This window comes from Schistocerca nitens, chromosome 3 (assembly GCF_023898315.1).
Source record: "Schistocerca nitens isolate TAMUIC-IGC-003100 chromosome 3, iqSchNite1.1, whole genome shotgun sequence".
Taxonomy (NCBI): domain Eukaryota; kingdom Metazoa; phylum Arthropoda; class Insecta; order Orthoptera; family Acrididae; genus Schistocerca; species Schistocerca nitens.
Window position 1 is genome coordinate 583,894,420 of NC_064616.1, and position 144,179 is coordinate 584,038,598.

General features: G+C 43.4%; 1 non-coding gene across 1 annotated transcript; it reads right to left on the minus strand.

The window, feature by feature from the left end:
• Positions 1–98,885: 98,885 nt before the first annotated feature.
• Trnas-cga (transfer RNA serine (anticodon CGA)) lies at positions 98,886–98,960 on the minus strand. Its single transcript has one exon. It is a non-coding gene; the product is annotated as a tRNA-Ser (tRNA).
• Between the last annotated feature and the right edge of the window lie 45,219 nt (positions 98,961–144,179).

Here is a 144,179-nt window from a genome sequence, read left to right on the forward strand (position 1 = left end):
TTCCCTCTTGACGGTTCTGTTGGCTTGGTAGCCAATTCAGTCACAGCACTGGTGTACCCACGCTGGGGGAGCAAGCATCTGCTTTGAGTATCCTGAGAGGAGCCAATCAGCGACTAAAATTCTCTCTTGTCTGAAAAAAGAAGATTTTAGCATGGCCATGTCTCGGCAAAAAACGTCTACCTAGACGGGATCACAGTCCTTCATTTACAGACGGACCGTTTCCAATTTTTGAAAGAAGGCTGTTAAGCTTTGCAGACTGTAGTGTCCGTGAAATATGTGCTTTTGCCGCTCGGTAAAAGAAGCAGGTGACTTCCTGGCATCAGGGGAGTTACAGCCTTGCCACGACTAAACATATGCACGAGCTGGTCTGTCTGTATCGTCCCAGCTTCTAACATGAGAATGCTCATAGTTTTATGACCTTCCCACCATTTGCACAAAAGCTCAGATTACAGCAGTCTTTTTTAAATGGCTTCCTTCACTCACTTTCCTCCAACTGGCCACCTTCACGACAGACTGATGCCTGGCGCAGGTAGAATGTTACACGAGCTGGCGCCCTCCTATTCTGACCCTGAGTGGCAAGAGGGGAGTGCCATGGCCTGAAGTCCCTCTGTAAGTGCTATCCAAAGACCGCTGCTTCCAGAATCACTCACACACCGAGGTCGCTGGATTCAGTATTCGTGGCCTGCAATCCATTTCTCTCCCTAGATACATACATACATTAATGCTTGTTCCATAAATCATGAATACGACATTTCGTAATGATGTGGAACGTGTCACTTTAACATAAGTTTCCTTTACACAAGATAATTAATTAATTTTTTTACTACTTCATATCTAAGAATTAATCTATTGAGTAGAAGGAGTTGTCACTCGGAAATTCTTTTAATTTGCCTTTAAATGTTGTTTGGCTATCTGTCAGACTTTTAATACTATTTGGCAAATGACCAAAGATTTTTGTGGCAGCATAATTCACCTCTTCTGTGCCAAAGTGAGATTAAATCCAGAATAGTGAATATCCTCCTTTCTTCTAATGTTGTAGCTATGCACTTCGCTGTTATTTTTGAACTGGTATGGGTTATTAATGACAAATTTCATGAGTGAATATATGTATTGCGAAGGTACGGTGAATATCCAAATCTCCTTAAATAAATGTCTGCAAAGTGATCTTGGGTGGGCTCCACCTATTATTCTGATTACACGCTTTTGTGCAGTGAATATTTTCTCTCTTAATGAGGAATTGCCCCAAAATATGGCGCCATATGAAGCAGTGAATGAAAATAGGCATAGTAGGCTAATTTACTGAGATGTTTATCACCAAAATTTGCAATAACCCTAATAGCATAAGTGGCTGAACCTAACCGTTTCAGCAGATCATCGATATGTTTCTTCCAATTCAGTTTCTCATCAATGCACACACCCAGAAATTCTGAATATTCGGCCTTAGCAACAGACTTCCGATCATAGTCTATATTTATCAATGGTGTTATGCCATTTATTGTACACAATTGTATAATCTGTGTTTTCTCAAAATTTAGTGAGTCCATTTACAGAGAACCACTTAATAATTTCCTGAAAGACATTATTTGCAATTTACTCAGCTGATTCTTGCTTCCTGGGTGTGATTACTATACTTGTATCATCAACAAAAAGAACTAGCTTTGCATCTTCATGAATATGGAGTGGCAAGTCGTTAATATATATTAAGAACAATGAGGGACCCAAGACTGATCCTTGTTGGACACCATTGTTGATACCTCCCCAGTTAGAGAACTCTGCTGGTTTTTGCAGACTATCTGTACTGTTAATTTCAACCTTCTGCATTCTTCCGTTAAGTATGAATTAAACCATTTGTGCACTGTCCCACTCATACCACAATACTTAAGCTTATCTAGAAGAATTTCATGATTCACACGATCAAAAGCCTTTGAGAGATCACAAAAATCCCAATGGGTGATGTTCGGTTATTCAATGCATTTAATATTTGATCAGTGAAAGTATATATAACATTTTCTGTTGAAACGCCTTTCTGAAAACCAAATTGACGTTTTGTTAGTCATTTTTACAAATACGTGGTGCTGCTCTTGAATAAATTTCTTTTTCAAGAATTTTGGATAAATCTGTCAGAAGTGAGATTGGGCGGTAGCTGGTAGCATCAGATCAATCCCTTTTTTTATGCAATTGTTTAACAATAGCGTATTTGAGTCTGACTGGAAAAATGCCCTGTTTCAGTGAGAAACTACATATGTGGCTGAGAATCCTACTTATTTGTTGGCAAAATGCTTTTAGTACTCTGTTGGAAATGCCATCAATTCCATGTGAGCTTTTACTTTGGAGTGAATTTAGTATTGAATTTAGTGAATTTAGTATTTCCCTAATTTCAGTAGGGGAGGTGGGCTGAATTTCAATTTTATCAAATTGCATAGGTACTGCCTCTTCCATATACTGCCTAGTTGCCTCTGCCACGGCCCTTTGGGTATAAGTTCCCAACTGGCTACACATACAGTTATATGAACATCCTGCCCACAATTTCCACATGTAAAAAAAAGCCATAAACCACATATACCAAATGCAGTTTCTAGAGAACACAGAGATGATTACGTAAAATAAGAATATAAGTCTGACTGACAGTGTTGTTAAAGTAAGAGAGCAGTGTACCACCTCTCAATATTAGAAAGAAAATTAGGAACTGCTTCAGAGAAAATGGCATATTAACTTCGAATGGGCAATTGGCCATTTAGGAACTCCTGAGAATGAACTAGCAGATAAGCTTGCCAAATAAGCAGCGCAAGAAAATGCAACAGAAAGACAGAACAGAATTCCACCCTCTGTGGTCAGAAGAAAATTAAAACATACGTTGAAAGAAGAATGGGAAACAGAATGAACTGAAACTAAAAAAGGACCAATGAAAAAAGTTTTTTCTGACTGTTCAATATCGTCTTTCCATAAAGTTATCACAGTCATCTAATTTTGCAACAATGTTAACTGGGGATGCAAAATTAATGTCTTACTGCCATCGATTAAGGCTAGCCCTAAGTACTGTTTGTATTTGTGCAGAGAGTAATCAAACAGCAGATCGTCTGTTGCGGGTGCGCCGTGAAAGTAATAATGACAGAGACCTGTTCTTGATGGATCTTGTATAAAAATTAAACCTAAACTTTTAGTGTTACAAATATGGTAATGGGGCGTGTTGCAAATAAATAAATAAATAAAACTGATCTAACTGTAAGATGCACCATACTACACTCCTGGAAATGGAAAAAAGAACACATTGACACCGGTGTGTCAGACCCACCATACTTGCTCCGGACACTGCGAGAGGGCTGTACAAGCAATGATCACACGCACGGCACAGCGGACACACCAGGAACCGCGGTGTTGGCCGTCGAATGGCGCTAGCTGCGCAGCATTTGTGCACCGCCGCCGTCAGTGTCAGCCAGTTTGCCGTGGCATACGGAGCTCCATCGCAGTCTTTAACACTGGTAGCATGCCGCGACAGCGTGGACGTGAACCGTATGTGCAGTTGACGGACTTTGAGCGAGGGCGTATAGTGGGCATGCGGGAGGCCGGGTGGACGTACCGCCGAATTGCTCAACACGTGGGGCGTGAGGTCTCCACAGTACATCGATGTTGTCGCCAGTGGTCGGCGGAAGGTGCACGTGCCCGTCGACCTGGGACCGGACCGCAGCGACGCACGGATGCACGCCAAGACCGTAGGATCCTACGCAGTGCCGTAGGGGACCGCACCGCCACTTCCCAGCAAATTAGGGACACTGTTGCTCCTGGGGTATCGGCGAGGACCATTCGCAACCGTTTCCATGAAGCTGGGCTACGGTCCCGCACACCGTTAGGCCGTCTTCCGCTCACGCCCCAACATCGTGCAGCCCGCCTCCAGTGGTGTCGCGACAGGCGTGAATGGAGGGACGAATGGAGACGTGTCGTCTTCAGCGATGAGAGTCGCTTCTGCCTTGGTGCCAATGATGGTCGTATGCGTGTTTGGCGCCGTGCAGGTGAGCGCCACAATCAGGACTGCATACGACCGAGGCACACAGGGCCAACACCCGGCATCATGGTGTGGGGAGCGATCTCCTACACTGGCCGTACACCACTGGTGATCGTCGAGGGGACACTGAATAGTGCACGGTACATCCAAACCGTCATCGAACCCATCGTTCTACCATTCCTAGACCGGCAAGGGAACTTGCTGTTCCAACAGGACAATGCACGTCCGCATGTATCCCGTGCCACCCAACGTGCTCTAGAAGGTGTAAGTCAACTACCCTGGCCAGCAAGATCTCCGGATCTGTCCCCCATTGAGCATGTTTGGGACTGGATGAAGCGTCGTCTCACGCGGTCTGCACGTCCAGCACGAACGCTGGTCCAACTGAGGCGCCAGGTGGAAATGGCATGGCAAGCCGTTCCACAGGACTACATCCAGCATCTCTACGATCGTCTCCATGGGAGAATAGCAGCCTGCATTGCTGCGAAAGGTGGATATACACTGTACTAGTGCCGACATTGTGCATGCTCTGTTGCCTGTGTCTATGTGCCTGTGGTTCTGTCAGTGTGATCATGTGATGTATCTGACCCCAGGAATGTGTCAATAAAGTTTCCCCTTCCTGGGACAATGAATTCACGGTGTTCTTATTTCAATTTCCAGGAGTGTACCTCTTCTAATATGCTTGTTGTGACAGCTATTTATACAACTACACACACCGATCGTCCAGAACCATATTGTGCATTTATCAATGTTTTCAATCATGGTTGATGTTTTAGGACATTCTTCACGGTGATCATACTCAAGAAAAGTTCTTCACGTTTAAATTCCGTAGATTTTTTCTTAACTGAAAACGAGCAGACGTATTGCCAATTTTTACCAACTCAGAAGAATTTCCGTTGGCGATAGACCTTGTAAAAACAAAGAATTTTATAAAAGCATAATGTTCTCATTAATACATTTGAAGGAAATGCAACACCACCAGATTAAACGCCCGTATAAATAAAACTATTTTGCAGTTAAAGTTGACGCTTGGAATACGTTACGGGGGAAATTGTACCAAAGTAAAAAATGAAGAAAAACGTTAATTTAACACTACGTTTCTGTCAGCCAGACAACTTTTCACCATGCTTTCATAAGTCTGACACTTCTCATTTAGAATCGGAAGTACTGATCTTCGTTCAGTGATGATTCTGGCATTTTCTGTTACTCGATGTCCATTTCTCTCATAACACAACAGTACTTCAGTCTGTGCTGGAAGAATATGGTATACTTACTGTGAATATAACGTGTTAATACTGTTTATTTATTAGCACATTTTGTAATTGTGACCGAGCCGAGAAATTAGCTCAGTATTTACTTACAATGTCAGGGCAGTCAGCCGTTCTAGCTCGACACATGGTTTCGATTCAAAGGTCCAGAGAGACCATCTTCTCATCTTCTAGGATGGTGCCAAGGAATTTATTTCGTGAGTTCTTAAGATCATCGTTGTGGGAACAGAAACATCTGTGGTGCATCGGTAAATAACTGAATTTTTCTCAGTGGAAGACATTCCATTTACACTAATGGATGTGTCAACTGTGTGACGGAAGTCTCATTTCATGTGTGCACCTGGGAATGCTTGCTTGTTGTCTGCTTCCAGGTACTTCATATTTAAATAAAATGTGAGTAGCCGTAGTCGGGTTCTTCACTGGTTGCCTTAATGACAATTTAGGTACTTGGAAAACTAAGATCTTTGAAAATCAGTTATGGTGCAGTCAATATATTTTAAAAAAATCGTTATCTGTGTGTTTGCAGACCCAAATAACAAACGAATACGTACTGCAGTTTTAATTTCCCACTCGATGAAATTAGTTCTTTGTTTCAGTGTGACTCCTGAATCAAAGGACCGGACAGAAAGATAAAAATTCGCAGTATCAGCTGATAATCATGTAGCCAAAAGTTTACTTGAGTAATTGTTCCTAATTCTCTCTGTTCCGATAGCAGGATACAGTAAGGCATTCTATTCGAGACTAGCTCAGAATAGATTACCATTTTTTTTTATTTTTTAGATCCTCTGAGCTTCTTGCATTAATTCAAAGTACAAGACAACCTACAATGTGAAAATTTCTGAAGAAATGGTGATCCGTTACAGGAGGAGCTCTGTGGTACACAAGCCGAGCTTTCCTAGTGTTCTGCTAATAGAGTGTGACACAGACATTGTACTGCCTTTCCGTCACGCATATTCGTCCATTTCGTTCTGCTATAATGCAAGTCAAATGAAATATTTTCAGGGACCAATAATCCGATTCAACTTCTAAAGCAGTTTTCGTCTTTCTCCTTTCCCCACCGTCACTACTGACACTCCACTGTTGCCGCAGGTATAGTTTTAGACTTGCTTCGGTTTAACAAATGCTATGGACGTATTCCATTTGCAACAATACTAAAACGTGGAAAGAAGATCATGAAATTATGACCACATTTGATGACGTACTTCGCAATATCTTATACTGTATAACTAAAAAGCAAACTAAACGTTCGACACGTAAGATGTCTCTAGATTCGTTATGCATTAGTCATACTCCTCGAATATGATTAATGTTAATGGCATATTGCTTCCGTATTAAGAATTGCCGCTGAAGACGGCAGTACATGGAAAGTTTTGATTAGGCAGAGGTTGTCAAATGTCTGATGACGAAGATAGATTTTTTATTGTTCGCAGATACACGTTGCCTTACACTGCCGAGAATTTGACCAATATTATCACGCTTCACTGCGCCACGCCCAGCGTTATCGGTCTTCTTGGTAAACAGGCATGCCCAAGATAATTTATTACGTTTTACTCGAAATAAATTGATATCGAAATCCCGTATCTCGGGAGATACTACAAAATAACATATTTTACAGATGAAAAGGCAGCGTCGAGTCTTACCGATTGTTTCTAGGGAACCGATGAATATTGGATCTTCCTGGAATTTAGATTCTACATTTTGCAGAATGTAGAGTGGACAGTAACTGATGTTACAATAAATTTACATTTTTAAGACAACGAAGGAAATGGTCGTTTTCAATAAAAATATTCTCAAAAAACAAAATCATTTCATTACTGCATTTGCACCTTCTCGCGAACAAATTCGAAATAAGAGTCACTGATGAAAAATGAACTCACAGATTTTCTAAGCGAAAGTTGGCAGTTTAGCAATGGAAGGAAACTGCCGTTGAGTTAAGAATAAATGTTGTAATTACAACAGCCTTAAAATGATCAGAGAATGGAGATTTGAAACGATTTTACAGCCACATCATTTAGTTTCTGAGCCGATATGGTCTCCCTTCTTCTGTAGTTTCGCTCTAGACTGATCATAATGATAATCCATAATAAAGTAGTAGTATATGTACTAGAAATAAAATTTAAATGCGTACGATTTAAGGAATATTTCAACTGTATGGCATCTTAGACTCAAAGCAATCTGATAATGATTCCACTGGTAAAATTATCTGACATTCCCCTGCAATATCACACATTACAGTTACAGCAATTGCAAAATTTCGTGGTACACTAATCACTGTACAGAGTTTTCCATGGACGAGCAAGCGATGTCTCCAGCGTTGGGCGGGAGCCAATACCCCAGCACTAGTCTGTGTTTCTATGTCAAAACACCTCGTTACTATTGTAGACGCACTGCCAGTGTGTGCTTTGTCATACATGAGAGATCGCACGTCTTTCGTTCGTGTTTAGTTCTCGGAAAAAAAAACTGCATACCTATCAGAAGTTATAGTTTGGTGGTAAGTTACAAACCACAGTCCCATTTTCACATCATGTAGAGGTTCTTCACATAAATGTTACGGATTTTCACAACTCTAACTGTGACTGTTCTTTTCCCCTGATAGATGCAAATAAACTTCGTGAGAAAAAAGAGTATTTAAGGATCAATCTCTTCATCATGCACAAACTACAATAGCCGGTAGTAGTACTGACGTCCAGCAACGTTATATAAATTGTATGTATATAGACTGAAGCGGTGAGTGAAAATTTGTACCAAGGCCGGGTATCGAACCCTGGTGTCCTGCTTACTAAGAATTTTCACTCACCGCTTCAGTCTGTGTGCATAAAATCGTATCTGTATGAGACCAGTAACGTCGCCGAAACTGTGTCATTTCAGTTATATGAATTGGTCAGTCAGTGGATTACCGTTACTTTGTATGGTTTCTATTGGAATCTGTGCTCAGTTCTGTGAGCAGACGCTACTGTCACAGCAATATGAAGTGCTAAATTGTGCAACGATTCTCTTGGATTTCTTTCCAAGACCGCTCCTGATTCGACTAATTTACTCTCGGTTAAAGCAGATTCGCCACATACCACACTGTCCGAGCAACGGGCCTATGGCCAGTGAGCGTTCGGTGTGGTGCTGTGATCGGGAAGCATCCACTGCTGATGAATGACGTCGCATTGTGTTCAGAGATGAATCGTGATTCTGGTCTGTCCCGCACGACCGTCGTCTAGTCTTTCACTCTTTTGGAGAGGAGGACTTATGGTACCACTAACTGATACTTCCTTCCCTGTTCCATTCGCGAATGGAGCGTGGAAAAAGATTGTCGGTAAACCTCTGTATTGGCTCTAGTGTCTCGAATTTTGTAGTCGTGATTATTTCGCGAGATGTATATGTGAGAGGGAGCAGTGTGTAGTCTGCCTCTTCCCGCAACGTACTATCTCGCAGTTTCATTAGTCAAACCTCTCCGTGATTACAACGTCTGTCATGCAGAGTCTGCCGCTGGAGTTTGTTGATCAACTCTGTAACGCTCTGGCGCCGACTGAACGATCCAGTGACGAACCGCACCGCTCCTCGTTGGGTCTTCTCTCTTCTTCTATACAACCTACCCTTCAATGGTCCTACGCTGATGGGCAGTACTCAAGAATCGGTCGAACAAGGGTTTTGTATGACATTTCTATCGTGGATGACCTAAATTTCCCTAAGGTTCTTCCTATGAATCTCAGTGTGGGATCTGCTTTTCCTATTATTTATTTTATGATGTCATTCCACGTAAGGCCGCTGCAGATGGTTTACTGGGGTTTCTACCTCCTTATAGACAACCGCATTGTCTGCGAACACCCTTATGGAGCTTCCGACGTTTTATATTAAATCACATATATCTATCGTAAACAGTAACGGTCCTATTACACTTCCTTTGGGTGTTCCTGTAATTACGTTTACATCTGTCGATTTCGTTCCGTTAAGGACGATGTAGCCGTCAATCTGGCCGAGTGGTTCTAGGCGCTTCAGTCTGGATCGCGCTACCGCTATGGTCGTAGGTTCGAATCCTGCCTCGGGCATGGATGTATGTGATGTCCTTAGGTTAGTTAGGTTTAAGTAGTTCTAAGTTCTAGGGAACTGATGACCTCAGATGTTAAGTCCCATAGTGCTCAGAGCCATTTGAACCATTTTTAAGGGCGATGTGCTGAGTTCTGTCTGCAAGGAAGTTGCAAATCTGGTCCGATACTCGGTAAACTCGTATTATTTTTCGCTAAACGGCACTGTGGGACGATGTTAAATGCCGTTCTGGAGTCAACGAACACGGCATCAACCTCATCACTGTCTGCAGCTCTGTGAATCTCATAGAGAAACAGACTGAGCTGAGTTTCACAATATCTCTGTTTACGGAATCCATGTAGACTTTTATACAGAAAGTATAAGTCCTCCGAAAATCTCTTAATAAGTGAGCATGAAACATACTCTATAATTCTACAACAGATCTATGTCAGCAAAATAGGCCTATAGTTACGTGAATCTGCCCAACGATACCTCTGGAAAACAGGAATGACGTGCGCCTTTTTTCGAATCGCTAGGTGTCCCTCGTTTCTCCAGTTACATACGATAAACTCCTACCACAAGGGAAGAAAGTTCTTTCCCATAGTCTCTGTTGAATCTTACAGGTATCTCAGCTTGTCTAGATGCCATTCTACTTCTAAGCGATTGTAGTTGCATTTATGTTCGTCGCATACATATCTCAATATCCGCCATTTCACCGTTTGTGACATGATTGAAATGAGGGATCGCATTACGATCTCCCACGGTGAAACAATTTCGGAATCCCGAATTCAGTATTTCGGCCTTACATGAACATCCGGCCGTGTCTTCAGAGTATTTCATTCCTTTTGTCAGGCAGTGTATTTTCTAAAGACGGAAAGTCTGTAAGAATCGAAAACTGTGTTCCGTATTTGGGTATGGAATAATGAGTGAGACATTTCCGGTTTTCTGAGGGAGTGGTGCAGTTTAATGAGCGAGCGTGTGCTCCGTAGACGCAGTCTTTTTCAGATCGCGAGAAATTTGAGTGTGGTGTTGTTGCGTGGGACCTATCCCTGTCGACCGTCAAATTTTATCCTGGTTAGTTTTATGGAGATTATTGGCGGTAGTTCGTGAGAGATAGTAGGAGGCGGTGTATCAGTTGTTAGTTGTACACGTATTCTTGTCCAGTGGTCGAATCACGGACAATCCCTGAGAGTAATTAGATAGCCTCATGGCTTTAAATTATTGACTCTGAAGTCATGAGAAGTTTAACCCTGTCTCGCAGGTGAAAGCGAGGTTGACGATCCTTATTTACAAGAATTATAGTAGTATTGGCGTGAAACTCCAGCTGCACAACATATTGATGAGAATGAAAATTTATGCCAGACAGGGGATCGAACCCGGAATTCCCTTTTACGCAGCGGTCATTTTAACCGCTCCCTAGAGAGACCCTGACTTCCATATGTCACCGTTTTGTCTAGATCCTGTTCTTACACAGTTACTGCTGTCTGTATCTGTCCGCGGAGGAGTCTCGGACAGCCGAAGTGGTTAAGATTATCGCTCACGTAAAGCGAGAAATCATGATTCGAGTCCCAGTCTGGCACATTTTTTATTGCACCCACACATTGGTCAACTGGAGTTTCACCATATTCGCAAATACGAATATAATTCTTGTGTTTCATACAACATGTGATCGCAGCAGTGTCTGTTTCTTCAGGCACGTATTCATATCTGAAGAACATTGCAGAGTTCATCGAAACAACACAGGCACTCCAATACGGTGATCCTTATTTCCACTGATTTTATAGGTGCAGTAGTGAAGAGAATTAATTCTGGTTCCTTAACAAAAGTTTTCCAATAAATCGGAGACCAGTACGTCACGTAATTTGTCCGCGCGCCGCACTTCACTCAGAGTGAGAGATTCCTGGCCGCCGAAGTGAATGGTACTTGGCGAAACGCCCCGGAAGACGAACGAAAGGAATGTTTAAATTTTATTTAAGGATTCAACCAGTGATCCAACTCAAATGACTTATGCAGAGCACATAAACGCTAAACTAGGATGACTACATGGGAATTTTAACCATGCACCTCCGGTGCTTAATCGGTACATCACATCGCTTCATAAAAAGTGACCTTCAGACGCACACCCAACTCCACACTAGCTCCCCACTAGTCAGGTGGCCGGCCGGAGTGGCCGTGCGGTTCTAGGCGCTACAGTCTGCAACGGAGCGAATGCTACGGTCGCAGGTTCGAATCCTGCCTCGGGCATGGATGTGTGTGATGTCCTTAGGTTAGTTAGGTTTAAGTAGTTCTAAGTTCTAGGCGACTGGTGACCTCAGAAGTTAAGTCGCATAGTGCTCAGAGCCATTTGAACCATTTTGAACTAGTCAGAATTTTTCGAATGTTGTTCATAGCATCCCTCCTACCAGTGTACAAAAATTTGTGACTACATGAATTATTTTCCACGCTCGGTCTTTTTCGGTCTACACTGGGTCACAATCACGCCACTGGCTCAGTAGGCTATTGCATTAACATTCGCTCGTCGAAAGATCCATACCCAAAGATTGGAAAGCAGCACAGGTCACACCAATATTGAAGAAAGGTAGTAGGAGTAATCCACTAAATTACAGACCTGTATTATTAACGTCGATGTGCAGCAGAATTTTGGAACGTATATTGTGACCGAACATTATGAATTACCGCAAAGAAAATGGCCTATTGACACACATTCAACACGGATCGTTCTCCTGAAACACAACTAGCTCTTTACTCACACGAAGTGTTGAGCGCTTTTGACAAGGGATTTCAAATTGCTTCCGTATTTCTAGATTTCCAGAAGGCTTTTGACACTGTACCACACAAGCAGGTTGTAGTGAAATTGCGTGGTTATGGAATATCGTCTTAGTTATGTGAGTGGATTCGTGATTTCCTGTCAGAGAGGTCACAGTTCGTAGTAATTGACGGAAAGTCATCGAGTAAAACAGAAGTGAATTCAGGCGTTCCCCAAGGTAGTGTTATAGGCCGTTTGCTGTTCCTTGTCTATATAAACGATTTGGGAGACAATCTGAGCAGCCGTCTTCTGTTGTTTGCAGATGACGCTGTCGTTTATCGACTAGTAAAGTCATCAGAAGATCAAAACGAATTGTAAAACGATTTAGAAAAGATATCTGCATGGTTCGAAGATTGGCAATTGATTCTGAATAGCGAAAAATGTGAGGTCATCCGCATGAGTGCCGAAAGAAATTCGTTAAACTTCGGCTACACGATAAATGAGTCAAATCTAAAGGCCGTAAATTCATCTAAATACCTAGGAATTGCAATTACGAACAACTTAAATTGGAAGTAACACGTAGAAGAAGTTGTGGGGAATGCAAACCAAAGACTGCGTTTTATTGGCAGGACACTTAGAAAATGTAACGGATCTAATAAAGAGACTGCCTACACTACTCTTGTCCGCCCTCTTTTTGAATACTGCTGCTCGGTGTGGGATCCTTACCGGATAGGATTGACGATTACATAGAGAAAGTTCAAAGAAGGACAGCATGTTTTGTATTATTGCAAAATAGGGGAGAGAGTGTCACTTTAATGATACAAGATTTGGGGTGGACATAATTAAAACAAACACGTTTTTCGTTGCGACGGAATCTTCTCACGAAATTTCAATCGCCAACTTTCTCCTCCGAATGCGAAAACTTTTGTTGACGCCGACCTACATAAGGAAAAACGATCACCATAATAAAATAAGGGAAATCAGAGCTCACTCCGAAAGATATATAAGTTCGTTTTTTCCGCGGGCTGTGCGAGATTGGAATAATAAGGAATTATTGTGAAGGTGGTTCGATAAATCTTCTACCAGGCACTTAACTGTAATTTGCAGAATATCGATCTCGATGTAGATGTAGATTATTAATTTAAACATGCACATGAATATTACAAAAGAGAAACACTTTTGTAAACGTAATGAAAACAACTATTTACGTTGATAGTTCCATGCAAACTCAGCGCTTAATAGCCCGACACTTTCGTAGTCAGACGGCCAGACGAACACTATTAATTGTTAATGTTATGCTGTTAAAATTCACAAAATTGTTGGATAAAATTTACAGAAACGTCAATTTTACAATTTGTAAGTGCACGACTAAACCAATGGCCTAGTCAACCTAGTCAGTGAAGAGCAAAAAAAATCGTATGTGGGAAATAATTTGTGTAGTTGTCAATTTTCTTACAGTGGTGGGAGGTAGTGCTATGAACATGAACAACATGTTAAAAACAATGACCGGTAGGAGGTGTGTGTGGGGGTGCGGGTGCGTTTGAAGGTCTCTTTTGTACGTTTTTTCGAATAACTCTAAAGCCGCGGCCTCTTACGAAACCGTATCCCAGTAAAACTTTAAACTAGATTAAATTTCCTTCAAAAAAGGTATTATTCATTTTTTTTCTCTAGGACTAATAGTTTGCGCGTAGAGAGAAACATTATATGAAAATTTCGTGCGACGTGTATGCGCTGTAGCTTAGGTAGTTTTTGTAGGCCAATTTGAGGTAATTACCCGAATTGATAAACCACAGGTGTCCCATAGAAAGCTGTTCGTCTCTACTTCCTCTACCCAACAGCGGGACGTTGTAAAAAATTATCGTCTGCACCCGGTATAAGCAGAGTGGAGACGAATGGGAACCATTCTAGCGACGATTCGGGCCACGAATTAGGAATTCTCTGACATAAGTGACCTGACAAAGGGCAAATTGTTATGGACAGTAGCCTGGGAATGGGCATCTCGGAAACGCCGAAGAGGGTCGTCTTCTTGCGTGCTACTGTCTTGAGTATCTATGGTAAGTGGTTGGAGGACAGTGAAACCACGAGTAGGTGATAAGATGCTGGACGTCCACGCCTTATAACATAACGTGAAAGTCTGAGGCTTGCCGGGTATAAAGGAGGACAGGCGGCGGTCTGTGCCAGAGCTGACGACAGAGTACAGTGCTGGTGCAGGCACAGCTGTTTATGAGCACACAGTTCTACTCACATAACTGAACATTGGGCTCTGCTACACACGAAGCTTACTTGTTCCCATGTTGGTCCAACTACGTCGTCAGTTACGATTCCACGGGATCATCGAGACTGGACCTTTGATCAATGGAAATGTGTCGCCTGGTAGGATGAATCACGTTTCTTGCTACACCAGGTCGGTGGCCGTGTCTTGATACGCCGTCATGTAGGCGAACGGCTGCTCGAAACATGCACTGCACCACGGGCGCAGGTCCGTGGGGGTTGGGGCTGCAAGTATTAAGCTACATTGGATATTCACTTCTGTGGAACCTGTGGTAATAATCTAAGGAACCATGACAGCTGTCGGCTACCCAAATATTATTGTGGACCAGCTGTATCCCTTCATGTTTGATGTCTTCGCCGACGGTGACACAGAGAGAGGTGGCAGAGCGGTTAGTACACTGAACTTGGATTCGGAAGGTTGACGGATCAAGTCCGCGACCGGCCATATCCGCTTGGATTTTCTATGATTTCTCTAAATAGCATGGGGAAAATGCCAGGATAGTTCCTGTGAAAGGGGACGGTCGATTTACTTCCGCAAGCATTTCTAATTCGAGCTCCTGCTCTGTCTCTAAATGATCTCGTTATCGACGGGACGTTAAACTCTAAATCTTTATTGCTTCGTTCCTTCCGATGGCGATGGCATTGTCCAGCAGAATAAGAGTTTGTGTCACCAGGCCAGTATTGAACTACAGTGGTCAGTGGTTTGAGTACTGTGATAGTGAACTGACATTGATATCTAGGCCATCAAATTCGCCTGATATGAACTCGATGGGACATATTTGTGACCCTATCGGCCTCCACCTCCATGCTCACAAACACTCGGCGAGCTATTTACGGGAAGTGAGTTACCTGTCTGTAGAAATCTGATACCACACACGAGGTGTGTGAGAAAAGTAAAGCAATGAGACTGACAACACTGCGAGCGATTTGGCAACTCCGTGTTGTTTGACTTGTGTAGACCGGTGTATTCATCCCTTCCATGTGCTCATTCCGAGTTTCAGCTCCACACAGCCATCACATGAGTTTTGAGAGCGCCTTCAGTGAAGTTGTGCTTTCCTGTGTGTTACAAAAATGGAACAGCGGAATTTAGAGCAACATTATGCCATGAAGTTTTGTGTTAAACTTGGCTTATCTGAGAGATAACTCAAGTTAAAAGGTGAAACAAGCCCATGGGGAACATTCCTCATCAAGAGCATAATTTTTCCTGCTGGCACAAGTCATTTTTGTGAGACCGAGAACTCGTTGAACGTGAACGGGAGACCTCCAGATTCAAAACTTCAAAAACCGACGAAAACGTTGAACATGTTCGTGTTCTTGTGAGATCAGACCGACCTTTATCAATAAGGATCGTAAGTGACCTGTTAAACACCCTTACTGTACGTCAAATTTTGACCGAAGTTTTGCACATGCGAAAGATTTGTGCCAAATTGGTGCCGAGAAACATCACAAATGAGCAGAGGGATACTCGAAGATACATATACCTTGATCTTCTTGAGACGGTTGCCAACGACTGCTAATGTTTCAGTCGTGTGATCACAGGTGACGAATCCTAGATTTTTGAGTACGATCCTGAGACAAAACGGCAAAGTGAGGAATGGGTCACGGAGACATCTCGTCGACCGAAGAAAGCTCGAACGAGCAAATCAAAGAGCAAAATAATACTGATTTGCTTCCTTGACAATGGGCTTATCGTGCATAAATAATTTGTTCCTCCAGGACAAGCTGTAAACCAAATGTTTTACAAAGATGTCCTTGAAAGGCTCATGAAATGGGTGAATTGAGTGAGACCGGATATTGCAGACATGCGGACGCTGCATCATGAGAACGCCCCATGCAATGCGGCGACTTAGATCACTGAATTTTTGACCTCAAAGGCATTCATATTGTTATACAGGCCACTCTTTACCTGATCTGAGTCCTTGCGACTTTTTTCTTTCGTCCAAATTGAAAGATGTCTTAAATGAACGGCATTTTTCGGCTCTGGTGAACATTCGAAGCAATGTTAATGGCCCTACCAGTTAAAGCAAAATGATTCAAATGGCTCTGAGCACTATGGGACTTAACATCTAGAACTACTTAAACCTAACGACATCACACAACACCCAGTCATCACGAGGTAGAGAAAATCCCTGACCCCGCCGGGAACCGAACCCGGGAACCCGGGTGCGGGAAGCGAGAACGCTACCGCACGACCACGAGCTGTGGACCAGTTAAAGCAGGGCTTCCCAATTTTTTCAGCTGGTGGACCCCTTCTTCAGTCGAAAATCCATGGTGGACCCCTAGTCAGTCAAGAGCACAGTAACTTTAAATTTCAGAGCGAAACCCATGGGAACTGAAAGCTTTTTAATGCAAGTTCCATATTCCCAATGACCCCCGCTCCCTCCGCCCCCTCCCCCACCCCACCCCCGCTCACCGAAGTATCAATAGTCTTTGGTTTAGAGATGAATGAAAACAACTTGAAGGTCAAAAATCGAATTATGAAATATGTAGTGCACTGACAAAGCAAGTTTAACATTTAATGATGCCTGGGGCCGCATACGTGCCAGCGAGCGCTGTGATTGGTCGACAAAGCTCGCTCCGCGCATGCGTAAAAGGTTTCAGCGCATCTACCGCCGTGAGCCGGCGCACAAACGATCCCGTATTGTTGCGAAACAGTCGATCAGAGAAGCCGCATTCTCCGGCACTAAACTGTGTATGCGTTGTCACTTATGAACCGCAAAGGCTGCTTGGGAATACGACCTGAAGTAAAAGTACACATGTTTTTCACACGAAAAAAAAATAGTGATGAATTTGATTTTCACATTTTTATTCAATAATTTTACTCATTATTTTACACGATTTGGTGAAGGGTAGCTGCCGACCCCCTAGAAAGAGCCGCGGACCACACGTTGGGAAGCCCTGAGTTAAAGCATTTCAGCGCTGCTACCAAAACTGGGAACAACAACTCCGCCGATGTATAGGTGTCGAAGGCAACTACTTTGAAGTGGGCAATATTGATGTTTGAAAACTAATAAATAAAAACTTTGGCAGATAAAAAAGCAGTCTCATTACCTTTCTGACACACAACGTACATCCGGAAAGCTACCAAAGAATTGTCAAATACATGCCACTCATATTCGGTTCTTTGTTGAATTCCAAAGGTGGAATAACACACTATCAAGCACTTGGCCATTATGTTTTGGTGATCAAGGAAGGAATGAAGATTTAATGATCGTCGACATCGAGGTCATTAGAGAAGGAGCACAACTTCGGGTTGTTGGATGGGGAAGGAAATCGATCGTGCCCTTTCAATGGAACCATCCCGGCGTTTGCCTGGAGCGATGCAGGGAAATCAGGGAAAAACTAGATCTGCATGGGCGGACGCGGGTTTAAACCGTTCTCCTCCCGAATGCGAGTCCCGTGTGCTAACCACTACTCCACCTCGGCTAGTGTTTTGGTTATCAGTGGACATGAAAGTGTGTGTTCCACTACAGGAGTATTTTGCGGGTCTCATTCCCCATGCATCAACCTTAAAGAAGACCATTTACACTTAAAAGGTAGAAAGGAAGTTCAACAGGACGTAGCTGTCATCCGATTTCTCTTGAATGTTGTCACAGTGAGAATTGCGCGAGTTGAGATGACGAACTCGTGTGTGCATCCGGCTGGTGGCCACTTGGTAGCGGATGCTTGGCGTGGTCTCCGCTGACGAAAGCGAAAGCGGACACACACTTCCACCATTTGCACACGCGTTCGCTTTCAGCTCGTAACACTCATTCCACATACAACGTTCTAACAAGCATGGCCAGCACTTTCTGTGGCTTTACTTTTTCAGTCACATTGGTTTTTTATTTGGTCACTAGAAAGAGAGAGGAGTGAACAACAGTTATATTACGGATAGTGTAACCATTCTTGGATGATGACCGATAAAAAGCGATATGCAAAGGCATCTCAGTGTGTAAAACGAAACGAGAGGTACATTTGCTCCACGTCACAGTAAGAGCATGTACATAATTCGTAAGGTGTCGATCTCTCGTGTTCTTCTTCACCGGTCTCACCTCTTGACTTGCTGCGAAGTTCCACGTATCTGATACAGGCTAACGGGACAAGGCAGTCAGTACGTGAGCTGTAGTCCTTAAGTGGTGACAACTAAGTTTGAATTTCGATGGGCTCGGAATTAAATTAGCCTTGATACGGCCTTCTCGTAGTGCTGAAGTGAATTGACTAATGAACTTTGCTTTCCCTCTCTATTTTTCTCCTGTTTCTTCATTTTCAGACCTGGAGTTCGATTGGCAGTAGCCCTTCGCTCTTATCTGAAGATTTTCTGCTTCATCTGCACCATCGCGAACATTTCAGCTTTTTCCTCTGCCCAGTTCGGCTGACGTCCAGCATTCTCCAATAACACCAGTTTCCGACACTTCGAGCCATATCTCTTCATTTAAAAACCCCATAAAAAAGATTTAGTTAATATTATTCTCACATTCATTTTGGTGATATGAGACATCAAGAAACTGCTCTAAGCTCCGTAATCATTTTAACTTGACTAACCAATTTGATTATTTTTTCTCTAATTATTTTGTATCGTAACATGGCACTAGAGAGACAGGTCACTCCTGCGAATCACCTAAAGTGTGGAAATCAAAATTCGAGTCAAGTACATATATTACTTCCTCACACATACATCTCGCGTAGTGACAATTATGAAAAAATTCGAGAAATTAAAGCCAATACAGAGGCATACTGACAATCATTCTTCCCACACGCTATTCGCGAGTGGAACCGTGTTGGAGGGCTCAGTTAGTGGTGCAGGAAGTACCTTCCGCCACACACCATTAGGTGGCTTGCGAAGTATGATGTAGATGTAGATATTGTAGCAACGGTAATTACCTAACTACAAAGGCAACTGAAACAAGTAGAAGGATTTTTATTTTCAGCAAACTACACTCCTGGAAATTGAAATAAGAACACCGTGAATTCATTGTCCCAGGAAGGGGAAACTTTATTGACACATTCCTGGGGTCAGATACATCACATGATCACACTGACAGAACCACAGGCACATAGACACAGGCAACAGAGCATGCACAATGTCGGCACTAGTACAGTGTATATCCACCTTTCGCAGCAATGCAGGCTGCTATTCTCCCATGGAGACGATCTTAGAGATGCTGGATGTAGTCCTGTGGAACGGCTTGCCATGCCATTTCCACCTGGCGCCTCAGTTGGACCAGCGTTCGTGCTGGACGTGCAGACCGCGTGAGACGACGCTTCATCCAGTCCCAAACATGCTCAATGGGGGACAGATCCGGAGATCTTGCTGGCCAGGGTAGTTGACTTACACCTTCTAGAGCACGTTGGGTGGCACGGGATACATGCGGACGTGCATTGTCCTGTTGGAACAGCTAGTTCCCTTGCCGGTCTAGGAATGGTAGAACGATGGGTTCGATGACGGTTTGGATGTACCGTGCACTATTCAGTGTCCCCTCGACGATCACCAGTGGTGTACGGCCAGTGTAGGAGATCGCTCCCCACACCATGATGCCGGGTGTTGGCCCTGTGTGCCTCGGTCGTATGCAGTCCTGATTGTGGCGCTCACCTGCACGGCGCCAAACACGCATACGACCATCATTGGCACCAAGGCAGAAGCGACTCTCATCGCTGAAGACGACACGTCTCCATTCGTCCCTCCATTCACGCCTGTCGCGACACCACTGGAGGCGGGCTGCACGATGTTGGGGCGTGAGCGGAAGACGGCCTAACGGTGTGCGGGACCGTAGCCCAGCTTCATGGAGACGGTTGCGAATGGTCCTCGCCGATACCCCAGGAGCAACAGTGTCCCTAATTTGCTGGGAAGTGGCGGTGCGGTCCCCTACGGCACTGCGTAGGATCCTACGGTCTTGGCGTGCATCCGTGCGTCGCTGCGGTCCGGTCCCAGGTCGACAACATCGATGTACTGTGGAGACCTCACGCCCCACGTGTTGAGCAATTCGGCGGTACGTCCACCCGGCCCCCCGCATGCCCACTATACGCCCTCGCTCAAAGTCCGTCAACTGCACATACGGTTCACGTCCACGCTGTCGCGGCATGCTACCAGTGTTAAAGACTGCGATGGAGCTCCGTATGCCACGGCAAACTGGCTGACACTGACGGCGGCGGTGCACAAATGCTGCGCAGCTAGCGCCATTCGACGGCCAACACCGCGGTTCCTGGTGTGTCCGCTGTGCCGTGCGTGTGATCATTGCTTGTACAGCCCTCTCGCAGTGTCCGGAGCAAGTATGGTGGGTCTGACACACCGGTGTCAATGTGTTCTTTTTTCCATTTCCAGGAGTGTAGATTAACAGGCAAATGCCATATCTCAGTAAGGAACTCGAAACAGTTAGCTGTGGTGAAGAGTCTGTACTAGTGTGATTCGGGTTTAGACGAATAGTTGACCATGTACTTGATAGATATATATACCTAGTAGAACATTTTACGATAGGAGGGACACTCCATGGCATACAGTCACTGTAAATAAACTTCTAAAGAAACAGAGACTACTTCATATTAGGTGTAAAGCAAAGCATAGGGCTAGAGATAGGGAGATGTTGAACGTAACGTGTTTGGATGCCAAGAGAGCAGTGTGTGAAGCCTTCGACGAGCACACGGGCACCATAGTAGAATATTATCGAAGGACCCCTTACTAAACCCATAGAAATTCTGGTCATTTGCAAAAGCTATTAGCTACCAAAGTTAGTATACAGACATTCATGGACGTGACAGGAACTGAAGTGGGGGGTAGCAAAGCAAAAGCAGAAACGCTGGACTCGATTTTCAAGTGTCCCTCAACAAATTAAAATCCAGGGATATTGCCCCAGTTTAAGTTTGGGAGCATTATGCAAAGATCATTGATGTAGATATTAGTGTCAGTGGTGTTGAGAAACAGCTGAAATCGCTAAGCTGAACAAAGGTCCAGGGTCCGAATGAATACCTACCAGATTCTATATCGAATTTGCGACTGAACTTGCCCTCTTTCGACAATAATCTGCCATGGATCCCTCGAACAAACAACTGTGCCCAGTAATTGGGGGAAAGCACAGTTCACACCCGTCTACAATAAGGATAGCAGAAATGATCCATAACACTACCGACCAGTATCCTTGACGTCCATTTGTTGCAGAATCTTAGAACATATTCTGAGCTCAACATGATGGAATATCTCGAACAGAATGACCTCCTTTACGTCAATCAGCTTGGATTCCGGAAACATCGACCGTGTGAAGCCCAACTGGCATTTTTCTCAGATGATGTCGTGAAATCTACGGATCAAGGCACTGGGGTAGAGGCAGTATTTCTCGATTGCCAAAAAGTATTTGACCCAGTACCAAATCTACGCTTATTATCAGAAGTACAATCGTGTGGGGTATCAAGCGAAATTTGTGATTGGATCGAGGATTTTTTGGTAGCATGTTATCTTGGACAGTGAGTCATCGACAGATGTAGAAGTAACTTCGGGTGGGGCCCTGGTGAATATGTTGGGACCCTTGCTGTTCATGTTGAATATTGATGACCTTGCAGACAATATTAATAGTAACTTCAGATGAAGCTGTTATGTTTAACGAGGTACAGTCTGAATAAATATGCACAAGAATTCAATCAGATCTTGATATGACTTCAAAGTGACGCAAAGACTGGAAAATTGATTTATAAGTTCAAACATGTAAAATTGTGCTGTTCAAAAAACGAAAAAAACGTAATATCCTATGACTGCAGTACTAATGGGTCACAGATAACAACGAGTCACAGATGGAATCGGTCAACTCATACAAACAGTAGAGTATATCACTTTGTAGGGATGTGAAATAGAACGATCGTATACGCTAAACCGTAGGTAAAGCAAGCGGCAGACTTCATTTATTGGTAGAATATTAGGGAAATACAATCAGGCAAAAAGTGAGATTGATTACAAATCACTTGTGCGACCCATTCCGCAATATTGTTCAGTTGTGAGGGGTGCGTACCAAGTAGAACTAACAGGGGATATTGAAGGTATACATAAAGCGGCAGCACGTATAGTCAAAATTCAAATGCCTCTAAGCACTATGGGACTCAACATCTGAGGTCATCAGTCCCTTAGACTTAGAACTGCTTAAACCTAACTAACCTAAGGACATCACACACATCCATGCCCGAGGGAGGATTCGAACCTGCGACCGCAGCAGCAGCGCGGTTCCGGACTGAAGCACCTAGAACCAATCGGCCACAATAGCCAGCAACGTATAGTCAAAGGTTTGTCTGATACATGGGATAGTGTCACAGAGATACTGAAAAAACGTAACTCGTGCACACTTGAAGATAGACGCACTCTTTCCCGAGAACGCCTACTTATAAAGCTTCAAGGGCCGGCCTTAAATGATGACATTATAGATTCATTTAAGTCCTCTACGTATCGCTCCCGTAGCAATCGTGAGGCCAAGATGAGATTAATTACAGCGTGCACAGAGGCATTTGAACAGTTATCCTTCTCGCGTTCCACAAGCGAATTGACCGGGAAAAACCCTGATAACTGGAACAATGGGAAATACTGTCTGCTATGCCTTTTACAGAGGTTTGCGGAGTATAGACGTAGGTGTAGATAAATCGTCTTATACATCAACACAACGTCAAACAGAGTTCCTAATCAAAGTCTAGGTCCAGAAAAAGGAGATAACAGCTGTATTCGAAGGCTTCAATGACGAGATACGAACTGGCGATCCACCCCTCTGACCGGGTATTTGTTTCAACGCCCATTCCGATGCGACGTGTTTACCGCACCCTCTGCAGTCGCGGCTGCCAAATGTGGAACTAAGAGTCGTACAAACAATATAGTCACCACTCTTCGAGTCGGCAGGATATTAGGATTCCTATGACAAGTAGTACGCTCCTCCACAGTTAAATTTAGCAGCTTTGCTAAAACCTGGTTTTATATTATGACACATTGATTTCCATAGTGTCTTGGACGTTTAGAACTTTCTTTGTGTCAGTAAATATCCTTTGAAGAACATGTTTATTCACAGGGAAGATGATGAAGTCATCTGGGTACTCATGAGTCTCAGAATCATGTCCGTTTACTTGCAACTTGCCATTCGCCATGTTTCTCATGTAATGCACAGCCTGATCTACGTCTCCACTGGAGCGAAATGGAATTATGGAGCTTATAATCCTGACCAGACACTTCGGACTCTTGCCAGGGAACACTAGAAAAAAACGTAATCTCGATCCCGAAGGCTAGGGCGCACCACCGACGTTGCAACGGGCTGGCTGTTGCTGGAGTCTATTTATCTTGAAGTCTGCACGCGTGCCAGCTTGCTATCTTCGCTGTGGCTTCAATGCCCTACTTGCCTGTGCTTAGAACAGTGGCTAATGCTGTAGTTTTATTCATTCGTTGATAATTTTTACCATGAACATTCTTGCAAGGAAGGTATTTCATAATGTACAAAGCTAGTGCCAAGTTTTAAAGGATATTAAATGCAGATTAGCAATATCAAGAAAAGTGTTTCTGTGAGAGACAAATTCTTTGACGTAGAGTGTAAATTGTTGGGAAGTCTTATCTGAAGGTACATGTCTGGTGAGTAGCGTTGAACTGAAGTGAAATCTGGCCAATAAAAATTTCAGACAAGAAGAGAATAGAAGCTTTTAAAATATGGTGCTATAGAAGAAACCTGAAGATTAGAAGGGTAGATGTGATAACTTCCGAAGATGTGCTGATTCGAACTGGGAAACTAAGAAATTTATGGCACAGCTTAACTAACGGAAGGACTATGTTGATAGGATATATCCTGAGACATCAAAGAATTATCTGTTCGATAACGGAGGGGGTGGTTAAAATTATAGAGGGAGACCAAAGGTTGACTACAGTGAGCAGGCTGAAATGGATGTACGTTGCAGTAGTTATGCAGAGAATAGATTAGTGTGGAGAGCTGCGACGAATCAGCCTTTGGGCTGAAGACCGCTACAACAACATTGCTACACTGTCCATTCTAGTTTCAACACCAGCTGCTGTATTCGCCATACACATAGTATCAGCTGGCCTCATGACCACGACTCTGACGTTTGGTTTCCATCATTTTTTGCAATACGACTTCCCAAATACTTGCCTGAAAAACTGAGTCAGCATCCCTTCATTGTGAAGGAGATGCTGGGTTCAGAAAGAAGATAAGATTGTTCATTGCAGAGCTGTAGTGTATGGCTAAAAAACATTATAGTGCGTAAATACATTGTGAAATAACAACAGGTTTTATTATTACTTACTTCTGTCACAATTGTTAACAAATCCCTACTCTGTGTTATCAAAGACATCCTTCTTTGTGTAGAATGTATTGTATTAAGTGGTCGAGTGGTTCTAGGCGCTTCAGTCTGGAACCGTGCGACCGCTACGGTCTCAGGTTCGAATCCTGCCTCGGGCATGGATATGTGTGATGTCCTTAGGTTAGTTAGGTTTAAGTAGTTTTAAGCTCTAGGCGACTGATGACCTCATATGTTAAGTCCCATAGTGCTCAGAACCATTTTTATTGTATTAAACTGCTGTGGATATTCTTAAATGAAAACATTTATAATCGCATAGTTAATATTTGCAGCCATTCTTCCTTATTAGTTGATTCAATTGTGTTTACATTGTAGATGAGAATAGATATTGCATATCTTTTGCCACTGAATATTTGTAAATGTTTCATCAAACATTTTTAATTTTCAGCTGTCTACAAAGAAATAGAAAAGATAATTGTTAGCTTAATTATAGATATTTTGTTGTGAGACATGTATTGCCTCCAAGCAACACTTTTAGGTTATCTTATTATTTACATTATTTACAAGTATATATATAAAAGCAATCACAGATCAAACCCACTTTCAATTCAGTCTATTTGCAAGAGGAAGGGCTCACAATGGGAACACCAGTCTCATAAACACTGTGAAAATATCTTCTAAATTACACTGAAAAGTAAATTTTTAGAAAAATAATAGAAACAAAGATATAGACTTATACTGGCACCTGTGTGTGGACGATATTACATAATCCTATTTGCAAACAATAGATTAAGGAACTGTCAATCAAAAGAGGAGGAGGAGGAGGAGGAGGAGGAGGAGATTATTGTTTAACGTCCCGTCGACAACGAGGTCATTAGAGGCGGAGCGCAAGCTCGGGTTTGGGAAGGCTGGGGAAGGAAATCGGCCGTGCCCTTTCAAAGGAACCATCCCGGCATTTGCCTGAAACGATTTAGGGAAATCACGGAAAACCTAAATCAGGATGGCCGGAGACAGGGTAGAAACGTCGTCCACATATCAAAAGAGAGCAATAGGTTTGCCCCTGAACAGATACTTGCCCCTGATGTAGGCAACCTGCAGTGTGGGTTGATGCTCTCTTTTCCTACAACTAATATAGACATTTAACTGTTCTGTTACGTCAGTAGTTTCCTCTTTAGCTCCCTTTTTTTCTGGAGAACTTTGGTCCGAAGATTATCGCTAACCTTCTCCGTTTCATCACTGATCTCCTGCATATCCTTACCTATTTTGTTGTCTTGTCTAACCGCAAATGTTTCCATTTCCTCTTTCATTTTGTTGTTACCTTCACGCTACTAATAGCTAGTAGTTCCTTCATATTATTATCTGTTACTCATTTCTTCCAACGTGCCAGACACTTCTGCTAGTATTTAATTAAATAAGTTTATTTAATTAAAGAATAGTTCTGATATTAATTTTTTGTTACCTCTTATAATTCTCTGTCACCAAAATAGCTATTTAGATAAGTTATAATTGCCGCTTCACAGTCACTAAATGTTTGACGAATTGTCCACCAATTAATCTGACCCGCTGTGATCCATCGAGTTAGTAGCGGCTGCGAGCTTGGCTGGCGATAGCTGAAACAGGTTAGTGAACTGCTGCAGCGAGCTCGTTGCGATGTCTTGGCGGTGCGTTGGTTCAGAGCCGCGGACTCCGTCGTCACCGACTCGGAGCGTTGGCTGTGGCTGGATGTCTCGGAAGCCCGCCCAGTTGTTTTATCACTGCCACCTGGACGAAGAAACTTTCTCTCCCTCCAAATGCCTTCTTTTCTTGCGACTTTGTATTTTTGCTTGATTTCGGCTTTTGGTTTCCGTCCCGTCTCTTCAGGACGTATCATAACACTTCAATTCGCTTCTGTTTTTTTTTCAAGATATTGCTTCTTTTTTCAAATAATTTTATTATTCTGCGATGCAGTCCCACAACTTCTGTCCTTTAAATGGTTGCCACGTCCGATTCTACACGACCTTGGATGGTTTGTTCTTGAAAGCGCATACAAAATGTGGTGTTTTGCATTATTATGTATATTTCCAATGCCAAGCAAAGCAACGTTTCTCTGGAGATGGTGTACTACTGCAGTGTCATACTAATAAAACGTTTTATGTAAATTGAAGGTGGAGAGAGAAAAGAAAGAAAGGAAAGGGAGAGGATCGGTGCTGTCAGTTGCATTGGGTCATATCGCAGAATCAGTGGCGACGAGTGAAAATGTGTGCCGGGCCGGGATTCGCAGCCGAGATCTCCTGCTTTGCAGGCAGGAGCGTTAACCATTGCGCCATCTGGGACAGTGTCAACGCTGCTGCGCGGACTATCTCAGCACACCTCACGGGCGATCCACGTTCCCATCGAGCGCCACCTATTCGCAGCCTCTGTCATTTCCTCCATATTCGCTCTCTGAGATTCCCACAGGCAGGAGGTCTGATGTATTTGTGCATCCGCACTGAAGAAGGTGGATCCACTGTCCAGCTAGGACTATCAAATTACATGAATGGATAGTGTCTGCTCTTTCAGACATGTCCGGAAGAACAGACACCATGGACTCATATAATTTGATAAAACTTTTCTTTCTCAGATGGGGGTACTACGCATGTTGATATCTGCTAGTTAAAATCTTCTTCGGAATCGTTTAGGATTTTCATGCAGCTGTTGCGTCGCTAACTTGTTCAGAGATAGCGCAATTGCTAACTGTTGCGCTGCAGCTTGCAATAATCTCTGAGACTCGAAATAGTTATTAAGCATAAGTTAACGTTTTCATTTTCATTTATGCTTGTCCTCATATTTATTAATGATACGTACACGTCGTATTTCCTGTGACAGGATGTGTTACGAATCATCTAGTTCGAATTACATTAAATGTTCTTTCATCAATTCCGTTCATCGAAATTTCACAAGACCAGAGGTGTCGTTATAGTAACCTTTTACCGTCGTATTTTGACTACAATTTTAATTTCCAGTTGTTAATTTTCCAGTGAATACTTTCTCATTAGGTAGTTATTACTCATTTCAGTAAAAACTCAGCAATAACTCAGTATATATCCACCGAGTAAGTATTTGCACTTCACAAAATTTTATTCCTTGTTCGCAGTATACGTATACACTGTTGGCCACGTATTGTTACATTACATTAATTGACATACGTTTTTAATCAAGCGTCGCTACAGACGTCATAAACTTCGTTCATACAACATTTTAGTAACATGACACATATTCAGTTTTCTAAAAATAATTAATAGTGGCGTTTCGACTTAGCTGCAGCAATCTTCTCACAATGCATGGCTGCCGACTTGGCCGCAAGTTAGTCCGGCATCTCAAAGTCAGCAAGACAGCGCCAGAACACCTTCCCATTAACGTCAGTGCACCTCTGATACATGAAACAAACACAAAAAGCATACACATTTCGTAGTGTTTCCAAAATACATTTAATGTAATAAAATTATTTATTATTTATTGACCAAAAGAACTTAACCAACTATACCAAGTACTGAGTGCGTGGAAAAATTCAAAATGAAGCATCTTCCAAGTTGAATCACTGCAAAATCGATCTTTGGGAGTACCTTTAAGTCTCCCAGCAATGCATTTTTAATATTACCTATGCTTCAGGAGCGAGGGCACTTTAAGATTTTCGTTAGTTTTGAGAACAGCTGGGGCATCGCTACATTATTGTTTTTGGACAACAGTTCACTAACAGGCAACGAGGCGTCAGCAGGTGAATAATCGTGATGCAAAAGCCGTGAACTGTTTCGCCACAAATTTGGGCGTCATTTTCGGACAGCTGACCCAGACGGCGTTGAATTTGTGAGAAGTACGAGGGCAGTTCAATAAGTAATGCAACACATTTTTTTTTCTCGGCCAATTTTGGTTGAAAAAACCGGAAATTTCTTGTGGAATATTTTCAAACATTCCCGCTTCGTCTCGTATAGTTTCATTGACTTCCGACAGGTGGCAGTGCTGTACGGAGCTGTTAAAATGGCGTCTGTAACGGATGTGCGTTGCAAACAACGGGCAGTGATCGAGTTTCTTTTGGCGGAAAACCAGGGCATCTCAGATATTCATAGGCGCTTGCAGAATGTCTACGGTGATCTGGCAGTGGACAAAAGCACGGTGAGTCGTTGGGAAAAGCGTGTGTCATCATCGCCGCAAGGTCAAGCAAACTGTCTGATCTCCCGCGTGCGGGCCGGCCGTGCACAGCTGTGACTCCTGCAATGGCGGAGCGTGCGAACACACTCGTTCGAGATGATCGACCGATCACCATCAAACAACTCAGTGCTCAACTTGACATCTCTGTTGGTAGTGCTGTCACAATTGTTCACCAGTTGGGATATTCAAAGGTTTGTTCCCGCTGGGTCCCTCGTTGTCTAACCGAACACCATAAAGAGCAAAGGAGAACCATCTGTGCGGAATTGCTTGCTCGTCATGTGGCTGAGGGTGACAATTTCTTGTCAAAGATTGTTACAGGCGATGAAACATGAAACATGGGTTCATCACTTCGAACCTGAAACAAAACGGCAATCAATGGAGTGGCGCCACACCCACTCCCCTACCAAGAAAAAGTTTAAAGCCATACCCTCAGCCGGTAAAGTCATGGTTACAGTCTTCTGGGACGCTGAAGGGGTTATTCTGTTCGATGTCCTTCCCCATGGTCAAACGATCAACTCTGAAGTGTATTGTGCTACTCTTCAGAAATTGAAGAAACGACTTCAGCGTGTTCGTAGGCACAAAAATCTGAACGAACTTCTCCTTCTTAATGACAACGCAAGACCTCACACAAGTCTTCGCACCCGAGAGGAGCTCACAAAACTTCAGTGGACTGTTCTTCCTCATGCACCCTACAGCCCCGATCTCGCACCGTCGGATTTCCATATGTTTGGCCCAATGAAGGACGCAATCCGTGGGAGGCACTACGCGGATGATGAAGAAGTTATTGATGCAGTACGACGTTGGCTCCGACATCGACCAGTGGAATGGTACCGTGCAGGCATACAGGCCCTCATTTCAAGGTGGCGTAAGGCCGTAGCATTGAATGGAGATTACGTTGAAAAATAGTGTTGTGTAGCTAAAAGATTGGGGAATAACCTGGTGTATTTCAATGCTGAATAAAACAACCCCTGTTTCAGAAAAAAATGTATTGCATTACTTATTGAACTGCCCTCGTACATCGCACTGATCTTTCGACCCTGTGACAGAACTCATGGTGTACTCAGCCGTTAAAATCGAAGAACGCAGTGTCCGTAGCCTTCATATTCGACCGCACTCGATCTTTTTCGGTCTTGGGGATCCAGGCTGTTTCTGCTGGGATGACTGACCCTGAATTTCGACATGATATTCGCAAACCCAAGTTTCATAAGTTGTTACGACATGTTTCAGTAGTTCTGCGTCGTTGTTGAGTTCATCTAGCCAGTTGTGAATAACATCACTTCACCGCTGTTTTTGACTGAAATTCAACTATTTTGGAACAGATTTTACCGTCAAACTTTCATGCCCGAAAGATTCGAAAAAAAGTCATGACATGAGCCAGCTCACATACCAGCATCATCAGGACTTCTCTATTGTGATTCGGTGATCTTTCGTAATCATTTATCAAACTTTTCCCGTGATTTCAGCGGTTGATGATATGCGCTCATCATCTTCAAAGGATTCACGGCCTTTTCAAAGAGCTTATACCTCCCTTAAAAATGGTTTTACTCATACTAGGCAAACTGAAAGCTATCTTCAACTTTTCTGAAACGTTGCTGCACTTTATTCCGTTGAAACAAAATTCAACACTAATCCTCAATCCATTTTTACACAAACCTAGCTTATCACTCGTTACCTCGCTCGTGTAGACTGCGCGGTCTGCAGAGATTCTTTTTGTTTTTCTTTAATCTAATTTGTACACTACTGGACATTACAATTGCTACACCAAGAAGAAATGCAGATAATAAACGGGTATACATTGGACAAATATATTAGACTAGAAGTGACATGTGATTACATTTTCACGTAATTTGGGTGCATAGATCCTGAGACATCAGTACCCAGAACAACCACCTCTGGCCGTAATAACGGCCTTCATACGCCTGGGCATTGAGTCAAACAAGCTTGGATGGCACGTACAGGTACAGCTGCCCATGCAGATTCAACACGATACCACAGTTCATCAAGAGTAGTGACTGGCGTATTGTGACGTGCCAGTTGCTCGGCCAACGTTGGCCAGACGTTTTCAGTTGGTGAGAGATCTGGAGAATGGAGAATGCGGTCGTGCATTATTCTGCTGAAATATAGGGTTTCACAGGGACCGAATGTAGGGTAGAACCACGGGTCGTAACACATCTGAAATGTAACGTCCACTGTTCAAAGTGCCGTCAAGAGGTGACCGAGACGTGTAACCAATGGCACCCCATACCATCACGCTGGGTGATACGCCAGTATGGCGATGACGAATACACGCTTCCAATGTGCGTTCACCGCGATCACGCCAAACGCGGATGCGACCATCATGATGCTGTAAACAGAACCTGGATTCATGCGAAAAAATGACGTTTTGCCATTCGTGCATCCAGGTTCGTCGTTGAGTACACCATCGCAGGCGCTCCAGTCTGTGATGCAGCGTCAAGGGTAACCGCAATCATGGTCTCCGAGCTGATAGTCCATGCTACTGGAAACGTCGTCGAACTGTTCGTGCAGATGGTTGTTGTCTTGCAAACGTCCCCATCTGTTGAATCAGGGATCGAGACGTGGCTGCACGATCCGTTACAGCCATGCGGATAAGATGCCTGTCATCTCGACTGCTAGTGATACGAGGCCGTTGGGATCGTGCCCGGCGTTCCGTATTACCCTCCTGAACCCACCGATTCCATATTCTGCTAACAGTCATTGGATCTCGACCAACGCGAGCAGCAATGTCGCGATACGATAAACCGCAATCGCAATAGGCTACAATCCGACCTTTATCAAAGTCGGAAACGTGATGGTACGCATTTCTCGTCCTTACACGAGGCATCACAACAACTTTTCACTAGGCAACGCCGGTCAACTTCTGTCTGTGTATGAGAAATCGGTTGGAAGCTTTCCTCATGTCAGCACATTGTAGGTGTCGCCACCGGCGCCAACCTTGTGTGAATGCTCTGAGAAGCTAATCATTTGCATTTCACAGCATGTTCTTCCTGTCGGTTAAATTTCGCGTCTGTTGCACGTCATCTTCGTTGGACAGCAATTTTAATGGCTAGTAGTGTATATTGTTACGCCCATTGCTCACGTGTAGATCTATACACTGTGCAAACAGTGTATCTAGTCTACGCGAACTAAGCGGCAGAAGGGGTATTAAAATTTAACAAAGCATTTCTTCGTTCACTGATTAGCTGAAACCTTATGACCACTGCCCTGTGCCCACCGTGATGTTGAATGCCTCCTGGTAGTGTTGCTAGCACCTGACGGAGTAAAGAGAGAATGTAAGCGGGAGAGAGACAAATGGGCAGTCATTATAGCGACGGCACGGGACGCAAATGGGGAAATCCACTGATACACTCCTGGAAATGGAAAAAAGAACACATTGACACCGGTGTGTCAGACCCACCATACTTGCTCCGGACACTGCGAGAGGGCTGTACAAGCAATGATCACACGCACGGCACAGCGGACACGCCAGGAACCGCGGTGTTGGCCGTCGAATGGCGCTAGCTGCGCAGCATTTGTGCACCGCCACCGTCAGTGTCAGCCAGTTTGCCGTGGCATACGGAGCTCCATCGCAGTCTTTAACACTGGTAGCATGCCGCGACAGCGTGACGTGACCCGTATGTGCAGTTGACGGACTTTGAGCGAGGGCGTATAGTGGGCATGCGGGAGGCCGGGTGGACGTACCGCCGAATTGCTCAACACGTGGGGCGTGAGGTCTCCACAGTACATCGATGTTGTCGCCAGTGGTCGGCGGAAGGTGCATGTGCCCGACGATCTGGGACCGGACCGCAGCGACGCACGGATGCACGCCAAGACCGTAGGATCCTACGCAGTGCCGTAGGGGACCGCACCGCCACTTCCCAGCAAATTAGGGACACTGTTGCTCCTGGGGTATCGGCGAGGACCATTCGCAACCGTCTCCATGAAGCTGGGCTACGGTCCCGCACACCGTTAGGCCGTCTTCCGTTCACGCCCCAACATCGTGCAGCCCGCCTCCAGTGGTGTCGCGACAGGCGTGAATGGAGGGACGAATGGAGACGTGTCGTCTTCAGCGATGAGAGTCGCTTCTGCCTTGGTGCCAATGATGGTCGTATGCGTGTTTGGCGCCGTGCAGGTGAGCGCCACAATCAGGACTGCATACGACCGAGGCACACAGGGCCAACACCCGGCATCATGGTGTGGGGAGCGATTTCCTACACTGGCAGTACACCACTGGTGATCATCGAGGGGACACTGAATAGTGCACGGTACATCCAAACCGTCATCGAACCCATCGTTCTACCATTCCTAGACCGGCAAGGGAACTTGCTGTTCCAACAGGACAATGCACGTCCGCATGTATCCCGTGCCACCCAACGTGCTCTAGAAGGTGTAAGTCAACTACCCTGGCCAGCACGATCTCCGGATCTGTCCCCCATTGAGCATGTTTGGGACTGGATGAAGCGTCGTCTCACGCGGTCTGCACGTCCAGCACGAACGCTGGTCCAACTGAGGCGCCAGGTGGAAATGGCATGGCAAGCCGTTCCACAGGACTACATCCAGCATCTCTACGATCGTCTCCATGGGAGAATAGCAGCCCGCATTGCTGCGAAAGGTGGATATACACTGTACTAGTGCCGACATTGTGCATGCTCTGTTGCCTGTGTCTATGTGCCTGTGGTTCTGTCAGTGTGATCATGTGATGTATCTGACCCCAGGAATGTGTCAATAAAGTTTCCCCTTCCTGGGACAATGAATTCACGGTGTTCTTATTTCAATTTCCAGGAGTGTATAAGCGGTTTTGACAAAGATCAAATTGTCGTGGCTTGCGGCTAGAAATGAGAATCTGTGAAACGGCGAAGCTGGTCTCCTGTTGGCGCACTGTTGTCGTGAGCACCTAGTAAAAGTGGTTAAAGAATGATGAAATAACGAGTAGGCCGTATGTTCGTAAGATCTCATCACAAAACGTAGAGGTCGGAGGAACCCCCACTCTATAATCGAAGATAGGCAGCGGTATGTGGCGGATATGACGGCAGAATATTATGCTGATGCAGGCACAAGTGTTTCGGAGCACACCGCTCAAAGGCCGTTGCTGAACATGGAGAACCACGTCACACGGCCCCTACGTGTTCTTGTGTTGACCCAGTGATCTCGTCAGTTACGATTGCAGTGGGCATAGCATCACTGACTTTTCAACTTGGATCATTAGAGACGTGTCGCTTGGCGAATAAATCGCATTTCTTGTTCCTTCAGGTCGATGGTTGGATCTTTACGCGCCGTCAGCCAGGCGGATGGCTGCATGAAACATGCACCGCGCCACAGATGCAGGACGGTGACGGCAGAGTTATGCAGTGAGGTACATTGAGGAGGCTTCCATGGGATCTGTTGTGGTAATCGAAGGTATCATGATAGCAGCGAGCTACGTGGACATTATTGCAGACCACCTGCATCGCTTCAGCCTTGTAGTCCCCCCAAAGGCGATGACATCTTCCAACAGGATAACTGTTCACGTTCTAAGGTCAGAATCGTACTACAGTGGTTTGAGGGGCATTTTAGTGTACTCACAGGACGCCTTGGCCAGCAAATGTGCGTGATCTGTACCCACTGGAACACATATTGGGCACCAGCTGCGTCCCCGTAAACCACCATCCCGTAATTTGAGGAAATTACTTAATCTGTGCATAGACATCTGGAGCCACGTACTTCTGGAATCCTAGGACATGTTGAATCCGCTCAAAGCAGAATCTCTGTTGTGCTGTGTTTGAAAAGTGGAACAACACGCTATTAAAAAGGTGGTCATAATGTTTTGGCTCATAAGATTTGAAAAAAAAAAAGCTGAATGTAGATATTCTTGCGCACATCGTTCATGTACAAGTCTGCGCAGTAATTACGACAAAAATAATTTTATAAACGTATATTAGGCCTATTGAAAAATTAATGTATTAAAGATCCGTATCTGTTTTTATGAAATTCTGACCTTTGTCAATTGTAGTGGTGACTGTTAGATACCTGTCTCTCACTTAGTTCACAAAATGCAACACCTTCTAATGGCCATAGAAGCATTGTCTTTCCTGAATGTACTTTTAGCCAAAAAGCGATTCTGGTAGCTGGAGTCGGAGGTTTTTGTGAATCCTGCTTTTTGAGTTCTTGTTGTGATATTTCCATAGAAACTTTCATCACCAACAAACAGTTCTTCATTTCTGACCGAGAAGTCAAGTACCAATTTTCACAGATTTATCTGTAAAAATGTTTTAATATAACGAAATATATTCATAACAATTTTCATCCCCTATTTCATCTCCATAGAGGTTGAATTTCCAAAAACACTGAAACGCGTATGTTTTCATTTCTAACCGAGAAGCCAAATACAAATTTTCATTGATTTAGCTTCAAAAATGCTTTCATAATGAAAAAATTGCATAAAAATTTTCATCTCCTATTTCACCTCCTTAACAATTGAATTTCCGAAAACAATAAAACATATATTTCTTTTTAATTTTCATCCGAGAAGTCAAATACTAATTTTCATAGATGTAGCTTTAAAATGCCTTAGTAGTTACTTAATAGTAATTAAAAAAAACCTCCCCACTGATTTATCGCTTAGGTGTTGAATTTCTAAAAATGCTGAAACACGTATGTTTTTATTTCTGACCGAGCAACCAAAAACAAATTTTCGTAGCTTTAGCTCCAAAAGAGCCTTAATATCGACATATTTTAGAAAACATTTCATCTCTTATTTCACCCCATTAGCGGTGGAATGTTGGAAAATCTATTCTTAAACGACAGGATAAGATCAACACACACTCCAGATTTCATGTTTCCATCCTTAGCAGTTTGGGCTGGGCGATGATGAGTCAGCGAATCAGTCAGGACATTTCCTTTTATAAATTATTTAAACCGTCAAACTCTGGTAAGTTGCAAGGGACATCAAAATAAATACTTTTCTCTGATGTCATATTCTCCTGCGAGGATTTTTTAAACTTGTAGAAGGAGTTTTCTCTGGATGAAAGTTAATTAAACCAACAAACTCTGGAAGGTTGCGTGGTACATTGAAAACACATTTTCTAATATTTTTTCCTGTGAGTCACAATTTTATTAGGACATGAAATCTTACAGTAGACAAAAAGTAACACAGTTTTTAATTCTTTACTACCAACAGACAAGAACGTTAACACAATACACTTACTTGATTTACAGCAGAGGTTAAGAGGTGTCTCCGTTGACTTGTAATGGCGGAACACGTTCTGTCTAACACAGTCAAAAACTGCAGGAGTGTCAATTTCTCCTGCTACTGCTGCTACTATCCGGGCAGTCAGACCATCTTATGATTCAGCAGCGGCTTTGTAAACATGGCTCCGCTTCTCTCCCCACACCAAAAACGTCGAGAATAGGCTGTGGTACTTGACCACTTCAGCTAATCCACTTTTCTGGAAACTATAGGTTGAAGAATCGATCCAAAAGACGACTGAAACGTGCCGGCGGCCCACCACGCTGGAACCACATTGTGACAATGCTCTGGGGAGAAAATTGTAATAATGCCTGTCATTTAATGGCCTAGGTAGGAGACATGGCCCAAGGAAACAGTCACCATCAATCCCTGGAACGGCACTTGTTGAGCGCGAGTAAATATGACAGGTGGAGTAAACTGACTCCAAACATGTGAATTGTGAAACTTCCTGGCAGATTAAAACTGTGTGCCGGACCGAGACTCGAACTCGGGATCTTCGTCTTTCGCGGGCATGTGCTCTACCAACTGAGTTACCCAAGCACGACTCACGCCCCGTCCTCACAGCTTTACTTCTGCCAGTACCTCGTCTCCTACCTTCCAAACTTTACAGAAGCTCTCCTGCGAACCTTGCAGAACTAGCACTCCTGAAAGAAAGGATATTGCGGAGACATGGCTTAGCCACAGCCTGGGGGATGTTTCCAGAATGAGATGTGAATTATTTATGGATGCAGAAGATCCCATCGCTATGTAGTAGGCACCAAGCACGTCAGTGTACTCAACGTGTATCGCTCTATTAGTAAACGAGTACTGTGTGTGTCAACACGTACAGCTAAACGTGGATGTGAAACAGCTATTGCGACTGCAGAGTGAACTATGCACTTTACCGGAGCAACAGGAACCGTTAGAACAACAAATTAGTTATTGGAACTGAAGAGTGAATACGCCATCGACCGGGCTGAATAACACTCACAGGAAATTACGATAATGGAGAAAAATTGTTGTTTTGGGGTCTCAGGCAACATCCCAGAGTCTGTCGGTTTAAATAATTTTCACCTTGTATAGAGATAAATAATCCCCGATACCAACAAAACACATGCAAACTTTTTGACGGCTGACAAAACACTAAATATCCGATAAGGTTAGTACTGTACAGATACGTTTCAAATACGATTCCCTACACAGCAACGAAAACATCATCCGAACCGAACTAATACAACACATGAAATTACAAAATTCCCGTTAATTTTTGATCACGCCTCTTATGTGTCTAAGCGACAGTCAGGGTATTATGAGCAAAAACAAAAAACGTAATAGGGGAAGTAGTTTTAAGATTTTACACATTGAGGCAATTGAATCATCTTACAGCTTACTTTGATTTGATTGTTTATCGATATGTAATATTATATCTGTTTCGTAAGTATGGCTACAGTCGAGTCGGCGTAAGATGATCCCTGACAGCGGGAAGCGCAGTTTCCAGATTTCTACTGGAACGCGCAAACGGCTGCAGGCGGTAACAGTAGCCGTCTTTAGAGCTACGGCACTGAAGCGTTGCCACAGAGATGATTACGAAATCGCGTTCTACGTCACTAGTTGAGGCAGGCGCATGAAGTATCCGCACCCACTCCACTGCAACTGCCAGGAGAAAAATTTTTGTTTTGGGGTCTTTGTGATTTAGTGACAAGGGAGCCGCGCCCACTCGTCATCACCGATTTCATTCAGATTTATAGCATGTGCAGGACCTGGCTAAAAATGAAAGTATCAGAAGTGGCAGCTCCAGATGACCAAGGGTTTAGAAAATAATAGCATTTTTGCTGCAGATCGGGCGAAGCGTGAGACTTTCATGTTAGCGTCGTTTCCAGGCAGCGGCTGTCCCAGCGGAGAGAGCACAGAACAGCAGTTCCATGTTTGGAGATCGAGATACTACACGGGAACTTCTTTTTTTGCCAGTGTTTACATTAGTTACACCGCAGATAAACAGAAATAATACTCAGTATATTGCATTTTCATAAAAGGCATGAAAAGGAAGGGCAAAGAAACTTTACGATTACGGATAAATTTCAGGGGACAGATTATAAGGCGTACACAAGAACTTTAACATTTTTATGGAGCGCAATAACAAGGGAAGCAGTAATTTTCTTGGATTCTTGCAAACGTTATTCTGTACAAAAAGAAACTTGTTTTAAATTCAAAAGAGGTTCTCTCTTATTGCACAGTTTGACAGTAAACTACTTGTAACACATCACTTCGCCAAATACTGATGATGATAGCATATGGTGTCCATGATGCAGTCTTTTTAGAATGTGATTTGTTTTTCTCTCGCGATTTTTGATCACTGGGTAGCACCAGTTTGTCCTCCCCACGAATTAATTAACAGAAGAAATTTGTTCTCCTGCACATAGGTTTTCATCACATCAAATACAGTACATTGAGCGTTATCTTCTTATTTGCAATGTAAGTAACGTAAAATTTAAAATAAAAGAAAAGTTTCCGCCTAGGACTCCATCCAAAAACTCTTGGACTGCCGTTGTGTGCTCTTTCCATTGTGCCACCTGCTGCCTGGGTGCTACGCTAACATAAATGCCTCATACCTCGCCAGACCTGGCCAAAATTCTAAAGTGGTACCCAAAATTAAAGCATCAAACAGAAATTTTGCATCGTTGCGTTTATTTTGCCACAAAACAGTGTAAAAAAAAAAGAGAAAGAGAGGGAGAGGGAGGGAGAGAGAGAGGGGAGGAGGGAATTGAGAGTTAGATATTTTTGGATAAAAGAACATGTTTGATGTACTGTTTTTTCTATGAGGTAGTGTGATTGTTTAGTTCGTATCAAACAGTGTTATGTTGCATAGTGTTGTATATTCGTTCAAAACTTTCTTTCTTTGTATTACTGCTTTTCGTATGTGGTAGTTCTCCTCATTAGTAAGGTTTCGGTAGACACTATTGTTTTCTCGAAATCTCTTGAGATCAGTTTCCATATTACTTCGTGCTGAAAGTTCAGTGTGGTGGCTATCACGAATGAAGTATTTTAAAGGTTAACAATTTGTTTTTAGTGAACTATTTAAATCTATGTCTTGCATATATGCATGTATAGCTGATTGCTCACTGTGTCACATACATGTCATCGCGGAAAAGTTAGTTGCATGTTTCTTAGTTGTGTAAAATAATGAGATGAGTACGCTGTTTGGTTTGGACTCCAGTGGTTAACAAGATATGCTATTGTTAGAGGTGGTATACCTCTCCATCCTTGTAACTTGAGAATCTCTTCACTCATCCTTATTTAAAATGTTAAATGAATGTTCGCACAGGTGTCAGATAAGTGTTATCTCCGCGGGGAGTATTGCTTTATCACTAAAATAATTTGCAAACGCTTGAGATGACTCGTTGGAACTGTGCAGTCGACATATCATTGTTACGGAATTAACAAGTAAGTTCCAATTTATAAATTGTCAATCATTATATCAGCAGTCCTGAAGGCATTTGAGAGCCAGAGATAATGTCATAATGAGAGATTAGAAGGGTACTGACAAAAATTCTTGTGTGGTAGAGCACGCTGTAATGTGGGACCTAACCGATAAAATAATTTCTGAATTAACTATCACTGTATCAGTTGTTAATTACTGATTAAAGTTGTCAGATGGAGACGAAATTGGCTGTGCTATTGTTTCTCAGCAGTTTTAAAATGATGTCGCAACACCAGTATATGTCGCACGACATGCATCAAATAAAATTTCAGTTCCCTTTCCAGTTAAACAGCACGAATGGTACGAAGCTGCAGTTATTCCTATATTACTGAATAAAATATGTTGTTCCATTTGAAACATGACTGATGACGTCAAATCTGGTGACGTGAAACATGAGTTCATGATCATCTATCTCTATCTCGAGATCTTTCAGAAAATCCAAAGAGACTGAGGTAGCATGTAAAGGACACCAACGACAAGACACAAGATCTTCTCTGTGCGACAGCGACGGTAATGTCACTGATGACAGTCTCACTAAAGCAGAGTGATTCGTTACGGTTTTCCGGAAGTTCTTCACCAAGGATGATGCAGTAAATATTGCAAAAATGGAATCAAGAACTGCTACCTACAAGAGTAACTTAAAAGTAGATATCCTTGGTCTAGCGAAGCAACTTAAATGACTTAATAAAGGCAAATCTTCTGGCTCAGATTGTATGCCAGTTGCATTCCTTTCAGAGTATGGTGATATAATAGCTCCATACCTAGCTATCATATAGGACTGCTCGCTCGACGATAGATCTACACTTAAAACTGGAAATTTGCACCGATCACATCAATACTAAAGAAAGGAAATAGGTGTAATCCGCTGAATTAGACTTATATCACTGACGTGGATTTGCTGTAGGATTTTGGAACATATGCAGTGCTTTAACATTATGAATTACGATACTGCATTGCTTGTGTTGTTCGCAAGTACGATGCAATATTCCTTCGGGCATGATGCCATGATGCATCACTGAGGCGACTGTAACCTTTACGAAATACACAAAACAATGAAAATTGCGCATACGGACAACCATCAGCTGTATAATGAAATGACGCCAATGAAAATTTGTGCCGGACCGAGAATCATGGACAGATCCAAACTACCATATGGCGTCAACCATGTGTTTACAACATGCACTCGTATATTCATTATGTATATTCATGTACAGGGGAGACATTTCAATTAAAAGTTTCTTTCCCGGTCTCGGTGGATCAATAAGCTATTGCAGTGCCCGTGTTGTTCACAAGGACGATGCAGTATTCCTTCAGACATACACGCTTGCAAGTGGAAAATCCGGGTTCGTGTCCCGGTCCGGCACAAATTTTCTTTTTCCTCATTCCATTATACAGCTGATGGTTGTCCATATTCGCAAATGAGGAAACATTTCATGTATTTCATAGCGGCTGTAGTCACCGCAATGCCTGTTCCTTCGGACATGCATGCATTATCGAAGGAATGTTGCATCGTACTTGTGAACAACATAGGCACTGAAATATCGCATTTATCCGGCGACACCTGGCTGTCAATTCAACTAAATACCTAGGATAACGCTTTGGAACAACTTACATTGGAACAATCACATAGATAATGTTGTGCAGAAGGCGAACCAAACACTGCGTTTAATTGGCAGGACACTTAGGAGATATAACAGGTCTACTGAGGAAACTGCCGACACTACACTTGCCAGTCCTCTGTTAGAGAGCTGCTGTGCGATATTGGATCCTTACCGGATAGGATTGACGGAGTACATCGAGAAAGTTCACAGAAAGGTAGCTCGGTTTGTGGTATCGCGAAATAGGTGATAGAGTGTCTCGATACGATACGCGAGTTAAGGCCGCAATCATTAAAACAAAGTCTTTTTTCGTTGTTTCGAGAACTTTTCACGAAATTTCATTCTCCAACTTTCTCCTCCGAATGCGAAAATATTCTTTTGACTCCCATCTACATAGGGAGAAATATTCACCGCAATAAAATAAATCATAGCTCGCACGGAAATATGTAATTGTTCGTTTTCCCCGCGCGCTGTTTGAGAGTGAAACGGTAAAGAAATAGAGAAAGTGGTTTGATGAACGCTCTGCCAAGCACTGAAGTGTTAATTGCGGAGTAGTCATGTAAATGGAGATGAAGATTGAGTTATGTCTAGTTGCATGTAATTTCGTCAGTGGCATGTAATTTCGTCAGTGAAAAGGGAACGGTCTAATACGACATATTCAAATCTGCCCTGAAGTTTTTCACACTGGTAAAATAGACCGAAAGAAACACAAAGTCAAAATTTTAGCTGCTAAGACAAACTGTAAGTATTTACTGATACACTGACGAAAAAAGTCGCAACACCAAAAAGTAATTAACGTAGGGAAATGAAATTTCAGGAATATATTTGTCCAATAACATATTTAAGTGATTAACATTGCAAGATTACATGCTAATGTAAGCACGAGATAAGCCATTGCAAATATGAAGTGCTGGTACATTAACACCCGGTGTAATCGCCAGAGTATTGAATGCAGGCATCCAAACGCGCATGTATTGTGTTGGACAAGTGCCTTCAATACTGGACGGTTAATGCTATTTGTGGATGACGCTGGAGTTGTCGTCAGATGATGTCCCACATGTGCTCGACTGGAGACAGATCTGGTGATTGAGGAGTCCAAGGCTACATGTCACACACTGTAGAGCATGCTGAGTTACAACTGCGGAATATGGGCGAGCGTTATCCTGTTGTAAAACACCTCCTGGCACGCTGTTCATGAACGGCAGGTCGAATCACCAGACTGACGTCCAAATTTACAGTCAGAGTGTGTGGGATAGCCACAAGAGAGCCCTTGTTGTCTTAGGAAATTCATCACCAGATCATAACTCCAGGTGCAGGTTCAGTGAGTCTAGCATGGAGACCAGATGGTTGCAGGCCCTCAACTGGCCCCTTCTAATCAACACATTGCCATTACTGCCACCGAGGCAGAACCGGCTTTCATTTGGAAACACCAAAGATCTCTACGCTGCCCTCTAATAAGCTCTCGCTTGACGCAATTGAAGTCCTAAACGCGGTAGTTTGGGGTGAGTGGGATGCACGCTACAGGGCATCTGGCTCGGAGTTGTCCTTGAAATAACCGATTTGTAAAAGTTCATTGTGTCCCTGCGATGCCAACTGCTGCTCAAGTTGCTGCTGCAGATGCAGTACGATGCGCCAGAGCCATACACTTAACACGATGGTCTTCCCTCTCGGTGGTGCCACGTGGCCGTCTGGAGTCCGGTCTCCTTGCCACCGTACGTTCTCGTGAAAACCACTGCCAGCAATGATGTACAGTGGCTATGTTCCTCCTACAACGTCTTTCTGCAGTATCGTAGAAGGAACGTCCGGCTTCTCGTAGCTCCATTACACTACCTCGTTCAAGCTGACTGAGGTGCTGATAATGGCGTCTTTATGGCCTTAAAGGCATTCTCAACTAATATCAAGTCACCATGTCAAATCTCAAAGGTAACTAACGCTCACAACCGTTACAGCGAGTATTTAAAGCAAGACTGATTTGCATCCTCATAGTGGCGCCACTAGCGTCATTCGTATGCCACTGGTGCGAAATTTGAATAGACATAATCTTTTTGATGTAGAAACACACCTGTCAACTTTCGTTTATGTTGCGCAACTTCTTCTTGATATTGCAATTTTTTTTCTCGTCGGTGTAAATGTTGAACCACCGAAATTACAACAGCCAGCTCCTTCACAACACGGCAGGCGCATATACTTGGTTGTCGGCGCTTCGGTAAACAGATAACATGGCACGAAGCGTTAATAATTTGTGAAGTGAATTTCAGTGTTCATTGGTAGTTTCTCTGTCACAGTTGTTCACAGTAACTATTCACTCTAATTCACAACTCATTTAATATCCATAATACAAACATCAAAAAATGTTTTGCATCACCTCGGTTCCGAGAGTTCCGGAACCTGTACAGAAAATTGGAATAGAGATCAACATAAACATTTCCGCCCTTTTTATTGCTCATGAAAACCATACATTGCATGTTGTACCACCATACAGCGATACCTTCAGAGGTGGTGCTCCAGATTGCTGTACACACCGGTACCTCTAATACCCAGTAGCACGTTCTCTTGCATTGATGCACGCCTGTATTTGTCGTGGCATACTAGCCATAAGTTCATCAAGGCACTGTTGGTCCAGATTGTCCTACTCCTCAACGAAGATTCGGCGTAGATCCTTCAGAGTCGTTGGTGGGTCACGTCGTCCATAAACAGCTCTTTTCAATCTATCCCAGGCATGTCTGGAGAGCATGCTGGCCACTCTAGTCGAGCAATGTCATTATCCTGAAGGAAGTCATTCACAATATGTGCACGATGGGAGAGCGAATTGTCGTCCATGAAGACGAATGCCTCGCCAATATGCTGGCGATATGGTTGCACTATCGGTCGGAGGATGGCATGCACGTATCGTACAGCCGCTACGGCGCCTTCCGTGACCACCAGGGGCGTACGTCGGCCCAAATAATGCCACCCCAAAACAGCAGAGGATCTCCACCTTGCTGCACTCGCTGGACAGTGTGTCTAAGGCGTTCAGCCTGACCGAGTTGCCTCCAAACATGTCTCCGACGATTGTCTGGTTGAAGGCATATGTCACACTCGTTGATGGAGAGAACGTGATGCCAATCCTGAGCGGTCCATTCGGCATGGTTTTGGGCCCATCTGTACCGCGCTGCATGGTGTCGTGGTTGCAAAGACAGACCTCGCCATGGGCGTCAGGAGTGAAGTTGCGCATCATGCAGCCTATTGCGCACAGTTTGAGTCGTAACACGACGTCCTGTGGCTGCATGAAAAACATTATTTAACACGGTGGCGTTGCTGTCAGGGTTCCTCCGAGCCATAATCCGTAGGTAGCGGCCATCCACTGCAGTAGTAGCCCTTGGGCGGCCTGAGCGAGGCATGTCATCAACAGTTCCTGTCTCTCTGTATCTTCTCCATGTCCGAACAACATCGCTTTGGTTCATTCCGAGAGGCCTAGACAGTTCCCTTGTTTAGAGCCCTTCTGGCACAAAGTAATAATGCGGACGCAATGAACTGCGGTATTGATCGTCTAGGCATGGTTGAACTACAGACAACACGAGCCGTGTACCTCGTTCCTGGTGGAATGACTGGAACTGATCGGCTGTCGGACCCCCTCCGTCTAATAGGCGCTGCTCATGAGTGACTGTTTACATCTTTGGGCGGGTTTAGTGACGTCTCTGAACAGTTAAAGAGACTGTGTCTGTGATACAATAGCTGGCCGCGGTGGTCTAGCGGTTCAGGCGCTCAATCCGGAACCGCGCGACTGCTACGGTCGCAGGTTCGAATCCTGCCTCGAGCATGGATGTGTGTGATGTCCTTAGGTTAGTTAGGTTTAAGTAGTTCTAAGTTCTAGGGGACTGATGACCACAGATGTTAAGTCCCATAGTGCTCAGAGCCATTTTTGTGATACAATAACCACAGTCAAAGTCTATCTTCAGCAGTTCTGGGAACCTGTGTGATGCAAAACTTTTTTTGATGTGTGTAGTTAACAATTCCCGTGCATTATCACTAACTGTTAACAATAAAGGTGAAGTTGAATTAATTTTCTATGTTTTCTTTGTGGCTCTTTGTGGCCGAGCGGTTCTAGGCGTTACAATCTGGAACCGCGCGACCATTTAGTTTAAGGCCCGACAAATCATCGGGCGTACCGTGGAGGAAGTATAGTAGACGTAATCATTTTAAATTTGTAACGTATTGTAAACCTGAAACAAGTGCAGACATAACAAAAGTAAGAAATTGGGCTGATGTGGATTCCAATAAGTTTTTTAACCTTGCAGAGATGAAATATGAAGAATATGGTATGCAATCAAAATCGCCTCCTTCTCCTGAAGACCTACATACGTGTTTTTATTAGTTAATTTCTTGGAATTTCTTTGGAATGATGTCAACATTTCGTTAGAAATTGTGCAAGCATTGGAAGAAACAAGAATTAACTCTGATGAGTTTGTGAACTGTGGTTCGAACGATCATCGTTGTGTTAGTTAAAGTCGAGAACAAAAGTACAATACCTTCAAAGCCGAAAACAAAACATGTACAGCAATAGCCTTCAGTGACAAATGACAGGCTGTAAATTTTTTGGTTAAACGAAGCAGAAAGAAAGCGCATAAAGTTAAGCAGTGTGCAAAGCCGGTTTCGTTCTGTAAGATCTGAACGTAAATTGTATAAGTGGAAGAAGGATTTACACAAAGCACAAAATATATTCTAAAATGAAACTCACAAAAGTGTGAAAAAAATTATTCAAAAGATTTAGAACTGCTCGTGACAGTCAGTGCACCAATACCGAGGGAGATCTACGAGAGAGTGCCGTCTGGTTACATAGGTTCAGGAAGTTACATGGAAAAGGAAGTCACAAAATTAAGTAATTTACTTAAAGTAAACGAGTAGAGATGCCATTAACAGGCAATACTACAGAGAACTACTTAGTTGAAATGTAGGTGAAGCTTCTTGTTATCCCTTAAAATACTGTGTATGAAGGCATTTTGTAAGATCTATGTGCAAATCGCACTTTACCAATTTGAGTTAAGAAAAAAAAGACAGAGTGCAGTCGATGAATACTATGAAGTATTCATATACAACAGTAGCAATGATAAGTATCAGCGCTTAATTTTCCACAGTTTTACACATGTCTTCACGAACCTCAAGGCAAATTAGAACCAAAAATTAAAAAAAAGGGATGGTTTAGTTGCAAAACTCTATCGACGTAGCAAAATTTGGAAAAACGGGAGAGAATGATTTTCGTTATTACAGCTTCCTCTTATCAGCTGCAGAAAGTAATTTATTGCTTTTGTTTGATTCTTGGTCTGGACATAACGACACCTCTGTCTTCAGGAGGTGACGAAAAGACTGTTAATATAATTCGGATTCCACTTGGAACTAATAGTTTGATTCAACCTCTTGATAAAGAAATATTTCCAAACTGTAGAGCAGTCTTAAGAAAATCTTAGGACAGTATAATTTCCGGTAGTGTTGTTAAATGTAAGACATTTATGCGTTATCGGGTTGTATCAAGTATGCCTGGTAAGCAGCACTACATGCAGAATGACCATTTCTTACTCCATCCCAATTCTGTCTAAATAAAACTAATAATTACAGTGAAGTGCCTGAATACGTTAATGTTTCTTTTATCGGGTGTACCTGATGTAGCCGGCCGGAGTGGCCGAGCGGTTCTAGGCGTTACAATCTGGAACCGCGCGACCGCTACGATCGCAGGTTCGAATCCTGCCTCGGGCATGGATGTGTGTGATATCCTTAGGTTGGTTAGGTTTAAGTAGTTCTAAGTTCTAGGGGACTGATGACCTCAGCAGTTAAGTCCCATAGTGCTCAGAGCCATTTGAACCATTTGTACCTGATGTAAGGAGAATGTTTGTTTTCCTAAAAAAAAAAAAAAAATGGCTCTGAGCACTATGGGACTTAACATCTGAGGTCATCAGTCCCCTAGAACTTAGAACTACTTAAACATAACTAACCTAAGGACATCACACACATCCGTGCCCGAGGCAGGATTCGACCTGCGACCGTAGCGGTAGCGCGGTTCCAGACTGAAGCGCCTAGAACCGCTCGGCCACACGGGGCGGCTGTTTTCCTCATCATAGAGACATTTCGCATTTGTGTGACGACTGAAGGGAACAAATAAGGAACTTTTGAATGTTGGGCTCCATACCATATGGCTTGTATCAGTTAGAAAAACGCACCGATGATGACTGATATCAGTCGAAATCGATTTGCAACAAGATAAATAAATTATGGTTCCGCGACTGGTTGATACAATCTTTATAATTTTAAATAAGGAGCCGTTTCATTCTTAGTAAAATATACGTTATTTAAAAATCATCATAATAACTGTGCTACAGGAATTGTTATAACATGTTTCATGTCAACGAATTAAAATCCCGATTTACTGAGGTCGTCTCTGATGTAACATCGTACACTGCCTTGATTTTCTAATTGCTTGTGTAGCAGTTACCTTTGCAACAGCTTGGCTATCGATATGAACTGCAGGTTATCCAAAAAATTAATGAAGTGAGATATTTTTGGTGTGGTTTAAATGCTAAAAATTCGCATGTGTGCACTTTGGACTTCGCGCTACGCGGCACTACGTTCTCGTCAAGGCTGCGTCTGCTTATTTGCCGACAGCGCGCTGTACAAACCGTTGTTATGAGCGATTCTTCGAAAGGCAAAAATCATTAACTCTAACATGTTTTAAAAATATTTGCAGTGTACCTTAGCAAATGAAAATTTGGCAGTGCGTTTCTTTCGGCGTATTCACCCACTGAAAAAAAGCTCAGCTAAGGTTTCGCCATGTCGGATTGGACCATTCCCTTGTGAGACGCAATTTTTTGGCGAAGCCAGCAGCGGTAATTTACTACGTCAGAATGATCTGTTCAATGTTTTCGAATGCCCAAAATACCATCAAAAGTATGTCAAACATGAATTCAAGATATAAAGATTATTCGTCGATTATTTATCAGCTGAATATGAGTGTTCTGTAAGCAACCTTGGCTGAGCCCCGTGTTCGTAATTATTATTTATTCATTACAAAAGAGAAAAATTAGTGTTGAATGTCCCGTCGCCGACGAGGTCACTAGAGAAGAATCGGAAGAGTGGGTTTCGTAAGATGGAGTAGGGCATCAGCCGTGCCCTTTTCAAAGGGACCGTTCAGGTATTTGCCATCAGCGAATTATGAAGATCAGGAAAATCTGAATCTGAATGGCTGGATGGGGATCTAAATCTCGAGCCTTAGTAATGCGTGTTCAGTATCTTAAGCAAAGGGCAACCTCGCTCGGGTTGTTAATTTTAGGTAACAATTCCTGTGTTCAGCTTATCAAGTGAGGTGGGAAAGCAGGTTAAACTGTTTATCCGACGTATCTCGCAGTTGCTAGCAAAACCTAGTAAGCTTTGGCCCCAGGTAATATCAGTCAATGAATCATAATCGCCTGTTCAGATGCTTTAGTTTTTCGTCATGATGAAGTGTAAGATTATGTAAAGATAGTTGAAACCCTAAATGTTCTTTTCCGCATTTGCTTCACTGAAGAACATAAAAAAAAACACACAATTCTTACTTCCGGCTGTTGCAGGCAGTTAAAGACATGTGGCACAGGAATGATCGTTGGTCCGAAAAGTGCATCCATTAGATTCTATGTCGAATGTGCCTAAGATATGAAACTCTTCTAGTAACAGACCACCACAGGTTGCTGAAGCAACGGAACTGTCCACGAAGTTGGGAACTGCGCAGAGAAATTGTTCTAGTTTTCAAACAAGGTCACAGAATTGATACACAAAGCTGTTCCACTGAAGAAAATTTGTGAGAAGTTTATGGAACGTAATTTGTTTTTGTTTCTTCTATGGAATCAATAGCGATTCCATAAAATGCGATCACGTGAAACTTGCGTACTACTTTCGTTCACGAGATGCTCAAGGCTGTAGAAAGCAGACATCAACTTCTCGACGCTTGACGTACTGTTTCCTTTCTTTTATTTTTTTTCTTTTCTTTTTTTTCAGATGATTGTTCCGTAGGCTTCTGTTGCAAATTCTTGCTGTTGAGTGCCCACAGCACGCCCTATCACACCATTTGGAATTCTGCTACTTAAGTGTAATTTATTTCGCGCTGCTACAGAGAGATAAATTGCACAACACTTATGCCATCGTTTGTTTCTGTGCTGCGAAAGATTGCATATTGTAAATAGTGACAAACCACTCCAGTGTATCGTGTAACATGTTGTTTATTGTTCTATTTGTTCTTATTTTACTTCGTTCGTAATATAATAATTTCCACGTTCTTATCTATTACTCTCGATTTATAAGTCCTGTTCACTGAGGATACAGATTTAACATTATTATTATACCTGAACTTCTCATTCTTAACTTCGGGGTGTCTGGTAATTACCAGCTTTCTTAGAAGACTTTTCTGCAGCTGACTTCCCCCTCTCTAATTTATCTTCCTGCCACCCCCCCCCCCCCAGCTTGTGCTGTGTGAGGTGCTAATGACTGAAACTGTTAATTATAGACAGCCCTTGCTGCTAAAGATTTATTACTGATCTGTCATATACCAGCTGTTACGCCTTATTATTTAGTAGTCGCACAGCTAATTGGCATACATGACAGATTACGTCGCAAAACTGAAATACTGTGGTGTTTCTTTCTCAGTAAAACATTGGACTATTATTGAACTCAGAATACATTTCTAAACCAAATGCACTACTACACTAACTGAAATAAACGAAGGGATTAATTAAAATATGCAGTAACTGAGAGAATTGAAGGTACTGGTCAAATTTCAGCGCAATGCCAAATATTGCCGCCCGGAAGCTGAGTGTTCCAAGCTTGATTTTGAAAGTTTGGCAGCATAAATTTGAAGTGCTGATTTTCACTAAAATACTTACCCGTACAAGTTTGCGAACCCTGAATGTAGTGATGCATATACAGTTTTATGTGTGTAATGTCGTGGTTATTTGAAGTTATTGTGATAATCCATTAGAGGTGCAGTCCAAAGACTTATTGTTAGTAACTTCTTGTAATAAGAGGCCACAGATTCTACAAATTCTTTAAATGACGTCATTACTAGAAGTTAATGGTCATGCTGCCCAGCAAGGCAATTGGGGGCCACTGACATTACAACGTATTGAAAAAAAATGGTGAAAAACGTTTGAAGTAATCGTTTTAATATACAATGTTTGAAGCACTAAGTAACTCCCAGAAATGTTTGCGCTTGGATAAATTCCAAGTCTAATGTTGTAAAACATGTTAAATTATGTAGAGAGCGACTCTGGATTAAATTTGAAGTTCATGATTAAGTTTAAATAAGCAGGAGCTGAACAGAAATCTGTATCTAGCTCGTATGGAAATAGAGAGAGAAATAAGTTCAATATAATTCCACTGAGTTTCGAAATCGATCCAGTAATACGTACGTATAATCGGTAACGTAGTGAGGTCAAGGCATGATAGTAAGTTTGACAAATTAAGGAGCCAGCAGAAAAGTAGCACTAGTTGTAGATCTGATTACACTGAATGTAATTTTAAAATTCCTTAAACGTATAGCCAGCCTAATTAATATTACTTTTGCTGCAACTGAAATGGATATTTTAAACAAAGAACTGAAGTGGAATGTGGCACCTACCGCGAACTGTGGTACTATAAAAGATGTTACTGCTAACAAAAAAGTTTCTTTAGATACGGCCCTATTGCCAGTACATGAATAAAACAGAAATACTAAGAAAGTCCCTTGGGTTACTACGGAATAAATAAACCGCGTGAAAAAGGGGGGGTTGATAATAACACTCAAAAAAGTGCAATAAAAACAATTACAGCTAAAGGCAAAAATGACGTCATTTAAAGAATTTGCTGTATGCTTTCTTAATATTTGTTAACTGTTCAGCAAAATATTATAAGAATCAAGGCGATTTTGGGAGCACTGACCTACAACGTAATGTATTCGCTGACATGAACCGATTTCAGCGCGGCGTCTATCTCCCGAATGTATCTGGACTCGGGAAATTCCGCTCGGCGCGATAAGAAGCTCTTAAGCAATAACTGTCAGGAATCCTCTAGAACAACACTCAAGTTGTGTCAGAAGACTCGCTTCGTTATGTTTATTAAGCATGTTAGCTTATCTCAGAGAACGCAACTCACATGCGGAACGCAAAAGAGACTGCTGTGGCGACTTTTCCATTTCAAGTTCTAACAGTTCCTTAGTGATTATGTCACATTCAATGAATACTTGCCGTGCGCTGTCATATGTCTGTGAGTAATACCAGCAGATTTCTCATATACAACATTATAACATCATCATCCCTGTAGCTCTCGCAAGATACATGATTTTCTCCTGCGTATGTCCAGATAACTTGTCTCCACTTCATCAAGCACCACAAAATAACTGGATTTCCGTGTATTAATCGCCGAAAAATTAATACCTTTTTATAATCATTGACATCAAACGTGTTAAATGTTATTTCAGTTTCGAAAAGAAACTGACGGGTGACCTGACAAAAAAAAGTACTCTGCCAATTTATTTCTCACTGGTTCGTGTACACCACAGTCTGCAGTCTCAAGATTGTTGATAAAAGACTTGGACGTGTATTAACTCCCCATTTACATGCCACTCTTTCTCCTTTGCTTTTTGCTTCATAGCAACAAAAAAATGAAATGATCGTATGGCATTGCTGGCCTGGAGGCCCCTCCGGGGAAGTTCGGCAGCCGAGTAGCAAGTCTAATTTCAGTCGACATCACATTGGGCGACTTGCGTGCAGGTGATGAGGATGAGATGATGATGAGGACAACATAACACCCAGTACACGAGCGGAGAAAATCTCCAAGCTCCGTCGGGAACCGAACCCGGGCCCGCTGGGAGACAAGCACTTTATCACGCAGCTAAGCACTCGGATTCAAAGCAACAAATTCCAATATTGTGTTACAGCTGTTATAAAGATCATGTTGTGCCAATACGTGAAATAAAAAAAAAATGTCATGTGGCTAGGGCCTCCCGTCGGGTAGACCGTTCGCCTGGTACAGGTCTTTCGAGTTGACGCCACTTCGGCGACCTGCGCGTCGATGGGGATGAAATGATGATGAGGACAACACAACACCCAGTCCCTGAGCGTAGAAAATCTCCGATCCAGCCGGGAATGTAACCCGGGTCCTTAGGATTGACATTCTATCACGCTGACCACTTTTTTTTCCCTTCTTTCGTTGTTGATCGTTGTGTTTGGTTGTCGCGGATGTCACATGACATCCGGTCAAGTTCGTTTGTTGATCTTTCCACTCAGTTTTTTATTACAGAGGCCAACCAGCTCTCTGACCGAACACGCTGAGCTACCGTGCCGGCTTTTTGGTTGTTGCCGATGTCACATGACATCCGTTCAAGTCGTTTTTTTTTTTGTTGGTCCTTCCACTCAGTTTTTTATCACAGAGGCCAGCCAACTCTCTGACCGAACACGCTGAGCTACTGTGCCGGCAGTCCACTCAGCTACGGGGGCGGACAGTACGTGAAATGGAAAAATATGTTTATTTGCTTTGTACCTCTTCATCTACATACATGCTCCACAAGCCACCATACGGTGCATGGCCGAGGGAGCCTTGTACCACTGTTGGTCAGCCCCTTTGTTTTTCCACTCGCAAACGGAGCCAGTGAAAAACAATTGTATTTATATGCTTCCGTATGAGCGCTGATTTCTCGTATCTTAGCTTCGCAGGCCATACGGGAGATATATGTTGGTGGAGTAAGATCATTCTGCAGTTTATCGCAAATGCTGGTTCTGTAACGTTTCTCAATAGTGTTTCGCGAGAAGAATGTCTTCTTCCCTCCAGGCATTCCTGTTTGAGTTCACGGAGCATTTGTATAATACTTACGTATTGACCGAACCTACCGCTAACACTTCTAGCAGCACGCCTCTGAATTGTCTCAATGTCTTGCTTTAATCCGATCTGGTGGATATTCCAAACACTCGAGCAGTGCTCAAGAGCTACACTTTCGTAGAGCTCCTCCAATAAACGGAACTCTACCACTCACCTTCCCCACAACCGATCATAGTGCTCGTTCCATAACATGTCGATTTGTAAAATAGAAGGTGCTTGATCCGATGAAAGAGAGGGCCCAAAGGCCCGGATCTCATCAGTATAGATAACAAAAATAAAAATAAATCATTCACTGTCAGATACAAATAACAAAATGCTAGGTTTAATCTCATAGGACCTAACAAAGGTGTTACATATCTACGTATTGTCAGCTTACTTGATGTAAAACCCAACCAGATGATGCGTTGAATGAGATACGGAGCTGGCAATCAGAGAGAGCGTAGATGAAATCTTCGTCCTACGATCCACATCACTTTAGCAGAATACCAGGATCTTTCCTTCATCAAGCATAGACCGACTCACATCCAAACATCGTCCAGTCTGAAACAGCAGTCCACCTCTTGTTGGCCTGATGCTGATGGGGTGTTAAGCGTTACATCCTTTATTTATTTAACATTTGAATATTTCGTTATTCGCTTTGTAGGTGTTCTCATGTAAACCTTCCGCAGATATAATTGTAGCACTTGATGTATTCAGGAGGCAGATTTTCTCAATGTCCTTCCCATATTTGAAATATACATCCGCCTCGTAAGAAAGAAGTTTCTTCTGTGTACAACATTTCTGCTTGTTGATTAGATAAAGAAATAGATGGACGAAGCTTGTTGTGTCTAAACAAGACAGCCTAGACACAATGAGAGGAAGCCGAAAGGCACGCGCTTAAACTCACGCAGGCTGGCGTGAGGTCTGAAACAGGATACGTAATGAATGCTATAAAGAAATGTACGTAGCTTCTGGAATACTTAACTTTAATCCCCATTTGTATAACATCGCTCTTGATGGTACATTAATAGAATCTCAATATCAATTGAATACGGCGCCTTGCTAGGTCGTAGCAAATGTAGCTGAAGGCTATGCTAACTATCGTCTCGGCAAATGAGAGCGTATTGTCAGTGATCCCTTTCAGGCAAAATCGGCTGTACAACTGGGGCGAGTGCCAGGACGTCTCTCTAGACCTGCCGTGTGGTGGCGCTCGGTCTGCTATCACTGACAGTGGCGACACGCGGGTCCGACGTATACTACCGGACCGCGGCCGATTTAAAGGCTACCACCTAGCAAGTGTGGTGTCTGGCGGTGACACCACAAAGCTGGTAGCCTGGCATTCTTTTTCCAAGTTGGGATAATCAGAATATTATTCAGTCTGGTGTCCAAGGAGAGTTATACTGAAAAAATACAATTGTATCTACAGAAAAACGTTATCTTAAAAGGGTGGAAGCACACGGCTACGAAAACTTAGCAATATCAACACGATATCTCACGCTTCTGAAATTATTGGCGAGAGAATGTACAGAAAAAGATAAAGGCAAATAGGAAAAGAGCTGGACAATGATCGACTGGCTTCAGAAAATGTAAAAGATCCTTGAGATATAATTCTGAACTCACGTTTATTAACGGAGAGAATACGTAGGAAAACAGACACATATCTCACAACGAGGAACGTTATCGATAATATAAAGTGGAATAAAATATTTTTAGCCTTGAACACAGAAAAGACGGAGTATAGAGACAAACGAATACCTTGCAGTAGAATCAAATCTATGAATACACTTTTAATTTTGTTTCAAATTTTTTATTTTCATACCTGGTTGCAGTATAGCTTTTTCAGAAACTTTTATAATTTTATTATTCCATTGTTAGTGTTGTTGTTACCGTCGTTGCCTCAGTTTCGGACACAACAGTATCGTCATTAGCACCTACACTACCACACCATTAAAATCGATACAACAGTATATACAGAATTCATCACAATGTTACCTTTTTATCCTTAGAAACCTACTTTACAGAAACAAATAACTAAATAACTTAACTGAGTTTTGAATTTTTTTTTTTTTTGTAAATATCTGACAACCAGATGAGAATTATTCAGTATTTAGAACACTGGTTTCTTCTTCAACCGGAACAAATTGAAGTAAACTGTTTTCCTTTACATTTACTGATATTCAGAAGAAATTACAAGACGAAGAATAATATTCACGATTAAATTAACTTTCTACCAAAGGTTAGGTACAAGATTTTACACAAATGATTAGGTATACGGCACAGTACATAGTTTCTGTCTCTGAAAATTCGTCATGTGTACTCTTATGATGGCAGTCAAACCACTAAATGTTGTCATAAAACGAAGGAGGATCTGGACATGTTTCTGGGTTATCTCCCTCCATGCGATTTATGTAAAAATCCGCAACACATCAACAAAAGAATGGTTCAAATGGCTCTGAGCACTATGGGACTTACCGAGCGAGGTGGCGCAGTGGTTAGCACACTGGACTCGCATTCGGGAGGACGACGGTTCAATCCCGTCTCCGGCCATCCTGATTTAGGTTTTCCGTGATTTCCCTAAATCGCTTCAGGCAAATGCCGGGATGGTTCCTTTGAAAGGGCACGGCCGATTTCCTTCCCCATCCTTCCCTCACCCGAGCTTGCGCTCCGTCTCTAATGACCTCGTTGTCGACGGGACGTTAAACACTAATCTCCTCCTCCTCCTCCTCCTCCACTATGGGACTTAACTTCTGAGGTCATCAGTCCCCTAGAATTTAGAACTACTTAAACCTAACTAACCTAAGGACAACACACACATCCATGCCCGAGGTAGGATTCGAACGTGCGACCGTAGCGGTCGCGCGATTCCAGACTGTAGCACCTAGAACCGCTCGGCCACTCCGCCCGGCTAACATATCAACAACTAAAGAGCGTAGCCCAAAAACCTACAAAGTTCCAAAAAGTTGTTTAGGAGTTATATTAAAAATGTATCACAGCAGTTTTCATTTTAAATTTTAATATGAAATATAGTGCACACTAAACAGAAGGACAATTGTAATCAGATTGTTATATTTAGTTAATGATATTTCATGTCACGTAAGTAGTATGAATTGTTAAAATCAGAAATATGAAACATAAGTGTATATACCCTTTTACTCAAAAACCAGCTCAGTGCCACAGGTACTATCAGTCTTAATACCAGTACGCTTTTTGAAAGGAACTCAAGGTACAAATCAGTCCATGTTAGTATGCCACAGGTTCTCATAAAATGGTCTGCAATTTACATCGAAATATGATATTACTGATAACAAGTCTTCTTTCTTTCTTTCTTTGCTGAATACTCTTTGCTCTTCAGTTTCGTTGAATATTACATTTCTGGTGTCAGGAACCTCCACTCTCTTTTTCAGAATATTAACATTTTTCCAAGTTTTCTGTTCACTGAAGGCATATTTCACTTCAGTGATTCCGGGATTCCTTGCTGAGAAGCATACCATCGTTACCTTTGATATCTGCAGCTTTTTCGTTGTTATACAAGAATCGGCAGTGGACTGAATACAGACGAATTTTTGTAGTTAACAATTTCAAACTTTTTAGCATACGTAGCAGATCTTAAAGTATCATGCAAGTCTTCATGCACAAATTCTCTGCACAGTCTCTTCCTCTTCTCGAAGTCCCCATCGCACAAGTGGCTATGACTGGATGCCAAGATCTTTTGTTCATTGATGTCACAGACTCCAAGTGACACAAGATAAACAAAAAGGAAGATAATCACCCTGTCTTTATTCTGATCAGCTAGAACCGCTCGGCTACAGCGGCCGGCAATGTGCGACCTAACAGGGCCTGTGACATAAGGATATCGCAATCTGAAGTGGCCTTCTCGGTTTTTGAAATTAAATCAATTTGAGGATGCATGGGCTACTCTGGGCCAAGGTATTGTAGCCATACCACTGCCGCTAAGGCCCTTTGCTGCCCGAAGGGTGCTTATTGATTCTTCCTTTTACTACATTAGTCGCAGAAAGCATCCCCAAGCACATTACTTTTAACTTCAAAGTTTATTTCAGTAATGCTCACATCAATTGTGTAATGGTTATACTGGTTTCGACTGGCCAATAATCATCATTGTCCCATAAGCAATTCTTAGCTGATGGCTGCGTCAGAGGTAAGTAAGAGTCAACATTTCCATCAATTAGATGATTCCTGTCACCCTTTGACGCAGCCATCGGCTAAGAAGTGTTTATGGGATATTATAATGACTGGTCAGTAGATACCAGAATAGCCGTTAAACTATTTATATATTTAATAAAATAAAGTTGATAGTCAAGGGCTCTTGTCTAGCAATGAGAGGCATTACCAACAGCCATACAGGACGGCCAGATCCCCAGTATGGGGAGCTGTTGTGCATCCTACATGGAAGAACATATCACCCTGTATGGAAGTTTTTTGTGTTACCGGGGGAAAGATGAATGTCTTTAAAGAAAAGGAAGTTTAAGGTTTAACTTGTTATCGACGAGGTCATTACAAAAAAAGTAGTTAAGTATTTAACATCTCTTCAATACCAGTTATTTAGAAGAAGGAACCTTACTGTTTAATGTACTATCAGCAACGTGTTCATTTTTAAAAGTATGTTTAGGGTAATGGAAATGAGCATTTGGCGTCATAGGCCGGGAGGCCCCTTACGGGGCAGGTTCGGCCGCCTTGGTGCAGGTCTTATTACATTCGACGCCACATTGGGCGACCTGCGCGCAGGATGGAGACGAAATTATAGTGAAGACAACACCCAGTCGCTGAGCGGAGAAAATCCCCGACCCAGCCGGGAATCGAACCCGAGTCCGTAGGACGGCAATCCGTCACGCTGACCACTCAGCTCTCGGGGCGGACTATGTTTAGGATGTAACATCCTGTAGATATCGAAGTGATTAGAAAAAAGAATGTTTGGGTTTTGACATCCCGTCGAAGAATAGGTCACTAGAAAAGAAAAGATGTTTAGTGTTTAACATCCCGTAGATGATGAGGTCATTAAAAAATGATGTTGGAGTTTTTTCATCCCATCGATGACGAGGTCATTAGAAGAAAGGATGTTTAGTATTTAATATTCCGTCGACGACTAGGTCGCTAGAGACGAAGTACAATTAACGAATGAGGAAAGAAAACGGTTGAGCCTTTTTAAAGTACTATCCCGGTATTTGTCCCATCTGATTTGTGGAAATCACGGATAACGTATATCTGGATGGGTATTTGAACCGCCACTCTCCCGAACACGAGCCCATTGTACTAACTACTGTGCATCCTCATTCAGAAGCTGCCAGAGAGACACTACACACTGTAACTGCCAACGTCCGTGAGCAATTTTCGGGTATATTTTGTATCCATGCAGCTGTGTCACGTGTTACTATATTGCCAGCGTACCTTTTAGTGCAAATTTCATGGCAGTGCCTAGTGTAGTTTCTTCGTGCTGTTTCCCTGATCTAAGGGGTGCTTCGCAGGTGTGGAACGTTGATCAGGAGACGCTGATTTGTGTTTCCTTAAGAAACGGCGTGTTTGTTCGTCGCGTACTGAAATCGCCTAAGACGAGACGACACAGGCGGCTGTCATGAAAGTTCTTTCATAATTTCGTGGCGAGAAGAGGAACACTGGAACTGAACTATTAGATAAACACATGCGCCCGTTTTCTAGAGAAGAGCACGTCGATTTCTGTGTTGTGTAGCGTGACTGTAGCCATGAGCTGTAGTGATGGAACCGGCTGAGTCGTGGCGCTGACTCGTTGGTATGCCGGCGGACGTAACGCGCAGCGTCAGGCGGATGGAGGACAGCGGGCTGTTGTGGTCGGCGGTGATGTGGATGCACGCTAAGTAGGCCATCGCTGCTGCTCCAGTTACACTCGGCGCCGCCTCCAAATCTCGGCATGTTCTTATAGACGGCGGCTGTCCATCCTCTGGCGGCGCTACCAACAAACAGCAGGGCGCTCTGCCTGTGCTTCTTACTGTAGGAAACGATAACGTTTCCTACTCTGTGGACAACTTTCTTATTATTCTTATCGGTGTACCACAGATGATCAGTTTATGCCCGTTCTCGTATTCCTTATACCACAATATCGGATATGTATCTAAGGCTTCTCAGCTTCCTAGCCAAAGGCCTTGGGGCCATTGACAACAGCTGTACGATGTTGCTTTAAGATTGGTTATCATTCCGACAGTCTGTCGCTAACGTCCCGGTAACCCAGTTCTTACTGTTTACAACACAGAGGCGACGGCACCATTACAGCGTCGAACTACCTGTCGTTCTGCGATTGTATCTAGTACTGGCAATCAATTTAATGTTTGGCAACGCTACAAAATTAATATTTCCTAGGAATATTTCAATGAAGTACATACTTATGCTATATAATAACAGAGCATGGTACAGAGAAAAGCATCACAAGTACTTTGTCACAGTTTTGATCATCCATTATGTGATTTTCAAACAATAAATCTTTTGTTAAGTGTCTCAAAATTACGTCAGTTTAATATTCGAACAACGCGAGCTTCTTCATCAAGGCCTGAAACAAAACTTCGGAACATCTCATTCCTTGCCTTGTGGCACGAGAGCTCAGCTTCACATTTGGCACTGCTCAAGACGTGAGGGCGCCCGCATCTCGTGGTCGTGCGGTAGCGTTCTCGCTTCCCACGCCCGGGTTCCCGGGTTCGATTCCCGGCGGGGTCAGGGATTTTCTCTGCCTCGTGATGGCTGGGTGTTGTGTGCTGTCCTTAGGTTAGTTAGGTTTAAGTAGTTCTAAGTTCTAGGGGACTTATGACCACAGCAGTTGAGTCCCATAGTGCTCAGAGCCATTTGAACCATTTGAGCCAAGACGTGAGGGGAAAGAGAACCACGGCTAAACCTTTGAGCAGTGTTTGCTAGTAACTTTTGACGCGAAAAGGGGATTCAAATCGGTTCAATTCATAACACATCTTTGTTAAATATAACCTGATATACTAGTGAAAATATTGTACTTCTTTACCCGGCCAGCCGAGCGAGGTGGCGCAGTGGTTAGCACACTGGACTCGCATTCGGGAGGACGACGGTTCAATCCCGTCTCCGGCCATCCTGATTTAGGTTTTCCGTGATTTCCCTAAATCGCTTCAGGCAAATGCCGGGATGGTTCCTTTGAAAGGGCACGGCCGATTTCCTTCCCCATCCTTCGCTCACCCGACCTTGCGCTCCGTCTCTAATGACCTCGTTGTCGACGGGACGTTAAACACTAATCTCCTCCTCCTTTACCCGGCCAGAGTGGCCGAGCGGTTCTAGGCGCTACAGTCTGGAACCGCGCGACCGCTTAGGTCGCAGGTTCGAATCCTGCCTCGGGCATGGATGTGTGTGATGTCCTTAGGTTAGTTAGGTTTAAGTAGTTCTAAGTTCTAGGGGACTGATGACCTCAGAAGTAAAGTCCCATAGTGCTCAGAGCCATTTTGTACTTCTTTAATCGGTTGAGTATAATATATCCATTTAACAACAGAAAGGCAGAACACACAAGATGAATGAACGAGAGGACGTTTTGTCGTGCTGAATAATGAAAGGGACTGTTTGCTTGGGATCAGTGAAGGTTGCGGCAGAAATACTAGAAGAGCGCGGTCAGGAACTCCCCAAGTGACTCTAGTTTTGTCAGAAAGATTATAACGGAATAGCAGCCACGAACAACGAGAACAATGCGAAGCTGTGAAAGGATGGTGTTTTCACAGACTTCTTCCGGGTCTAAAAAACAAAATTCGCCTGAATAATAAGAATATAACAAAGCACGAAGGGGACATTGAGACTGTGTGATGGTACTTGGATGCTTCTCTCCATCTGGCATGAGAGAACAGAAATTTATCGAAGGTACAATGAAAAAAGAATATCCTAACATTTCCCAAGAGTAAGATGCAAGGTTATAAGCCTGGCAGTGAAATATTGTTTACTTTTTTATTTTTCAGGCAAAATTTATTTATTTTTCGACGTAGTCCCGTTAGGACCAATGCACTTCGTCAAACATTTTCCCAGTGGCTACATTGCAGCTTTCAAGTATGGTTTAGGAACCGCTGCGGAAAGAAAACCTGCGTTTGCTGTAATCTCTTCATTGAGATAAGAAAAGCAGTTCCTTCCATAAATTTCTTTAGATATGGGACATTGTGGAAGTCAGCAGGTGCTAAATGTGATAAATAGGGTAAATGTTCCAACAATTCCCTCTAAAGATCCCCCAATATTCCCGCTGACAAATCATTTTTGTAGTCAGATACATTGTACTGATGAATGATGATTTTTTACTTCGCAACAGACGCTTTTCCTCGCGTATTTTTTCTCGCCATTGATCTAGAATATTTGCATGGTATTCAACAGTTAACTTTTCCCTTTTACAACATAGTCACTCCAGAAAACTGCAATTATAAATCGACTTCGCTATTTCTTGTAATAGAATCAACGGCTGCCACCCGTCGCTTTCTGGTGTGAAGTCATGGACCAGTCACTCATCCACAGAAATCAATCGGCGCACAGAGTCAGTTGGATTCTTTATAAATGGTGCGTATATCAGTTGGAAACTTCTTTTTCGTTTTTGGGCACCACTTTACAAAATCAGCAGTCTTCTTATTCAAAAGTTTTATCACATTTCATGTAAAACGTAGCACACTTTTTCTTTTGATATGAGTATAGCATTAACTACGTATACACCATCATCGTCTACCGTCCAGTGATATGTTTCGTAATGTCTAAATATTTTCATCTATGGTTTTACTTCTAGAGAAGTACGTTGATGGACAATTCACTTGTAAGTAAAGCTATTCTCAGCGCAAAGGTTCGTCCGAATAATACTCTACCAGCTACAATCCTATTGGAGTTAGTATGCCAGTGACTTCCTACGATCGTTCAACTGACTTATCTAGCCAGTTATAGATAGACCTACAGTTTAAACTGGAATTTACATTGATGAAACATCGTCGGTGGTGGCAGAGGCGATAGCTCACAGAGAAAAAAAAAAAAAAAACGTACGGACGACGCAGCAAACAACCCCGGACCTTACAGTCTGATACTTACCGATTTAGACACTGAGTTTATCATTTTTTAACTGTTGAAAGTGTGGTAGAAGATCCCTTCAAAACGGTTACCAATTTTGGATTAAATCCTATTGACACAAACCGTCCGAAACAAAGAATTTTATAGCAGCACGGTATTTCAGTTTATGCCTTTGTTCGAAAAATAGAGAATATGACTATTTTGAGAAGTGTTATAAATAAATGTATCAGCAAATGAAGGTGACTCATAATTTATATTATTAAATATAGCTTACTAACATCGCGGAAACGAAGGTTCATTGACGTCAGCGCCACGTCTGTGTCAGGCTGAGAAATTTTCGTCTAGCTCCAACAAAAAAAAGTCGACACAAGACTTCGAACAACCTCTGTAACTTATTCTTTTTTAGTTTTATCGATAGAATATCTCAAACTTATAGTTTTTATCAAAACAAATATCCCAATCTCAACGAATACTTAACCCATGTCCTAAAGTCTCAAAAATTCCTCGACATCCTAAACTCTATGCCGAATCTGTGAAATTTCAGAAATATTAGTTGATATGATACGAATACGTTGGTTAAAACACGGGACTTAAATTCAGGAGAAGCAGGTTTCAAGTCCTTAACCACCCATTCCAATCTAGGTTTTACTTTGCTGTTGTATATAGTCAGTAATATCCTTCGTCGATACCAATATTTCTCTTCTCGCTATAAATAGTTCAAGCCATGTCTATAGCTCGAGGGCTAAAACCAATCTTGTCAACATCATCAATGATCTAATGTTGGTTCATGAGTACTCAGGTACCAAGGATCATGTGGAACTATAGCGAAATTTGAGCATGACTTACAAGTTTTTCTGTAAGCAAAATACTTTCTGCTTCAATGAAGATCATCTACATACCAAGTCTAAAAAATAACGTGAAACTAGCCACGATTTTGTTACAACAGCAGGTTTCTACTAAAAAAGCGACAATACTGCCCCGCGGTGGATTCCTTTGAAAGTGTTGGACGTTATGGACATAGTATCTAAATAAATATAAACAGTTCGGGAGATGTGTCGAATCTTTTGTTGAAGAAGTGTATATGCGCCAACAGATTTTCTAGATGACTTTCCTAACAGACTAAAAATAGCTGAACTTATTTAATATATTATTAATGAGTGAAGTTACTGAATTTTAAGCAAACGAAGAATTATAATAAAATTCATGAAAAGTGATAACAAATATTAGCTGTTCATGCAAAACGATCCTCTTAAAATTAGTTACAGTAGCAGCCTAACCAAATTCAAAACTATGTGGATGTACAGTACATTATACTACAGAAAATATAGGAGATTGTCACACTGTGATAGTGAAAATTTTGTTAGAAAAAATACACCCAAATACAGACACAGTGTTAACATTTCATCAAGGGCACAGTATTGGTCAAGGGTCTCACTATATCTGCCAGTGTATGTTCTTACAGAAAATGTGTTTATTTACAAAAATTTGGAGTTATTGGTAACATTATTTGCTTCATTTCTATGTTTAATATTTTAGATTTAAAAAGTAAACATAACAAGTATACACTAATGAATTGGAAGTAAGAGAGTTTGGCCTAGGGAAAGGATGCGTCGAACGACACTAAACTGGGAAGGTGATGATGACCGTAAAGATTGTAGAAGTATGCGTTACATAGAAAATGACGTTCACGCTAATAGGATCGACTGCACAGCTTCGTGCACCTCTTGGTTGCTACGAAGACAAATACGGAACACAATAGCTCGTTCTCCATGTGTGCAGCATACTTAATCTGTCAGGCGGTAACTTGTGGCGTCTTTACACGATGGCGAAACTCGTTGCACTTCCAGAGCTCTCGATAAGATCGTCGTTTGCAATTAAGCTCATATATATATATATATATATATATATATATATATATATATATATATATATATATATATATATATATATATATACGATCTGCAATATCAGGAATGGAATTTTAAGTGTAACGCTCAAGAGCCTCTTTGATCTTCGCCATGGTTTGTTCTAAAGGTGCGTTTACAGGAGGAGTATTTTACGGCAATATGTGGCTCCAATATAGGGTGAAGAATTTCTATATTGCCGGATAATACGAGTACACTACTGGCCATTAAAATTGCTACACTACGAAGATGACGTGCTACGGACGCGAAATTTAACCGACAGGAAAAAGATGCTGTGATATGCAAATGACTAGCTTTTCAGAGCATTCACACAAGGTTGGCGCCGGTGGCGACACCTACAACGTGCTGACATGATGAAAGTTTCTAACCGATTTCTCATACACAAACAGCAGCTGACAGGCGTTGCCTGGTGAAACGTTGTTGTGATGCCTCGTGTAAGGAGGAGAAATGCGTACCATAACGTTTCCGACTTTGATAAAGGTCGGATTGTAGCCTATCGCTATTACGGTTTATCGTATCGCAACATTGCTGCTCGCGTTGGTCGAGATCCGATGACTGGTAGCAGAATATGGAATGGTTCAAATGGCTCTGAGCACTATGGGACTTAACTACTGAGGTCATCAGTCCCCTAGGACTTAGAACTACTTAAACCTAACTAACCTAAGGACATCACACACATCCATGCCCGAGGCAGGATTCGAACCTGCGACCGTAGCGGTCACGCGGTTCCAAACTGACGCGCTTAGAATCGCACGGCCACACCGGCCGGCCAGAATATGGAATCGCTGGGTTCAGGAGCATAATACGGAACCCCGTGCTGGATCCCAAAGGCCTCGTATCACTAGCAGTCGAGATGACAGGCATCTTATCCGCGTGGCTGTAACGGATCGTGCAGCCACGTCACGATCCCTGAGTCAACAGATGGGGACGTTTGCAAGACAACAGCCATCTGCACGAACAGTTCGACGACGTTTGCAGCAGCATGGACTATCAGCTCCGAGACCATGGCTGCGGTTACCCTTGACGCTGCATCACAGACAGGAGCGCCTGCGACGGTGTACTCATCGACGAACCTGGGTGCACAAATTGGCAAAACTTCATTTCTTCGGATGAATCCAGATTCTGTTTACAGCATCATGATGGTCGCATCTGTGTTTGGCGACATCGCAGTGAACCCACATTGGAAGCGTGTATTCGTCATCGCCAGTATGGTATTGGGTGCCATTGGTTACACGTCTCGGTCACCTCTTGTTCACACTGACGGCACTTTGAACAGTGGACGTTACATTTCAGATGTGTTACGATCCGTGGCTCTACCCTTCATTCGATCCCTGCGAAACCCTACATTTCAGCAGGATAATACACGACCGCATGTTGCAGGTCCTATACGGGCCTTTCTGGATACAGAAAATGTTCGACTGCTGCCCTGGTCAGCACATTCTCCAGATCTCTCACCAATTGAAAACGTCTAGTCAATGGTGGCCGAGCAACTGGCTCGTCACAATACACCAGTCACTACTCTCGATGAACTGTGGTATCGTGTTGAAGCTGCATGGCCATCCAAGCTCTGTTTGACTCAATGCCCAGGCGTATCAAGGCCGTTATTACGGCCAGAGGTGGTTGTTCTGGGTACTGATTTGTCAGGATCTATGCACCCAAATTGCGTGAAAATGTAATCACATGTCAGTTCTAGTATAATATATTTGTCCAACGAATGCCCGTTTACCATCTGTATTTCATTTTGGTGTAGCAATTTTAATGGGCAGTAGTGTATATACCTGTGTTCTTCTTCTTCCTCACACCGACGGCGCTACAGTGCAAATCACATAGTCTGAGAAATGAAACAATATTATTTCGCTTCAGTTCAGAAGACGACTTGCGTACGTAGAAGCAGTCGACTTGTTTGTTTACAGGAATGTAGAACTTGGCAAACGTGACAACGACGAATTCCATAAGTAAGATACGTACAGCTACAACCAAAGCTATGGAGCCCAGGAAGTACTATATAGGGTGTCCCAGGAGGAATAGTCAATATTCATCTATGTGACAAGACTGATATGACAAGAAGTTTAGCAAACATGGACTCTAAAATGCAGACCTTGAGAGCTATTACCACTTCATCTTCGATATTGTGAAACAAATCTCTTCTACTGCAAGCTCGTTGCTTCCCATATTTTTCGAGGTGATAGTATGGACCAAAACAAGAAAAGAAGTCAGGTAAACATGGGACCTAAAGTGCATACCTTAAGAACTATGAGCAGTTGTTCATCTTCGCTAAAGTGAAACACATCTCTTCTACTGAACAAGTCTTCATAGCTCCCAAGATTTGCACTTTAGAGACCATATTTACTATACAACGTTTTCTTGTTTGGTCCATACCACCCCCTCTCAAAATATGGAAAGCAAAGAACTTGCAGTAAAAGAGATTTGTTTCGAAGTATCGAAGATGAAGAAGTAGCCACAGCGCTTAAGGTATGTATTTTAGAGCCCATATTTACTAGACTTTTTGCTTCGAATGAACACTCGTATCAAATACTTGAATACTTACCGTTCCTCCTGGGATACTCTGTATACCAAAACAGAAATCTGAAATAGGACAATCTTTCTCCCACCTCTGCAGTAGTGAGCCTTAATTTTATTCTGCATGGATTCTTAAAACTTCTAAATGTTTCTGAAACCTTATCCTGTATTTTTGTGTGTTCATGAGGAAGGACTTGCCAGCTGTTCTTTTTCAGTCTTTCTATAAATTACCTGTCACGTAACATAATTCATAGACCCATCATTGTAATGGTGAACGTAAACATTTGATTTTCTTTCATGCTTATTTAATGTACCAAGAGGAATTTCGACGACAAGTAGACCTACACGTTAAAGATGTACGTCAAACTTCTATGTGAATTCCAGTGACCAAACCAGAAGATGGTCTCCGGTTTGGTTGTAACCGGTATTCACTCTGGTATCCGTCTTACCAGATCTCGAACGAATTGCTTTCAAATGATACACTCGATATAGCGTTTCAGCACTCTGGAAATGGTATGTATCCAACATCAGTTCAAGAGTTGATGTTTCGGAAGCAAATCACTTCAAAAAGAACGCATCCAGCAAGCCCGATTTGTCTTGTCATCCTGACATTTTTCCTCCCGAAATGCAAATACATGCGAACCTCTCTTACTCTTACTAAATCAGTTTTGTCCATTTCTCCACAATACTGTGGCTCGTGCAAACATTATAGCCCGGAACAGTATTTCCGCATATATTGCCCGGCAGAAGTTGCCGTTAATGTTGCCGAGCATGTGCTGCTTTTTATGTGGCCGGGAATGCTGCAGAACACCAGGGGCCGTTTTGCAGGCGAATGTGCAGTTTTTATAGCCCGTGTAAAGATACCTTATGCACACGTTCAGCTGTGCCACTGATTCTTCAGAACAATATCGCTGAAATTTTCGTTCGCCGTGATGTTTTGAAACGTACCGGTGTATGAATTGAGACGGGATCTCTGTGTACCTGCAGCGTAGAGCGCACACTGGCTCTTTGACGACCTATTGTTCCGACACGTCCGCTGCCTTTCAAGGGCTGCGCACCTGCTCAACTCTTTAACGGCTCGTCTCTTCATCCGCAGATGTGCAGCCGGTGTCCTACAGCGTCGTACACGTGTCGTGCTACCTACATATGTGATGACGGACGCCCTACTTATTACGTTCAGGAGGTATTAGCAGTCGTGGAGTCAAGCGACTAATACGTTCTTTTTGCCAGAACGTTGTCCTTTCATATTCTTCAAAATAGTATCCGTAGCCATGAGACTACGTTTATCTAAATCCTATTGTCAATATATATGCAGCCATTCTTCCTCATGTCTATCATGTAGATTCCGTCTTCTGCAATTGAATGTTCGTTTAGTTTTTAAGGAAACATGTTTTGCCTATTCATACTAAGTATCGTCAGTGTCTCTAATACAAAGAAAATTATTTATTTATACATATTTTGTTAGGATGTCTGAAGTTTATGCTAGTTGCACAATTTAAGACTGTTTGAAATTATAGTAATTTACCACTTTCTTCCATTGTTCCATTCTTTTCATGTGCCCATTGTGAAAAATATAATTACAAGTAGTTAGTTTAAATATTTTGCGAGGAAACATAGATATCTTAACAAACTACGTATAAATAAATAACTTTCTTTATTTTACAGACCGCTAATTTTGTCTAGTATGAACAGGCTCAACATATTTAGCTACAACCAAAATAGACAACCATTTGCAAAAGACGGAGTTGTTCTTATCTACAAAATAAATATAATTTAATTAAATTCGTTTTTACAATTCACTGTAAAACCTAAGTTGATAACAACTATCTTTACTGGCCATACAATGAGATGACAAGAGTCATGGTATAGCAATATGCACTAATACAGATGGCGTCAGTATCGCGTCCACAGGGTGTAAAACGGCAGTGCTTTGGCGGAGTTGTCATTTGTATTCAGGTGATTCGTGTGAAAATGTTTTCGACATGATTGTGATCGCACGACGAGAATTAACAGACTCTGATCATGGAAGATTCCATTTTGGGAATCGTGAAGGATTTCAATATTCCGAGATCCACAGCGTCAAGAGTGTGCTGATTATACCACATTTCAGGCATTACCTCTCACTACACGACAGAGAGCACCGGCGTTTGCTTAGAGTTGTCAGTACTAACACATAAGCAACACTGCGTAAAATAAGCGCAGAAATCAATGTGGGACGTTGGACGATCGTATCCGTTAGGACAGCGCTGCGGAATTTGGAGTTAATGGGCTATGGCAGCAGACGACCTACGCAGGTGCCTTTGCTAATAGCACGACATCGCCTGCAGCGCTTCTCCTGGGTTCGTGACCATATCGGTTGGACCCTCGATGACCTGGTCAGATTAGTGCCGATTTCAATTAATTCGGTAGGGTTCGAGTGTGGCGCAGGCCCCACGAAGCCATGGACCCAAGTTGTCAGCAAGCCACTGTGCAAGCTGGTGATTGATCCATAATGGTGTGGGGTGTGTTTACATGGAATGGACTCGGTCATCTGGTCCAGCTGAACTGATCATTGACTGGAAATGTTTATGCTCCGCTAATTGGAGACCATCTGCAGCCATTCATGGACTTCATGTTCCTAAACAACGATGGAATTTTTGTGGATTACAATGGACACATCATTGGGCCGAAGTTGTTCGCGATTTGTTGAAGAACTTTCTGTGCTATTTAATCGGATGATTTGGCCACCGAGATCGCCTTACATGGGACATACATTCCTGGAAATGGAAAAAAGAACACATTGACACCGGTGTGTCAGACCCACCATACTTGCTCCGGACACTGCGAGAGGGCTGTACAAGCAATGATCACACGCACGGCACAGCGGACACACCAGGAACCGCGGTGTTGGCCGTCGAATGGCGCTAGCTGCGCAGCATTTGTGCACCGCCGCCGTCAGTGTCAGCCAGTTTGCCGTGGCATACGGAGCTCCATCGCAGTCTTGAACACTGGTAGCATGCCGCGACAGCGTGGACGTGAACCGTATGTGCAGTTGACGGACTTTGAGCGAGGGCGTATAGTGGGCATGCGGGAGGCCGGGTGGACGTACCGCCGAATTGCTCAACAAGTGGGGCGTGAGGTCTCCACAGTACATCGATGTTGTCGCCAGTGGTCGGCGGAAGGTGCACGTGCCCGTCGACCTGGGACCGGACCGCAGCGACGCACGGATGCACGCCAAGACCGTAGGATCCTACGCAGTGCCGTAGGGGACCGCACCGCCACTTCCCAGCAAATTAGGGACACTGTTGCTCCTGGGGTATCGGCGAGGACCATTCGCAACCGTCTCCATGAAGCTGGGCTACGGTCCCGCACACCGTTAGGCCGTCTTCCGCTCACGCCCCAATATCGTGCAGCCCGCCTCCAGTGGTGTCGCGACAGGCGTGAATGGAGGGACGAATGGAGACGTGTCGTCTTCAGCGATGAGAGTCGCTTCTGCCTTGGTGCCAATGATGGTCGTATGCGTGTTTGGCGCCGTGCAGGTGAGCGCCACAATCAGGACTGCATACGACCGAGGCACACAGGGCCAACACCCGGCATCATGGTGTGGGGAGCGATCTCCTACACTGGCCGTACACCACTGGTGATCGTCGAGGGGACACTGAATAGTGCACGGTACATCCAAACCGTCATCGAACCCATCGTTCTACCATTCCTAGACCGGCAAGGGAACTTGCTGTTCCAACAGGACAATGCACGTCCGCATGTATCCCGTGCCACCCAACGTGCTCTAGAAGGTGTAAGTCAACTACCCTGGCCAGCAAGATCTCCGGATCTGTCCCCCATTGAGCATGTTTGGGACTGGATGAAGCGTCGTCTCACGCGGTCTGCACGTCCAGCACGAACGCTGGTCCAACTGAGGCGCCAGGTGGAAATGGCATGGCAAGCCGTTCCACAGGACTACATCCAGCATCTCTGCGATCGTCTCCATGGGAGAATAGCAGCCTGCATTGCTGCGAAAGGTGGATATACACTGTACTAGTGCCGACATTGTGCATGCTCTGTTGCCTGTGTCTATGTGCCTGTGGTTCTGTCAGTGTGATCATGTGATGTATCTGACCCCAGGAATGTGTCAATAAAGTTTCCCCTTCCTGGGACAATGAATTCACGGTGTTCTTATTTCAATTTCCAGGAGTGTAATTGAGAGGTCAGTTCGTGAACACTATCGCTGTTATCGACGCCTATAGAGGCAGCATGGCTCGATATTTCTGCACGACTTGTTGAGTCCATGCCACGTCGAATTATTACACTGCTCTGAGCAAAAGGAGTTTCGACACGATATTAGGAGGTATAGCATGACTCGTGTCATCTCATTGTATTGTTAGCGTTTCGAGGGAAAAATGACTATTTATATGCCTGTGTGCAGGCTCTAATCTTCCTTATCTAGCCATTACGCCATTACGCGAAAAATACAAATTTCTGGTTCGCGAAACTTGCCCAACAACATTTCAAGAATAGAACATAACTTCTTCCCTTGATCCCTACAAAAATAGCCTAGACAGCTCCCTTCCCTTAACTCGACAAGATGATGGCTCCAAACGCCTCAGCATTACATACGAGTATGTTGCACCAACATCTTTAACAGGATCGTTGCAAATTAAAATCGTCTCTCCCTTCCCTGTGATTTTTTTGTGTGCCTCACGTTATTTTGCTTCGTAACGTTACTACTAAATATTTCTTAGACGTGACTGAGTCCACTGGTGTACCATTTAAACTTTATTAGAACTCTCCTGGTCACTTTCTCCTCGCGTGTAAGATAGAGAAAAAAGGAAGATCGGAGTTTAGCGTCCAGTCGACGTCGCGCTTGTTAGGGGCGGTTAAAACAGAAACTTTCATCAAGCTTCCAGCGGTTCAAAGCTAGGCATCCACTGATATTTTATCCGATCTAGCTAGAGAACTGCATGACTGCTTAGGCTTATCACGAAGAGAAGAACCACAGCGACCAGTCGCAGTTTCGTATTACAGTTTAGCTGCAGTAATCTCTGAGTGACCACCTGATCACTCAATCTTCTTAGATGCTGTTCCATAAACTCTGCAGTAGCCATGGCTGACTGTGAGTGAATCTATCCGAATAGTGGATTATAATGACCAACATTAGAATATACACGTGTGACATAGGACAATCAATTCTCTATTCAGAAAACTTACCGTCAACATACTCAGGTTAATAGCGAATATGCCTGGTTTTCTTAATTTATAAATCTTTTAGCTTTTCGCTTTCTTCCGATCCTCCTTAATCTTTAGTTCCTGGATCCAAGAATTGTGTACTGGATTCTGCGGCATATAGCAAGTAATAGAATTAGAAAGAGGGCGTGCTCTTACGTGCTGACCTAATAGCTGCTGTTTACGGAACGATGAGATCACTTCCATGGAGTTTGTCCTTGTTATTTTTGCTGCTGATGTTTCTATTGCTCTATCGGAAAACGATGAAACTTACGCACACAGTTATTTCAGTCATAAACAGGACCAATAACAGACGATAACTGATTTATTTGTGTTTCTCACCTATATAAAGATAAATACTTTCCGTATTTTGCAGTTGGATGCTTTGTTTTGTTTAAAATCAAACAGGTCCCACCTCTTTATATTAAGCATCGTGAGTGGTTTAATGTTGCCTATTTCTTTCGTATGCCCACTGGCTAGGCGTGTACGCAATAGATGAGCACAATGTAAGTTTCCAACTAAATGTGTATCACAATCAGACATTTCGCTGCAAATAACCTTGTTTACTGTACACTGTAGTATTGTAAGTAAAGATAGAATAAAAGTACGGGATTCACATATAAGAACAAAGTGACTGTTTAAAGTTATAGCTGAATCTAAATAACATGACAAAGTTGGCAGCACTGGAACAGCTTTCACACTACACAAATTTCAAACACTTAGTGCAATCGGATGAAATTGCTGAATGAAAACATCGACCAAGACGTTATGGTTTTCCTGTGCACTCAAGGCTCAAAGAATCAGAACCAACATTTTCCTCATTTAACATCAGTTGCTGGATGTTTTTAATAGAGCACAAATATTTGCGCTTGCTGAATAACGAGTACAGCTACTAGGAATGGAACCACATGTGTGCCTCTAGAAGGATTTCCCCTGAAGAGGTTTACGAAAACTGCTGAAGAAGTTAATTTTAATGACTGGGTGGAGATTAGAACGTCCTCCCTCAGAGTATTAGTCGAGTGTCTTAACAAACTCACTCGGTACTCAGTTTTATGCTTGATCAACCTCTGAACCATAGATCGCCGTCATACAGCTATTAATTAGTCTAAGAAATGCACCATTCCAAGTAAAATAACACTGACGTTGAAATTTTGATGACAGTTTAGATGAATGAAGAACTGCTGAAAGATCTACTTCTTATTTGCTTTATCCGTGTAAGCAGCAAAATGTAATGTGGTGTGGAAGCCGTTTCCCACCCCTATATAACTGAGTTTTGGACTGTTAACTCAACACATATGCAATTGATGCACTGGCTTTCATTATTCATTACATTTTCGTTAAGTACATGTTTTAGTGACTGAAATGACAGTACATAATTGAGTTTCAATGTTTCGGATTGTCAATAACATTTCACATGTGAAAAAATTTCGTCAAATGAGGTGTAGCTTTTGTTATTGAAACGCGAGGCAGGTTGACCTACACTCCTGGAAATTGAAATAAGAACACCGTGAATTCATTGTCCCAGGAAGGGGAAACTTTATTGACACATTCCTGGGGTCAGATACATCACATGATCACACTGACAGAACCACAGGCACATAGACACAGGCAACAGAGCATGCACAATGTCGGCACTAGTACAGTGTATATCCACCTTTCGCAGCAATGCAGGCTGCTATTCTCCCATGGAGACGATCGTAGAGATGCTGGATGTAGTCCTGTGGAACGGCTTGCCATGCCATTTCCACCTGGCGCCTCAGTTGGACCAGCGTTCGTGCTGGACGTGCAGACCGCGTGAGACGACGCTTCATCCAGTCCCAAACATGCTCAATGGGGGACAGATCCGGAGATCTTGCTGGCCAGGGTAGTTGACTTACACCTTCTAGAGCACGTTGGGTGGCACGGGATACATGCGGACGTGCATTGTCCTGTTGGAACAGCAAGTTCCCTTGCCGGTCTAGGAATGGTAGAACGATGGGTTCGATGATGGTTTGGATGTACCGTGCACTATTCAGTGTCCCCTCGACGATCACCAGTGGTGTACGGCCAGTGTAGGAGATCGCTCCCCACACCATGATGCCGGGTGTTGGCCCTGTGTGCCTCGGTCGTATGCAGTCCTGATTGTGGCGCTCACCTGCACGGCGCCAAACACGCATACGACCATCATTGGCACCAAGGCAGAAGCGACTCTCATCGCTGAAGACGACACGTCTCCATTCGTCCCTCCATTCACGCCTGTCGCGACACCACTGGAGGCGGACTGCACGATGTTGGGGCGTGAGCGGAAGACGGCCTAACGGTGTGCGGGACCGTAGCCCAGCTTCATGGAGACGGTTGCGAATGGTCCTCGCCGATACCCCAGGAGCAACAGTGTCCCTAATTTGCTGGGAAGTGGCGGTGCGGTCCCCTACGGCACTGCGTAGGATCCTACGGTCTTGGCGTGCATCCGTGCGTCGCTGCGGTCCGGTCCCAGGTCGACGGGCACGTGCACCTTCCGCCGACCACTGGCGACAACATCGATGTACTGTGGAGACCTCACGCCCCACTTGTTGAGCAATTTGGCGGTACGTCCACCCGGCCTCCCGCATGCCCACTATACGCCCTCGCTCAAAGTCCGTCAACTGCACATACGGTTCACGTCCACGCTGTCGCGGCATGCTACCAGTGTTAAAGACTGCGATGGAGCTCCGTATGCCACGGCAAACTGGCTGACACTGACGGCGGCGATGCACAAATGCTGCGCAGCTAGCGCCATTCGACGGCCAACACCGCGGTTCCTGGTGTGTCCGCTGTCTCGTGCGTGTGATCATTGCTTGTACAGCCCTCTCGCAGTGTCCGGAGCAAGTATGGTGGGTCTGACACACCGGTGTCAATGTGTTCTTTTTTCCATTTCCAGGAGTGTATGTCGTTGCAACAGTCGGTTAGGAATCTCCAGAAGTCAACAAACATGTTTACCGTATCCATGACTTTCGTTGACAAGGAGAGGTGCCTGGCATCACGTAGGAAAGCTGGGCGCTGAAAGTATGAAGATAACAAGGAGTTCCAGCAGCAGTCGCCGTCGTGTGGGCTCTTACGCCATTGAGAATAAATCTACCGGAAACCGAGAATCGGTGGAGACCCTCTATACGTCATCAGGACTACGCCATGCTTTTGGGTTGATTTCGATAACGTGACTCACAAATTCAAATGGCTCTGCGCACTATGGAACTTAACTTCTGAGGTCATCAGCCCCTAGAACTCAGAACTACTTAAACCAAACTAACCTAAGGACATCACACACATCCATGCCCGAGGCAGGATTCGAACCTGCGACCGTAGCGGTCGTGCGGTTCCATACTGTAGCGCCTAGAACCCCTCGGCCACCCCGGCCGGCAACGTAATTCACAGCACTGCTTCTAACAATACAGTGCACTTTAGAGTTTAGAATGTGAAGAATCAATGTAATAAATCACTTGTAGTGCATGTCTCAGTGAAGTAGTCTTGTAATGGACACAGATTCAAAAATGGTTCAAATGGCTCTGAGCACTATGGGACTTAACTGCTGTGGTCATCAGTCCCCTAGAACTTAGAACTACTTAAACCTAACTAACCTAAGGACATCACACACATCCATGCCCGAGGCAGGATTCGAACCTGCGACCGTAGCAGTCGCGCGGTTCCGGACTGAGCGCCTAGAACCGCTAGACCACCGCGGCCGGCCAAAGGACTCAGATTACCTACTTATTATTCAGGACAGTGTCAAGCATTAGGCATGGTTTAGAATATTTGCTATTTTGACATTCAAGAAACCTGTCCTATAATAGTCATGTTTTATGTTACCTTTATGTTTATTTATGTATTTATTTAATCTGATCCGAAAGGAGCCATCTGGCCCTCACTTACATCGGAACAGGGTTTTACACATACAGTACCTTTTTTTTTACATCGTTGTTACCTAAGAGATAACAGTTATAATATGACAAATAGTATTAAAATGGTTTGAGCGTCTATCGTGGTAATGTGAGTAAATAATACTGACTATGAAATAAAAAAGTTAATACTGGCAATACTTCTACTACTACCGCTGCTGCTGCCACTAATAATGATAGTAGTAACAATAATAATAATAGTAATAATAATAATAATAATAATGACAATAATAACAAAGGAAGATTGCGGTAGATACAAAAAAAAATGGGGGCGTACAAAATAGATGTATTCCGTTGTCGACGACATGACCCACCTGCATTCCCGTAAGTTATTTGAAAATTGTATACGCCAGGTGAAATTCAAGTCTCAATGGTAATCATTATTGTTGCTATAGTAGATACGTCATCAACTGTCTTCTGAAGCTGGAGGTCGCTGTTCTTTAATATAATGTGGGAGGTTATTCCAGAAGAGTAGGGTTTCTGCTACTGAGAATGACTTCAAGAATGTGATTGAGCCGCGCGGGTTAGCCGCGCGGTCTATGGCGTCTTGACACTGTCCGCGCGGCACCCCACGTCCGAGGTTCGAGTCCTCCTTCGGGTATGAGTGTGTGTGTTGTCCTTAGCGTAAGTTAGTTTAAGTTAGATTAAGTAGTGCTCAATTTTGGTTTAGTGCAAAAATCTCACCAACCGTTATCTACAGACATGTATTACCTGCCCGGGGGAAGTCATACAAGTACTGACAGCATGTCAAACACACAGGTTTCCTCGTGTTATATATAGCTGTCGTCTGGTGTTCAGCAGTCTATTGTTAATCATCAGCAGGATGCTAACCCATACTATGGCTTCCGACATGTTGAAATTGTTGTGAAGTTAATAACTTGTATTCTTTGATGGTTTCTAAAATACATTTCTGTGTGAAATAAATACGAATTTGTGAGTGAAAGGTATTGCGAGCAGTATCTAACGTGAAAATAATGGAATCTCGGATCAACTCAACACATGTTGCTAAGTAAACATATCTTACTTATGGGTGTACTGTTATTATTCACAGTTCTAATACTTCCCAGAATCACAACAGCTATGGTTCTAATTAGAAACAAATTTTCTAGCCTAGCAGGCCCAAGCAATAACCGCCCTTCCTAAGTCGTACATTTACGCATAATTTACACCAATTTTATCATCAGTTACTCTAAAGTAACGTTCGTCTTTCGAGCCTTTGACAATAATTCTTCAAACAACGTGTAGTTTGCTCTTGCAGATAAGACTTTTCAATTTCTTTCTTTCTTTCTTTTTTTTTTTATTTTTGTGGCCTCCTTAGGACCACATGAAATAATTTATGTCTTCTTTCTTTCCTCCTTTCTTTCTTTCGAGTAATTTTTCATACTTTCCTTATGCTTTTCTCTTCTTTCTTCTGTCCATATTGCGCCTATCTTTTTCTTTGTTTTCTGCTGGAACCTCTGAAACATTTTACTTGTTCTCTGAACTTATCTATTTCTCGTATTTCTTCCTCCTTTATTTCCATTTCCCTCATTTCTGATTTAACTTATTTGATCCACGTGATTGATAGATTTGGGTTTCTGACAAAAAAGTTAAAATTCTTTTTGTTATTCGTTTTCATCTGTGTGTCTGTTTTTATTATTTTTCCTCCTGAATTAACGTTAAACTAGTTAATTGGATACATCAATGGCTGACTCAAGATACCAACACACAAAAATAACTGGTAGTGTACGCTCAAGTATTTTACAGTTACAATGAAATGATATTGGTACTAATGCATACAGTCCCTTGTTTGGCAATTCCTGTGGGCGGCTTGTGTTCTTGTACTGAGGAACAGCTTTGTTATCAGCCTCAGGCTGGGAGCAACAGCTGCATCTCAAAGACAATGGCTCGTTACAGTAACGTTCCTAGATGTGCCACTAAACATGGTGGATGACACAAACGTTTTTTGTCTACAGGTGACACGAGTGTTACAGTGGAAGACACGGCATGTCATATAACTGATGTACCTAATACAGTAGTCAGTAACATCAGCACATGGCTTTCACAGAACAGATTAACGTTTAACCGTGACAAAACTCAGGGCTCACAGATACTGAGACGGAACTCTTGTAAAAAGGAAATTTTATCATTCAAAGCTGCTCAAATAGTCAGTGATGTCGAACATTTCAAATTCCTTGGAAAATAAAAGAAGCGATACGCGTATGGCGAAAGACAAACTGCTTCTCATTTAGATGCAAAGATGGAATACAGTTCCATTAATTTTGAAGCAACTAAGGAACGACGGAAAACGAATAAAATGAAGATACGTACTGACTCTACCAACGAACAGTAGCTTTGACTGGCGTGGTTCCACGGAATCTGATAAATAAATAAAAAAGAATGATGAATATCAGGCCTGCGGAATCGACCGTATCTATGTTTTCTATTTCACAACATCATCACAGTTTTCATAATAATAACGTAAGGCTCAAAGATTTGACGGAAACGATACACAGTGAATGATGGTCCGTGTGTGTGTGTGTGAGAGAGAGAGAGAGAGAGAGAGAGAGAGAATTTCTGCGTGATGAAGGAGGCACTACACCCTGAGAACATAAAAAGCCGACGAGGAGGAAAGAGAGGCGCAACAACAAACATTCACGCATCCAATACAGAAGTAAACTCACACGGCGCTATAAAATGGGAATAAATTTCCGAAACGCGTCGTGCTACGCAAGGAAAAATGTGAGTGGCGCACTAATTCATTATTTGGAGTGTTTCTGACATAGGTGCAAGCTTTACAAAAAGATCGTTCTTGATCGATGAAACTGATTTTTATTGCCTGCCCGACAAGAGATCCTCGCTCCAGTCGAAAGCCTACGATCACTAAATCCATCGAGTTACCACTATTTGTGAAGCGTCTGTGACTTCCATCTACGTCTACAGTGTGAGGAACTGCGTGAATTCGGAAATATTTATGAAGCTATTAAGAAGGAAGTAGCGGGTCAGCTGCGCGGCGAGAAGCCGAGGGCAGACGGTGGAGGCGCGGGACGCAGGACCGGTTCTTTGTCCGCTGAGAGCCCAGCCAGACGGCCACCGCGTCTCCTCTCCACGCAGTCAGCTTTTATGTTCGAAAGTTAAGTTATTTCTGACTACTGTGTGTAGAGAAAAGCACCGCAGCCACGAGAGTCGCGTGCTTCGGGGCAGTTTCACTGCTGGCGCTATTACTCTATAAAAGAGCATTTAAATTCCTGTGCCACTTTGGTCGTCCTATTGCCTTCTGAAGTTTCCCTCAGTCATGAGAGGTGAATGCTAGAAATCTGTCCCAGAAGACATCACAAGTAGACTTTTACCAAACGACTGGCTGATCTAAAACTAATTTGTGCCTTCTTAAAGCACTTCAGTCTTCCTCACATCAAAAAATAATACACTGCCTGACAAGGAAAAAAAAAAAATGTGATTCACGCGGAAGATAACATCGGGTATCAATGTATCTTCGTAAACGTAGAGGACTTTAGCGAGTGTGTAAATACGAGGGTGAGTCAAATGAAAACCTTAAATTTGTGATAACAAATCGAAATTTCGCGCCGTTACCCTGTAAGTTGGTAAGCATGCTACAAACAAAGCGCAGAATGGCCTGTAGGTGGCAGCATAGTGCAGATGCACACATACCGTCGCAGTATCAGTAAAAAGATGGCCGTCCTACTTGCGACTCGCACCAGGGAAGAACAGCGTTCTGTTATTCGGTTTTTGCGTAGTGAAGGTGTGAAACCTATTGAAATTCATCGACGAATGAAGGTGCAGTACGGTGATGCATGTTTTGTCACAGCAGCAAGTCTACGAATGGAGTACGAAATTCGCAAATGGTGTGACTTCAGTGGAAGATGCTCCTCGTCCAGGTCAGGCACAACGAGTTGTGACTCCACAGAACATTGCAGCAGTTGAAGCCATAGTGAAGGAAAACCGCCGAGTGACACTGAATGACATTGCAGCATATTTACAGATTAGTCATGGGTCAGCACACCACATTGTGCATGGTGTGCTCCAGTTTCACAAAGTGTCTGCAAGATGGGTGCCACGGCAGCTGACTCCTGAAATGAGAGAACGACGTGTTGATGCTTGTGAAGAACTTCTTCGGCGCTTTGACCGAGAAGGTGATGGCTTCCTTGCAAGAATCTTTACTGGGGACGAAACCTGGGTTCACTTCCACCAACCGGAAAGGAAGAGAGCCAGCAAGGAGGGGCGCCATTCCTCATCACCAAAACCGAAGAAGTTTCAAACAGAACCATCGGCAGGGGAGGTTATGCTGACTCTCTTTTGGGACGAAAAAGGCGTCATTTGGGAGCATTACATGCCTAGAGGGACCATTGTCACCAGTGCATCATATACAGATCTCCTAAAATATCATCTGTGGCCTGCAATCAAATCAAAGCGACGTGGATTGCTGTCAGCAGGTGTCCTTTTGCAACATGACAGTGGAAGGCCCCACACTGCCCATACAACAGTTGCAACAATCACAGACCTGCATTTTGAGTGTCTTCCTCATCCACCATACTCACCAGACCTTGCCTCAAGTGATTTCCATGTGTTTGGACCACTCAAAGATGCAATTGGAGGAAAAAAGTTCCTTTCTGATGAAGAGATACGGCACGTGATGCATGTGTGGTTGTGCGGACTACCAAAAGAACTTTTTTCTAAAGGAATTTATGCACTTTGTAAGCGCTGGAGGACTTGCATTGAGCGTGGGAGAAATTATGTTGAAAAGTGATACAGCTTTGTACCACTTCTGCACAATAAATAATATTTAAAAAAATATTTAAGGTTTTCATTTGACTCACCCTCGTAATCAGAGTTGCAATTCTCTGCGACAGGTAGAACGGTCAACACAGTGCATTAGCTTCTGCAGTTCCATCTTGTGTAAATGGAATGGGACTGTGGGTGGTCAAAGACTTGAAGAAAATAGATACCAAAAGCCGTAATTTTATTAATTATTTTGTTTCTCTACCACCTTCGGTGCCTCATTGGCACCATCTTCAGGTCTCTGAATAAATCGGCAAAATCAAGATTACAATAAACAACAAATCTGATATGCAACATCAATTGGTGTTATTTAAAATAAATTAACCAAACATACTTTTATAAATATAATTTATTGGCCTTTGGCGTTGACCATTTAGCCACAGAATTGAATAACTACAGATTTGGTATACAATATCACATATGCAGCATACACATTAGAAATTACATTAAATCCGGTGAACTTCATGGTACAGTCTGTACATCCACGCACTCAACACAGTCCGTGTATCACAACTTCTTACGCCGGAACCTTTGAGTCTGACCTATAACTGGATATCCACTTCTTCTAGCAGAAACTGGGCAACACTGACATAGTCCATTGTGGTCAGCTGTCGAAACAGGTCCGTCACAGATGTAGGTTGAGGAATTCCTGCTCTGAACAAGGCCTTAAGAAACTTGCGGCGTTGTCTGTCATAGCGTGAATATCCTAGTATCACGTGGTTGAGGTCTGCAATTTCAGTTGTGTGGTCTTTGCACTATGGAGATTGCTGAACTCTCATGCTATAAAGATGTGAAGGGTAACAGCCGTGACGTAGCCGGATGGGCGTTATGGTAGTGGTATGACGTCTAGATAGCTTGATTTCAGAGAACCAGGATTTTCGCGGAGGCATAATGTCTTCCTTTGGACTGTTGTGAGATCTTCAACGTGTGTGACCATTCTTGATGAACCTTTTTCTTCATGCCAGTTGTAAAATCTGTATGTGGAAGGGAGGTGTAATTAGGCTGGCCATCAATCACACTTTATTTTGCCAAGTGGTTCGCCATCTCATTCCATGAGATACCAGAGTGTCCCTTGATCCACAATAACTAGACACGTTTGTGTTGACTTTGATACTGATAGAATAACTTAATTAAAAATGGGTCAAATGGCTCTGAACACTATGCGACTGAACTTCCGAGGTCATCAGTCGCCTAGAACTTAGAACTACTTAAACCTAGCTAACCTAAGGACATCACACACATCCATGCCCGAGGCAGGATTCGAACCTGCGACCGTAGCGGTCGCTCGGCTCCAGACTGTAGCGCCTAGAACCGCACGGCCACTCCGGCCGGCTAACTTAATTACATCGAGTACATGACGTTTAGTTTTGGAGACACATTGCTGTTTTTCCAGGTTTTCCAGTGCACTCCTCGAATCCGTGACAATAAGGATGTCGTTGAACTGATTTGCTGCTATTGAAGGGCTTCCTTAGTTGCAAGGACTTCGGCAGTGAAGACGCTGGCTTCCGTCGGCAGCTTAAACATAATCCAAGATAGTGGATCTCCGCAGACGTACGTAAAGCCGGTGCTCTCTCTTGTTTTGGAGCCGTCAGTGAATATTTTTACCGATAAGGGCCACGTTGATGCAATCAAATGGGAAACGCCAGTAGAAGTAGTAAAAGTTCTATCCGAACCTCCCAGCTGATAGAAGATTGTGAGCTGGTTACTTTGTATACCGTATTCCAAACTAAATGCAGGGGGCAGAGTGTCTCTTAGGACGAGGAGTATCACATATCTTTCTTTGCTGTCAGAAACTTTGAACTAGGAGTGGTACCCTCCTACTTCGAATCCTATCGACGTACCTGTTGTCCTCAATGAAGAACGTAAGATTTTGGAGAAGAGAATGAACTATTTTCTGCTGCTCTACTAAGGATGAATTTCTGAGCCAAGATAGTCCTTCGGAATTGAAGAGGCATCTCACTTGCTTCCATTAAAAGCGCATTTGCAGTTGTAGAATTCATTGCTCCACGACAGACGTGTGTGGCACGGCACTGAAGAATATTGATCTTGCTTAAAAGAGATGTTGAAGCACTGCCATACAACGTGAATCCATAATCCAGCGTAGACCAAATCATGTAACGGTAAAGAGTGAGTAGGACTGTAGCATCAGCTCTCCACCATACGTGAAGCACCGATCGTAGGATATTGAGTGATCGACCGACCTTGGAAATCAGATATTCCACATGGCTTGCCCACGTCAGTCTGCTGTCGACAAAGTGTCCAAGCCATGTGACTGAGCTCCTTACTGGAATAGTAAAAGGTCCTAATCGTATCTCGGGTGTTTTTGTCGTCCATCTTTGCCGTGTAAAGACAACCGCCGAAGGTTTGGTATCAGCCAGATTCAGTCCAGTTCTGTAATTCCACGAATACAGTACGTACGCCGCTCAATCCAACCACCTTAGCATCATCATAAAGCTGAGGGAAAACTTGTACATGCAGCTATCATCAGCGAATTTTTACTGAGGGACCAAAAATTATGTTAGAGTTTCACGAGTACACTGCATAAAGAATATGACTTAAGATGAAGCCTTGCGGCAGTCCTTTGTAGACCAGACGCGGTCCATTCAAAGTATTGTCCTGTTGCTGACATAGATTACACGATGCCGTAGGAGAGAGTAAAGGTTGCAGGTAATGAGGTATGGCATACGCACCGACTGAAGCTTCCGTATCAGGACATTCATGTCCACACTGTCATAAACATCGGAAAGATGGAAAAACAGTGCCGCCAAGTAACTATTAGAAGCATAAATACGTTCTATGTCGGTAGTTAAGAGACTTAGGCTGTCTGTGGTTTCTCTTCCATTTCGAAACCCGTATTGAGAGCGGGGCAGAATAGAGCTCCTCTAAAACCATCATTCCAAACGGCACTTCGTGATCCTTTCTAATGTTTTAAACACGCAAGAAGAAAGGGCGTTGAGACGGTGTGAAGTGCCCAAATAGGGATCTTTGCCGGACTTAAGCGTGGGAACAATTATGTACGTGCATCAATCGTTCGGGAAGTTGTCAAGTTCCCATAAATGACTAGATGTCGAGCAACATGTGTATGGCTAGGTCCGGGAAAGTGGCCAGCACTTTGCAGTGGCCGTCATCTTATCTTGAAGCAGTGCTGTTGGTACCTTTTAAGACGTTCCACAGTTCTAAGAATTGAAATGAGTCAGTAAGGGTTGCGTCGATCCCAGGGACGAAGGAGAAGCAACATCAGGGGTCGGCAGTGATTCGGAGATGATCGATGGGGAGCGGGGATTTGTGCGAAGTCATGCAACCAACCATGCAAACCTTCACTCAACGGGAATCTGTTTAGAAATTTGCTTATAGTAGACCAAGCCGATTACGACGGAGTTTCTCTGACGAGTGTTTCACAAAACTGTTTTTTACGCTGCTTCAAAAAGAGTAGCGACGGCACCTGTCTGTATTTGAGAAAAGTCGCCCAGGTGCGCTCTCGTTCATAGATGCTGTAAGTTAGCAACTTGTCTTGAGCAGTCCTGATTCCACCATGGAACTGAAAGACATTTCGGCTTCCGGATTGGTTTGACCCAAATTAGGAAAATACGACCGCCTCATTTATTAGGGAAATGAACAGGCTGTAACGTTCGTATGTGGGCCCATGCAATAAACCTGCATCAAGGTGTTCCTTAATATATGTTTTATACGCCTCCCAGTTTGCTTTGCACATGTTCCATTTTGATGGAGGCATGTATCACTCTCATTTATCGTAGTTATTCGAATAGCAATATAATCAGACCCCAGCTGGTAGGGGCAGACCTCTCACTTAAATTCTTGTAAGATATTCGAAGAACACAGGGTGATGTCTATTGCAGACGAGCGTCTTTCAGGAGCCGAGATTAGAGTTGGGAAACCGTTGTTCAGAATAAATAAACTGAATCTTGTTGTCCAAAACAGCTGCTCCATATCGATCGCTCACTTCGCATCACCAAGACGTCTGGTGCGCATTGAAGTCTCCACAAAACAGGCAAGGCGGATCGAGCTGATTAACTAATGTGTGCCGCTCGTCACTTTCGATTCTGGTTCTTGGAGGAAGCATAGTGCCACTATGGGGAGGTCTAAAGCCTTGAAGCGGGTACGCACCGCTACAGCCTGAAAGATTCTTATGCATGTGTGGTCGAAGTATCTAGCAGAAGCAGGAACTGGGGATCGAACAAACAGCACAACTCCGGCTTTTCCATCGTGTCTACCTTCCCGAAATATGTGGAAGCCTAGGAGCGAGAAAAATGAATGTGGTTTAAAACAAGTTTCTGTGATATCAGCAATGTGTATGTCTTGTGAAAATATTTCTCTTTGCAGGGTTTCTCTGTTGGAAATGATCGATCTTGCGTTCCACTGTAGAATTTTAATCGCTATTTTGCTGAGTCAGAGTTTCCAGCAACATTGGCGTATGGCTGTGGAATTAACTGGTTCTTGAGGTGCCGTTTCGATTTTGTGAATGACCTGCATGATAGGATTAAAAAGTTTGTCTTGCAACGTGACTGACCCTGAAACGGATGGTCTGCCTGTTTCCATCTCCGGAGTGGAACTTCCGTTACAAGAGTTGTTCAGCGATCCTGGGAGACGCCGGGCGGGCGGCCAGGCGTCGCTGTTTTGTGACTATACAGGGTGTAACAAAAAGGTACGGCCAAACTTTCAGGAAACATTCCTCACACACAAAGAAAGAAAATATGTTATGTTTATATGTGTCCGGAAACGCTTACTTTCCATGTTAGAGCTCATTTTATTACTTCTCTTCAAATAACATTAATCATGGAATGGAAACACACAGCAACAGAACGTACCAGCGTGACTTCAAACACTTTGTTACAGGAAATGTTCAAAATGTCCTCCGTTAGCGAGGATACATGCATCCACCCTTCGTCCAATGGAATCCCTGATGCGCTGATGCAGCCCTGGAGAATGGCGTATTGTATCACAGCCGTCCACAATACGAGTACGAAGAGTCTCTACATTTGGTACCGGGGTTGCGTAGACAAGAGCTTTCAAATGCTCCCATAAATGAAAGTCAAGAGGGTTGAGGTCAGGAGAGCGTGGAGGCCATGGAATTGGTCCGCCTCTACCAATCCATCGGTCACCGAATCTGTTGTTGAGAAGCGTATGAACACTTCGACTGAAATGCGCAGGAGCTCCATCGTGCATGAACCACATGTTGTGTCGTACTTGTAAAGGCACATGTTCTAGCAGCACAGGTAGAGTATCCCGTATGAAATCATGATAACGTGCTCCATTGAGCGCAGGTGGAAGAACATGCGGCCCAATCAAGACATCACCAACAATGCCCGCCCAAACGTTCACAGAAAATCTGTGTTGATGACGTGATTGCACAATTCCGTGCGGATTCTCGTCAGCCCACACATGTTGATTGTGAAAATTTTCAATTTGATCACGTTGGAATGAAGCCTCATCCGTAAAGAGAACATTTGCACTGAATAGAGGATTGACGCATTGTTGGATGAACCATTCGCAGAAGTGTACCCGTGGAGGCCAATCAGCTGCTGATAGTGCCTGCACACGCTGTACATGGTACGGAAACAACTGGTTCTCCCGTTGCACTCTCCATACAGTGACGTGGTCAACGTTACCTTGTACAACAGCTACTTCTCTGACACTGACATTAGGGTTATCGTCAACTGCACGAAGAATTGCCTCGTCCATTGCAGGTGTCCTCGTCGTTCTAGGTCTTCCCCAGTCGCGAGTCATAGGCTGGAATGTTCCGTGCTCCCTAAGACGCCGATCAATTGTTTCGAACGTCATCCTGTCGGGACACCTTCGTTCTGGAAATCTGTCTCGATACAAACGTACCGCGCCACGGCTATTGCCCCGTGCTAATCCACAAATCAAATGGACATCTGCCAACTCCGCATTTGTAAACATTGCACTGACTGCAAAACCACGTTCGTGATGAACACTAACCTGTTGACGCTACGTACTGATGTGCTTGATGCTAGTACTGTAGAGCAATGAGTCGCATGTCAACACAAGCACCGAAGTCAACATTACCTTCCTTCAATTGGGCCAACTGGCGGTGAATCGAGGAAGTACAGTACATACTGACGAAACTAAAATGAGCTCTAACACGGAAATTGAGCGTTTCCGGACACACGTCCACATAACATCTTTTCTTTATTTGTGTGTGAGGAATGTTTCCTGAAAGTTTGGCCGTACCTTTTTGTAACACCCTGTATACAGTATCTGTGCGGCTGAGCCTGCAGGCTCATTCATCGTGCAGGGATGCAGGAGACTGCACTGCTTCGGCATACGGCCTGTGTGAGATAGCCGTCCCGGCTTCAACGAAAGTGACGCCTTGCCTAGTAGCGACTTCCTTACCGTACGTCTGGCGCGCGTACTCTGGGCACCCCTCGTGCGTGTAGTGGACTGACAAGGCAGCCAGTCCACAGAGACGGGTAGCCGAAAGGGCACACGTACACACACGCCGACTGGCGCGAAGTCTGGAACAGCATACGTGATGAATGTGATAAAGAAAAGAACGTAGCTACTAGAACACTTAACTTTTATATCGTCCTTTGGTATACAGCATTCTCGATGATACAAGTGAGACTATCTTGAGATACATGCAATGGTACAAATGGCGCCTTGCTAGGTCGTAGCCATTAACTTAGCTGAAGGCTATTCTAACTGTCTCTCGGCAAATGAGAGAAAGGCTTCGTCAGTGTAGTCGCTAGCAACGTCGTCGTACAACTGGGGCGAGTGCTAGTACGTCTCTCGAGACCTGCCTTGTGGTGGCGCTCGGTCTGCGATCCTGACAGTGGCGACACGCGGGTCCGACATGTACTAACGGACCGCGGCCGATTTAAGCTACCACCTAGCAAGTGTGGTGTCTAGCGGTGACACCACAGTGCGCTTGGTTGCAATATACACACCGCGGTTGAGTGGACGGTCAGTCGGCTCGCGCATGTTTTCCACCACATTTGGCGCATCCTATGGCAGAGCAGCACTGGCTGCTTTCATGAGTAAATGTGAGACAGTTAAAACATTGCCACAAGGAAGGGACATACACAGGATGATTCATGAAGATATGCAAATATTTTAATATGTTATTCTACAAGCAAAACCAAAGGGAAAAAATTCATATAAACATATTTCCGATAATGTTTAGTTACGGAGTTGCGGCTAATAAAAGATTTTGGCTGAAATTTAGCAACGTCGCTAATATGAAGCCATCGCAAAACTGTACGAGATTAAAGTAAAGCACGATTTCCATTTATTTTGTTGTTATTGCCCTGGTGAATCTAATAAAACATATCCCAGACGTGTATCTGCAGTAGTTTTTCGGAACATCCAGAGAAACAAAGATTATTACACAAGCAAATTTGTTTACGTTTCATCAAGAATGTAGAAACATTTATGTCATTGTTGGCAACCGTTAGTGAGGTGTTTCAGTCGTTTCCTAGTCTTGAAACGAGTTAGTTTTCTGTATTGTTCAGTGAAAGAACATAATAACAGCAGTATATTTAAGTGAAACCACATAGTAACTATTGTAGTTTGTAGTTTAATTATGAAATAGGGATGCCTTTCGTATTTAAGACAGAGTAATAAGCCGATATGATTTTTATAACATTTATTGTGAATGTATTGTGACATTGTATGTACACTGTACAACTTCCTTAACACAGAGCTTTGTTTTTTCCGGTTTAACATGAATTCACGTGTGCTATGGTATTAATAAAAGCAGAATATCTGACACATTCATACAGTTTTAGTTAACATTATTACCATCATTTTTCCAAAATTAAATTCTCTACAACTTCTGCTGAAAACTTTGTGATAATTGTCTGGAATTTAACAAATTGGGCCAAGTAGTTAATAAATTAAAAATTTTACGAAATTACGTCTTCGCTTCTGTGGATGTTCTGGAAAACTACTGCAAATACACGTATGGGACACGTTTTATTAGATTGATCAGATCAATAACAACAAAATAAATGGAAATCGTGCTTTACTTTAACCCCGTACAGTTTTGTGATGGCTTCATATTAGCGAAGTTGCTAAATTTCGGGCAAAATCTTTTAGTAGCCGTAACTCCGTAACTCAATATTTGCGGACCTATGTTTATGTGAATTTTTTTCTTTAGTTTTACTTGTAGAATAACACATTAAAATATTTGCGTATCTTTGTGAATCACCCAATATATCCACGGGGCAACGCATTCCATAAGTTGATAGAGAGCCTGGCAGTACTTGCGAAGCAAATTGAACCACACACGTGCCATCTGGTGCGGAAGTGGTAATTCTGTCCTTCATCACTTTTTCTGACTGCGCCTGACATGCAAGACGGTACAGGGTGAAACTATCGCAAACAGCTCTTCGTCATTTAAGCTGGTGTCAACTTTTCTGATTACACCCAGGTGCGTGATGACGTGACTTGTTATGTAGGCCTCCAGCTGGTGAGCTGAAAATACCGGTGACTCTACCTGTAAGTTAGCTGCTCTGGGACAGTTAAGTTGATTTCTGATTCTATTCCGTCCTATTGATAAGGTATTTGTAATGTGTTGCCTGCACTGTGAAATCGTTATGTACACAAGCTTTCCAGCTACCATATGATGAAGCCTGCCAACGTTGCCTGCACGCCCTTCCACACATATACAGAAAGGGCCAATGTCACTGTCTCGATAACGATCATTTTTATTCATCGCATAAGCTGACCGACCGGAGGGAACAGCATTGTTCGTATCACGAGCTGGTGCAACACTAGAAGAGCTTGGCAAGTGTAGATTCAGCGGTGGGTCTACAGCTGCGGGGATCTCTAATGGCAAAGCTTTATCTACGCACTGCTGCGATAAGCTGGCTACTTCCCTTGTTTGGTTGTTGTGCTGCTCCTCGACGAGTGCTGCTCGTTTTGTCGCTCTTCTGTTCTTCCCCATGCTCCAATGTTCGCTTCTGTGCGGTACCCGAAGCACCGCTACCGCATGAGGTAATGGTGTCATTTCTGGGATAATCACTGAGAACTTCCATGGCCTTCGCGACCGCTGAGTGTAGTGGCTGCTGGTCTACCGTCGAATGACGCGCGGCCACCGGCAAAGAGACAGGGTAGCCGCCTTCCCCGTAGTGCCCACTGTCCATGTCTAGAATAACTTCACGTGGCTGCCTGTGCTAACTGTTGCACCATATTATCGTGTCAAAATAAGAAGAATTTAGGTCTTCCTTATACCCGATGCACGAACACAAGTGACTAAGTGACACTAGATACGTAAATCGAAGTAAACAACTATCCGCGCAGAATACTAACCATACATATGCATTAGTACAAAGTACAAGAAGAGAGATCAAAGCTATCAAGACGGTAAAATAAACTGCATGACATACAACATTGCTCACAGATTTGACATGCACTCCATTAACTACGTTAGTAAAAAGCACTTAAAATACAATGCTAACACAATATTATGAAATAAAGTGAAAGTTCCCATACTGTAGTAATTGCAAAAGCCTTCACTGAAAAATACGCTGAATCATGTCGTACAAAAAATGGTATCGCATACAGTGGTCGTATTGTAACGAAACGTCCTGAAGCCAGAGAATCTGTCTCAGTAGATGGTTCAAATGGCTCTGAGCACTATGGGACTTAACATCTATGGTCATCAGTCCCCTAGAACTTAGAACTACTTAAACCTAACTAACCTAAGGACAGCACACAACACCCAGTCATCACGAGGCAGAGAAAATCCCTAACCCCGCCGGGAATCGAACCCGGCAACCCGGGCGTGGGAAGCGAGAACGCTACCGCACGACCACGAGCTGCGGACTGTCTCAGTAGACAAATAGTGAGAAATAAGGAGCCGAAACACTGAATGCATAAAACACGAGAAAGGAATAAGATAAAGTAACCCCAGCAGTGTATTTTAGTTCTGAAGGAACGCAATAACCGTTATAAAGACTAGAAAACAAGATATGAAGCATACATTTAGGTCAAAGTAAGAGCCTAAAATCGAAAGATTTTTTTTCTTTTTGTTGGAGTATATAACTGTGATTCACAAGTTCTCTTACACTTGCGTCATATCGAACAAAAACCCAAATTTTAAAAGTATAACAAAAAGTGTAAAACAGAAGAAAACATGAAACCAGAAGTCATCAAAAAAGTAAACTTCCAAGCTGTGTACGCTGGTGAAGAAGCATAGAGGAAGTGACCTCTAAAATTCAGTCAACCCTTACAGTAGCTATCACTGTATAATGTAATATGAGAATTATTATAATGAAATACCTTGTCAGTTGTTATAAACTGTAATAGCTTAGAATAAAACAGATCATGAAGAAAACATATGTTAAAATAATGTTCGTACATTCATATTTTGTTGAGGATTTTTTCTCATTATTTCAACATATCAGTTTCCTTCATAAAAACTTTTACTTTATTTCGTAATATTATTCTAGCACTGTATTTTATTCGATTTTTAATAATGCAGTTAATGGATACATGACAATTTTGTGACCAATGTTGTATGTCTTGTAGTTTAAAAATTGTTCAAATGGCTCTGAGCACTATGGGACTTAACTGCTGTGGTCATCAGTCCCCTAGAACTTAGAACTACTTAAACCTAACTAACCTAAGGACATCACACGCATCCATGCCCGAGGCAGGATTCGAACCTGCGACCGTAGCGGTCACGCGGCTCCAGACTGTAGCGCCTAGAACCGCACGGCCACTCTGGCCGGCCTTGTAGTTTACTTTACAGTCTTGATATCTTTGATCTCTCTTCTGATACTTTTTCTATTGCATATGCATGGTTAATATATTTTAAATAATGACAACTGATGTTGCGCATCAGACTTGTGGTCTATGGTAAGCTTGGTTTTGTCGATTTATACACAGGCCTGAAGATAAAGACGCATAGATGGACAGGTGGCATCACTCGACTAGATCAAGTCTCGAATGACACTATCGGGCCGGCTCCGATTTAGAAGAAAATCTGAGAAAGCCATCTGCGATGTTTTGGTCATGTGTTGCGTGCAAAGGACGATACCATTGCAAAGGCAACATACACACTGGAAGTCATGGGAAAGAGACCCACGGGATGCCCTAGACAACGATGGGCCGACACTTTGCACACCCGTCTCAGGCTGTAAATCTTTCATCCAGACATGACCCACGATCGAACAAACTGGACACAGCCAATCCACTCAGCAGACTCTGCCGCAGGCGGGAAAAACGCTAAGAAAAAAAAAATCAATAGGCCTGAAGATAGTGACAATAAGGCACCGAAACTAGTAATCAATAAAATAATTAATAAAATTGCGGCTGTCGGTATTTATTTTCTTCAAAGTGCATAGTGTTGTTCGTCTTTAGTGTTTTTACCAAGCCCGGTATGGTTTATAATGGCCGTGAGCAAAGACAGGTGTTGAATGATCACTACGAATGACATGGAAGTGGTGCGTGCTCGTGTGAGACCGCGTTATTACAACATAACAGAGTTTTATTGATTGGCGACTCCATAGAGTGCTGTGTACACAACGACCATATAGGTGAAATTAGAAGCAAGGTCAGCGTTGGCGTAATTTTGATGGTTTATTGACAGCAAAATCGATTTTCAATCACATAATGATCTTCAGTGCTGTGATTGTGATCGTTTCATAGCTTTGGTTACTGATAATATCTTGAGGCCAGTGCCTATGAGTTTTAATTTGTACACTACAGCACTGAAGATGATCGTTATGTGATTGAAAATCGATTTTGCTGTCAATGAACCATCAAAATTACGGCCAACGCTGACTTTCCTTCTAGTAATAGAGTTTGGAAGTGGGCTGGCTTATTGTCTATCACTATCATGCTGGCTTTCCGAATCGTGCAATACCCAGAACTGTGTGGCATTCGGATGTGACATTGGCTCGATGTTTGACTGCACAAGACTAGGATAGGCATACTAATACTCAGGATTGCAGTCGACAACGTCTTACCACCACAAGGAAGGATCGGCGTACTGTACACCGATTATATGGGGATCTCTTCACATCCGCACCTGCCATCCGAGAACAAATAATGATCTCCCACAACATTCTGTGTCATCCTGCGCCATTGGCAGTAGATTCGCAACAGCACTCAGTCTTCAAGCAACAAGTGGCCCATCGGGACCATCCGACCGCCGTATCATCCTCAACTGAGGATGTGGATAGGAGGGGCATGTGGTCAGCACACCGCTCTCCCGGTCGTTATGATGGTTTTCTTTGACTGGAACCGCTACTATTCGGTCGAGTAGCTCATCAATTGGCATCACGAGACTGAGCGCACCCCGGAAAATGGCAACAGCGCATGGCGGCCCGGATGGTCACCCATCCAAATGCCGGCCACGCCCGACAGCGCTTAACTTCGGTTATCTGACGGGAACCGGTGTATCCACTGCGCCATCGACAGTAGATTCGCAACAGGCGGACTAGGTTCAAATGGCTCTGAGCACTATGGGACTTAACATCTGAGGTCATAAGTCCCCTAGAACTTAGAACTACTTAAACCTAACTAACCTAAGGACATCACACACATCCATGCCCGAGGCAGGATTCGAACCTGCGACCGTTGCAGCAGCGCGTTTCCAGACTTAAGCGCCTAGAACCGCTCGACTACAACGGCCGGCAGGCGGACTAGGAAATTACCAACACGTGGGTACGCTGCAGTTAATACTACAACACAAACGGCTGCGTTTGGAGGTGTGACGTGACCAGGAAACGAGGACTACTGATGAATGACGTCGCATTTCGTTCAGCAATGAATCGTGCTTCTGCACTACCCCGAACGACCATCGTCGGTGAGTATGACGGCCACCTGCGGAGAGGTCGCATTCTTCCAGCGTTTTGTAAAGGCACACCGGCTTTAGTCCTGTCGTCAGAGTCTGGAGAGCAATCGGACAGGCTTCTGGGCATGGGTGGTAATGATTAACGGAGCTCTGACAGCACAACGGTACGACACAGACATCCTGCTTCCTCACGTGTTACCTCTCATGCGACAGTATCCGTGCCATTTTTCAACAGGACACTGCTCGTCGATGCATGAACTGTCTGCGTGATGTTGAGGTACTTACGTGGCCAGCGAGATTACGAGATCTGTCCCCGATAGAACTCGGTATTGACTGGGACACCACACACAGTGGGTTCAGCCGCCTCACAGAGTGTTCTTCTTCTGCGAATATTGGCCCCTTTCATTGCGGATGTGTGCGAATCGTTGTAGAGCGTAGGTAAGTGTAGTGTGTCGTGTAGTGCTACATTTGTGTTGTATGATGAGGATGAGAAAACGGACAGGCTGAAAGCCTGTGTCGGCACACAACCTATCCCTCTCGAATAGCACCAAGGGGGCCCCGGAGGGGAAAGCCGGTGCCGTCACGTAACCTACTCCACATGAACAGCGCCAAAGGGGCTTCTGAGATTAAAGTTCCCTTCCGACGGACGGATCACCATTACCGGTGTCACATACCTTCACTTCCTGAGGCACTGTGGAGAGAGTTGAAATTTAACTCAGGACGTTGGAGCAATGACTGATGCTCAGGAATTTACGCTACCAGCTCTCCTCCTCTACTGGCAGTGAAAGTTTCATCTACCACCAGGACTGAACCGGCTTACGAGGGCCAATGCACAGGTATGCGATAGCGACCTCGGCTAAAGAGGTGGAGTTGTGGGACATGACAAGTCGCGGCTCGTTAGTCACGGTCTGTCAGCAACCATATCTCGTTATTTTGCGTGTCAGCATACTGCTATAGGTGCCGGGAAATTATTTAGAAACATATTCAGGTGCTCTTTGATTCGTCGCCAACCAGCGGCGTGATTAGGGGGCACATTTTTATGACAAGCAGAAAAATAAGGAAGGTGGATCCGCTTTTGCCATCCCATGTGAGCCAATGCAATGGCGGTACGAAGGCTAATCTTATATTTGGGGCTGTTATTTTGCTTGTTACGGCTTTCCATTAATAGGCAATGAAACAATGAAGAGAGAATACTGTTACAAGGAATGCTACTTTGGACTGTGTGTTTCCTATATTTTGAGTTTCTATCACACACGTACGCACACACACACACACACACACACACACACACACACACACACACACACACTGAAACTTCCCCTTTGTATGTAAACAATGACAATGCTGGAAAAACTCTTACGTTATTTGATTTTCAAACAGCTGAGCAAAACTCAACGTACTCAGACAGTTTTCTCTTTACTCATTCTGACCATCACTAAACTGACACACAATATTTTTAGCGCAACGCAATCTGACTTTCAATAATCCCTACAAAAGAATGGCCCTGACTAAAAATAACCTATATCTTTCATGAAGCTCTTACCTCACAAAATTCTTCGTTACTCGAACTACTGCAATACAGTGAGCGCCAATACTGCCAGCTAAATAAAAGATCCTAGGTACTGAAGGCACTAACTACTGATAGGCATAGTTAGCAAATGAAAGATTTTGATAGAGAACAAACAATGTATTTACCTTAACAGTGTTCAAAAGTCATTATATATATATATATATATATATATATATATATATCAGTTCATGACATCCAGTCTTGCAAACTTCCTTTTTCTGACGCATACACGTCCAGATACGTCTGCTCTCAAAATTCTGGCACCTCTCTCCCCACATCCACCACTGCTGGCGGCTCACCTCCAACTGCCCAACGCTACGCGCTGTTCACATCCAACAGCCGAACACTGCATTAACGAATGTTTCAACAATGAGTCCAACCAGCCACAGACTGCACACAGTGCAGTCAGCGATTTTCATACAGAGCACTACGTGGCGTTACCAACATAAAAACCTAAACAGCCTGCTTACAACACACACACGCACACACACACACACGCACACACACACACACGCGCACACACACACACGAAACTCATACGTGTAACATTCTACTTCATTGTAAAATCGTGTTGAATTCAATAATCGAATATATTGGCTAATGAGGATTAAATAAAAATTGGTTAGTTGTCGATGGACGTGGAGGGAAAGGGGAGACACAGGTAGCTCTGAAATTTTCCCTGGGTGCTAGTTCCCCCAGTTACGCCACTGTTCAGAAAACACTGAATTTTAAACGTCCAACATATACACTTCAGTGATCCTCATAATTTGTTTATTTCCACGTACTGAATGTGTGGCTCATTTCAATAACATTTATCCGTCTAGTAGTTACAGTATTTATGTTAGTGTAGAACTGTAATCTGAGTACTGCTTTTAATAATATACACGCTTGCTATGTTTTACTGTTTTACAGCCAAAATACAAAGGTTGTAAAACATGCATATTTATCTTCTTTTGTAATATACGCATATGAGTGCTTTGTTGGCGACGTTACACTACACTTATGCTCCTTTACACACTGCTATCGTCAGTTTTACTGTCACTTACCGTCAAGAGCGCCCATAAAGCAGTTTGTGGGGGAGGGGGGGGGGGAGACCTAAGACCTGGGGGTATGGGATATTTTTAAAATTTTAGAAGACGAATGGCGGCCTGCAAGGAGGCATTAAAAAGGTCCAGGTCCGTCCCTGTTAAATACTTGCGTAATACCGACTTTTCAGTCATTTTCTTGAAAGAAAAGCATCTGACAGCACTATATTTTTTCCTTACCTGAAAGCCAGGAGGGGTTGGGGATGGCTTGTCGGTGGGTATAGGCGCCCTTGCTTAGAGTAAACATTGAGCAAGTGCTTCAGTATTCCATATTTTGCAACCGACCTACAGTCGCTGTTATGGACGGACTATCAGGGTACATCTCCCTAACTTGTAGCAAAAATACATACGAAGTAGTTTTTAGGGCGTTGCTCAGATCAGCCCATTTGAATAGGTCTCTGTTGAGATCCTTATATGGACCTGTTTCTGGTGCATTTGTCATATCTAGCTGCATAGGTTGTAGTCTAGAACTAACTGTAATGGGAATTCAAATTACCCACAAGAGCGCTCCACTTGCAGGCTGAAGGTGGCGAGTTTAAACCAGCAGGTGGGGTGACCGTTCAGTTGAGGAACACAACATGCCGCTGTTGCAATTAACATGTTTCTTCTGAACCGATCCCAGAACTTGTTGAAAAATGGAAATACATTAACGCCCTTTTAAAATTTCTGCTAATTCTTCTGCTAGCCGTCCACTGGTCTTTTGTTAAACTTACACTTGCTTTTCGTATTTTTTTTTTTTTTTTTTTTGATGATTCCGAAAACTTTCTATTCTTGAGTCCGTACACCGCCGCCTTGGAGACGGCGTTGAGGTCTAGATTTACAGCTACAGGTATACTCCGTGAACCACTGTGAAGTGCATGACAGAGGGTACTTCTCACCATACCAGTTATTAGGGCTTTTTCCCTTTCCATTCCCGTACGGAGCGCGGGTACCATGACTGTTGAAATGCATCTGTGTGTGCTGCAATTAATCAAATCTTACCCTCACGATCCCTATGGGAGCGATATGCAGGGGGCTGTAGTATATTTCTAGAGTCTTCATTTAAAGCCGGTTCTTCGAACTTCGTTAGTAGACTTTCTCGAGATAGTTTCTGTCTGTCTTCAAGGGTCTGACAGTTCAGTTCTTTCAGCATGTCAGTGACACTCTCTCACGGGCGAAACGAACCTGGTACTATTCGTGCTGCCCTTCTCTGTATACGTTCAGTATCCCCTTCTAGACCTATTTGGTACGAGTCCCACACGCTTGTACAGTATTCTAGGATGGATCGCACGAGTGATTTGTTAACTATTTCCTTTGTAGATTGATTGCATTTCGCTAGTATTCCATCAATAAACCGAAGTCTGTGCTTTACCCACGACTGAGCCTATGTGATCGTTCCACTTCATATCCCTACTAAGTAGTACACCCAAGCATTTGTATGAGTTTACAAATTCCAAGTGTGACTCACTAATGTTATATTGATAGGGCCCAATGTTTTCTCGTTTTGTGAAGGGCACAAATTTGCCAATCATTGCACCACTCTGAAATCTTATCAAGGTCTGATTGATTATTTGTACAATTATTAACATTGTCCGCAAGATCACTAATATACATGAACTGCAAGAGACCCAGCACATCGCCCTGCGGTACAACCGAAGATACTTTTACATTTTTCAATGACTCTCCAGCCAAGATAACATGCCGTGTCCTCCCTACCATAAAAATCATCAGTCCAGTGACATATTTCGTCTATCGCGTATATTCCGAATATCATGTGTGCCCAGGTACATGGTTCAATGGGATCCCAACAGTTCGCTAAGCACGTCTTCGTGTTTGGTTCCGAAACTTACTCTGTTCTCCGTAAAATAGAGCTGGTATAACCATATACTGGCTGCAAGTATAGAGCCTCAACAAGCATCACATGCAGTAGTTCCGGCACGCCCCATGAGCTACTAATTTACAGTAAGAAAAAGGTGACCATTACTCTAAAAATATAGCGTCAAGGATTTCCTCCCGCTCCATTATCTAATTTCTGATGATCTGTGAAACGGGCATCTAACAACGCAGTTATTAGTGTCTCATCTTCATAATTAATGAGAACAAAGTCAGTAGTTTTTTAAACGTAAAGACTAAAATCATATAGCCTCTACAGATCGCAAGTGACATTATACCTTCACTTCAAATGCGCAAAGGTGCCGCGCGCCGTACGCGTATTCCTTCCTGCGTCAGGACTAGTCATTGAAACGTCTCAATTAACTGTCCCTTACTTTAGGAGCTGGATGTCGACAGAACTATAAATCAAAAGAAGCAGTTGCTTGAGTAGCTTCACTTAAACCCTATCAAGTCCCACAGCGCTGCCAATTTAGATAGTGCTGTGCCTGTAGCTTCATCAGAACTCAGTATCGCCCGTTTCGCAACGTTAGCTTCATCAGTCTAGTCGGCACAGCTAAATTACAGATTGTCAATCGTAGCGCCAACATGAAAATGAAGCATTATATGGTCAATTCGTTAAGTAAATGCGTAAGAATGAGGAAGTGTGGAATACTCAAGTGGCAGATGTTATAATTTGGGAAGTATTTCATTCGCAAAAACCAACTGCACTCAGGGGCGACTTGAGGTGAGGCTTTTGATGCCTTTTTCAGTGAAAACATTGTTTATGTATGGTATACTAGAATACCTAGAATACACAAGAATGGATTACGCGCAAACTTGGAAGAGATTAGCTCACTACCACTTTTGAGAGAAATCAAATGTGATTTCACCAGCAGGTAACAGCGCATAAGTTCATTGCTAGACGCAAAAACTTAGACACTTTCATATAATCATAACAGAAATGTGAAGTAATAATCTGTAATGAGAAAAATCAATGTCAACTGTTTTAAACTACTGTCATAAACGGTTGTCATCTATAGGTAGGATTAAAGAAGTGTTCGAAGCGTTTATGGCGTACTCACCTGTCTCTGTATATTTTTTTGTAGGCTTCTCTGCAAAGGCACAGAATAGTGATTTATCGAGTGACCTTCTGCTGTTAGTTTCCAATTGGTGCCATGTTGAGGCAATATATAGTCAAGGGAACAACTTAAGTGTACTTAGCTGTAGAGTTAGGCATTTCAAACAACATCTTTTTCTTTTTAATCTCATTTTGTTCGCTTTCGTTCGTTGCATCTGCTAGGGGCGGACGTCGTAAGACATCCGTTTCTGTTCGTTGTTGATCGATTAACTCAGTTTTTTTTTTATTACAGACGGCACGTAACCCTCTGACCGAACACGCTGAGCTACCGTGCCGGCACATCTGAACTGAAACTTCCTGACAGATTAAAACTTTGTGCCGGGCCGAGACTCGAACTCGGGACCTTTGCCTTTCGCGGGCAAGTGCTCTACCAACTGAGCTACCCAAGCACGACTCACGTCCTGTCCTCACGGCTTCACTTCTGCCAGTACCTCGTCTCCTACCTTCCAAACTTTACAGAACCTCTCCTGTGAACCTCCTCGTTCGCAGCAGAGCTCATTCTGGAAACATCTGAACTGACATTGATATGCTAGGTGACATGCGCACGAGTGTGTTGCATGAAGACAATGACTTCACACTTTGCAGCAGTGAAGACACATTAGGACGATTAAGGATTATTGCTGGCCAACAAGAAAATGAAGCATTTTATGGTCAATTAGTTAGGTAAACACGTAAGAATGAGGACCAGTGGAATGAATACTCAAGTTGCAGACGTTATAATTTGGGAAGCATTTCATTCGCAATACCTAGCTGCCCTCAGGGGCGACTTAAAGTATTTGGTACCATTCAAAATAGGATTTAGAAACAACGTAGATACGAAATGCGAGTGCAGACACCATGGAAACTATATTATTGGTAAATGTTTTCTGACAATGCGCTCTGCTGGCAAATCACAGCTCACTGATTATGTTCATACCCCCGCGCTAATTTGAAGTCTTTTACGAAGAGAACTAAAGGGATTCACATTCGAGAGCAATGGAATTTCATTCCTTAACGAACGAGGGTTACATCAATGGACTTGTACATCGGAGAGCAAAACTTAAGGACGAAAGTAATTTTCGCAGATGTGTGACTGCCAAGTAACATAACTCGATGATACTTGGACCATACGTAGAAAAAACTGCTGCAGTATAGGACGGAGGGTAAGTGAAAGAAATACTCAATGAGATGAACAGAAATGACACTTTTATTCAAAGACAATAATTACACGGAAGTTACCGCTATTTATAATGGATCCCTGGACATCACAAAAGGCGGCACATGTTTCTTAATTGGGTGTGTGATCACCACGGACGGCATTGCATGCTCTGCAAAGTGCCCCAATGCTGGTCACAAGCTGGTAACGAGTTTTTGTGCCAGAGCGTTCCATTCCTCCCCCAGTGCAGTTGACAGCTGCTGTATGGTCGTTGGTGCATGTGGGCGTGCTGCAATGCGTCTCTCCAACACATCTCGCACACGGTCGATAGGATTTAAGTCGGAGGAACGGTCAGGCCAGTCCATTCGCCGAATATCTTCAAGTTTCAAGAGCTCCTCCACCTACGCAGTTTGATGCAGTTGCGCATTTTCATCCCTGAAATTGAAGTCAGGGCCGAATACAGCCCTAAAAAGACGCACATGTGGAAGGACTACAGTGTGACAACAACGCTGAGCCTTGAGTGTACCGTCTTCAAAGATTTGGTCAGTATATCCACGCACCATTATGCCTCCTCACACCATACCACCTGGACCACCAGAACGATGATGTACGACAAAGTTCCTGTGTGCAATGCGTGTTCCCCTCTCTCGCTATTTAATGGTACTACAAATTAACAACTTCCACGTATGCCTGAAGCGAGGTGTGGAAATCATAAAATATTTAAATGAGCATCCGATGCAGATTTGGACTCCAGTCCTCCCGTATACGAGTAGAGTGTTTAAACCAATGCGCTAGTCTGCTCCATCATTGCAATAGCTCCCACTATCTCAGCAAATTGCGGATGACAAGGTCTTATTCTTCCTTCAGAACAATGGCGGTGCTATACCTCAACGAGACAACGCGTAACTACAGAATTTAGAGTTTATTGCAATACTACAGCACAAATTTGTACGTCGGCCCTCGCAATTGCCAGGCATCTTGTTAACCGGAAACGCATGTCTGCCCGATCTAAAAGATTGTGCGCAAGAGCTCACTAAAAATTAAGTCTGGTCTAAGATAGAAGAAGTCTGCCCTATAATATATCAGAAACGAGTAAGGAACGTCTTTCCTTCGATGTCATGTCGCACAGAAGCACATATTCCAGCTTGTGGTAGCTTCACGATAATTGATTTTACGGCGGTACTAGTCTTTTACTTGTTTGTCTTTACTCGTTTCCTTATTTTACCATTTTGCACACAGCAGTCAGACAAATCTCTGTATCCGCATCCAGTGACGCCCAGGGCTGAGAGGATGACACGGCGGCCGGACGGTACCTTTGGGCCTTGCAAAGCCTGCTCGGACAGAGTGTAGTTTTTTTTTAGTCAGACAAATTATGTAAACAACCATCTAAATGTGGTTTATGACTTCCTTTGGCATCCGAAATGGATTGAATCCTCATGGAAATCAGTGTATATACAACGTGGATGGTGATCAAAGGCATTTTATATTACTGCTCACATGTTATATCATCCGAATATTCATCACACTAACTTATACACATTGTATCGTATTGTACTCTATGTTAACTGGGGCCTAGAAACGACGGAGAGGCTCCGTCCCCGCCGCAGCCGCAGTGGTCCACAACCCCACGACGACTACCGCAGTCCACTTCACCCCTCCGCGCCGCCCCACACCGAACCACTCTTTCAGTGTTATTTTGCGGTTCGGCCCCCAGTGGAGGCCCCTCCCCCCCCGCCCCCCCCCCTTCTGCCAAGAGAACGTCTTGCACCAGGCGAGTGTAGCCCCTGTGTTTGCGTGATGGAGTAATGGTGGTGAACGCGTACGTGGAGAACTTGTTTGCGCAGCAATCGCCGACATAGTGTAGCTGAGGCGGAATAAGGGGAATCAGCCTGCATTCGCCGAGGCAGATGGAAAACCGCCTAAAAACCATCCACAGACTGACCGGCTCACCGGACCTCGACACAAGTCCGCTATGCGGACTCGTGCCGGGGACCAGACGTTCCTTCCCAATACGGAAACGCGTGCGTTAGACCGCACGGCTAACCGGGCGGGCAACTTATACACTGTTACCATAGGACTTCCTAAAACTATAACAAGACCCCATCATACTTGTTTGTGCGTTCCCTCTGGCGTATTCTACACTCCTGGAAATTGAAATAAGAACACCGTGAATTCATTGTCCCAGGAAGGGGAAACTTTATTGACACATTCCTGGGGTCAGATACATCACATGATCACACCGACAGAACCACAGGCACATAGACACAGGCAACAGAGCATGCACAATATCGGCACTAGTACAGTGTATATCCACCTTTCGCAGCAATGCAGGCTGCTATTCTCCCATGGAGACGATCGTAGAGATGCTGGATGTAGTCCTGTGGAACGGCTTGCCATGCCATTTCCACCTGGCGCCTCAGTTGGACCAGCGTTCGTGCTGGACGTGCAGACCGCGTGAGACGACGCTTCATCCAGTCCCAAACATGCTCAATGGGGGACAGATCCGGAGATCTTGCTGGCCAGGGTAGTTGACTTACACCTTCTAGAGCACGTTGGGTGGCACGGGATACATGCGGACGTGCATTGTCCTGTTGGAACAGCAAGTTCCCTTGCTGGTCTAGGAATGGTAGAACGATGGGTTCGATGACGGTTTGGATGTACCGTGCACTATTCAGTGTCCCCTCGACGATCACCAGCGGTGTACGGCCAGTGTAGGAGATCGCTCCCCACACCATGATGCCGGGTGTTGGCCCTGTGTGCCTCGGTCGTATGCAGTCCTGATTGTGGCGCTCACCTGCACGGCGCCAAACACGCATACGACCATAATTGGCACCAAGGCAGAAGCGACTCTCATCGCTGAAGACGACACGTCTCCATTCGTCCCTCCATTCACGCCTGTCGCGACACCACTGGAGGCGGGCTGCACGATTTTGGGGCGTGAGCGGAAGACGGCCTAACGGTGTGCGGGACCGTAGCCCAGCTTCATGGAGACGGTTGCGAATGGTCCTCGCCGATACCCCTGGAGCAACAGTGTCCCTAATTTGCTGGGAAGTGGCGGTGCGGTCCCCTACGGCACTGCGTAGGATCCTACGGTCTTGGCGTGCATCCGTGCGTCGCTGCGGTCCGGTCCCAGGTCGACGGGCACGTGCACCTTCCGCCGACCACTGACGACAACATCGATGTACTGTGGAGACCTCACGCCCCACGTGTTGAGCAATTCGGCGGTACGTCCACCCGGCCTCCCGCATGCCCACTATACGCCCTCGCTCAAAGTCCGTCAACTGCACATACGGTTCACGTCCACGCTGTCGCGGCATGCTGCCAGTGTTAAAGACTGCGATGGAGCTCCGTATGCCACGGCAAACTGGCTGACACTGACGGCGGCGGTGCACAAATGCTGCGCAGCTAGCGCCATTCGACGGCCAACACCGCGGTTCCTGGTGTGTCCGCTGTGCCGTGCGTGTGATCATTGCTTGTACAGCCCTCTCGCAGTGTCCGGAGCAAGTATGGTGGGTCTGACACACCGCTGTCAATGTGTTCTTTTTTCCATTTCCAGGAGTGTATATGTAAATACGTCTCGCGATAGGGAACAGAACAAAAGTAGAGCCGTCGAATCACATGTGATGTTTCCATTGGTCGGGAGTCTAGGGTTTGTGTTCACTGCACCACACAGATATCTTCTTAGCATTTACTCGACTTATGTAGTGTTTGCCAGTAACGAATATTTTGATTATGCCGCGCCAGTTTCACTGTTTTCATTGGTACCGTGCTTTCTTCACACGTTTCATCGGCAGTGATCTTCTCGCTAGAGGTAACAAACCGCTTTAATGTTCTCCTAACTTCTGTCTCGTCTTTGATTATTTTTACTTTCTTACGTTTAGCAAACGAACTGTTTCTATGTTTGCGCGTAGCCCCACGTACACCTAATGAATATGCGACCGTTGTCTCGGATGTTCCAACAGGTGCCAACATCTTGTCTTCGTAGAGAGTCCGTCTGTGCTGCGGTAGATCAACACCACACACCAACCACCAGAAAAAAGGGAAGGTTAACGTCACTGTATTACACATAACAACTGAGGACTTTATAGCGGGATGTTCACATTATCTTAGCCAAACCCTACGCATGTTATGAGCGCAATCCTGAAGATTCTTCGATTGTGTTTAATTTTCTGTCCACGACCGTACCGTTTCTCTTCAACAGTCAGTTTACGTGCAGTTTTCTATATTTATACTACTGTGGAACACTGTAACATTATCAGTGTATAGGAACAAAGTGAAATATAAGCGACAAGGATATCACTTGCAAATAAAAATCGTCTGTAGCTTCCTTTGCATTTGCAGCACTCTCAAAATCGTTGTGTTCAGAATATAAACAGAAAGCTATTGAGAATGTTGTCACGAAATATAATACTAGACTACAGGATATACGGCCAACTTGTTACGTAAAACACAGTTTTTTTTTCTTATAAACTCAAACATGTTTCAGCACCTTTGTCCACCAGTTACGCAAAACACTGTTTTTTCGTATAGTCTCAAACATGTTTGAGCACCTTTGCGCCATCCTCAGTGGGTTTTCTTTATTTAAGTCCTAATTTTACATTATAGGTTTATGCAAGACCGGTCTCCACATTGTCTTGTACTGGTAGCTGTAAACTTAAGATTTAAAGAAAGAAAACCCATATAGCATGGCGCATAGGTGCTCGAAAATGTTTGGGTCTATATGAAAAAACAGTGTCTTGCATAAATGGCGGACCTAAAATCCAGTAATTTTTATTTGCAAACACTGCCAACGTGAGAGCAGCCCTAGTGATAAATAAGACTAGATTATTTCGCTATGACGTACGAGAAAAAGAGTAAATTAAGCGTACAGTCAGAAGAAATTGTAAATAGAATATAATTCATATGGACAACAACGTATATATTCTGGGTTTACAAAGAAAAAAAATAATGTTATGTAAATTGAAGGTTGAAGGGGCAGAAAGGAAAGGAAAAGGAAGGAATTGATGGTATCAGCTGCATCGGGACTAATGTAGAATCAGCGGCGACGAGTGAAAATGCTAACTGTATTATGTAAATTAAAGTTGGAGATGGGAGAAAGGAAAGGAAAGAGAAGGAAGTGATAATATCAGCTGCATAGGGACGTTATGAGGAAAGAGCTGTGGCGAGTGTAAATGTGTGTAGGACGAGGACTCGAACTCGGGATCTCTTGCTTACGCATTGATATAAGAAATGATGTGTTTCCTGAAGCCACGCAGACTGGCTTTCGGAACTAAATGTTTGGCTATCTAGTGATATTTTTCGGAGTAAAGTTGTTGAAGTCTGTTTTCTATTGTACATGTCCATATTAGTCCAGTTATGGGAGAAAATTAGATTTTCCGCTATATTGCACTGTGCGTTTATTGTTGCATATGTGGTTGCGGACTTGGTATAGCGGTCAGTGAAGTTCATAGTGTAGATTGCACCACACTCTGTTATAGATACAGTAATGCCTGCCTTACGAGCTAGAACCTCCGAACAGTTGCGTAATAAAGATAAACAGAAGGCATTGGGGGTTAGAGCTATCATGAGCTGTGTACAAAATTTATGAAACTTGTGTAGTTAGCAGCCAATATCAATAATATATAAAAATTAAAGACCAAGTTAGTTACGAACGATGAAAATTATTGTGACAATCAGCATTTGAATTAGTATGTCAATTTTCTGCGCCGGCCGCTGTGGCCGAGCGGTTCTAGTCGCTTCAGTCTGGAACCGCGCCACCGCTACGGTCGCAGGTTCGAATCCTGCCTCGGGCATGGATGTGTGTGATGTCCTTAGGTTAGTTAGGTTTAAGTAGTTCTAAGTTCTAGGGGACTGATGCCCTCAGATGCTAAGTACCATAGTGCTCAGAGCAATTTGAACCATTTTTCAATTTTCTGCGAGATTGTGTGTAAATGTGTATAATTGCATATGTAAGTGGTGATCCCCCTGTGTGTTATCCATGGATTTTAATTTTAATTTTATTCTGGATTTTGTGGAATAAGTTGCGCTATAACCTAGATGGGTAGCGCTTGTTTCTTTGTAAGGTTTGAAATTGCCTATTTCCTACTGCACTAGGTGGTGTTTTGGAGATAGTTTTTGTGCCGATGGCTTTCGATTCTGTCTGTTTAGGAGGATTTTAATGGTATGATGAGTTGTCTGTTGTGATGCTGTGTTGTGCACCGTTACATTGTGGACTGGCTAATTAATTAGTTGGCTGAACTTAGCCGAAGTTTTATCAACGTTCAAGGCTTCAACACCAAGTAAGTGAAATAACTGAAAACGGATTTCTTAGCTCAGAAATAGATCAGAGTGAAAAACTACTTGGGCTGAAAATAAAGATATTTTCTTGTTTAAAAACGTATTGTTTTAAGATGCAGTCCTGTTTTAGGTCAATGCGCTTTATTCGGCGTTTTGCCAATGAATTTATTTTATTCTTAAAGTGTGATTTTCGAAACTCTGCAATATATCCATCTGTGGCAGCCGTAAGATATTCATCAAATTGGAAACATTTTGCAGCTGCACACTTTTTCCGGGGTGGTACAGACAGATGTCAGAGGATGTCAAACTAATAAACAATGTGGATGTTACTGCAATTGGCAATTCAGATCATTCACTTCCCCCACTGCCACGTTTGTGTTCATCTGCATTGTCCTGTTGAACAGAAAATTCTCTTTAGAATTTTAGGCCTATTGTCACATATTTATTACATCATTTGTTCAGAGGATCTGCGTATTAATCGACAGCTGTTGTTTTACCATTTCTAAGTAATCAATAAGAAGAATTCCTTCTGCATCCCAGAGCACACTATCCATAATATTCTCGTAAAATGAAATTGATTACGGCTACCTTAATGCAGGACCACTAGCTGCCACTGCTTTGGTTGCTGCCTCGTTTCTGACGTAGTGTGGTGGACCTCAAGAAGCAATCGGAACACGCGCCACACGTTGCTGAGAAATCAATTTTCATGTTTTCTTCTAGTCAGCATTAAGTGCATTCACTATTCTTTTTTTTTTTTTTTTCAAAGTGTTGTCACATTTAACCATTTATGTGAATTGTAGCGCACTAAGCATACTCATTCCTGTGATGCGCCAACAGCTTCAGCTGTTCCATACTCATTCGATCGCCGATCGTCCAATATTATAGTGTGCACTGTCTCCAAGTTCTCATATGTGTTTGCAGTTTGCGGCTGTCCTCTCTTCGAGAGATGTACGGTTTCGTTCGAATACAGCGATACACTTCTAAACATTTGAACGCTGTATGAACCGTCATTATCATTGGGTGGTTGGCGATAATCCGTCTGAGAAAAGAATAGTATGACGACACGATGTTCCACTTTATCCATCTGACTGAAACACACAGCTGCGTTACGTCAAGAAGCCGTGTGAGTCAATTATTCCGCAGATAACGTTAACACTTGACCTCCCTTATTGCGCACCATGTAACGAACAGCTGTCTCTGAACATCTTGTTCTCACATATTTCGTTTCGTCTCTTCTTTCCGTTTCCGCAAGAGAAAGCCAGAGTATTTGGACTGAGGACGCGGTGGAATTCCCTCGGCTGGTAGCAAGGCGAGAGCGTTGGCAGAGCCGCCGCTTCCAGGAAGGCAGCAGCAAAAAAGCGCAGGCAGCTGTGTTTGCTCGCCGCCTCATCACCACTGCGCTTTGTCTCGCCGTGCCGCGTCTGCGAATCCTTACCGCCAGAACACCGGCTAAGTTCCAACTGTGCCAAAATCAAATTTGTGCTCGTAATATCAGCAATGTCTACACCATCATTTTTTACTACAAGGTAGCGCAAGAAATGTCGCTCGATTTGTTTTATGAATTAGACTTTCATTTTTGGCACAACCTACACAGAATTTATAATGAAATTAATAACTGCCGCATAGGAGCCGTATGATCTTCGTTTTATCTCACACGTTCTTGAAACAACCATATGTTCATTGTTTCATACTGGCGATGATACTCCCACACAAATTTTCAGAAATCGCGTGACATAGATCGACTGTGACGGCCGTGGTTTGCACAGAATTTGAGAATTTCCTGTGGTATACAGGGTGATTAAAAACTCGACGGAAAAACTTCGCCGGCCAGAGTGGTCGAGCGGTTCTAGGCGCTTCAGTCTGGAACCGCGCCACTGCTACGGTCGCAGGTTCGAATCCTGCCTCGGGCATGGATGTGTGTGATGTCCTTAGGTTAGTTAGGTTTAAGTAGTTCTAAGTTCTAGGGGACTGATGACCTTAGAAGTTAAGTCCCATAGTGCTCAGAGCCATTTGAACCATTTGAAAAACTTCAGAAATGGATTCCTTATATAAGGAAAAAAAGGGCTATGTCAACATGGGTCCGAAAATACGTAGTTACCTAGTTATTCGAGCTCATTCGCAGATCATTCTGTTATGATGTTACAAACTTTCAGAAATGGATAATGAGAATGATAAATGTATCAGTGGGCAAGGGTCCGTGGTTCGGAAACAATTGGGCCGAAAGTTAAAGCGAAAATCTTTCTTATACCTCTGACAGTGGACCTCTTCTACAGCAAACTCTTTGCCTTCCATATTTTGATAGGTTGTAATATGGACCGAAACAAGAAAAAAATGTCAAATAAACATGGGCTCTAAAGTGCATACCTTAAGAGCTATGAGCACTTTTTCGTGTGCTCTACTGTGAAACACATCTCTTCTACTCATCAAGTGCTCATACCTCTTCAGGTATGCGTTTTAGAGCTCATGTTTATCTGACAGTTTTGTTTTGCTTTGGTGTGTTCTATTTCCTCCCAAAATATGGAAAGCAAAGAGCTTGCAGTACAAGAGTCCAATGTCAGAGGTATCAGAACAATTTTCGGTTATAACGCTCCACTCGATCCTTTCCGGAGCAGGGTCCGTTGCCTCAAATTGACTCATTTGTCCTTCTCCACCGCCCCTGAAAGTTTGTAACATCAGCAAGGAGTCATCGCCGCGCAGGACTATCCGAGCTGTCTGAGGCGCTGCAGTCATGGCCTGTGCGGCTGGTCCCGGCGGGGTTTCGAGTCCTCCCTCGGGCATGGGTGTGCGTGTTTGTCCTTAGGATAATTTAGGTTAAGTAGTGTGTAAGCTTAGGGACTGATGACCTTAGTAGTTAAGTCCCATAAGATTTCACACACATTTGAACATTTTTGAACAAGGAGTCATCCTGTACATCTAAATCTACATTCTTCGTCAGCATGCACTGCGTAACAGTAACATTCTCGAATAACTCGGTAACTGTGCGTTTTCGGACCCATGTTGACATAGGCGTTGTCTGTTCTTGTTATATGAGGATCCCATTTCTGAAGTTTTGCCGTCGAGTTTTGAAATACCCTGTATATTTTCTTTGTGGAAGAAGACATGTGTTCGCATTGAAGCTGAAGGGTGGCCAGTTTTGGCCGACTTCATGACGGAATTCTGTCGTGCTGGAAATAAGCTACTAAGTTGGCAGCGAAGGGAGTTCCTTGTTCATGACTGGCTCTTCTTGACGATTTACTTGGGCTTCTAGTTAAAGTCTGTTGTATGGCTTGATGCGAGAACAGTGGCAGCACGTGGCTGCTTAACCACAAAAAGACCTACTAAGCTCAAACTGGTGTCCACTGTGCTTGGTATTCTGCACGCAAACGCCTTTGTATCACCAACAAGTTTTTCTTCCGAGAGTAGCAGCTCAACGTTCATGTTCTTGCTGTCATTATAAACTAATATGTTATACACATAATGCTATCCGGTTTAATTTCCATAAACATGCTGGCATAACTTGAAAGGCACAGCATTATTTTGAGAAAGAACTCTTACTCCACCCTGTATTTCTTGTAAGTGGTTGGTGGAGGGTACATTGTACCACTGCTTTCCTTATTCTATTTCCGCATATAGCCTATGGAAAACGCCAGTGTCCATGTCCACATACACACCATAACATCCTTTTTATTGGCCTTGTGATCGTTGTGTGAAATGTAAAATGGAAGCACTAGAATTATCGTAAGTCTTTCAGTCTTAGGGATCGACATGATTTTGAAACTATGTGTAGGTTAACTGAAGGTGTTAAATCAAATTGTTATTACAATTACAGATGACACAAAGTTTCGAGTACGTATAGAGATAACATATCACCACCAGCTATCTGACATCCACTGCTTGTCAAAGGTTTCGTGAAACTTCTTCAGGCATTACTGTCGTCATATGTATAAAGAAGTCACTTACTTATTATACCATTACGCGTTTAGATGGTTCACACCATCATTTTCAGGCGGAGAAATGTGTATTTACATTCTTGGCGTTAGCACGGAGTACAGACGCCTTCTCACAGAAGCAAGCCAAGCGAAAAACAGATTATGTTTCTTTTTTTGCTGCTGATGTTGTTTTTTTGGGAACAGTGCTGCTGAAGATTAAAAAACTTGTAGAAGAGTAACGTGTAATTTCGAAAAACTATCCCCAGTGTTAATGTTGGCAAAGCATGCTAGAAATATGGATCTGCCCGAAGTATGGAGCATTTTTTGTTTTACTTTACTTCTAAGTAAACATTACAGCTGTATAATTTATATTTTAAATTTTAACGGTGCTTTTTCAAAAAACAGACATTTTTATCACCAGCAAAGAACGAAACACAGCCTTCTTTGTACTTTGTGTGATGCTGTGAAACAGCGTCTCTGCTCTGTACTAATACCAAGAATTTAAATATGTTCTCACTTGCAGCATATTGGATGGTAGAAGGCAGCAACGATTCAGTGAAATTTCGAAACCGTCAAAGATGCACAGATGTTCGTTTTTGCTTAAATTGAGACCAGTTTCGGACCTTAGTTCATTATCAAGCCATCCACATAAGTGCAGCCATAATATATGTACGCTGGTCAAATTACTTGTGTGAGTGGCTAAGTGCGATGTGATATTTGCATACGACAGTCCAGTCTACATGAAGAAAAACCAGATCCGTAACTCGTCGCCATTTAAATAAAAACAAACTTCTGTGCAACTTTGACGGTTTCGTAATTTCACTGGATTTAAATGTGTAATTCCCCGTCTGTAGATGATGACGTAAAACAGTTCTGCTACATTTCATTTTCATTTAAGTCATAATTTTGTCTTCCACTCCACTGTTTTCCCTCATCAGTTTAACTGTTTTTACTGTCTCTTCTACTAATTCCCAACATACATCTCTCCACTGATCACTGAGGAAACCTCAGTTTATGGATGGTTTATGCTTTGAAAGTGCGGCATAAATCGAACAGGTAATTCATATCGATTTTAATATTTCCGTCTCAAACACACTGATAGCTTGGTTTTGAAAATTCTGTATAGTTTACCAAAATCTCTTTTGCTTATTCTTTTTGTTTCCAGTCTTTTGTTGCTTTCAGCAGCTCTCCATAAAACCTTACCAACAGTTTTTTTTAATATTTTGATTATGCATTATTTTAGTCATTTCATATTTGGTTTAGAGGTTTACTTTCAGATTTGCTCTATTAAGTTGCCCGGATGCATATAGCACTATGTCATAGGTTAAAACAGCAGGTTCAGATACATTCAATGAACATTTATTATTCCGTTTTCTCAGTTTATGGATCTGAAAGCTTCTTCTAGGATCGCTGAAAGCTGCTTCGTTGTTATTAAATCTCCTTGCCTGAACGCTCTTTCAGTTTCGAATTTACCGCTTTCCTTATGAACCCTGTGAATGAAAGGGTGACTTCCAGTCTCGTGTAATCGTTTCTATTTACCACCCCTTTGGCGTTTTGAATATAAGTTTCACTAAGTGTTTACTCAAGCAGCTTTTTACTTTAACCTCGTAATTTTCAACTTACTTCGTCTGAAACATTAGCACTCAGGAAAAGCCGGCCGCGGTGGTCTCGCGGTTCTAGGCGCGCAGTCCGGAACCGTGCGACTGCTACGGTCGCAGGTTCGAATCCTGCCTCCGGCATGGATGTGTGTGATGTCCATAGGTTAGTTAGGTTTAAGTAGTTCTAAGTTCTAGGGGACTGATGACCACAGCAGTTGAGTCCCATAGTGCTCAGAGCCATTTTTGCCACTCAGGAAAATCCGGGGTAAACACTGGGAATCGATCCCGGTACCTCGCCTTAAATAGCCACCGATATTAGGTATTAGACCAAGCAACGATTTCCCAAAATATTCACAGCAACCCGATTTCTCCCATTCTTCCTGCCTAAAGCTAATTAATTTCTCTAAATTCCCGCTATCATGTGACCTACACATATTTAATCTATGAGACATAGTCCAGAGATGTGGCTGCCATCACTTATCTTATCGAGTAGTGCACGCATTTTTCCTCCCGTTCATTGTTATTTTTATGTATACTTATCTAAATGTGGGTGGCTGCTATTCATAAACAAGTCGAAATTTTGACGTATTTTTTTCTGGTTTGCCTTACAAATCCAACGATAATTCTTCCCTGTAGACAGTAGTGTACGATTCGGCTTTGCTAATTGAAAAGACGGAGTGCGCTGACACACTAATGTCTCCATTAAGAGGAGTGATGTTCAAATTCCCGTGTTGGTCATCCAGGTGTGCATTATTACTTTGTGTTGCGCACTACCTACTGATCTTGTTTTGAATATATTTGGGTTAAAAATTCTCTTCGGTACTATATAAACCGTCGGATTAATTAAAAATAGCAGCCTACTTTCCATAAGTTGAAAGAAACTTGCAAGCCCAGTGGACGAAAGTTTAAACAATTCCCCTCCGATGTCACCCCAAGTTTGGATCTCTCTTTTTGTGCTGTTCTGGGAATGTTTCTGTCTTTAACTCCGCACGGAGGGTGACAAGGACCCTCCGTGGACCCTGCACCACCAGTGACAACAAATGAAATATACAGATACTTAAGTCCAAGAAATCAGCTGGTGTTGATGAAATAGCAGATCACACAATAAAACTGGTTTGTGGACAAATGGTCACACCATTGTTGGACATAGCAAACTGCTCTATCGGAGATGGAATTTTTCCACGAAATCTGAATCTACAAACCAGTTTCACTGAAGTCAGATTTCTCAAAAGTCCTGGAAGTTCTTATGCATAATACACTCATGCTCATAAATTAACGTGGCACCACACAAAACTGGCGCTAAAGCATAGGAACATAGGGGACACACACGACACACATCTGTAAGTCCACGGTATTGGTGATAAGTTGAGAAAACCGTCCCGAAACTCGTGTGCTACAAAACGCCACTGTTTCCTGCGCATGTACCCCGACATCAATATGGGATATGATTACCATGCACACGTAAACAGGCCGCACAACGGGTTGGCATACTCTGGATCAGGTGGTCGACCAGCTGCTGGGGTATAGCCTCCCATTCTTGCACCAGTGCCTGTCGGAGTTCCTGAAGTGTCGCAGGGGTTTGAAGACGTGCAGCGATACGTCGACTGAGAGCATCCCAGACGTGCTCGATGGTGTTTACGTTTGGAGAACAGGTAGGCCACCCCAGTCACCTGATATTTCTCTTTCAAGGTACTCCTCCACGATGGCAGCTCGGTGGGGCCGTGCATTATCATCCATCAGGAGGAAGGTGGGACCCACTGAACCCCTGAACAGGCGGACCTACTGGTGCAAAATGACGTCCCGATACACCTGACCTGTTACAGTTCCTCTGTCAAAGACATGCAGGGGTGTACGTGCACCAATCATAATCTCACCTCACACCATCAACCACGACCTCCATACAGGTCCCTTTCAAGGACATAAAGGGGTTGGTATCTGGTTCCTGGTTCACGCCAGATGAAAACCTGGCGAGAATCACTGTTTAGACTATACCTGGACTCGTCTGTGAACATAACCTGGGACCACTGTTCCAATGACCATGTCAGTGGAATGCACCTTGCAGGTCTCCGGGCGAATAAACCATGTCTGTTCAGTCGCCTGTAGACTGTGTGTCTGGAGACAACTGTTCCAGTGGCTGCGATAAGGTCCTGAACAAGGCTACCTGGAGTACTTCGTGGCCGTCTGCGGACACTGATAGTGAGGTATCGGTCTTCTTGTGGTGTTGTACACTCTGAACGTTCCGTACTGTAGCGCCTGGACACGTTTCCTTTCTGCTGGAAACGTTGCCATAATGTTGAGATCACACTTTGTGGCACATGGAGGGCCCGTGCTACGACCTGCTGTGTTTGACCAGACTCCAGACGCCCTAGTATTCTACCCCTAATAACGCCATCAATATGTATTATTTGAGCCATTTTCAACACACAGTCACCATTAGCACGTTTTAAAACGTCTGCACACTTACTCGCTGCACCGTACTCTGACATGTACCAACACACCTGTGCGTGTGTTGAATGCTGCCAGCGCCACCGTGCGACGACCGCATGGTCAAATGCACCGCATGATCATACCCCGAGGTGATTTAAACCCGCAAACCGCCCACCAGAGCGTTGTTTCACCATGTATCAGCATTATCCTTAATTTATGAGCATGAGTGTAGATTAGTTGTTTATCTGGACGAAGATAACATTCTTGTACCAGCACAATATGGTTTCAGAAAGGGCAAAGCTACAGAATCGATAATAGACGGTCTGAGAAAATACGTTACACAGTCCTTAGAGGAGAAAATTTTTGTATGTGTAATGCTTCTGGATCTTTCCAAAGCATTCAACACCATCGCCCCAAAAAATGGGAAAACTATGGCATTAAAAGTCAAGAGGGCAAGTAGGTACAATCCTACCTATGGAACAGAAAGCAGTGTGAATCAATAGGGAACTGATACCAGTGAGAACCCATAGCCATCAAATATAGAGCGACTCAAATTTCAGTAATGTGAGCATTGCTGCTTAATTTGTCTATAAATGATACAAATGTTGAAGAGAAGAGAAAAATATATTTTATACAGATATGACAATACCAAACAGTGACCAAGATGTGGAAAAGCTTGATAGAAGAGCATATATTTCAGTAAATGTCACAGCTTAATGGTTCACAGAAAATGAACCTGTTCTAATCCAGAAAAGTGTTCAGAAACAAGGAGAAGTATGTTCATATGGATTTAGAGATGGAGAATACAAGGCTGAAGAAATAGAAGCCACTAAATTCTTAAGTATTACTGTGGATAATGAGCTGAAATGGAAGCAGCATATTAATTATGTCTGTAAGGAACTCAGCTGCTTCATATTCATAATCAAGTAGTTATCGGAATAAGCAAGCAAACAGCTTCGGTCAGCAGTATTCCATTGTCTCTTTCAAACGCACCTGCAGTGTGGAGTTAGAGTCTGAGGAAACTCAAACATACAAGAAACAAAAGGAGTGTTCAAATTTAAAAAAAGCAGTTACAATCATTTTATGAAGTGAGACTATTGAAACATGCAGATAGTACTTCAAATTCTAGGCCTCTTGACTTCTATGTCTTTAGACACATATTAATTAGTAATATCATCACAAAAGATAGTTTGGAGTCAGTTACAAATGCTTGTGTACGCACCCATAAAACTTGGAGGAAGAATGATATACGAAGAATACCCCACCGACTGGCAATGCTTGAAAAAGAACCTCAGTATTCGGGTCTCAAGTTACTAAGAGGTCTGCCAAAAAACCTGCGTGATAGTATACATGAGGCTAGCTCTCCAGACAAGCTGAAAGATTATCTTGTGAAAATAGAAGTTTAAAGTGTTGAGGAGTAGCTATGAAATCAAATTTGTGTGTACACTGGTGTCCAAAATTAAAAGAACAAACGGAAATTTTGCAAGGTAGCCTTCATTTTGCTGCAAAACAGTATAAACAGGTGATAGTACAGTAGAAACAATGTAAAGAAAACAGAATGTAAACAACTGTAACATGCAGAACAGTAGACGGAAATGGTCTACGTTTTTTCCAACTTAACACATTTGCACGCACATTCTGACAACTGGTTAATGTGCTCACTCTGGAGCGTGACTACCTCTGGCAGCAATAGGGGCCTGCCAACGACGGAGCATGCTGTGAATAACGTCATCAATGTCATGTTGAGGCAATAACGCCCAGTCTTCCCGCAGAGCTTCTCGCGAGTCTCGGATAGTGGCTGGCGGATGTTGACGTGATGCAACCTGCCCCCTAGTGCATTCCAGACGTGCTGAATGGGATTCAGATCGGGAGAGCGATCAGGCCACGCCATTCGTTCAGTATATTCAGTTTCCAAGAAAACATCAACCACTCGTCATCTATGAGGTAGAGCATTATCGTACATCAATACGAATTCTGGGCGCACAGCGCCTTATAACAACCTTACGCCGGCCGAAGTGGCCGTGCGGTTCTAGGCGCTGCAGTCTGGAACCGCGAGACCGCTACGGACGCAGGTTCGAATCCTGCCTCGGGGATGGATGTGTGTGATGTCCTTAGGTTAGTTAGGTTTAACTAGTTCTAAGTTCTAGGGGACTAATGACCTCAGAAGTTGAGTCCCATAGCGCTCAGAGTCATTTGAACCATTTTGAACAACCGTACATGACGTCCCAAAACCTCGTTACGGCACCAGACATCAGTTAATCTTTCCCGATTCACCCGTACAGTTTCATGAAGAGGTGTTCGAGTGGTGTACATAATCCCTGCCCACATCAATAGCGATCCTCCTCGATATCGATCTCTTTCCACAATGTTCGGGTCTCTAAATCGTGTTCCACATTCCCTTCAGATGCGAATTCGTCGAGATTCACTCTCCAGACCAAAACACGAGTCATCTGTGAAAAGAACATCGGACCATTCTTCGACCGTCCAGGTGGTATGTTGACAACTCCACTCTAGACCTTCCCTCTGTGAAGTCGCGTCAGAGACACACATTCAGCAGGTCTCTGACAATAAAGGCCACTCTGTTGAAACCTCCAAACCGTTTGTCTCGATACAGCACGTCCAGTTGATGCTGCGAGGTCTGATGCCAGTTCCTACGCAGTACCAGGACGGTACCGTCGAGCCTTTACAGCCAAATAACGGTCCTCTCTTTCTGATATCACACGTTGTCTGGCCTGGTCTCCGTGATAGAGTTTCGGTCTCTGTAACCTGGCGACGCATTCGAGAAACGACAAAACGATTCACGTTAATTCATCGGACCGAGCGAGGGGGCGCAGTGGTTAGCACACTGAACTCGCGTTCGGTAGGACGACGGTTCAAACCCACATCCGGCCATCTTGATTTAGGTTTCGCGTGATTTCCCTGAATCGCTTCAGGCAAATGCCGGGATGATTCCATTGACAGGGCACGGCCAACTTTCTTCCCCATTCTTTCCTAATCCGATGGGACTGATGACCTCTCTGTTTGGTCCCTTCCCGCAAAATCAACCAACCTAAGTCATCGGGCCACATTAGATGTGCGACTGTCCTGCTTTTGTTTTTACTATGGCCCTCCACCACAGAGAGTCTGGTAGGTGTCTTCTCCGTGCCATACCACACCGTCTATGACTATGTATACAGGGATTGTGGATGTGGGGCTACCTGTAAACACTATTCCGTTTGACAGATGCCCTGACGTCATCGTTGGCGAGGTTTTTCGTTGACTGAAATGCCATCTTCCGTGCTGACTCAGCTGAAATCGTACAACCAGAAACACAAAGAATAGTGTTGATCACCAGTGATATCTACGTTAGCAACTGAACTCACACAAGCTGTAACAAGGAGAGTGGTGTTGCTCATCAGTGCCGTCTTCATTGGAAAATATGGGTAATTTAAATAATAAATTAATACATTGATACTAGTAAAATCCAACCACTACTACAAGAAAACAAACTCGACAAAACAAAATTACAAAACTGGACACACCTCAAACACAAGTCTACCCAAACTACTCAAAACTTAATTCCTTGTCAAAGGCAGAAAGAAACACTCTTGGTGGAATGAAGGTTTTGAACAAGCAGTACGATCTTGACACAAGGCATTCAAAATATCGAATAGCAACAAATCAAAAGATGCTCATCACACGTTCCTGGCAACTAGAAATCAGGCTTCAAAATTAATTACACAAACAAAAGACAATATGAGAACAGTCAACTGTGTGATGACAATGTTGGATTTGTGGGGCGCTCAACTGCGACGTCATCAGCGCCCATACGAAGTCCCAGTTTTTACGCAGTCCAAGTTTCTCACAATCCAATCTGCTACTGTAACGAAAGATGCTAATGAGATGATGAGGACAACACAAACACTCAGTCCCCAGGCAGAGAAAATCCCCAACCGAGACGGGAATCGAACCTGGAACCCCGTGATCCAGAGGCAGCAACGCTAGCCACTTTTTTTTTTATGTTGTTCGTTGCATTTGTCGGTGCGGTTGTCCCAGGTCACCCGTTCAAGTTCAGTGTTGAACCGTTGACTCAGTTTTTTATTACAGAGGGTAGCTAACCCTCTGACCGAACAAGCTGAACTAACGTGCCAGCAAACCACTAGACCGTGAGCTGCAGACAGTCAACTGTTTGAAATTGATGATACTTAAAGAAAGCAATAGGAATTTTTGTAAAACAATTAAAACGATGTTAAATTTGTACCAGCTTCAAAATATCTAGTTCAAGAAGGAAAGCAGGCAATTGGTACTTAATAACAAAGAAAACTATAGAGAACTTTGCAAATATTTTAGAAAACTTGTAAACATTCCTGAGTCCACAGAATGGTTTCCACTAGAAAGCCGGCCTCTGTGGCCGAGAGTTTCTAGGCGCTTCAGTCCGCAACCGCGCTGCTGCTACGGTCGCAGGTTCGAATCCTGCCTCGGGTATGGATGTGAGTAATCTCCCTAGGTTAGTTAGGTTTAATTAGTTCTAAGTCTAGGGGACTGATGACCTCAGATGTTGTCCCATAGTGCTTAGAGCCATTTGAACCATTTGAGCCATTAGAAATAAGAAACAATTTAAATTCACAAGCACCAGATGAAGAGGAAACTGATAGGTAAATTAAAAGACGAAAAATAACGAAGTATTTGATGACGACGGAATTCTTGCAGACCTCTTGATATCAGCTTGCCGAAATGTTTTAAAATAAATTATATTGTTCATGCAAAATACTTGGCGAACTGAAAAAATTCCGGATAACTGGCAAATGGCATACTTCCACTAAATAACTAAAGAAATAGGACCAATTTTAACAATTATAGAGCGATTTCTCTTCTTCCCGTCACATACTAAAATGCATGTCAGTGTCTCCTGGACCGAGCACAACAAGAACTTGAATGCAAAACACGCAAATATCAAACATTTATCACATAAAACAGATCTTGCAGTAACAAATTTTAGTTCTGAAACTAATTTTCAGGTATAAAAAATTTATAGTGATAGAGTACTTTCTATATTTGTAGTTTTGAAAAAGCTTGTGATTTAGTGGTCTGTAAGTTTTTCTTTAAATTATAAAAGAACAAGTTCTAGACCACAAAACCACTGAAATTATCAGTGAAGCACTAATTGGTATAAACTGTAAGGTAAAATTCAGGGGAGTGGTTTCGTAATATTTTGAAACTGAAACGGGAGTGAGATAAGGTGATGGACGCTGCCCATCACTTTTCAACTCTATCTTAGAAAAAGTAATCCAACAGTGGTGAAAACTAAAATCGGAGCAGATAATTGACGGACCAGTTTAATTAGGAAGAACAAATATTAGGATAGCCTCTTTATCTTTTGCAGACGGCCTGGCGTTTCTATGTCAGGACATTCATCCAGTGCGGAAACAAATAGAAATTTGTAAAGAAACAACAGAAAGAGTAGGTCTCTAAACATCATTTGAAAACACAAAATACCCGTCTACCAACAATCTAAAGATTCTAAAAGCTAAGTACGAAAAATCTAGACGGATTCTCAGTTCAAATAATTAGGCGAAACCATTCAGGAGATTGTTCAGGAAAAAGATTAGCTACGAAACTCGTTTCCACAAAATTGAGACAGCCTTCAGACTTATAGAAGATATCTGTAAACAAAAACGCATCTCAAAATACATAGTACCGATATATTACAATATAGTCATCGAAGCCAAGTGTCTTTATGGGGCTGAAGTATTGTAAACAGCAACAAAGACTTAGGTGAAATTCAAGAGAGAGGACGAAAAGCAATCAGGAAAATTCTGAGTTGAAGTCATATTGAAGAAGGACATGCAGACTTAGTGCGAATAAAGAAATTAAAAACTTTAATATCTCCGCATACAGGGGATATTAATAGTATTCAGCGATGCTACACCTCACTACTATGACAGCCGCCACCTTCGGCCGCAAGAGGCAAACAGACAGGGTAGTGCCACTCTCATCGAAATAAGGCCGGTCGGGGCGGGGGGCGGGGGGGGGGGGGGGCACTAACGTTGTCACTTGCTCTTTGCTGTGCGAAGAGCTCAGTTTCTCATCATCTCTCTACCCATAGAACGACTCTGGTTTTATTTCTGTACTGGTATATTGTCAGTATTGGGAGTGGACAGAAGAAAAAGTGTACCAACATTTATTTGGAAATGAAAAAATGCAGGCTGCAATTCTACCGGTATTTTAAATGAATAGAACTAACCGGATTAACAACACAGGCTGTGCATTTCTACTATAGTCGCAGTAAATCTAAAACTGAGACAATAAAATGGATCGGACTTGTAAAAGAACATAAGAAGGAATCGGAAATAATATGATATATCAGATAGGAAAATACTTAGGTAAAAAATTCATGACAGGTCAGTTGGCTGGCAGAAAAATTCAAGACCTGAACAGTTTGGTCTGACGAGCTGAAATGAGCCAATTCTTAGAGAATTTAGGTAATATGGGCACAAAGAAAAGCTAAAACAAAACTCTGAAAATGCCTTTTGTTGTGCGTTGCATAGTTCAGCAAGGCTCAAAAGTTAACAATAATAAGTTAATACTATTTAAAATTTAATGTAATGCAGGTCTACCAGATGGACTCATGCAGTTCGCTGAATTTCCACGGTCGCCTTGAAGGACTTGCCACCACGAACGAGGCCTCCTAGAATGCTTACCGTAGAGTACTACTTTATTCATACAGTTAATCCACGTAGAATCCTGATTTACTACGTTCAACCTCCTAAAGTGGTTGTCGCTGTTGGTGGATCCTGGACCTTCCGTCAGTGGAGCTTCGTAATATGATGTAAACCTATCACAAGGAGAAATGTCTTGCAGTGTCGTCTTTGACGAAAATGTGCTTTCAAATGCAGGCACCTGGGGTGTTTGCAGCGCTATGCTGACCATACAAAAGACGGCCACATATGCTACTGTCAAAGAGCTATCAACTAATCATATTTCAGAATTACTCGTATTTGAGAGCCTATGTTTGCAGATACTGCTGCAAAACGTGCAGGTGGAAGACATCTTTCCAGAGGGGCATTTTGGTTTCGGCGCGGGCACTTGATGACCCATGAATTTCTAAATGGCTCTGAGCACTATGGGACTCAACATCTTAGGTCATAAGTCCCCTAGAACTTAGAACTACTTAAACCTAACCAACCTAAGGACATCACACACACCCATGCCCGAGGCAGGATTCGAACCTGCGACCGTAGCAGTCCCGCGGTTCCGGACTGTAGCGCCAGAACCGCACGGCCACCGCGGCCGGCACGAATTTCTATGTACTCAGATGAAACGTTAGTCTCCCGATGTAGCTTGAACGCTCAATATCTTTCCCGAATCCTCCAAGATGCATTTGATCACATAGCGACATGTGAACTAAAGCGGGACATGGCTGTCAACGCAGGCAAAACCCAAGCTGTTACAGCCAGCCGGCAGAACATCCTGGTCTACCTACAGCTCATGCACATTCATGGTGGTCCGTGCGATAGAGCGGAACTTCGCGTTACCTTGGTGTCACATTATGCACTCTGTTAACGTTGAACCAGCACGTTCAGGGACTGTGGGGTGAGGTGCTGGGTCACACTCAGCACCTGTAGCTACTGCTAAACACAACATCAACGTCACTAGAACACGTCAGCGTCTTCCTGTTGAGATCTGTTATACAGGGTGTCCCAGGAAGAATGGTCAAATTCAGGGACATGACAGGAACGATCATTTGAAGCAAAATAGTTTTGTAAACATGGGCTCTAAGATGCATACCTTAAGAGCTATGAGCACTTCCTGATCTTTGACACCGTTAAAGAAATCTGTTCTATTGCAAGCTCTTTGCTTTCCATATTTCGAGAAACAAAACAAGAACAAAATGTTCAATAAAAATGGTCTCTAAAGAGCATACTTTAAGAACTATGAGCACTTTTTCATCTTCGCTACTGTGAAATACATCTTTTCTACTACTCATAGCTTGTAAGGTATGCATTTTAGAGCCCACGTTACTAGACAGCCTTCTCTTGTTTTGCTCCATACTACCTCCTCCCAAAATATGAAAAGCAAAGAACTTGCAGTAGAAGAGATTTATCTCACACTATCGAAGATGAAGAAGTATGCGTTTTAGATCCCTTGTTTACTAGACTGTGTTGCTTCGAATGATCGTGTCTGCCGTCTGTCTGATCATTTTTCCTAGGCACCCTGTAGTTTATTTGATATGGCGTTAATGCGATCTCCCTCTATTAATTCAGAACCCCAAATTCACAACTGCCATGGATATATTTATCTTGTGGACGTTTGTTGGCCAGAGTAGCAGGTCCACAGCTTCGTATGTTGGCTAAATTGTTTTTTTCACTTAATAAATAACTAACAAAAACTTTACATAATGCATTTTTAGCTTCCAAAATAAAATTATAGCACTAGTGAGATACAGTCAACCATCTCGCTGTATCAGTGCTGCCTCCTTTACACTAGGCAAAACAAGTATAGTGCCATACTGATAAATTACGCACGTCAGTAACTGTAAAAGTGTCTCTTTGCTACAACTGTAGATAATGTGCTAAGACACTCGCCACTACTGCCCAAGTGCTTCCATTCACGTGAGGACACTGCTTTTATTCTAGTGGCTTGTGGCGCCATTCTCACGGCGTTAAATAAGAACTATGCTAGAATTTCGATGTGTCTTTTAAATCAAATTAAGTTTCATGTAAATTTAAGTTTAATTGATGGCTAATTATACAGATAATACAGTGCATCCAAATGACATTAGGAGTCTCTGAGAAATTGCTGGTTCTCTTTTCGTGCAAATCATGTTTATGATGGGTCGACTGAACTTGGCTGAAAATGTGGAAAGGATAAAAGCATATTAAAACAAAAATTGTTAGGAAATTGCAAAAATAAAAACCTGACGGAACGATGTGATATACAGTATATCGAACGATTCGGTTTGGTCAGAGGATTACAAAACTGAAAGAGGATTTTGTCTGGACAAAGTGTTACAAGAGTAGCAGTGTATCTAAAGCAGTTTAAGAACAAGTTAAGGTCGCCCCCTGAGCCTCAAGGCTATCCATCAATGTCACCACTCTTCCTCCTCCTTAGTGTTACTCCCCAAGGACAGTCCTCAAGATCACCTCTCAGTCACTCTTCAAGATCACCCCCTCTCACTCAGGATGACTCCTCAGTCGCCGCTCTGTGAAGTACATGCAACGGTTGGAGCCTCTGATCGACGGAGAGCCTGTCGTGCCATGCGGCTCCACAGTGAAGTCGCCAGCTGGGGGCACTGAGTAGGGATAGCAGCTGATCCCGCAGCAAGACTCCTGCCATCTCTGGAATAATGTAGGATGATTTACAGCTGTATCATGAGGGGAACACACATCTGCCTTTTTTCCCATGGGAGCAACCTGCACTGAAAAGATGAACTGTACAGTGGAGGAATGGCATGTGTGTTGGCTAATGACGAGCTACCAGTGTAGGGTGCATAATAATAAGTCAGATTTTGTCATTCGGTGTGATGTGACCTTGAGTCCTGTCTGGTCAGATCCAGCTCTGGGTTGGGTTCCAGGTGCTCGCTATTAGGGTACATAATAATGAGCTTTACGGCGATCCTGGTCCCTGCTAAAAATCATTCGTTTCTGAATTTAGATTTTGTAAGTAGTTCAGAAACCTCCATTTTCAGATTCTTGCGTTTTGTGCAAAGCGCAATTTTTTTTTCATATGAGTATAAGGAAATTAGCTGTCAAAAAATCTGATCCTTGCTCATTGTATAATTTAACATCACAGGTTGATAATGAACTTATTATCAATATGTTATTGAACATAGTTACAACGATACCCTGTAAGTTAGGTTCTGTACATAATACAGAGATTTCTCAGTTCAAAAAAGTAGTCGCTCGCTACGTCCCTTCTTGTGTACTTTAGGTCATAAGGTACTGCGTATGTAATGCACCTAAAATACTGAAATGTTAAGGTACTGTGTATGTAATGCACCTAAAATACTGAAATGTTTTATAGTGGTTTATCCTATGACTGCAATTGCATATTTCCCTATTGCCAGCCGGCCGCGGTGGTCTCGCGGTTCTAGGCGCGCAGTCAGGAACCGTGCGACTGCTACGGTCGCAGGTTCGAATCCTGCCTCGGGCATGGATGTGTGTGATGTCCTTAGGTTAGTTAGGTTTAAGTAGTTCTAAGTTCTAGGGGACTGATGACCACAGCAGTTGAGTCCCATAGTGCTCAGAGCCATTTGAACCATTTGAACCCTATTGCCCATGTATTTAGCGGTTGTCGAGATTAAAATATGAAAATATTCAATCAGCCAACTACATTGTCGAAAAAAATACAACACTGTCAAGGATAAGGTCATCTTATTGACAAGAGAGGTGACAGTAGTTCATCATTGTAGGTGTATATAACAAATTCAGACCAAATGAAACACATATGCCACAGTAAATGGCATCAATAGACAGTGTTCCCCCTGCTGGCGGCAACGGAGGTGTGTGTTCTCACATGCAGATGATCATAAAGGTGCCGAATGGCATCCTACGACAGATTGTTCCGAGCATCTTACTCCTTTTATTGTAAGTCGACAATGGTTCTTGCAGGCCCCGGAGAGCGAGTAAGTTCCCCTTTGACAATCACCCGTATTTGTTCGTTTGGTGAGAGATGTGGTGATCTTGCTGGCCAAGGCAGTTGTTGTACACCACAAAGAGGCCGTTGCGTCACAGCAGCCGCATTTGGAAGTGCATTGTCCTGCTGAAAAAGTACATCACTTAACTATCGATAAAACGGCAGAACCACTGGGATAACAGCCTTTGCAATGTAGTGGGTACTGTTTATTTTACCCTGCAGAAACCCTAAATATGACCACGAGTAGTAACTAATGGCTCCCCACGCCATGAGGCCTTGGATTGGACATGTGTGTCGGGGCTGAACGCACTCTGGAATAGACTCCTCACCAGGTCTACGCCATACACGTGTACGTCCATCACTCACAAACCGACAGAACCAGCTCTCGTCACTGAAGACAACAAAGCGCCATTCCACTCCCCAGTCAACTCGTTCACGGCACTGGATTAGCCATACTTGTCAGATTCGTAGTGTCAGTGGTAGGCTGGCCAGATGCATACGTAATCTTAAGCCTGCTGCAGGCAGATAGTTCCCAATGGTCTCTGATGACACAGGAGGTGCAACATGTGCCTGGGTTCCATTCCTGGATGATGTTCGGTCGGCCACTGCTGCTCGCACAATATGTCGATCTTGACGTACGGTACTACATGGATGTCCAGAACTCTGTCTACAGGGATGAGAATGTTCTACAGACCACTACTGAAAGCAGCGACACACCACCGATACTCTGTACCCAACACATGCAGCAACCCGTTGGTAAGTCCATCCAGCTTCCACAGACGCATTATGTGAATCCGTTCAGATCGCTGAAGCTGTTAAACAGGAATACTTACTCGTCGGTGGGTCATAGTTGTACCCTACAATGAATGTTGTGAACATTGTTCACACCTAAACTCAGCACAGTCAGTGCATGCAGATTCTAGAGGGAGCACAGACCCTTTGTGACAAATGAATCACTAACACCTCAGTATCCACATATTATACTCTGGTGCCAGTGAACACAGTCCTTGAGGATGTTGCATTTTTCTTTCCGACAGTGTGTATACAATGACGGAAAAATTTCAACACAAAGAAGGAGTTGTGCGAGATAAACGAATGTTGGTGTGCGTGTTCATACGTGTGAAAGATGATAACTATTCAAATTTCGCACCAGTCGCATAAGCGTCGCGCTAGTAGAGCCACTATGAGGATTCAAATCACGTTTGCTTTAAATACGAGCCGTAATGATCGTGAAAGTTATTCCACTTTAAGACAGGACTTAAGGAGCTGATGTTAGACAAGAAGGCCTTTAAGACGACAAAGGCGTCATTATCAACAGCACACCGCGGTTGAACGAGGTCGTGTAGTAAAGCTACGAGAAGCTGAATGTTTCTTCCACGATATTGCTGGCAGCAGTGGTCACGAGAACGTACGGTCGCAAGAAGACTGGACTCCCGAAGGCCACCTGGCAGTACCGAGAGGGGAGACCGTCGTATTCGGCGTGTGGCTGTGGCACCTCGCACTGCGCCTGCAGCAGCAATTTGAGTAACAGCTGGCATCACAGCGATACAACAAACTGTTACAAATCGGTCAGTTCAAGGACAGCTCCAAGCCAGGCGCCCCATAGCGTGCATTCCACTGACCCCCAAACCAGCACCATTTCGACTTCAGTGGTGTCAAGCGAAAGCTCACTGGAGTGCAGGGTGGAGGGCTGTCGTGTTTTCTGTTGAAAGCGGGCCCTGCCTCAGTGACAGTGTTAGCCATGTGTTGGTCAGAAGGAGGCCAGTTGAGAGCCTGCAGCCAACATGTCTGCATGCTAGACACACTGGACGTACACGTGGAGTTATGATCTGGATGCGATTTCATATAACAGCAGGAGCACTTTCGTGGTTATCCTACGCAACCTGACTGCAAATTTGTAAGGTCAGTCTGGTGATTCGACGTGCTGTGCTGCTATTCATCAACATGGGGGCTATTTTCCAACAGGATAGCGCTTGCCCACATACCGCTGTCGTAACCCAATATGCTCTACAGAGCGTCGACATGTTGCCTTGGCCTGCTCAATCACCAGATCTGTCTCCAGTCGGACACGTATGGGAAATCATCGGACGATAACCCTAGTTTCATCCACAAACAGCATTAACCGCCCTGGTACTGACAAGTGCAACAGGCACCTGGACGTCCGGCACCTGGACGACACAATGGATGGACGTTTTCATGCTTGCATTCAACATTATGGCGGTTACACCGCTTATTGATGTACCAGCAAAAAAATGGTTCAAATGGCTCTGAGCACTATGGGACTTAAATTCTGAGGTCATCAGTCCCGTAGAACTTAGAACTACTTAAACCTAACTAACCTAAGGACATCACACACATTCATGCCGGAGACAGGATTCGAACCTGCGACCGTAGCGGTCGCGCGGTTCCAGACTGTAGCGCCTAGAACCGCTCGGCCATCCCGGCCGGCGATGTACCAGCATTTCACATTTACAATGGTTTTTCTTGTGCTTACATGAACCTGTGATCTGTCAACGTTAATCACTTAAATATGTTACCCAGACAAATGTATTCCTGAAATTTCATAACTCTACCTTAACTATTTCTTGTTATTGGTGTTTTTCTTCCGTCAGTGTATGATGGTTGATATTCAGTATTATGTATCTTGATAGATAACGATAAAAATAGTTTACACACAATTCATTTGTTTGTCACTCTTCATTAGTATTTATGCAATAGCTTATGCAGACAGTATAATATTTACAAATTTTTGTTCAGTATCAGCTTGCAATAGTATTTGCGCAATGTGAAGTGCATGGACTAGTATTTATACACACTATGTATACATGCGTTCGTATTACGACATAAATTTCTACGATTTAAAAAAAAAAAAACCAGAGACGCTGTCGGTACACTAAAATTGCCAAAAGATATCAACCTCAACTCGGAGGTTCCGCATCCACTGGCCTGGAGCCCAGCTGATAGCCTAATTCAGAGGCTTCAACGGTTATATGATGATCCCCGTAGGATTTTCTCCACGTGCACTACAGGGTTGAAAATTGTATGTTTCAACAAAAGTCAGACATGGTCTATAGAACAGAAAGACCTGTTTGTGTGGCAGGGTGGCGCATATGCATATTTTTATGGTTAGCCAAATTCTACATCTGTACCTACATCTATGTACGTATTCCGCAAGCCACGTAGCGGAGGGTACCTTGTACCACTACTTGTCATTTCCTTTCCTGTTCTACTCGCAAACACAGTGAGGTAAAAACGACGGCTATAGGCTTCCGTAATAGCCGAGATTATTCTTATCTTTGTGCTCCTTAGGCGGAATTACTCTGGCGGCAGAAGAAACGTTCTGCGACCAGCTTGAAATGCCGGTTATCTAAATTTTATCAACAGTGGTTCGCGAAAAGAATACCGTCTTCTCTCCAGGGATTCCCATTTGATTTCACGAAGCATCTTCGTAATACTCGCGTTTTTTTGTTTTTTTTTTTTTGAGCCTACTGATAACAGAACTAACGGCCCCCTCTGAACTGCTTCGATGCCATCCTCCAGTCCGTCCTGGTGTGGATCCCAAACACTCGAGCAGTACTCAAGAATGGGTCACACTAGTGTCGTATACACTGTCTACTTTACAGATGAACGACATTTTCCTAAAATTTTCCCAAAAAACCGAAGTCGACCATTCGCCGTCCCTGCTGCCATCCTTACGTGCTCGTTCCAATTCATATCGCTTTTCAGCTTTACGTATAGATGTTAAATCGATGTAACTGTGTCAAGCAGCACGCTACTAATACTGTATTCGAACATTACCGGATTGCTTTTCCTACTCATCTGCATTATCTTGCATTTTTCTGCGGCTAAGACATCTTGTATCCTATTAGAGTCACCCAACGACCACACCTTCCCGGACACCACAACATTATCAGCAAACAGCTGCAGATTGCTACTCATCCTGTCTCTCAGATCATTTATGTAGATAGAAAATAAGAGCGGTCCTATCACACTCCCATGGGGCACTCCTGACGACACCCATGTCTCAAATGAACCCTCCCGTCGAGAACAACGTACTGGATTTTGTTACTTAAAGAATATTCGAATCACTCACATATCTGGGAACCTATTTCGTATGCTCGTATCTTCGTTAAAGTCTGCAGTGGGGCACTGTGTCAAACGCTTTTCGGAAATTCAGGAAAACTGGAATCTACTTATTGTCATTTATCCATAGCTGGCAAGATATCATGTGACAAAAGGGCAAGCTGATTTTCGCACTAGCGATGCTTTCTAAAACTCTGCTGATTTGTGGACAGAAGCTTTTCCGTCTCAACGAAATTTATTATATTGGATCTGAGAGTGTATGCAAGAATTCTGCAACAAGCCAATGTTAAGGATATTGTTGGCCAGTAATTTTGCAGGTCCATTCTTTTACGCTTCTTACACTACTGGCCATTAAAATTGCTACACCACGAAGATGACGTGCTACAGACGCGAAATTTAACCGACAGGAAGAAGATGCTGTGATATGCAAATGATTAGCTTCTTAGAGCATTCACACAAGGTTGGCGCCGGTGGCGACACCTACAACGTGCTGACATGAGGAAAGTTTCCAACTGATTTCTCATACACAAACAGCAGTTGACCGGCGTTGCCTGGTGGAACGTTGTTGTGATGCCTCGCGTAAGGAGGAAAAATGCGTACCATCACGTTTCCGACTTTGATAAAGGTTGGATTGTAGCCTATCGCTATTGCGGTTTATCGTATCGCGACATTGCCTCGCGTTGGTCGAGATCCAATGACTGTTAGAAGAATATGAATCGGTGGGTTCAGGAGGGTAATACGGAACGCCGTGCTGGATCCCAAAGGCCTCGTATCACTAGCAGTCGAGATTACAGGCATCTTATCCGCATGGATGTAACGGATCGTGCAGCCACGTCTCGGTTCCTGTGTCAACAGATGGGGACGTTTGCAAGACAACAACCATCAGCACGAACAGTTCGACGACGTTTGCGGCAGTGTGGACTATTAGCTCGGAGATCATGGCTGTGGTTACCCTTGACGCTGCATCACAGATAGGAGCGCCTGCGATGGTGTACTCAATGACGAACCTTGGTGCACGAATAGCAAAACATTTTTTCGGATGAATCCAGGTTCTGTTTATGGCATCATGATGGCCGCATCCGTGTTTGGCGATATCGCGGTGAACGCACATTGGAAGCGTGTATTCGACACCTCCATACTGGCGTATCATCCGGCGTGATGGTATGGGGTGCCACTTGTTAAACGTCTCGGTGACCTCTTGTTCGCACTGACGGCACTTTGAAGAGTGGACGTTACATTTCAGATGTATTACGACCCGTGGCTCTACCCTTCATTCGATCCCTGCTAAACTCTACATTTCAACAGGATAATGCACGACCGCATGTTGCAGGTCCTGTACGGGCCTTTCTGGATACAGAAAATCTTCGACTGCTGCCCTGGCCAGCACATTCTCCAGATCTCTCACCAACTGAATACGTCTGGTCAATGGCGGCCGAGCAACTGGCTCGTCACAATACGGCAGTCACTACTCTTGGTGAACTGTGGTATCGTGTTGAATCTGCATGGGCAGCTGTACCTGCACACGCCATCCAAGCTCTGTTTGACTCAATGCCCAGGCGTATCAAGGCCGTTATTACGGCCGTAGGTGGTTGTTCTGGGTGCTGATTTCTCAGGATCTATGCACCCAAATTGCGTGAAAATGTAATCACATGTCATTTCTAGTATAATATGTTTGTACAATGAATACCCGTTTATTATCTGCATTTATTCTTGGTGTAGCAATTTTAATGGCAAGTAGTGTATATACTGGAATCACCTGCGCTTTTTTCCAGTCGCTTAGGACGTTTCGCTTGGTAAGTTTCGCGATAAATGGAAGCGAAGAAAGGGAGCAATGCCACAAAGTAATCTTTGTAAAACCGAACTGGGATTCTATCTGAAACTGGTGATTTATTTGTTTTAACTCTCTTAGTTGTTTCTCTGCACCAGGGATGCATATTTCTATATCGTCCATACGGGAGTCTGTGCAATAGTGAAACGTAGGTATGTTTGGACGATTCTCCTCCGTGAATGATTTTGTAAACGCGAAAGTTAAATCTTCAGCTTTCCTTTTGCTATCTTCTACTGCCACGTTAGACTAGTCAACGAATGACTGGATAGAAGCCCTCCATCCACTTAGCGATTTTAGGTTGCACCAGAATTTTCTCGGGTTCTTGTAAGACCTTTTGCTAAGATATGACGAAAGTTGAAAGGGTACAGTACCGCCCGACATTGAAAATAGGTACAACATACTTCATTATTTTTGTCAGAACAACACATTTTTTTCTAATAATAACTCAATTTCAATTAATACAGTGAAGCCGGATACCAGTGTGGGAAAGAATGACAATTTATTTATTTAATTGATCACATGTGCACTCCCACAAAATAAATCCCTACATCCAGTTTGGTGAGATTTGTGAAATGAATGAATGTATGGTCGTCTGCTAACCGCAGATAGTGAATGTGAATATATGGTCATCTTTGAGACGATCCTTTGGCCACCTTTGATGGGACCAAAGAGATGAAATTTACCTGAGCTTTGAGCGCCTGAAATGTGGCTGACCAATACGGTAGCAAGGTGCTCCCCCACTTCAGCAGTGGTGCGAGAGGACCTGAAGAACGGCCATGTTTCAGCACTCTGCCGCTGGATCTTGTGCTGTTAAGACCTGTCTTAGTTGTGCTCCGTAAAAGACAAAAGAGTGGAGACATGCTATGCATGTGGAATATTTAAGAGTAGTTTGAAATAATAATTTCTCTATTTCAGGAACTTTTGTGGGGAGAATTAAATGTAAGGCAGGTAATATTAATGGGATCATAGTAATCTTCGGAAGTGACCAACGGTCACAATGAAACCACGTGTAGAAATAAGTTGAAATACTTCCGTGTGCTTAAGTTAAGCTGAATTACTAGCGTGTGTACTATAAGTTGAAATATTTAAGAAATAGCGTGTGCTGGACTTGAAATTAGAGGCGAGTACTTCCACGTGGTGGGTACTGTGTGAGTCTCAATCTGTGTATGAGACAAAGGATAAAGAGAAGTTTTCGTCCATGGTATCAGTTGAGGACTCGTGTGTGTGATGAATATGTTCTCAATATTACTTTGCATGTTATGTTTCCGTGTGACGCTTGATTCAAACTATAATACTCTGAGAGAGAAGCAAGGTGAGTCAGCCGTCTATCCAGCAACGCCACTTGGCTTGCATTGCACAGGAAGACGTGCATATATCTCCAGAGTTCATAGTAGGAAAGAAGAACTACGAAGTGGGGCAGTGTCGTGTGAAACTGGGATAAATACTAATTGAAGTGGGAAAGCTGAAAGTGATAGTGTTGTGACTATTTATTGTGTTGTATTCCATGTTGTAGTGTGGTGTATGTCATGTAATTTGGGTATGTGTGGTTTGCATTGGAGAGTAGCAAGGTAGTTTCAGAGGTAGTGGGTTATGCGTGTTCCTTTTGTACCGCTCGGTCTGGAGGAAAGTTTCGAGGTGATGATTGTGAGAGTCGAAGTGTGAGATATAATAAAAGATCCACCATCCTACCCAGAAAGTGCACTGTAGCGTTAAATAATTACGAGACCATAAGATAGAGAATCACCAGTGTAAAGCCATGCCCACTGGGCGGAATTTCTCATGTTATTGTTGTAGGTTATAGAATCTGTGTGTTTAGGTTATAGAATTTATCGGAATAAATAAGATAGTGAAAAGAAAAAGATTGGTGGCCTTTTCCTTCTAATTGTACGTTGTCATGATATCCAGAATTTATAATGTGTGCGCCACTCATATTCAGTGCGATGGCCACGTGTTGATAAAAGCCGTTAAATAAAAAAAGAAAATGTGGTATTGCCAGTGCGTAGTGAACAGTCAGAGTAGTGTAAATTACTAAAAGTCAGATGTGCGTTTCCGTTGCGTAACATTCATACAGAAGAATAATTTGTAACTTAATTGTGAGTACTAGAGTTCATGTTACTCGATAAATAAGAATGAATCCACTCGCTTGGCAGACCACTCACCTTGCAGGCCTGACTGCTTGATGCCACAGTATGAGCAGGGCATGTGGGTGCCTCTCAAGGTAGTCGTATGCTTCACCCATCGATCTGTTAAAAGACGCACGAATCTCTAATAACTTCTGCCTGTCGTCATTTGGACGTTCTTTTCTGAACCGAGAGTGCAACAGCGTTTGCTTCCTCAACATTTTCCGAATGTTGTTAAACCACAGTGGATCTTTTCGTTCCTAATCCACTTACTCGGCATATACATCTCGAGAGCACGATTTATAATCCGTTTAAACTTTGACCACAATTCCTCTGCGTCCATCGTACTGGAACTAAACGATGTGAATTTATTGTCTAATGCTATCGACTGCTTATGTGCTCTTTTCAGCAAAAATTCTCTCCTAGCCTTCTTGATTGATTTATTAACTTTAGTAACTATCATTGCTAAGATGATATCGTGATCACTAATCTCTGTGTCTACACTGACACCGTCGACAAGGTCAGACCTGTTTGTATCTACAAGGTCTAAAATATTTCCGTTGCGTGTGAGTTGTCGAACTAGCTGTTCAATACAGGTTTCAGAAAACGTGTTCAACAATTCTTCGCAAGATACCCCTTATTATGACTCCATATACGTCCCAGTCTATACTCGGTAGGTGAAAGTAGCCTCCAAATAATATTGCATGATCTGAGAATTTCCGCCCTACTGACTGTAGACTTCCTTTGAATGACTCTAAAACTGACGCAGCGGAATCGGTTGGACGGTGAAAACATCCGACAATTAACTTGATTTCACCCAGACCTGGTATACGCTTCCATATAACTTCACTGTCACACTCAAATTCGACCTCAATAGGGACAATACTTTTGTCAACTACAATGAGCACTGCCTCTCCTATGGCGTCCAATCTGTCTTTCCGATAAACGTTCCATGACTCACCACATATCTCAGAGGCTTCTACTTGTTTCAGTCAGACCTCGGTCCCGAGAATAATTTAAGTGCGAGAAATTTTCTGGAGGGCCATAAGTTTAACTTTGTTACGCGTACTTTGACAATTTATTTATAAAATTTTGGTAGTCGAAGTCTTTTTACTCATAACGCGGCCTGTGTGTCGACTGGCGGATGTTCATCGAGTACCTCAAACTACTGTCTAGCCTAAAAATTCTCTATGTGATTTCCACAAGTACTCTGCTAACCCAGTAGCTGCTCCCTTTGTATAGTGGATCCATGACCTATTAAGGGGAGTCCCACAATTCTCTACCCAGTAAAGCAAGTCCAGAAATCTGCAGCCAAGACCATCACAGAGTTGAAGTAGCCTTTGCTTGAGACCCTTCACTCGGGTATGAACCAAAGCACCCCGATCAAGTCTGGGAGCAACGCTGCAAAATGCGAGCTCTGCTTCTAACCTGTGTTTGAGGCTAGCGGCCTTCACCACTTCCACCAGCCGCTCGAATGAATTGAGGACGGCCTTAGAACCCAAGCGACAGGCGTTACTTGTGCTGACGTGAGCTACAGCTTGCTGACGACTGCACCATGCAGGCTCGACAGCAGCAGACAAGGCCTCCTCCACATCTAGGATGAGGCCCCCATGACAGACATACCGAGTGCACATTGGCTTTCTTTCCATCCCCGCCCTAAGCAACTCCATAACACGTCTAACTTTGGAGCTCCCGATGAGTAGCAAATACCTCACCCTGTGTGCCAGCTCGGATCCTGCTGAAGGAGCGGCCACCTGCCCACACACGGGGCGAATGGGTGAGGCCAGACGGCTAGTTTCGACACTGACATTCCGCCTCGACCGACACGAACGTGTTATCACCTGCCACTCACCGTGTTGTGAGGGGTGATCCGCTGCGTCGGGTATTGGGAGATGCCTTGGCAGCAGAGTCCGTGGGCGTAACAAACGACATCTGAGGTGTCCCATGCGAAGGCGTCCCATGCGTCAAGCCTGATTCTCCGCCCCCGCTACACCCCGAAGCAGCAGCCTGAAGATGGCTGACCATAGCCAAAGGCGCATACAGCGGTTCGCGAACTGCGGCCAGCTCCTCCTGCGTCCGCACACAGCATGCAGACATCATACGCGTCCTAGCGCGAAGAACTGAAGAAATAAACTACAAAAGTACAAACAGAAACCTACATATGCAACTTGCTTGCTGTCCTCCTGACGTGACAGCAATGGAGGCTGACTCCTATTGACCTGGGTAGACGGCTGTTCTAAATAAATGAAAACTGTGCTACAGAGCACACGAATATACACTTTACAGTTATAACATTGCGAGATTACACATCTTATATGCGAAAACACACACGGAATTTAAGAAACCTACTACGTAGAAAACACAGAAGGAGCTAAATACGTAATGTACTGCTCTGTATGTGTATTACAGGCGACAGTTGGAACCTGACTGATTGGCTGACTGACTGATTTGAAACGAATGGTTGTTGACTCTCCAAAACAAACAAATGAATAGCTGCTGTTCTACAAATGGTTCAAATGGCTCTGAGCACTATGGGACTTAACATCTGTGGTCATCAGTCCCCTAGAACTTAGAACTACTTAAACCTAACTAACCTAAGGACATCACACACATACATGTCTGAGGCAGGATTCGAACCTGCGACCGTAGCGGTCACGCGGTTCCAGACTGAAGCGCCTAGAACCGCACGGTCACACCGGCCGGCTGCTGTTCTACAGATTGCCTGAATGTACACTAACATCTACAAAACGTGAGATTACACTTCTTAAACAGAAAAGACACGCACGGAATTTAAGAAATATACTACTACGAAAAGACCGAAAAAAATAAATTCGTAACGTTAAGCATTCCATATGAACTTACGTCAGTACATAAACTAAGTATGAAATCGCAATGCAGACAAAGTAATGAAACAGCAATATACGATAGATCCAGTAACTAAGTGTCGATAAGTTTACCACACAGCTTCGGAATTCATCTCTCTCCAGGACGGCACAGGCACTTAATCCGTACTTCAGTAAGAGAGATAAAGCTTTTAAGAGGTAGTGTTTATTGCAGTAAATATATAATAAAATAAACAATAAACGGTGGCCGGCCGAAGTGGCCGCGCGGTTCTGGCGCTGCAGTCTGGAACCGCGAGACCGCTACGGTCGCAGGTTCGAATCCTGCCTCGGGCATGGATGTGTGTGATGTCCTTAGGTTAGTTAGGTTTAACTAGTTCTAAGTTCTAGGGGACTAATGACCTCAGCAGTTGAGTCCCATAGTGCTCAGAGCCAATAAACGGTGAAGTAATTTCCACTGCACTGATTCAGATTAGTTACTGGATTTGGTTTCACCAGTCCAGAAATTCAGTTACAGTGGCAGATTTATTCGTGAACATCCGAAGTTCTATAGAACAGAAGTGACCCGATCATCCGATTGTATTAGAAGGTGATTTCAATTTTTTATTACGTGTAGAACAGACAGATAGCCTTGTGAAGTAGTACTGAGTGTATATGCCCGTGACTGTATCGAATAAACTGTTTGGCAGCCCATACGCACCAAAAATACACTCACAGTCAAATGAAGAAGAAAAACGTATCCATAATGACAAGTCGTGACATGAACTGCAGGAGACACCGATACCACTAGGATTGGAGGGTTACCCTGGTACATTACCGCTCTACTGTAGCTCACGGATTATAGAGACTGCTCGAAGCTAAGTGAGAGGTGCATGCATCTGTCTTGTTGCCATCCAATATGTGCTCAATATAAGAACCTACGATTCGTGATGACACCGTGCTTTTATCCAGCAGCAAAGATGAACTTGCGGAGCTACTAACAAGGGAACCTCCCCATCGCACCCTCCTCAGATTTAGTTATAAGTTGGCACGGTGGATAGGCCTTGAAAAACTGAACACAGATCAATTGAGAAAACAGGAAGAAGTTGTGTGGAACTGTGAAAAAATAAGCAAAATATACAAACTGAGTAGTCCATGGGCAAGATATGCAACATCTAGGACACTGTGATCTCATGAGCGCCGTGGTCTCGTGGTAACGTGAGCAGCTGTGGAACGAGAGGTCCTTTGTTCAAATCTTCCATCGAGTGAAAAGTTTAATTCTTTATTTTCAGTTTATGTGACAAACTCTTATGTTATCATCACTTTTTTGGAAGTGATTATCACATCCACAAGAAAACCTAAATCGGGCAAGGTAGAAGAATCTTTTTACTCATTCGCCAAGTGTACAAGTTAGGTGGGTCGACAACATATTCCTGTCATGTGACGCACATGCCGTCACCAGTGTCGTATAGAATATATCAGATGTGTTTTCCTGTGGAGGAATCGGTTGACCTATGACCTTGCGATAAAATGTTTTCGGTTCCCACTGGAGAGGCACGTCCTTTGGTCTACTAATCGCACGGTTTTGCGATGCGGTCGCAAAACACAGACACTAAACTTATTACAGTGAACAGAGACGTCAATGAACGAACGGACAGATCATAACTATGCAAAAATAAAGAAAGTAAACTTTTCACTCGAGGGAAGACTTGAACCAATGACCTCGCGTTCCGCAGCTGCTCACGCTACCACGGGACCACGGCGCTCCTGAGCTCACGCTATCCATGATGTTCCATATCTTGCCTCATGGACTACTCAGTTTGTATATTTTGCTTATTTTTTCACAGTTCCACACAACTTCTTCCTGTTTTCTCAATTGATCTGTGTTCAGTTTTTCAAGGCCTATCCACTGTGCCAACTTATAACTAAATCTGAGGGGGGTGCGATGGGGAGGTTCCCTTGTAAGGAAAGTAAGGGACATTAGTCCATCCTATGGATTGGACCTCCATCTCAGCAAGTCTAAACTCATGACAATTTGATCGAGGAGCACAGATTCAACAAGCATTAAAGGAACTAGAAGTCGTGCATTCTTTCATATATCTTGGGTTAACTACCTGCGTGAAGCGTTCAGTGAATTCGAAAGTAAAATTCGATGTACCGATATATATACTAAGATGGTATTTGTTCTTTCGGAATGTCCGAAAGAACATATACCATTTTAGTATATATATAGTTAAGGCTCACCGGCCACTTGACCATCTTCTTCTTCTGTGTGAATGCACAAACAGTGCCCGAACTCTTAGGGGAATCGGCAACGCGCCGCAAGTAATGAGTATAAGGGTAATGTAGTGCGGGACAATACGTTGAGAATGCGGGTTTCGCGGGAGGCGTGCCAGAGATAAATTCCTGCAGTCGCGCTATCCTCTGTGTCCTCGGTGGCTCAGATGGATAGAGCGTCTGTCATGTAAGCAGGAGATCCCGGGTTCGAGTCCCGGTTGGGGCACACATTTGCATCTGCCCCGTTGATGTATATCAACGCCTGTAAGCAGCTAAGGGTGTTCATTTCTATGTACCGACTTGACAGAAAATCCTAGAAAGTTCTGGTCTTACGTTAAATCAGTAAGTGGATCGAAACAGCATATCCAGACACTCTGGGATGATAATGGCACGGAACAGAGGATGACACGCGTAAAGATGAAATACTAAACACCTTTTTCCAAAGCTGTTTCACAGAGGAAGACCGCGCTGCAGTTCCCTCTCTAAATCCTCGCGGCTTTTCGCGGATGAAGCTGTAGTATACAGAGAAGTTGCAGCATCAGAAAATTGCAGCGAAATGCAGGAAGATCTGCAGCGGATAGGCACTTGGTGCAGGGAGTGGCAACTGACTCTTAACATAGACAAATGTAATGTATTGCGAACACATAGAAAAGAAGGATCCTTTATTGTATGATTATATGACAGCGGAACAAACACTGGTAGCAGTTACTTCTGTAACATATGCGTACGGAACGATTTGAAGTGGAATGATCATATAAAATTAATTGTTGGTAAGGCGGGTGCCAGGTTGAGATTCATTGGGAGAGTCCTTAGAAAATGTAGTCCATCAACAAAGGAGGTGGCTTAAAAAACATTCGTTCGACCTATACTTGAGTATTGCTCATCAGTGTGAGATCCGTACCAGGTCGGGTTGACAGAGGAGATAGAGAAGATCCAAAGAAGAGCGGCGCGTTTCGTCACAGGGTTATTTGGTAAGCGTCACAGCGTTACGGAGATGTTTGGCAAACTCAAGTGGCAGATTCTGCAAGAGAGGCGCTCTGCATCGCGGTGTAGCTTGCTGTCCAGGTTTCGAGAGGGTGCGTTTCTGGATGAGGTATCGAATGTATTGCTACCCCCTACTTATACCTCCCGAGGAGATCACGAATGTAAAATTAGAGAGATTCGAACGCGCAGGGAGGCTTTCCGGCAGTCGTTCTTCCCGCGAACCATACGCGACTGGAACAGGAAAGGGAGGTAATGACAGTGGCACGTAAAGTGCCCTCCGCCACGCACCGTTGGGCGGCTTGCGGAGTATAAATGTAGATGTAGATGTAGACAGCAGAAGCTGTCAAGATTAGGCGACGGATCACGCTAGGGAGAGTGGCCATGAAGAAGCTCACCAAGATCTGGCAGAACAGAGCAATAACGAACACCAGAAAGGTCCGGGTTGTTGAAACACTCGTGTTTTCCGTCCTCTTTTATTGTTGCGAAACATGGATCCTTAACGTCAGAGACAAGCAGCGTTCGATGAATTTAAGCCTTGATATTTGCGCAGAATGCTGCCCATAAAATGGACTGAAAGTAGAATAAATGTGTCCATTATTGAGCAACTCATTATCTCCAGGCGCCTTTCTTCTCAAGTCAGTCATAAAACTCTCCATTTTTGGCCAAATTGTGAGGATATCTCTGGTGTACCTCTTCAGCAGGCCCTAAGACAAACTGGTAACCGTCCAGGATGGAGACACTTGGTTCATGGGGTCACGCCGCTCAGCAATGAGCACAATGACATGTGATGGGTGAGGTCAGGTGACATCGTGGAAAGGGCGGGGGGGGGGGGGGATGCGAACAATAACTCTCATCTTCATTCCAGAGAAGAAACCTATGAACGTGCGAAATCACGAGTGTTCTGTGTAGCCGAACTCAGTAAGTTGCGAGAGCATGTGGGGTGGTATGCTGTGGCTTGGCTCCGACCTTAAGTTCCTGTTACGCGTAAGTATAGACTGTAAATGAAGGAAAGAAATCAGATGAAAGATCACATATATTATTCTCTCTAACATCGACAACAGTCGAGTTAACGCCCACATATGGCTGCTAGTTCACAGGCATAAATAATTTTGTGTCATCTCTCGCAAAGATATTTCTGAGCGGTCTTTAATTTAATGTGGGACATTACCGCAGATTCTAGCATCCATTAAGTATGGATCATCATACCTACTTAATTCGTTCCACAACATGGATTTTGTCTGGGAACCTCTGAATCATTCTGTTATATTTCCAGTCGCACCAGTTATTTTTCCCAAACTTTTTCCATGAATATCATCTATTTTCGTTAAATGAACGTGTGTGAGTAGGGTGAGGCATTTCATTCATCGCCGTGACCATTCACACACTTTGAGGCCGCAAACGTCTATGGCTGGCTATCTTGAGATGTTGCGTAGCTTGATAGGGCAGCTCTGTTCCGTGTGAAAGTTTGCTTATGTAATAGCATACCGTAACACGAGATATCTGAAATGAGGCACCATAAAATATTTTTTACAACAAAACTTTATAGCTGGCTGGAGGTAATTTATGGTCTAAGGCTCCGCCTAACGACAACGAAGTCATCAAAGATGGAATACACGATCGAATACTCAAGGCTGGGGAATTTAGTCGGTCGAGTCCTTCTCGAAGGACTTACCCTGGCGTTCATTTCAGATTTTAATCAGAATGGTAGATGACCATATCTGAACACTGATCATCCTGTATGGAGATTAATAATTTTAAATACTAGAGAAACAACTTAAGGGAGAGTTGTTTAATGAGCCGATTATAAACTGCTAGATTTTTTAAATGAAATCTTAAGTTTAAATTGCCAGAGAAATGAATAAGCAAGATGAATCTGTAAATGGCGGAATATAGATGGAAAAAGTCGATAAATTAACAGAAACAGTTCAGTTATGGCACATGAACGTTAATCAAGTCAACTTTTTTTTCTTTTTAATTTTATGGGACTTAACTGCTAAGGTCATCAGTCCCTAAGCTTACACACTACTTAACCTAAATTATACTAAGGACAAACACACACACCCATGCCCGAGGGAGGACTCGCACCTCCGACCTCCGCCAGGACCAGCCGCACAGTCCATGACTGCAGCGCCTGAGACCGCACGGCTAATCCCGCGCGGCCAAGTCAACTCTCCACACCAACACGTCGAACGTATTGCTGTAGGTTTTTATGTACGAGGGGCATTCAATAAGTAATGAAACATATTTTTCTGAAAGCAAGTTGTTGTTTTTCAGTATTCCGATAGACCATACCAGTCCCCACTCTTTTGGCTACAAAACTCTATTTTTCAACATCTTTTCCATTCAATGCAACGGCCTGACGCCATGTTAGTGGGAGGGGCTGTATGCCCGCTTCGTACGATTCTACTGTTCGACTTCGGCGCCTTTGTCGTGCTCATCAATAACCTCCCCGGCATCCACGTACCGCTTCCCTCGGAGTGCAGCCTTCCTTGGACCAAACAGATGGTAACCACAAGGTGCAAGATCCGAGCTGTAGGGTGGATGAGGAAGTTTCTGAGTTTCTCTCGGATGCTACACCCTTGTATAAGACCCTGCGTTGTCGTGAAGAAGGAGAAGGTCGTTCGCATTTTTGTGGCGACGAACACGCTGAAGTCTTTTTTTCAGTTCCCTGAGGTTAGCACAGTACCCTTCAGAGTTGATCGTTGCACCATGAGGGTGGATGTCAAACGGAATAACCCCTTCAGAGTCCCAGAAGGCCGTCGCCGTGACTTTAACGCATGAGGGTGCAGCTTTGAACTTTCTCGTTGGAGGAGAGGTGGTGTGGCGCCATTCGATGGATTGCCGTTTTTTTTTGCAGTTCGAAGTGATGAAATCATGTTTTCATCGCCTGCGACGATGTTCGACAAAAATTGTCACAATCACCTTCGTAACGGGCAAGCAATTCCGCACAGCTGGTCCTTCATTGCAAGTTGTGGTCTTCTGTTAAGCGGCGAGGAATCAAGCAGGCACACACCTTTGAGTATCCCAACTGGTGGACGAGTGTGTAAGCACAACCAACAGAGATATCCAGTTGAGCAACGGATGTTTTATTGTGATCCGTCTATCACATCGAGCGAGAGTGTCAGCACGTTCCAAAATTGCAGGAGTCCCAGCTATGTGCGGCCGACTGGCACGCGGGGTATCGGACAGGTCTGCGCGACCTTGTTGTGATGATGATGCCGGCACGGTTGCACAGCGTGTTCGGTCAGAGAGCCGGTTGGCCTCTGTAATAAAAAACTGAGTGGAAAGATCAACCACCGAACTTGAACAGGATGTCTTGCGAAAAAAAAAAAAAAAAAAAAATTGCAGACGCCTCGCCAAACGACTCACCGTGGTTTTGTTCACTGTGAGGTCTCCGTAGACATTTTGCAAGCGCCTATGAATATTTGCAATGCTCTGGTTTTCAGCCAAAAGAGACTCCGTGACAGCTCTGCTTGGAACGCAACTCCAGTACAAATACCGTTTTGAAGTCTACGCATAGTGGCGCCACCCATCGGAACTTTATGAAACTATAGTGACTCAAGGGGGAATATTTCACCATGTTCCACAAAAATTTCGCATATTTCACCCGAAATTGGCCGAGAAAAAAATGTGTTGCATTACTTATGAAACCCCCCTTCGTAATAGAATTACAAATTAACAGCAATTTGGACTGAACCCGATTTGCGACCAAATTGTCATTTTTTTAAACGTTGTGTACGATTAGGAATGTAATTATACGTGATCAAAAGGAACAGTAACTAAATAAACTAATATGATTATGTCATTCTGAATTCCAATGAAGCATTTGACGTTTTTTTATCCAGGTTAAATATATTAGAGCTGCGTGTGTTAAAAGTATTACCGTAACGCGCTAGTCTCTGCAGAAATATAGGAACACGTGAGGCAATACTGTGGTATGTTAGAAGATAGACTGAAGAAAGGTAAATATATATTTATAGCATTTATACATTTACAGTAAACTTTCGACAATTTTAACTGGAATATACTCCCCGAAATTCGGAAGATAGCAGGTTTTCTACAACTACTACAGAAACCAAACTGGATTTATAAGACTCGGAAGACATCACAGGAACACAAGAGTAAGACGGGTTTGTAGCTTTCCACAATATTTACTTGCATGTCTGGATGAACAGACATTAATGACGATTGAGGGCCTTCCAAAAATAATTCGAAATAAATTTGCTGAATGCGAAGATTTTGGCACCATCTGTGCTATATATTATATATCACCTGTTAGCGACACATGAAAATTTGTGCCAGACCGTCTTTCGAACACGGATTTCCTTCCCTCTTACCGCGAACGGGTGTCTTATCAACTTTCTTCTATTTCTCTTTTTAATCTAATTTCGTTCGTTATTTTACATTGCATTTGTTCGAGGCGGACGTGCCATGACACCTGTTCAAGTTCAAAAATGGTTCAAATGGCTCTGAGCACTATGGGACTTAACATCTGAGGTTATCAGTCCCTTAGAACTTAGAACTACTTAAGCCTAACTAACCTAAGGACATCACACAAATCCATGCCCGAGGCAGGATTCGAACCTGCGACCGTAGCGGTCGCGCGGTCCCGGAGTGAAGCGCCTAGAACCGCTCGGTCACAATGGTCGGCTGTTCAAGTTCATCGTTGATCCATTCACTCAGTTTTTGTTGTTACAGAGAGCAGTTAACCCTCTGACCGAACACGCTGAGCTACTGTGCCGGTTTGCACGTCGACTGTCCATGCACGCCTCCCAGACCGACTCGTATTTCCCTATGTCACACTTTTAGGGGGGGGGGGGGGGGGCTCTAGGGATGTAGACAGTGTGACATATGGAAGTTTGGGTTGCTATAGGAGACGCGCACGGGTAGCCGAAGCACGGTAGCTCAGGGTGTTCGGTCAGAGGGTTAGCTACTCTCTGTAATAAAAAAACTGAGTGGACGGATCAACGGAGAAACTAAACGGGTGTCATCGGACGTTCGCAACAAACCATTTCAACGCACAATATAGAACAAAATAAGATCAACAAAAAAAAGTATATAAGGCAACCGCTTGCGATACGTGGAAAATCCGGGTTCGAGTCCCGCTCCAGCACAAATTTTCATATGTCACTAATTGGAAATACATCTATACCTAACACAGCTGATGCTAATCTATTTGCATTCAGCGCATTTATTTCTAATTACCTCGATGTTCTTAAATTTATTCACCGAGCAAGCTGTAAAGGAAACCAAGGAAAAAGAATTGGAAAGAGAATTACAATTCACGGAAAGAACTTAAAGTGTGTCAATGTTTTTGTAATTCCGTTAGAGACAACGATCGGCTTGGAAGCACACTTAATGTAGGCAGATTAAGCGACGGTGAGGAAATGATAATAATATATGAAACACTAGAAATAGTAGATGAGTATTGCTCTTTCTGCAGTAAAATAGCTGACGATGGCTGAAGTAGATTCGATATAAAATGAAGACAGACAATAGGGTGAAACGCGTTTCTAGGAAAGAGAAATTTGTTAACATCC